General features: G+C 38.3%; 1 protein-coding gene and 2 pseudogenes across 1 annotated transcript; 2 read left to right on the top strand and 1 right to left on the bottom strand.

Annotated features, from left to right (window-relative positions):
- Positions 1-12,699: 12,699 nt before the first annotated feature.
- LOC116854653 lies at positions 12,700-14,007 on the bottom strand (annotated as a pseudogene).
- A 26,193-nt stretch (positions 14,008-40,200) lies between these two features.
- Positions 40,201-132,254, top strand: CRY1 (cryptochrome circadian regulator 1). Its single transcript, XM_032836537.1, has 13 exons — positions 40,201-41,055; positions 99,103-99,211; positions 116,239-116,381; positions 121,446-121,630; positions 122,027-122,115; positions 122,695-122,835; positions 122,917-123,228; positions 124,362-124,513; positions 124,745-124,947; positions 125,052-125,147; positions 130,416-130,487; positions 130,562-130,665; positions 131,615-132,254. Exons 1-12 carry the CDS (start codon positions 40,898-40,900, stop codon positions 130,663-130,665), a joined length of 1,764 nt encoding a protein of 587 aa, XP_032692428.1. The 5' UTR covers positions 40,201-40,897; the 3' UTR covers positions 131,615-132,254.
- On the top strand, positions 107,751-107,869 carry LOC116854676 (annotated as a pseudogene).
- Positions 132,255-144,179: the final 11,925 nt, after the last annotated feature.

The following is a 144,179-nucleotide window of genomic DNA, read 5'->3' as shown; positions in this document are numbered from 1 at the left end:
TTAAAAACAAACCAAATACACTCAAAACCCATTTGGAGCTGGCAGTGAGGCGTGTGTGGGAGGTTATTTATGGTGTGCTGCCACTGCCTGGATCCGGTGGGCGGCCCACATGGGCCCCACAGACTTGTCTTTCCCAGACAAGAAGCCTTTGCCCAAGCGTCCTTGACATTGTCTTTAGCGACTACCGCACTAGGGTGCTGGAAATCATCGTGTGAGTTCTACTGGGGTTTGTTTCTACCCGTCCCCCAAAGGGCAGAATTTGGTGAAGATAGACTTAAGGGAGTTAGAAGGATACGACAAAGAGAGCCTATTTTAAAAGAATTCTATTCTGACTTGTCCGCCAGAAGGGGAGAGAGAAATGTAATGGGACCCTCAGTCCTAAAAAGGATGCTATTCCTATCAGGCAGGATAACTTAAGCCTTGGAAGCCAAGACACTTTAAAAGATGGTTTTGTATCTTTTGCCAAGGAAAGAAGGTTCTGAGAGATCCAGCCACAGTACCAAAGAGTTAAAACTTGGGTGCTGAGATCAGGAAGAACCGGATTTGAATCTCAGTCCTGTCTTTTACTCACTGTCATTTAAAATACTAGATAAATTACTCATCCTCCCTGGGACTCAATTTTCTCAGCTGTAAAATGGGATAATAAGAGGACCTACCTCTTGTGTGTATGAGTGAGACATGCAGCATCAGGCATCTAAAAGGGGCTCCGTAAATGGTAGTGATCATTATTAATAATAATGATATTGAATGCAGTAGTCCCTTAGCCAGCATCAATAGTGGGACAAGACAGGCGGAATGAGGCAGTTGGAAAGGGCTTAGGGCTGGAAATTAAGAAACCTAAGGTTTTTATCTCAGCTCCATTAAGAATCAGCCATCTAACTGGAGGCTAGTTCAGTTGGCTCTCTTTGAGCCTCAGTTTCTTCATTTACCAGATAATATCTCTAGTGTTCCTGGTCCTTTTCATCTCTGAAATTAAAATCAATGAGCTCTGTTGCATTTAAAGTGGTTTTAAAGTTCTGAGTAATGGAAATAATGTTGTTATTATTATAAGAATTACTATTCTGAGGTTAAGAAAATACTTTCCAATCAAATCTTTAGGTGGAGTATTTCCCCCCCATATTAGAGCTATTATAAATTAGAGAACATTTTTGGAGCACAAAGACTTCCTTGTAGATGGTTATTAAAGGTTTGAGTTGGAAGGAGGTGGGAAGGGGCTGGTTTGGGAGGAGGGAAGCAGAGCGGGAACATCAATGGCTTGGCCAGGCTAAACTCCAGGCTGGCTTTGTCCTGCCACCTTGAGAGAGGGCTGGAACAATTCTGAGGTTTAGCACTCCAGGGTCCCTAAGGAGCAACAGCCCATTGGATTGAATTATGTTAAATTGAGGAGCGACTTGTAAAATGAGCAAATATTCCCCAAGGATTTTAAGCAACACGTTGTACCTTTCAAGCCGCTGAGTACAACCTGTGGGAAAATGACCTTGTAAACACATCAGACTGTCATTGTGAGATCAGCCTGGAATGGAAATGATTTTGGATACAAGAAATCAAATTTATAACTAGTCTTACGCCACCAGCTTTTATTGATTCTTTGGCTACATCGGGGACACGTAGGGCTAATGTAGCTGGTCTAAGGCAACTAGCCTATTGAGAAGTAGAATCCTCTTTTCCAGAAAATGTAATTTAGTCTCAATAATGAATCAATCCAAAGGTAAGACCCCTAAGAACCACAAGAAGGGACATTGCAGCTATCATATATATTAACCCTTGACAGACGAAGCATTCTGGAAGTGGGACATTTTCTAATAAACTCTCGTATTTCTTTTACTAATTTTTTTTATTGCTTTTGTACTATTTTAAAATAGTGGATTAGGATTGCCTGGAGGGTTCAGTCCATTCAGCATCAGACTCTTGATTTTGGCTCAGGTTATGACCTCAGGGTCGCAAGATGAAGCCCGGCCTCCAGCTCTACACTCAGCCTAGAGCCTGCTTAAGATTCTTTCTTCTTCTTCCTCTGCCCCTCTCCCCTGCTCATGCATGTGGTCTCTCTCTCTCTCTCTCAAAGAAGTAAATAAATAAAATCTTCTTAAAAATAAGTGAATTATATTCAAATGGAATTGCTTAGGACTGAGAACTATTTTCTAGGTCCCCTTAGAAAGCCAACACTAGACATTTGTATTATGAAACGAAAATTATACATAGAACAATGATAACAAAAACAAAGGCTTCCCTCTAATCCCAGAACCCAAAGAGAACCATGAGTAATGTCTCACAGTATTTTTTCTATATCGGTATGTAGATGCGAATAAAATTGGTGTCAAATCTGTATCTTCTTCTTCTTCTTTTTTTTTTTTTTAAATAGCTATAAAGAAAGTTCTGGCAAAATGAAACAAGATGGGATTGGGAGGGAGACAAACCGTAAGTGACTCTTAACCTCACAAAACAAACTGAGGGTTGCTGGGGGGAGGGGGGTTGGGAGAGGGGGGTTGGGGTTATGGACATTGGGGAGGGTATGTGCTATGGTGAGTGCTGTGAAGTGTGTAAACCTGGAGATTCACAGACCTGTACCCTTGGGGATAAAAATATATTATATGTTTATAAAAAATAAAATTAATCAGAAGATCTGGAAAAAAAAAAAAAGAAAGTTCTGGCATATTTTGCAAGTCAAAAAGATTAACCAGGAATGAATAATGGGCAAGTTAAAAAAACTGAAACTTACAATATTCAAAACAATGAATACTGTTACGCTGAAAAGAAATTTAAAAAAAAACTTACAATATTCAAAACCCAGGAGGATCTAAGGGGGAAAAAAGAACAAACAAACAAACAAACAAACAGAAAGAGACTCATAAGTACAGAAAACGAACAGAGCAGAGAGGAGTGGAGGTATGGGCGAAATAGGTGAAAGGGGTTAAGAGGTACAAACTTACAATTACCCAATACATAAATCACTTGAATAAAAAGTACGGCATAAGAAATATAGTCAATAATATTGCAATAATGTTGTATAGCGGGGCACCTGCTATTGTTAGGTATCTGCCTTTGGCTCAGTTGTTAGGCATCTGCCTTTGACCCAGGTCATGGTGCCAGGGTCCTGGGATCAAACCCCACTTCGGGCTCCCTGCTCTGCGGGGGGCCTGTTTCTCCCGCTCCCACTCCCTATGCTTGTGTTCCCTCTCTCTCATGTACGCTCTCTCTCTCTGTCAGATAAATAAATAAAATCTCAAAAAATAGCAATAATAATGCATAGCAGCAGGTAGTCACCATACTTACTGTAGTAAGCATTTACAAAATGTGTACAATTGTCAAATCAATACGTTATATACCTAAAACAAATGTAATATTGTATGTCAACTCTATTTCAACTAAAAATAAAAATAAAACTCAGGACATTTGACTGATATTCTGTAATACCATATAATTTAAAAAAAAACCCAAATTATGCAATTTAAAAGGTGTGCTCTTCTTTTTGGAGGCTTTTTTTCCCCAGCTTTGTCTATTTGTATTTTTTTGCTTCAAATCTCTACGAAAACCTAAGACCATTTAATTATGCCCTGTACATCTTTTTTAGTGTCCTTGTTATTAAAAACAGACTTCAAAGCACTCCCCAGAATCAAACCGTAAAGATCCTCATTAAACAGTCAAGGAAAGTGATGTGATTTCAGATGTTGTACAGCGCTGAGATTGAAGGGGTAGTATTGGAAAAAAAAAATTTTTAGGGTTTTATTTATTTATTTGACAGACAGAGATCACAAGTAGGCAGAGAAGCAGGCAGAGAGAGAGGAGGAAGCAGGCTCCCTGCTGAGCAGAGAGCCCGATGCAGGGCTCAATCTCAGGACCCTGAGATCATGACCTGAGCCGAAGGCAGAGGCTTTAACCCACTGAGCCATCCAGGCACCCCAATATTGGAAAATTTACAATCAAAATTAATTGAACAACAACAACAAAGAAAACTAATTGAACATAAAACACTACACAGATCTGCGTATCGATCACTCTAAAATGAGTCTGTGATTCGCTACCTTAAGATTCAAGGACTCTCTATCAGTGTGGCTAGGGATCGATGGGATTAGGAAGAAAAGATCACATTCTAGGACTCATAGCTAAAATAGGTGGCTTGAAATTATATGAAACGTGGCTGGATTCTCATATAGCATCTACATAAGACACACATACAACAAGCAAAGCCAAGAGGCCGCTGTGCCTCAGAAACCAAACTTAGCAGACTGGAGTCCTCGGGGTTTGTGCTGCTCCGATTCACAGAGAATTTCTGAATTTGAGAAATAATTGAGGTGCAGTGGATATCGCTGAATATTCCGGGAAATGACAGCGGGAGCCAACCTGTGCTGAGTGCTGACATGAATTAGTTCATTTAATCCTGACAGTAACCCTGGCAAGGTTCTTTCCTGATCGTACGGAGGGAAAAATTGAAGCAGAACTCGTAAAGGGCAGAGGAAGGATTCGATTCCAGGAAGCATAGCCCAGAACCTGTGTGTTTAACAGGACATGTCTTTTCTCCTCATTAAAAGAACATTAAAAAGAACAAAAACTCGCTAAAGGTAAAGCCCAGCCTCTCTCCCTGGTTCTTTGTTCAACATATTCATCTTTTAGAACTCTCTAGAAACCTTGATTCCCTGGAAGAATTTCCCTGGTTCCTTAGGCTGCATCTGGTCCATTTTGTTTCACTTGCCCTCCTGCAGCCATCTGCTTCTACCAGCATAACCCGGATCACAATTTTTAAAGTTACTCTTTGAACTAACTATTCTCTCTAGTAGAATTCTTCAGGAGGGCGGGGGCTGTGTCTGTTTTGCTCACCACGGTAGTCTCAGTCCAGGACATGGGGTAGGCACGTGATAAATCTTTATCACAAGAATCAATAAAGAAGCAGATTATAGCTGTCCTTGATCACGGGAGATGAGAGAGAAAATATGCCCCGCGTGTACAAAGCACGCCACATGTAGAAAAACATGGTGTCATGAAAACAGTTAACCAAAAGCAGACAGCAGAATCACCACAGAGATCAGGCATGACATCTGCTGGCGGTTCTGGGCATACAGGAGAGGCTGGTTCTCAAACAGAAAACTCCAGGATAGCCGCACTCATTCCTCAGGTTGCCTGCCTTTCTGGGGCTCTCCCAGGGTGCTGTTCTCGGAGGGGTCTGACATAAAATAGAAATAATCATTACCAGCCTGACAAGTTCTGCTTTTGAAGACTTGAAGGGAAAAGGGCAAAAAATAAAATAGTTCTCTTACGCTGACTTGGAAGCCACCTCAATTTGTCCAGGCTTTTTTTTATCATTTATGGGACTTTATACAAAAGAAACAGATACTCCCCAAAGACTTTGCTGTTTTCGTGTGAATATTATCTTCATTTTATCATGGGCTTCTGATGACCATAGTTTATCTTGACTCACTTGACCCCATTCATTTGATGTGGGACCCTAGCTTTGTGTTCTAATTCCCATTTAGTTTGCCTATTCATTGCACATGTTTTCATCAAAGGCTTATTATATGCCAAATGCAGTGCTAGTCTCAGCAGCACAATGGTGAACAAAACAGATGCTCCCCCACCCCAACCTCTTCGTGGGGTCTGCTGGAGAATGCAGATGTGTTCCCAGGCAGTTACAAGCTTAACAGGGACCTACGGATCGGGTGTGAAATTCAGGTAGTTCTTAAACATCCCTCAAGTGGTAAGCACAACTGGATGTATTTGTTGGTGTGCATTTTTCACTGTTTGCGCGGTCTTAACCATCTTCAGTCTAATGGTTGAGGTAAAACAATACTGCGTGCAAAACATCCGCAAGCATATCTAATCAAAGCATAAACCAATCGCCCAGCTCAAGCTACTTTGAACTGCATGTACCCTAAAATTGGGGCCAGGCGGGGGCAGCCCTGAATTCGTTACCAAAAGATCTTGTTTAGAAATTCTGGGTGGGGATTACTCGAAGAGAACAAAAAGGTAGGTGTTGTAGATTATGTTATTGTTCCCTACCATTCTCTCCTCTTTCTCTGTGATATAATTATACTCCCCACCCCCCTCCCCAGCCCCACACCAGGCTTGGCCGCATGGCTTGTTTGGCCGCCTGCAGTGTGCATGGAAGTGTTATACGCCTCAGCCAAGCACACGCTCGAACAGCTTGGGTTATTCATGGCTCTTTTCCCTCTAAGAGAAAGCAGCCCATCTTAGGTGTGGATTCCTCCTCCATCCTAGGTCCCAGAATGAAGACACAGAGCAGGGCTGACCAGGGAATAACATGTAAGATGGAGAAGAAGGAAGCCTTTGTGGTTGTAACACATCGAGATTTTGGAGTTGTTTGTTTCCAATGCAGACTTTAGTAATTCATCACTTACACACAACACCTAATGCTCATCACAAGTGCCCTCCTTAATCTCCATCACCTGTTTCATCCATCACCCCCCACCCACCTCCTGCCCAGGAACCATCAATTCGTTCTTTATAGTGTAGAGTCTGTTTCTAGGTTTGCCCCTCTTTCCCACCAACGCCCCCCACTATGTTCATTTGTTTTGTTTCTTAAATTCCACATATGAGGGGCGCCTGGGTGGCTCAGTGGGTTAAGCCGCTGCCTTCGGCTCAGGTCATGATCTCAGGGTCCTGGGATCGAGCCCCGCATCGGGCTCTCTGCTCAGCAGGGAGCCTGCTTCCTCCTCTCTCTCTGCCTGCCTCTCTGCCTGTTTGTGATCTCTCTCTGTCAAATAAATGAATAAAATCTTAAAAAAAAAAAAAAAATTCCACATATGAGTGAAATCACGTGGTATTTGTCTTTCTCTCACTGACTTATTTTGCTTAGCATAGCACTATCTGGCTCCATCCACATCATTCAAATGGCAAGATTTTGTTCTTTTTACATCTGAGTAATATTCCATTATATATATATGTGTGTGTGTGTGTGTGTGTGTGTATAACATATATGACATATATCACATCTTCTTTATCCACTCATCTATCAATGGAATTTTGGCTCTTTGGGCTCTTTCCATAATTTGGCTATCGCAGATAATGCTGCTATAAACATCGGGGTGCATGTATGAGATTTTGGGGTTGTTTGTTATCTCACATAACCTGCAAAGAGTAGAGTAAATCATCAAGTGTCAGAGTCACCCAAGGGAATCAAACAGAGGCTTGAAAAGAAGTACAGTACAAACATAGAACAGACACAGCTTTCTGGAACAAGATAAGAAATTAAACATAAACATATAAAGAAGTTTGTACTCAAACCCACAGAAAAATCAGTGACGATGAAGATGATTGAATAACTGTGAGTGAGCTTGATATAATATCTATATATAGTACATTGAATCTAAGAATGGGAAAATATTCATTCGTTACAAGCTTTATGGAGTAATTTATGAAAAATGACTTGTGAACTAATCATAAGATATTCTCAACAAATTCCAAAAAATAAGTATCCACAATCTCTGACTATAATGCAACTAATTTAGATATTAATTTTAAAAAATAAAACAAAAAGTCACACACTTGCACGTTGGAAAACATACTTTTAAATAGCTCTAGCACAAAGAAATCCTAATGAAAACTAGAAAATATTTAGAACTGAACAGTAACACTACTTGTCAAAATTAACAAGATATGGCTAAGGGAGCATTTAGAGGGACATGTATAGTACCCTAAATGCATGTATTGTAAAAGAATAAAGGGTAAAAAGTAATTAGCTTAACAAGTAACTTTAAAAGATAGGAAAAAAGCAATATAAAAGCAGAAATTCATAAAGAATGAACACAAAACAGAGGGGCTCAACAAAAGATTTTTTAAAGATTTTATTATTTATTTATGTATTTAGGTGGGTAGGGGCAGAGGGAGAGGGAAAGAGAGAATCCCAAGCAGACTCCGCTCTGAGTGCTGAGCCCAATGTAGGGCTTGATCTCACCACCCTGAGATCATGATCTGAGCTGAAACCAAGAGTCAATGGTCAACTGACTGAGCCACACAGATGCCCCTAACAGGTTGTTTTTTTTTTTTTTTCAGGATTAATAAAATTGACAAATCTCTGGGAAAAAACAAGTAAGACACAAGAAAACACAGAAAACACAGATAACGCAGATAAATAAAACAAGAAAACACAGATAAATACTATTAGGGTCATAAAAGGGAAGCAAATCCAATCTTGCATTCTTTTAGGATATAGAAAAAGAGGAAATATTTTCCAAGTCATTGTATAGTGTAAACATAAGCATCATATACATTAAAGACAGGCAATAGCAATAAAAGACTGAAAAATTATAGATCAATGTCAATAGTGATCACAAATGCAAAAATCCTAAACAAAATTTAAAAAACTGACTCTAGCAAAGAATAAAAAACATATTTGATTATTACAAAATTGGGTTCATTCCAGGAATTCAAGATTGGTTTACCTTTTAAAAATATTTTAATATACCAAGGCAACAAATTAAGGGTGAAAAAAACCATACCATCATCTCAACAGAAGTAGGAGAATGATTTAATAGAAGGGAACATTAGATTGTGGTTTGGGGGAAAAAATTCTTTGCAACAAAATAGAAGAAAACCTCTTTAACCATATAAAGTTTCTCTAGAGGAAAAAAGCTATAGCAAAAATTCATGCTTAATATTAGTAAGATATAAAGGGGTGCCTGGCTGGCTCACTTGGTGTAGCATGCAACTCTTTTTTTGCCTTTTAAAAAAAAATTATCATTAATTTATATTAGTCACCATACAGGGGCTTCTGGGTGGGTCATTAAGCATCTGTTTTCAGCTCAGGTCATGATCCCAGGGTCCTGGGATCGGGCCCTACATCAGGCTCCCTGCTCAGCAGGAAGCTGGCTTCTCTTCTCCCACTCCCCCTGCTTGTGTTCCCTCTCTCGCTGTGTCTCTCTCTGTCAAATAAATAAATAAAATCTTAAAAAAAAACTCAGTCACCATACAGTACGTCATTAGTTTTTGATGTATTGTTCCATGATTCATTGTGTATAACACCTAGTGCTCCGTGCAATACGTGCCCCCCTTAATACTCATCACCAGACTCGCCCATCCCCCAACCCCCTCCCCTCTAAAACCCTCAGTTTGTTTCTTGAGAGTCCATTGTCTCTCATGGCTCATCTCCCCCTCTGATTCCGCCCCCTGCTTCATTTTTCCCTTCCTTCTCCTATTGTCCTCTAGGAGCATCCAACTCTTGATCTCTGGGTTGTAAGTTTGAGCCCCACATTGGACATAGAGATTACTTAAAAATAAAATCTCTAAAAAAAAAAAAAATAGTGAGGGGTGCCTGGGTGGCTCAGTGGGTTAAGCCACTGCTTTTAGCTCAGGTCATGATCTCAGGGTCCCGGGATCGAGCCCCGCACCGGGCTCTCTGCTCAGCGGGGAGCCTGCTTCCTCCTCTCTCTCTGCCTGCCTCTCTGCCTGCTTGTGATCTCTGTCTGTCAAATAAATAAAATCTTTTAAAAAAAAATAGTGAGATTTAAAAATATAAAAATTCTTTTAAGATCAAGAACAAGGGTTCTATTTATCATAGCACTAGAGGTTTTGACCAGTGAAGTAAGATAAGAATAAAACATAAAATAGATAAGGTTGAAAAAAAAAGAAACAAAACTATCCTTGTTTGCTGATGATAGGATTATCTACACAAAACTCTGAAGAATCCAAAGATAAAGTTTAAAAATTAATAAGCGGTTTGAGGTGTCTGAGTGGCTCAGTCTGTTAACTGTCTGCCTTTGGCTCAGGTCATGATCCCAGGGTCCTGGAATTGAGCCCCACATTGGGCTCCTTGCTCAGTAGGAAGCCTGCTTCTCTACCTCCCCTCATCCTCGAGCTCTCTCTCTTCTCTTTCTGACAAATAAATAAAAATAAAGGAAAAAATTAGTAAGAGAAAAGTTTCTGGTTATGAAATCAGTATGCAATAGTAAATTGCATTTGTACATATCAGTAACAAAGATATTTACAACAGCAATAAAAACTAGAAAGACATGTAAGACCTCTATGGAGAAGATTATAAATCTAATGTTAAAAGACATTAAAGAAGACTATTAAGTAGATTAAACAAGAAGGCTGTTAGACTGAGGTGGCTTTAATGCCTTAGTAGCCTACGTAAGCAAACCCAAACTTTTGCCTATAATGCCTCCAGGTTAAGAAACTGAAACCCAAGGACAACCAAGGACAGCCACTAACTCTCCCAGGTAACACAGCCCCTTACAGCCAAGTCATTCTCTTGCTTTGCTTCTGCCTCTTCTCTGTTAAGTTTTTCTTGTAGCTCTTATTGGTGAAGCCCTCCTGACTATTTCCAGTTTGGCATTGCCCAACTTGAATTGATTTTTGCTCCAATAAACTTTATAAATTGTAGTATGCTTCAGTTTATCTTTCAAGAAGACCACATAAGTGGAGAAACATATATAATAGATGTGAGGGGCGTGTGTGATCAAGTAAGCAAATTCTTGCTTTCAAACATTATATGAAAACAGGAAAAAGGAGAGCAAGGTAAAAATACGCGCCCTAGCCTTCTGCTCAGGTCATGATCCCAGGGTCCTGGGATTGAGCCCCGTATCGGGCTCTCTGCTCAGCGGGGAGCCTGCCTCCTCCTCTCTCTGCCTGCCTCTCTGCCTACTTGTGATCTCTGTCTGTCAAATAAATAAATAAAATCTTAAAAAAATACGTGCCCTATCAGATAGTCACTGAGACAAACAACCCAACCAGAATAAACAGCCTTGAAACGGACTCTAACATGTATGGAAACTGGATTTGTTGCAGTGATTATCAGTTGTGATGTCACCAACTACCCCAAAACCTCATGTCTTAAAACCACAGCAATCATTTTATAATTTCTGACGATTCTGTGAATTGCCTAGCCAGTCCTACTGTTGGTCTCACTTTGACTCAGTCATTCCAGCTGCGTTCAGGTGGTTGCTGGACCCAGATGGCGATTCCAATAAGACTGCTCTCCCATGGCCAGAGTGCTGTCTGGGGTTCCGTTCTCTTCCAGATGACCCCTCCTGATTTGTTCGAGCTAGTAGCCAGGCCAGCCCAGATTCTAGAGGAAAAGAAACAGGCCCTAGCTCTTCATGGATAGAGCAGAATATTTATAAGGAGGGAAGGATCTGATCAGAGCCTTCTTTGCAGATGACCGAACACAACTGGAATTGCAGCCTAGTGAGAAATGGAGGGTCTCTACAATGGGTTATGTATGTTAAATAAAATGTAATTGGCACTATACCACATACAACAGAAAAAAAAAATTCCAGATAGATTCTAGGCTTACTTGTGGAAAGTAAAACTGTAACACTTCTAGGAAAAAAAAAAAAAAAGACAATATATTTAAGACCTGGGAAGAGGGGCACCCTGTGGCTCAGTCGGTTGAGTGTCCAACTCTTGATTTCAGTTTTCAGTCATGATCTTGGGGTCCTGGGATTGAGCCCCGCATCAGGGTCCCCGCTCAGCAGGGAGTCTGCTTCTTTCACTTACCTCTGCCTCTGCCCTCTTGTGTGTTCTCTCACTCTCTCTCTCTCTCTCAAATGGGTAAATAAATCTTTGAAAGGAAAAACAAAAAAGACCTTGGAAAAGAAGAGGATCTCTGAAGCAAGACCCAAACAGGCACAACCTCTAAAAGAAAAGATTAGTTAAACTCAACCACATTAAAATGCAGAATTTCTGTTCATCAGAGGATCATGAGAAAAATGCAAAGACGGAATGAACACTGGGAAAAGATATTAGCAACACATACAACTGACAGAGGGCTATTGTCCAAAATGTGTAAAGGATTCCAAATTTTCTTCTCTTTTCTTTTCTTTTAAGATTTTTTAATTTATTCATTTGACAGAGAGAGACACAGCAGGAGAGGAAACACAAGCAGGGGAAGTGGGAGAGGGAGAAGCAGGCTCCCTGTGGAGCAGGGAGCCTGATTAGGGGCTTGGTGTGGGGCTCAATCCCAAGACACAGGATCATGACCTGAGCTGAAGGCAAACACCTAACCACTGAGTCACCCAGGTGCCCCAGACTGCAAATTTTCAATGAGGAAAAGACAACACAATTTTTAAATGTGCACAAGACTGGAATCGGAAACTTCAGAGAGGACAAAACACAAAACCAATGGGAAATGAACACGAAATGATTCTCACCTTTATTATATTTGAGGAACTGCAAATCAAAACTGAAATAGTATATTTTTGGTGCACCTGCTAGCCCAGTTGGTAGACCATGTGGCTCCTGATCTCAGGGACATGAGTTCAAGCCCCACCTTGGTCGTGGAGCCTACTAAAATAAAATAAAATGAGATTTTTACATCTACGCCACTGGCAAAGATTTTAAATCCTCACAATATCAAATTTGATTGGAGATAAGGATCAAGAGGTACTCATATACTCTGCTAGTCAAAGGATAAGTAGATATAACCTGTTTGGAAAGCAGTTTGACATCAATTAATAATTTCAAGGATACACATATCCTGTGATCCAACAATTCCACTTCCAGATATATTTTCTAAAGAAACTCTTATATACAAATATCAGAAGACAAAGTATTTATAGAAGCACTGTTTTATAATAAAAAAATAAAATGTACATAAATCTGTTGATTAGAGAACGGATAGATTGTGGCTTATTCTTTTTTTTTTTTTTTAATTTAAGACAGGGAATACTGTATTCAAACCCATCAGAGACATGGACAGCTTGGGTCTGTAACAAAGTGTTGTGTTTTAAAGCACAGGTCAGTAATTGTATGTCAAATTAAGTAATCAGAGCACAACTTTTCAATGTTCAAAACAGAATAACTTCCCTGTAAAAGCAGCACCTTTGTGACATTTCCTTCTCCTTCACGCTCTCCTTCAACAGAATCCACACCAACCTCCTCATAATCCTTCTCAAGGGCAGCCATGTCCTCACAGGCCTCAGAAAACTCTCCTTCCTCCATGCCCTCCCCCATGTACCAGTGAACAGAGAGACACATGGCATGCATCAGGTCAAACTTGTGATCCAGGCAAGCCCAGGCCTCAGCGATGGCTGTGGTGTTGCTCAGCATGCTCACAGCTCGCTGGACTTTGGCCAGATCTCCACCAGGTACCACAGTGGGAGGCTGGTCATTTATGCCCACTTTGAATGATACTGGGTGGTATGCTTGGTTTTGATGGTGGCAATGGCGGCATTGACATCTTTGGGAACCATGTAGCCACGGTACATCAGGCAGCCAGCCATGTATTTACCATGGTGAGGGTCACATGTCACCATCTGGTTGGCTGGCTCAAAGCAAGCATTGGTGATCTCTACTACAGAAAGCTGTTCATGGTAGGCTTTCTCAGCAGAGATGACAGGGGCATTCATGGCCAGAGGGAAGTGGATGCAGGGATGGGGCTCCAGGTTGGTCTGGAATTCTGTCAGATCAACATTCAGGGCTCCATCAACTCTGAGGGAAGCTGTGATGCAGGGCACAATTTGACCTATCAATCTATTTAGATTAGTGTAGGTTGGGTGTTCAATATTGAGGTTTCTATGACAGATGTCATAGATGTCTACCACGAAAGCATGGAAACCTGGGGGGCTGGGTAAATAGAGAACTCCAGCTTGGACTTCCTGCCATAATCAACAGAGAGATGTTCCATCACCAGGGAAGTGAACCTGGAACCAGGTCCCCCCTCCAAAGCTGAAGAAAACCAAGAAGACCTGAAGACCTGTGCCCTGGTCATCCACCTTACAAATTCTGTCACTGATCTCCTTGCCAATGGGGTAGTCCCCTCCGGCATAGTTATTGGCACTATCTTCCTTGCCTGTGATGAGCTGCTCAGGGTAGAAGAGCTGGCGGTAGGTGCCAGTGTGAACTTCATCAATGACTGTGGGTTCCAGGTCTACAACACATTCTTGCCAGCGCCCGTCTCACTGAAGAAGGTGTTGGAGGAACAAGTCCTCCGTCAATGGTCTTGTCACTTGGCATCTGGCCATCAGGATGAATGCCTTGTTCCAGGTAATAGAGCTGCCAGTAGGCACTGCCAATCTGGGCACCAGCCTGGCCAACATGGATAGAGATGGAGTCATGCATGGTTGCTGCTTTGCATCTGCCGATGTGGCTTGTTCTTTAACTTGAATACTGTGCAGCAGTAATAATCAGTAGCCTTGGCTACATTTCAAAAGCATAAGGTGAGTAACAAAAACAAGTCATGGAAGACTTAGATTCTGTATGATTCGACTTTAAAAAGTTCAGGAATACAGAAAATTAAACAATATATTGATTGGGGATTGATAGGTGATAAAATCAAAAAGAAAAATAGGGCAATGACAAGCATAAAGTTCAGAGTCATGGTTACCTCTGGGCAGAAGGGAAGGGGGAGAGATCAAGGAGACACACAGAATGAACTTGGCTCCAAAGGCACAGGTCATAGTTCATCTTAAAATTAGATGTTGAACATTCACACCATAATGCCATTAATAGTAATAACAATTATTATTATTATTATTTTATAAATAAAACTAGATATTGAATATATGGATGTTTGAGGTATTATTATTTTTTAACCTTTTCACATCTGTTATAGTTCCTCCTTTTTATATATTCAGTACCCAATAAAAATAATAAAAAAATTAAAGTCTTTTTAAAAAAATAGTTTATTTATTTGAGAGAGAGAGAGAGCACAAGAAGGGGAGAGAGCAGGGGGCGGGGTAGGGAGAGGGAGAAGCAGACTCCCTGCTGAGCAGGGAACCTAATGCAGGGTTAGATCCCAGGATCCCGAGATCACAAGCTGACCCAAAGGCAGATGCTTAACCCACTAAGCCACCCAGGCACCCCGTAAGAGTAACATTTTAAAACAAAGAGATTAGATTCCCTCGTCTTTGTTTCTCAAAAACACTATACAAAAGAGCAGCTTGAATTTGTTTTTTCAACCTTCTAGTTTGCACCACCTTCAGCAGGCACACAAAGGGAGTGAGAAAATAAGCCATGGGGCTATCTGGGAGAAGTTTCTGGAACCAAGGGTAGAATGGAAAAGGAAAAAATAAATTGAGCTTTGTTCCGGATATCTAAAGTTAATCAGACCCATCAAGAAGGCAACAGTAAATCATCTCAAGTGACTTGCGTCGGGTCTATGTATGACATTCATCCCACCTCCCTCCACTGTCCCTCTCACCCCAGATCTTGGCTTACACTGATCTTCTTATGGTTAAGATACTGGGTTGCATTACAAAGCCCTCATCCATTAACGTGACACAATAAAATAAAATAAAATAAAATTAAATTAAATTAAATTAAAATACTTGACACAATAAGCTTCATGTCTAATCACCGCTACCTAATTCCCATGATCCCCAGGCTAGGTATCAAGAACTACATTTGGTGGGAAATGGAAGTCCTATGTTCTCGTTACTTCTCAAATTTGCTTCACTCCCACATACCTCATTGTTTCTTGCCGAGAGTGGTCTCCTTGCTTGGTCCAGTCAATCCTCCTCTCTGCTGCCAGAGATGCCTCCATTCTTAAAATATGAATCAGCTCAATCCCCTGCTTAAAAGCCTTATTTAATTCCCTTAAGCTCCAGGAAGTGTCCACAGTCCTTGCTTTGGTAGATAGGATGTGTTCCGAACTGACTTTAGGCTATGCCCTCCCTCTTTCTCTCATCTTCTCTTTCCTCCAGGCTCAGTGAATGGGCCCTTCTCATTTCCTGTATATACCATGCCCCTGTGCCTTTGTACATGCTGTTCCCTCTGCCGGGACTGTGTGTTCTTCCTGCACTTGCACTAAAGCAAAGGAACCGACAGATTCTTCAAGCCATAGCTCAAAGGTCAGAAAGCAACTTCTCTTGTGCCTCTGATAGAAATTACTGCTCAACCATATAGCACTTCCGTCTTACAGAGAGCCTGAAAAGTTAGAAAACATGGGATACATTTATTTTTAAATATGATATGCACATTTTCAAAGAATGTACTCAATAAATTTTTCTTCCATATTCAGACTCCTTTTCAGGTGAAGTGGCACCAGATTTAAAGCAAAAGTTGTTTTTTTTTAAAAGATTTTATTTATGTATTAGATTGAGAAAGACAGGGAGAGAGTGAGTACAAGCAAAGGGAACAGGAGGCAGAGAAAGAGAAGCAGACTCCCCCTGGGCAGGGAGCACAAGGCGGGTCTCAATCCCAGGACCCTGGGATCATGACCTGAGCCAAAGGCCAACCAGGTGTCCCTACAGCAAAAGTTTTGATGTTTTTTCTAAAAAGAATACAACAGGGCACCTGGATGGCTCAGCCGTTAAGCATCTGCCTTTGGCTCAAGTCATGATCCCCGAGTTCTGGGATCGAGCCCCACATCGGGCTCCCTGCTTGGCGGGGAGCCTGCTTTCCCTCTCCCACTCCCCCTACTTGTGTTCCTACTCTCGCTGTCTCTCTCTCTGTCAAATAAATAAATAAAATCTTTAAAAAAAATAAATTTAGGGGTGCCTGGGTGGCTCAGTGGGTTAAAGCTTCTGCCTTCGGCTCAGATCATGATCCCAGGGTCCTGATCAAGCCCTGCATCGGGCTCTCTGCTCGGTGGGGAGCCTGCTTCCTCCTCTCTCTCTGCCTGCCTCTCTGCCTACTTGGGATCTCCGTCTGTCAAATAAATAAATAAAATCTTTAAAAATAATTAAATAAATAAATAAATAAATAAATAAATTTAAGGGGCACTTGGGATCTCCATCTGTCAAATAAATAAATAAAATCTTTATTTATTTTATTATTTTATTTTATTTTATTTTATTTTATTTTATTTTATTTCCCTGTTCCACGGGAAGCCTGCTTCTCCCTCACCCACTCCTCCTGCTGTGTTCCCTCTCTCACTGTGTCTCTCTCTCTCTCGAATAAATAAATAAAAATCTTTTAATAAATAAATAAATAAATTTAAATCATTTAAATTTTTATTTTAAATTGTAAATAAAAATATTTATTTTATTAAGTAAATTTTAAATAAATAAAATGAAAATTAAAAGAATACAATGATTATACAATAAACAATCCTAAAGTCTGAAAACACCAGAAAAATATGTATTTTTTTTTGTCTACATGTCCCTCTTCCTTAACCAGGCTATGTACTCCTGAAGTATTGATGCTCTCTTATACTGCTAGCTCCTGACACATGTCCTGACACATGATAGGCAGAAAATAATTGCCTGAGAAATGAGTAAAATAATACATAAGGTCAGGAAAAAAAAAACAGTTAAACAAGTAATACATTTTATTTAGAAATAGTTATCAAGACATTCCTCTGTTACAGAGTGGAAATATAAATGTATAATGTTGTCTCGAACAAACAGTGCTTGGACTAATAGAATTTTCCCTTTGTGAAAAGGTCCTAAATTATTGCTGTCCTTTGGAACTCACAGTGTAATGAGTGTGTGATAGTGTATTTGTTTAAATTTTAATTCAATTAGCCAATTTACAGTACATCATTAGTTTCAGATGTAGTGTTCAATAATTTATCAGTTGCATAACACCCAGTCCTCATCACGTCATGTGCCCTCCTTAATGCCCATCACCCAGTTACTCCATCTTCCCAAGCACCTCCCTTCTAGCAACCCTCACTCTGTTTCCTATAGTTTGGAGTCGTTCATGGTTTTTCTTCCTCCCTGATGACTTCCCATTCTGTTTTCCCTCCCTTTCCCTACGGTCCTCTGCCGTGTTTCTTACATTCCACATATGAGTGAAACTGTATGACAATTGTCCTTCTCTGGTTGACTTATTTTGCTCAGCATAATATCCAACAGTTCCTTCCACATTGATGTAAATGTTAAGTATTCATCCTTTCTGATGGCTGAGTAATATTCTATTGTGTATATCATATCTTCTTTATCCATTCATCTGCAATGGACATCTGGGCTCTTTTGATAGTTTGGCTATAGTGGACATTTCTGCTATGAACACTGGGGTGCAGGTGCCCCTTCAGATCAATACATTTGTATCTGTGGTAAATACCTAGTCGTGCAATTGTTGGGTTGTAGGGTGCTCTATTTTCAACTTCTTGAGGAACCTCCACACTGTTTTCCAGAGCTGTACCAGCTCCCATTCCCACCAATAGTGTAAGAGGGTTCCCCTTTCTCCACACCTTCACCAACATTTGTTGTTTCCTGACTTGTTAATTTTAGCCATTCTAACAGGTGTGAGGTGGTATCTCATTGTGGTTTTGATTTGTATTTCCCTGATGCCAAGGGATGTTGAGCATTTTTTCATGTGTCTGTTAGCCATTTGTATGTCTTTTTAGGAGAAATGTCTGTTTATGTCTTCTGCCCATTTCTTGATTGGATTATTTCTTTTTGGGGTATGAGTTTCATAAGTTCTTTATAGATCTTGCATACTAGCCTTTTATCTGATATGTCATTGGCAAATATCTTCTCCCATTCTGTAGGTTGCCTTTTAGTTTTGCTGACTGTTTCCTTTGCTGGATAGTATATATATTTTTTAAGATTTTATTTATTTGACAGGCAGAGATCACAAGTAGGCAGAGAGGCAGGCAGAGAGAGAGGAGGAAGCAGATTCCCCGCCAAGCAGAGAGCCCAATGCGGAGCTCTATCCCAGGACCTTGAGATCATGACCTGAGCTGAAGGCAGAGGCTTAACCCACTGAGCCACCCAGGCGCCCCTGGATAGTGTATTCTTACTACTGCATCATGGCCATATATACTGTGCAATACTCAGATTATATGCCTTTGTGAACTTTGATAATTATACATCTGTTTCTCTATATGAAATTTCTCTTGCAAATTTTACCAGCATGGATCAACCCATACCTAATGTTCAAATATTTTTTGAATATTCGATGCTGTAAATAAGTTTATTTTTAAAAATGAGTTAATGAATGAATAAGACACTCAATAAATATGCTTAATTGATTTGAATGTAGATAAGCAACTAAAGACATATGGCATAGAAAAAGTCTAACTTTGTACAGGAGAAGTTAAATTTAATTTAAGTCTGGAGTGCATCTACCACTTCCCCCTTACTTGGGATTCCTGCCCAACATCCTAATCCAAGTTATTTTAAATGTAAGCCCATCTGCCTGGACCCAAGAAAACTCTTAAGTATCCATTTTACTATCAATCTTTTTCCAAGAGATCAATGAACCATACGGTTCATCCATACGGTTCATTCATACGGTTTTGCAAACCACAGCTCAGGAATTCTAAACCTGGCTCTTCCGCTTACTGCGAAACCTTGGGGAAGTTACTTAGACACTGCGTCTCAATTTCCTTACTCCAAAATGGAGAGAAAATTACACTTATCTGAAAAAAGTTATTGGGAGGATAAAAAATGAGTATACCTGTAGCAGACCTCTTTGGACTGTTTACTGATAGCTCAATACTCTTCTGAAAAGACTGCCTCAGAATCACATTGAGAGCCCATGAAATGTACAGATTCCTCAGTTATGCTCAGCTCTGCTAAACAAGAATCTCAGAGAGGAAGAGAGATGCCTGAGAATCTGGAAATTTTATTCTGATCAAAGTAATAATTCTGATGTATATAATATCTGATGTGGGGGCACAATTGTAAGAATGACCACAACGACCCTCATTCTTGCCTAATTCTTTCCCTTTTGGGCAGGGATGGAATCTAGTTAAAATGAGATGTCACTCCCCAAAACAGATTGTCTGGTTGAGCCTCACTGAACATATGAGCCCTTCAAGAGCAGAGAATTCTCTCCCGCTCATAGCAGAAGAGAAAATCAGTAGAATCCTAAGGAGAGAACCCAGGGGAGCTGGCCTGGACTTTTGACCTACAGAACCATGAGATAGAAAAATGGATGTTGTTCTAAGCCACTGGTCTTGTGGTAATGTTTCATGCAGCAGCAGAAAATTAGAATAACATCCCAGCTTGGGAATGGCTAAAAACAATACCCGATTCCTGTCCCTCTACCCTCTACACACACTAGTACTGATTTATCTCTGCCTACATTTGGACATGGGTTTTTTCCTTGTTATTATTTAAACTGGAAGAAGGTAGAGGAGTGTTTTTATGAGAAGAAGAGCCAAGTAGTGGGAGAGGAAAAATCCAGAATGGGGAAAGGTGCTACAACAGGAGTCTAGTTTTTAGCCCCCAATGAGAGGGGAGTTTAGAGGCCTGCAAGGCTGTTCAAGAAGGATTTGAGGGGCTCTGGGTATAAGCAAAGCTACTTGGGAAGAAATTTGGGCACCACACTGTCCAAATCCTTGCCAAACACTGCTCAGGAACCCAGGGGTTGGCACTGAGTGTACCCAGAGGCAGTGTCCTTGGCAGGGTCCCTGGGATTCCCACGCTATGGGGGGGTGGGGGGAGTCTTCTCCAAACAGCTGCATAGACAGTGTCCACAGACACATGAAACCAACTGACAGAACGAAGATGTGAGTCACACCTTCGAGAGTCTTCTGGAAATAACTGGCAGCACTGATAAGGGTGGGGGCAAGTTTTGGTAGAGCTAACTAGCGGGGCCCACCAAACTAGCCAACATCTGGGCTGCACATGGAAAATACTTAGCACGCTTGATATTTAGAAGACTTTTCATAAAGGATAGGACTAATCTAAGCTTCCCCTTTAATTGATGTCATGTCCTTTAGCCCTGATCACCAAATCCTATTCCTGACCTAACTCTATATCCCCTGTTAATTTGAGCAGCAAACCGCTTCTGCCTTCTCCTTTGCTTCCTGCCTAAGTGCCTGGACCTCCATTCATCCACTGTGTCCTAAGAATGAGGGCTGTATCACAGTCTGGTTTCAGCCACAGTATTTGGACAAAATCCATTTGTGGCATTGGGTTTTTGAAGGTCAAAAGCCTTCCGGCATTCTGAGTAGCAACAAGACAACTTTAATACTATTTCTGGCGTCCTTGAACTTGCGTCTGGTCGATATGCAATCGACTGCAGAGCTACATTAAATCTAATCAGCACGACAATGTCAATAGCAGAATGAGATCTCATATTCGGAGTCATTTATTAATATCTGAATATGTATTTTCAAATATAGGCAAGCATTTTAGATGTAATCGATAAAAAAAAAGATTTATGTGTTTTGGATTTTGAATTCCTATCACTCAGTTGGAGTCTAAAATATATTTTTAGTTTGCAAAGAATAAAGTGTTAGAATAATTAATGAAGAATATAAAAAATGCTTCATGTTATGAAAAAATTACTAATAAATTACTAATACATAACACATGCATTTATAAGTTGGGGGGGGGAAGCAGAGAGAGAGAGAATGAGTAGAGTGGAGGGCCAGAGGGAGAGGGACAAGCAGACTCCCTGCTGAGGCTGATGCGGGGCTTGATCCCAGGACCCTGAGATCATGACCAAGCCAAAGTCAGGCCCCCCTTAGCTTCTAATTCTAATCTTCATAGTACCACTTGATGTTCTAGGATTCGTAACATTAAAACGATCCCCCAAAATTATATTTGGCTTTTAGTTACTTAATTCCATTTAGGCCACGAATCTTCAGTTGTGCTTTCTGCAAGTAATTAGTGTGCAGCCTAATGAAGCAGAATTACGTCCTACAAACAGAAAGATAACAGGCCACTTTCATCGTTTTCCTTCAGGCAAAGATGAACCACAAGGCAGACGAGAGATTCTGGAATCGCCTTGACATGTACTTATGCAAAATGTTCAAACACGATGAAATAGCAACTCTTACATTCTTAAAAGGCTGCTTGAACGAAAGAAACCCTTTAATGCAGTACTTTGCAGATTAAAACACCAATATTGCAGGACTTGCTAACCACCAAATGTTGCCTGCAGAGAAAGTGGTTCCTATGCCAGAAACTGCTGAAGAAGTAACCAAAGCAATATTCCTTAAGAGAGCAAGTATTTCTTATCCGCAAAGATGCTCCCATCATGCTTTGCCAGGGAAGATGCTAAAAGTGGCGTGCAGACCTCAAAAACAGAGGTGTGGATGGAAATGCAGGGAATTGCGTTACCTTGGAAGCCATTTAAATTGGTCCATTGCCACATTTCTGGACCCAGGATTTGAGAACAAAAAATGTGGTTTTTGTCAAGTGATGGCTTGAGGCAGCAAGTTCATGCAGAAATATTAGGAATTAAAAAAATGGAAGTGATGATAATTTTATGTCTGCTTTGGAAAATAGAACCTTTTTCAGAGGATGCACAGAGCTTTTATTTGTGGGGGACTGCCTCAAAAAATTGCATCCTCACCACCAAACAGAGGGCCATGAATAGAAGAGGCCATTTTACCAATGATCTACCACCATCATCATTCAATGAATGCAACATGGACATTCATTAGCAAGCAGGCACAAAAAGTCGTGTAATCAGTTGCTGTAATTTCAGTGAAGTCCCTGCTCTCTGCCCTATTAGGGCCTGACAAGCATTTTGCACGGAAGTTTCATGAAAAAGCAAAGTGGAACAATATTCTGATAGTGGAAGGTTCTAAGGCAGAGCGCTCCAATAAAAAATAATGTAAGTCACATATGTTTAAAACTGTCTATTGGGGTGCCTGGGTGGCTCAGTCGTTAAGCCTCTGCCTTCAGCTCAGGTCATGATCCCAGGGTCCGGGGATCAAGCCCCCCATTGGGCTCCCTGATCATCGGGAAGCCTGCTTCTCCCTCTCCCACTCCCCATGCTTATGTTCTCTCTCTCTGTCAAATAAATAAATAAAATCTTTTAAAAATAATAAAAAAATAAAATTGTTTAGTAGCCACATTTTTAAAGAAAAAGTCAATATTGTTACCTTATAACAAATGTATGGCTGAATGAGTTATTGTAAGGTAAACACCTGTATAATTACTGCCTTGGGTAATAGGGCTTTGCTGGCTACCCCAGAAGTCTTCTTATGTGGCCTGATCCAATCTCAACTCTATCCTGCTTCTATATGTTATTTGTCTCACCCCCCCCTTTTTTTTTTGAGACATAATTGTTAGAACAGTTCTCGATTTATAGGTTAAAAAAAAAAAAAGAGCAGAGAGTACAGAGTTCCCAATATGCCTCCATGGACATACCCAATTATTAACATCTTATGTTAGTAGGGCTTATTTGTTACAAATAAGGAACCAATACTGACACATTATTATCAACTAAACTCCCAAATTTATTCAGATTTCCTTAGTTTTTACTTAATGTCCTTTTTTTATTCCCGAATCCAATCCAAGTCATGACATTACATTTCTTTGCCAGGTTTTCTTGGGCTCCTCTTGGTTGTGACAAGTTTTTCTGATTTTTCTTGTTTCTAATGACCTTGAGAGTTGTGAGGATTGTTTGTCAGGGATATTACAGGACATCCTTCTGCTGGAATTTGTCTGATTTTTTTTCATAATTATATTGAGGTCATGGGAATTTGTGAGGAAGATCACAGAGGTGGAGTGCCGTGTTCATCATATCAAGGGTATATTATCAACATGACTTACCACCACTGATATCGACCTTGATCACCTGAAGGTGAAATTAATTCTAATAATATATTTTATTTGGTCTAATATATCCAAAATATTATCATTTTGGCTTGCAATCAATATAAAAATTATCAGTGAGATATTTTACTTTCTTTACTTTACACTAAGTAAAAGCTGGTGTGGTTTATGCTGACACACATCTCAATTTGGATTAGGCATCTTTCCAGGGCTGCAGGCGCTGATGGCTACTGTGTTAGTACAGTTGCAAGAGGCAACTGCTGAGGTTCAGGCAGGCAAAAGGGCACTCGTCCCCTCCCCCTGAATTCCCCAAATAAACCCAGATGTTCAATCATACTTCGCCCTTTGTTTTTAGCTACTCTCAAAGATCCCTTCCCAACCATCCTGCCCACAGGATCTTTGCATAACTGTCACAAGTGGCTTAGCAGAAATTACCCACTTCTTTTAAGCCTGCTTGGGTTTTTTATTTGTTTGGCTTTTCTCTGCTTGTTTGTTTTGTTTTTACCTAAAAACCACGAATTTGAGGGCTATGCTCCATTGGTCCTGCAGAGCCTCCTTCCCTTTGGGACAAATGAAGTGGTCCAGTCTGTTTGAGTGGCTAAACCACATAGAAAATAGGAAGAAATTCAAAGGATTTTTTGGAGGGGTTGAGGAGAGAGAATACTCTAGCTAAAACTTCACAGTATGACCTTGTCACACTCATTAATAACCCTTTAGATATAGTGGGGGTGCCTGGGTGGCTCAGTCAGTTGAGTGTCCAACTCTTGATTTCTGCTCAGGTCATGATCTCAGGGTCATGAGACAGAGCCCTGCATCAGGCTCTAGGCTGGGCATGAAGCCTGTTTAAGATTTTTTCTCTCCAGGGGTGCCTGGGTGTTCAGTCTGTTAACCTTCTGCCTTGGACTCAGGTCATGATCTCAGGGTCTTATGATCAAGCCCCATGTTGGGCTCCCTGCCCAGCAGGGTGTCTGTTTCTCCCTCTGCTGTTCCCCCTCTTTGTCCTCTCTCTCTCTTTCTGTCAAATAAAGAAATAAATCTTTAAGGGAAAAAAAAAAAAGAGATTCTCCCTTTTCCTCTGCCCATCCCCCACCATTCAGCACTCTCTTTCTAAAAAAACAAAACAAAACAAAAAAACAAATTAGATATAGTCTTACCATAATGAGAGAATGAGAGCAGCAACATTAGCATATGCTCACTGGCTCCTATCACACACTGTAAAGCCAGCCGTACATAAAAGTACCCTTCCTTATCTTCAGGAAAAGTCATTGCTGCTAAAAAAAAGTCATCACAGTACTGACCCCTTGGATATTCTTGCATTTCCCCCCTCATTTGTGACAGTCAATATTTGACTTCAAGCTTAAAATGTTTTGTGTTTTAAAAAACCTAAAATGACAGGGCGCCTGGGTGGCTCAGTGGGTTAAGGCCTCTGCTTTCGGCTAGAGTCATGATCCCGGGGTCCTGGGATTGATCTCTGCATGGGTTCTCTGCTCCGCGGGGAACCTGTTTCCCCAGCCCCTCTGCCTGCCTCTCTGCCTACTTGTGATCTCTGTCAAATAAATAAATAAACTCTTTTAAAAATAAATAAATAAATAAAAGACCTAAAATGTTAACGGAATTTCATTTCAATCAAAACAATTTTGTCAACAGTTAGTTCCCCAAGCCTATTTCACTCATACAGTAGCTAAAATAAACTGCATTTGAACTGCAAATTGTGGAAAACAATACTGTCACATTATTTACGAGAGCCCTCAGCAGAGAAAGCTGCAATAGATGTGTTTCTTGTGCATAGGTGGCTCTGTAGGAAAAGCTAATGCAGTTAGATTGTCCTCTTGGTCTCCGAAGCGGTCCTCCCCTCTCCACTCTCATTTTCTTCTCCTGAACTCTTGGGATTTCATCCAGCTGGGAACTTTCACCCTCTTTTTCCCTTTTCCCCAGTCTTGCAAAGAGTAGAAGTTCTTAGGGAAAAAATTACAAGACTGTTCTTTTAGCTTGGTATCCATGGAAGAGGGGAGGTGGAAGGTTGGTGACATGTACAGAAAATATTATTTTTAAACTTACATTCAATTTTTTTAACGAAAAATTTTTTCTTTTACTTTAGCAAATATTTATTGAGAACTTAATATTGTTCTGGCTCTCAGTTCAGGCTGATCACATATAAGTATTTCTTTTTTTTTTTCTTTTCTAATTTCATTTTATTTTTTCAGTGTCCCAAGATTCATTGTTTATGCACCACACCCAGTGCTCCAGGCAATACGTGCCCTCCTTAATACCCACCCCTCTCCCCTCCAAAACCCTCAGCTTGTTTCTCAGACTACAGTCTCTCTTGCTTTGTCTTAAACAATAAAATTTTAAATCCAATTTCCCTTAAGCTTTTAGGTTTGGCATACAAATTTTATCACTGTAAGAATAAGCCTAGTATGTTTTAATGAGGGAGCTTTGATTAATATAGTCAGGTTGAACAAACTAAACTCCTTCAACCAGTTATGTTTACAAGCTTAGTTTAATTAAATTTCCCTTAAATGTCTTAAACTGCATTAATAAATTTAACATATTCAGTTTTCTTCTTAAGTACATTCATTACCTACTCTAACACTCTAAGGAAAACACTTTCAAGTACTTACAAACTAAACTAAATTTATAACTATAACAAATCTCTTGAGATATTCCAATACTATACTGCTTGCAAACCATAAAATCCTCTTACACCCTTTCATCAATAAATTACAAATCTAAAGTCAATTACTCCATTGTACATTTCAAGTTGGAATCAGAAGGCTAATCTCTGAGATATTCTCATATACCCAATTATTTTAAGCATTATAAATACTGTGAATACCAAATATACACAGACTGTTGTTCCTAAATTTAATACCATAGTGTGGATTTGGTCTCTTGATTTTTCTATATTTAAATTAAATCTTCCCAAGGCTAAAATACGTACACGCACTAGATGAAGGGAACAGTTAGATCATCTCAAAATGAGTTGATGTTCCTATCCCAAGCAAGTTGCATTGATTTCTTGCCAGAGATTTCTGGCCCAAGGCAGGATCTGAATTCCAGAGTTATTTTTCCAGCACCAAAAATAGATGTACTTGCCTTTTAAAAAAATTAGTCACTTATTCCAACGGGGGACGTTAAGCCCAAAACTTTCCAATGGAAATGGTTGGCATTGCTAAACCCACCTTCTGGGTTTGAGTTACACAATTATCTAATTTTTGGCCTTTATTTGAATCCCCAACACCCCACCCCCACCATAGTGCTTCAGTGAATTCAACTCATCTTTTCACTGTTTGATTGAATTGGGCATTATTTTAACATTTTTATCTGCTATCTGCCCAGTCTTTAAGTCTTTACCAATGACATGTGTTTGCTTCAAGACGGGAAAGCTGCCCAGGATCACCTTGAGGCTGGTTCTGTGTCAAGCAGGAGTGAAGAAGGAGACCCTGCCTGGATGGGAAGACAAGGTCCTCTGTGTGTAGTGAGAGAGGGGAAAGCTGATGGGACATCAAGAAGTGTATCCTTTCGAGGAGAGGCATAATGGTGACAGTGGCTCAAGGCATGGAGCCTCTACTCTTCCAAACCCTGTTCTTGATTTACGGTGACCTCCATCCTTCCTCCCAATGCTGTGGTGGTAGTGGGGGAATTGGTAGGGTCTCATCTCATGCTACATGGAAAGATGTTACTTCTGACTTCCTGTTAGCCCAAGTATCCCTAGTCCTTGCCTAGTACGGGCAGACTTGAGAGCCATTGATAGCCACTGGTAACAATTTTCTGCCAGAAAATTCTTTTCTGAAATGTGGCCTTTGCTGTTCTGCTTTATCTTTCTGTCTATAGCTTCCTTTTTACCGTTCCCTGCCTAGCCCATGCTGCTGCCCTGGGGCCTTTTCACTTCTGGTTTGCTCTCAGTGCCAGACCTTTACCCTGGCGTTTCTTCTGCCCCTCCCCTCCCCCATTCCCACCTTTAGCCTCAGATCTTAGTTTCAGTTCCACTTGGCTTGACTCCTTTCTTTATAAGCTCCCATATTCTACTAAACTTCCTCTTGGGTGGGACCCACATCTGGACTGGGATTTCTTTTCAATGTGGTCTTCCCCATGGCTCCACCAGGGGGAAGGCTTTGTTTATGTCCAGTTACATTCCCAACACCCAGCACCTGTCTGGCATGTAATTGTGCCACCAAAAACCATTATAACGTGGACTTGAACTGAAATTGGAATGCTAATCTCTACAATTCGAAAAGAAATAATGCGTCTTGAAATTTAAGATTTGAGAATTTTAGATTTAGTGAGGACTTAAAGATTTCTGGAGATGGCAACCATTGACATATCTACGGAAAGTAAATTTTTTACTGGGGTATAACACACAGAAAAATGCCCACATCAACATACAGCTTGATGAGTGTTCACAAAGCGAGCACTTTCAGGTAACCAGCCTCAGATCAAATAGGGTCACCAGCTAGACCCCAGAACTTGACCTTTACTGCTTGTGCTCACTAAACTCTGTCTTACATTTTTCCTTAAGCTCTTCTTTAGGGTTTATCTCTGTACTCAGGCAAATGAAACCCGAAAACCACCCTGCCGGTGAGAGGGTCTGCTCTGACAAGACCCCCCACTGGCCCAGACCACCCAATCTTTTGAATAACCGCCCCCCCCCCCCGCAACTTGCACCTGTGCAGACAACCCTGGAGTGACCTCTGGAATGACCTACAATCACCTCTTCCTCATTATAATACTAAAATATCCACCCAGGGAGAAGCCTCTGCCTCATTTACATAACATACAATGTATGTACAAGCATGTTTCCTTAAAGAGAGTGTGTGACCTTATGGCTATCCCTACATCTGATGCCCAGGCTTCCCCTCTCTAAATATTCATCCTAACCCTAAACAAAAGGAAGCCATGCACCTGTTCTCTGGGAGCCAGGTATTTGGAAGCCATTCTGGGGCATCTCCTTATTTGTTGCAAGTAAAAGTTTTCTTGGTGGGACAATTCAACCCCGGGGCAGTTTCTGACTTACTAAGGAGTGAACTCACATTGGTTTGGTTACAATAACCCAACATTCTCAGCACCCCAGAAGGCCTCCTAGTGACCCCCAACAATGACTGTCAATTTTATTCAACATTACGAAATAATTCCTGGGGGCGCCTGGGTGGCTCAGTGAGTTAAGTCTCTGCCTTAGGCTCAGGTCATGATCTCAAGGTCCTGGGATCGAGCCCCACACTGGGCACTCTGCTCAGCAGGGAACCTGCTTCCCCCTCTCTTTCTGCCTGCCTCTCTGCCTACTTGTGATCTCTGTCTGTCAAATAAATAAATAAAGTCTTAAAAAAAAAAAAAGAGAGAGAGAATCCCTGATGGTATTTCATTGCTTGTAGACATTAATAGCATCGAGTCTGAAAGTATGATCTTGGGCAACTTAATCTCTCTGTGTCTTCTTTCACCTGGAAAATGGAAATAACAATAGTAACTTTAATAGAGGTGTCCCTAGAATAGACAATAAATATTAGTGATTGAATCAATCACAGTTTAGCTCAGAAATAGGAACCACTTAAAGTGTTTCCAACAAAGGGAAAATAACAAAGGGCCCACGTGTTGGAAGAGCTAAGAAGCCAGTCTGGTGAGACAACCCAGAGGTCACTCACAGCAGCAAATACATAGCATCCCTTGGCCTGGAGAGACGCATGGAGTTAACAGTCTTATCGGAGGCCAGAAGGCCAGCTGTCAGGGGGGGTGTAGGCATCACCAGGTAGAAATCAGCACCCATGAGAGAGGGGCTGTCCAGCTGGTGGTAGAACCCTGGAGTCACAAATGCCAGAGAGGATGTCCCGAGAAATAGTTGTGATTGGGAAGAGGGGTGGATGGAGATAAACCCCAGCTTCTCCCTTCTTGCCTAATGCCCGTGTCTCCCATTGCTACAGGATGTCGTTGCCTTTGGTGTCCGGGCTCTTTGGTCATGCAGCTTAGAAGAATGAAGAGTAGACCAGCAGAAGAGTGGTGGGCAGCAAAGCAAAGTTTATTGAGCAACAGTATAAAGCTCCCGAAAAAGAAGAGCACCCGTTGCCACGGGAGTTTCTAAGACTAGAGGAGTCTTTCGGCTGGTAGGTGGGCTCTTTTAATCTGATTACCCCTCCAGGAGCCTGTCACCTAATCAAGTTTTTTCTTCCACCTATCATGTGGGAAAGGGTGGCCGGCTTGTTCCACGGTGGTGTAAAATCCTTTTAAGAGTGCTTCCCTCGGGGTGCCTGGGTGGCTCAGTGGGTCAAAGCCTCTGCCTTCAGTTCAGGTCATGATCCCAGGGTTCTGGGATCGAGCCCCACATTGGGCTCTCTGCTCAGAGGGGAGCCTGCTTCCTCCTCTCTCTCTCTCTCTCTCTCTGCCTGCCTCTCTGCCTTCTTGTGATCTCTGTCTGTCAAATAAATAAATAAAATCTTTAAAAAAAAAAAAAAAGAAGAATGCTTCCCTCTTAGGGCAAGGGCCCTTGTCCCTGCCTGCCTTTCTTTCAACTATCCTTCACCACCACTGGCCGAACTCTCTGGAAGCCAGAGGGACAGGAACGGAAAAGGTGGTTCGCTGAAATTCAGAACCAAGCATGTGACAGTGCACATGGATCTAAGAGGAGATGCAGGGGCATCTGTGTGGCTCATTCAGTTAAGTGGCTACTTTAGCTCAGATTATGATTCCAGGTTCCTGGGATAGAGCCCTGCATCAGCCTCCCTGCTCAGCGGGGTGTCCGTGTCTTCCTCTACCCGTCCTCCCTACTTGTGCTCTCTCTCTTTCATGCTCTCTCTCACTCTCTCATATAAATTAAAATCTTTAAGAAAAATAAGAGGAAAAGCACTTGATGAGTACTGATGCTATTATTATTGTTACCAATATTATTTTTTTCTCATTTCAAAATGTCTTGTTTATCCTTGATAAAAGTCTCCTTAGCATTAGCCTTCCATTTATCAGTAATTACTAGAATTTCTTTGGGGCTTACATGTGGTGTTGCAGTTACCACTGTTGTTCAAGAGCAAAAATTCGGCCCAGTGACTATGAAGATCTTTCTTAAGCCATTCCGGGATTGATGGCATCCCACCTAAGGAGCAGTGGGGATGTCTGTGGATTTGTATGAAATGGAGGGTTTTGATAGGAAGGAGGGTGGGACCAGAAAGTTATTAGCAAAAGAAAAGAAAGGATTGTTTCAGGCAAGGTCACCTTTCCTTAGGCAGAAAGCCAGGGGATTTTATAAGGTGATGACCCTCAAGCTTCCTTTGGTGGGGGCAGGGGGTTGACTGATGATCTCCTCGGTGCTGATAAGAAAACGCATGACTCTCCACTGTAGGTATACATTTCTGGAGGTTGAAACTGCAATTAGGTTAGGAATTAAGCCCTGGGTTTGGTGACTTGGGCTGATGGATGCCATTTTGGGCCAAATGTTTCTGTACAACATGGCAGCTCCACGGGGGACAGAGGGCCCCGCTTGCTCACTCTTGTATCTCCGTTGCTTAGAACAGGGTCTGGAAGAGGTAGTTAGGCACGAGAGAGGAGGGATAAAGCAGATGCTGGTCACCCCCAAGATTAACAGCGACACCTTCAGAGCCTGGGCTGGGGAGTGATCTCAAGTTTTTGTGTTAAAATGCCAAGGGCAATGTCCTCATTTTCCTGGGCATAAAATTGGACAGTGTTGGCTGGATTGGGTTAGACCAATAACAGTGGCCCTGCTTAAGAGGCTCGTTATTTATTATTATTTTTTAAATATTCTATCTATCTATCTGAGAGATGGGGGGGGGGAGCATAGAGGGAGAGAAACAGGGAGAAGGAGATGCCCACTGAGCAGAGGCGGACCCTGAGATCATGACCCCAATGATATCATGACCCAAACCGAAGGCAGACCCTCAACCGATTGAGCCACCCAGGTGCCCTGAAGAGGCTCTTTAAATCGTCCATGGCTGACTGTTGTGAAGGTCCCCAATTAAGGGGAGTGGAGTCTAATCTGCCTCTTAGAGCCCTATGAAGAGGTTGGGCAAAAAAGTCCATGGCTGGGAATCCAGACTCTGCAGTAGCCTGTTAGACCCATGCAGGCCCGCCGCTGCTTACCGGAGGTAGGTATGGATGGGTTCATTATGGCTCGCTTCCGTTCTGGGGAAGGACTGTGTCTCCCAGAGGTTATGATTACTCCCAGGTAGGACACCTGCTGCTGTATCCACTGAGATTTGGATTTGGATACATCGAAACTTTTTTGCCAAAAAGTTTAGGGTTTGGACAGTATGTTGGATAGCCAGCTCTTGAGTGGGGAGCAAAACATTCCCATGTTAGAGGATAGATCCCCCCCTCAAGTTGTAAGTCTTGTAAATCCTTAGAGAGGGCTTGGCCAGAGTGATGGGGTGATCCCTGAATCCCTGTGGGGGTACCGTCCACGTAAGTTGTTGGGTAGGCACACAAGGGTTTCCATTCAAATGCAAACAGAAACTGGGATTGTTGAGCCAATGGGATGCAAAAGAAAGCATCTTTAATATCCAGGACCATAAACCATAGACTGTTAGAAGGAATGGGGCCGTGGATGACATACAGATTTGGCACAGTTGGGTGTAGGGGTATAACAGCTTCATCAATGGCTCATAAGTCTTGGACTAGGCGATAACTATTTTCCTTCTTTTAACTGCTAGGATGGGAGTGTTGCAGGGTGAGCTTGTGGGGAGTAGAAGTCCATGATTATGGGCTGTGGACCCTGTTTAGCTTCAGGTTTGGGAGGGTGTTGTTTTTTGTGAGGGTCGTAATGGGGGTCCTTAGGTTGAACCATAATGGGTGTGGTTGACATTCCTCTTCCAGGGATTCCCTGATCCCAGATGTCTGGGTTGACTAGGGAATCCCAGCCTTTTAGTATTTGTGTTGGAATGGGTAAAGGTGATGTTAAAAGAACCTTAGCAGGTTCCAAAGACAGTTTTCTGTATAAGGCCTGAAAATGACTCCAGCCCTCCATTTTTGTAAAAATGCTAGTAAAGGGCGGGGACATTCAGGCACAGTTAGGGAGCTATGGGTAAATGCTTGTCCCTCCCACATGTAGAACAGGGGATCAGTGCATTGTTGATGGCTGGTAGGCCAGACACTCCCATGATGGTGTAACTTTTAGAGGAGTGGGTTCCAGAGAAGTAAGTCCAGACCAAATAGGTGCCCCCAGTATCAAGTAGGAACATAGCTGGGCTACCTGCCACATCCCTTTGCACCCTCAGCTCCAGTCCAGTGATGGACTTGATCCTTGAAGGTGGCAGGCTGGAGGAGGCCTTTTCTTTCTTGGGCAATCATCTGGAAGGCTACTGGTGGTTCTTGCTCCCTGCCTTTCCCAGGTCAAGGGACAGAGAGCAGCCCAGTGCCCATGTTGACCATATTTGTAACAGGCAGTTGAGGGAGGGTTGTGTTTATTAGGGCATCCTTGTGCCCAATGCCCTGTTGTCATCAGCAGATGCCACCTGGATCTGAAGGGACCATGTGAGAGAGACATTAGTAACCATCTCTGCAGAGATGCAGAGGCCAGAGTATGGTTAGACAGCTGAGGGCTCCCAAAATGTGGGTCCCACTGCTTGAGGCCATATATGGCTCCCAGGAAGTGAGAGGAAAACTCCAAGAATGACTAGGATGGATTTTCTGCTGACTTGGCAGAGCATGACAGGTAAAATTAAGTTGATTTATTATTTTTTAAAAAAGATTTAATTTATCTATTTGAGAGAGAGAGAGAGAAATAAAGAGCACTAGAGAGGGGAGGGGCAGAGGGAGAGGGAGAAGCGAGTTCCTCCCTGAGCAGGGACCCCAACCTGGGGCTTAATCCCAGGACCCAGTATCATGACCTGAGCTGAAGGCAGATGCTTAACTGACTGAGCCACCCAGGCCCCCCGTAAGCTAATTTATTTTATTTTATTTTTAAAATATTTTATTTATTTATTTGACAGACCGAGATCACAAGTAGGCAGAGGGGCAGGCAGAGAGAGAGGAGGAAGCAGGCTCCCTGCTGAGCAGAGAGCCTGATGTGGGGCTCGATCCCAAGACCCTGGGATAATAAACCGAGCAGAAGGCAGAGGCTTTAACCCACTGAGCCACCCAGGCACCCCTAAGCTAATTTATAAAAAATGATCTTTGTGAACTGAGAGTCACTACAGCTAAGTAAGAATTAGAAAGAGCTTGCTTGAGGTGTGGTTAGGTTTTGAAGACTGGAGGAAATGTGAGCATGGGAGTCAGGGTGGGGGACTGCTGGAAACTGGATACAGTTTGCTCTGTAGGTCAAGGTCCCATTGAAACCTGGGAAGGGAAAGTGACTTACAAGCTCTTCTGCTACAAGGGTTTCTGATATGCAAATTAGTCTGTCTGTGATTGGTTAATAGGGAAATGATGTCGGAAAAAGGCAAAAGTTGTGTTGATTCATTTGCAGTTTTACCCAATAGCTTAATGTTTTGTTCCACTAAGTAACAACAGCTGAATGTCAAAGTGGGTGCTCACCGCTGAACACAGAGAGCTGCCTAGCTGCGGAGGGATACAGTGCTGTGTAGAATACCCGTAATTCATCCTGTATTACTCTCTTCTTGTGATCTGGCCATGTCCTCTGTCTTAGAGTTGGAATCCTACCTGATCTTTATTTATGGAATTAATAGCCTCAACCTGTTCTTACACCCTTTCCATGAAGCTACCTTCATTTTTTAAAGGTAAAGCCCTTTATTATATTACTTATTTCTTTATTGGGGATTGAACTTGTCTTTTTAATTGTACTGCTAATTTTTTAGGATGGTTATTTTTTGTTAATGATGCCGTTATTAAGCTGTATACATTTTAAGGGGTCGGTCTCAACTGAATGTTTTCCACAAACCTTATTGTTTTAACAGTAGCTTTTTTAAAAAAAATTAATATATGATGTATTATTTGCCCCAGGGGTACAGGTCTGTGAATAATCAGGCTTGCACATTTCACAGCATCCACCATAGCACATACCCTCCTCAATGTCCATAACCCAGCCACACTATCCTGCAACCCCCCTCACCCCCCAGCAACCCTCAGTTTGTTTTGTGGGATTAAGAGTCTCTTAAGGTTTGTCTCCCTCCTGGTCCCATCTTAACAGTAGCTCTTGCAGAGTGGTGGTTTTTTTGGATATATTGTATGGATTTGTGTGGAACTGCTTGTACTTTTTGCACTAGCCACCAGGTGGCATGACCAGCCCCAGGCGACTTCTTTGCTTTCCAGGAATTCCTAGAGGTTGGGGGCAGGGAAAGTAAGCAGGCCGGGCAGTAGCTGGTGTCACACCAGCATGTATACATTTCCTCCTCTACCTTGTTCTTTCTTCTTCTGCCTTGAGTTAATAATACTGATCATTTATGAGTATGTTCTCTAGAGAGTTCCTAGCGGTCCTATTTTCTATAGCTAAACTTAGTTTCTGTCTTAATATCTCAACCTACACCCTGGTTGAAAACTGGGTTAGTTTCTTGGTCATTTTAGAATTTTCCTGTCATCCCAACTGAGTCAACTGTGAAAAATCATTTCCTTTCCTCACCTTCCCTTCAGGGTAGCATTTAAGTTCCCAGATGTTTAAGGATCAGCAAGCACATCTTTAGAAGGGAGCATGTGACCTGGCTGTCATTCCTCGCTTGTCTACACTGCCATCTACTGAATGTGTGATCCTGTGCTGGCCTCAGGTGCTGCTGTCTCTCTAGGATGGCATCTGTTGAGATGCCCATGTCCCCATTTGGTTGTCAGCTATAACATTTCTTCCTTCCTTCCTTCCTTCCTTCCTTCTTTCCTTTTTCTTTCTTTCTTTTAAATTTTATTTATTTGAGATAGAGAGGGAGAAAGAGAGATCACACACAGAGGGAGAGGGAGAAGCAGACTCCCCGCTGAGCAGGGAGCCCAAGTCTGGCTCCATCCCAGGACCCTGGGATCATGACCTGAGCTGCAGGCAGATGCTTAACTGACTGAGCCACCCAGGTGCCCCCGGTTATAACTTTTCATGACATTTTGTGTAATACTGTCCCCTCTGTCAAAACCCCTTAGATGGTTTTCTATTTCAGCTAACCTTTGCAGTCCTCTGAGGAAGAAGGAACATGTAGAAAAATCTAGCTGTTCTCTTAGCCAGTTAGGAGGCTTGGCAGGGCTCTCCAGGCCCTCTCTGACCAGTGGCATCCTTCATAGGCTTTTGTGCTGGGCCCCAGTAAAATGATACAGGGACTCCATGAGGGTCAGCCTCCAGATTTCAGATGGGAAATTGGCATAAATGTCTTCTACTCTCAGAACACCCTAAGCTCATCTAGGAATCTGGAGCTAATCCTAGACAAGGATAGGTGAAATACTATCTTCTTCTTTCAGAAAGATCAGTGCATTATTTTCCTTATATATTTTATATATAAGGAGATATATATATATATATATATATATATATATATATATATATTCCTTATTTTCCTTATATACATAGCCCATTTCAGCCTAAAGAATTTTTGTATAGTGTTGGAGAGAGAGGAGGGGAACAACAAATTCTTCCTGATTTACATCTTTATCTAAGCCCTTGAATTTAGAACAAAAACACTGGACTACCTTTGTCCTCAACTTCTGCCCCTCTGAGGCAACAGAGGACTCACATCCAATGATCGGAATGGGGATGATCACAGGACAAAAAAAGATCTGTGGCGTAGAAATGTTGGCTAATATTTCACAATATCATGTTGCCACATTTGTAACTATTTACACTTTCTAAATGCATTTGGGCAACAAAAAGGGGGTAAGACCAACCAAGAAAACTGTTCACAGGTACATCTGTGTGTGGACTCAATTGGTCAACAGATTGTATCAGTCAGTGTCCAATGAGGAGACAAAAACCACACAGTAAAGCCAACAAGGAATGTTTCATAAAAAGAATTATTAATTATCACTGGGAATTTATAATTAATGATAATGGGGCAGGGAGGGGACCATGATGAATACCCCAGGCCTGAGGGAGAGTACCTAAAGAAGGACAAATTTGGAGGAGTGTTAAGGGTTTTTTCCAAGGGTGGGATTCAGACCTCATTGAAGAGGTGTGGTTGTAACTGAATGAGCTGAACATATACTCTACTCCTTCATTATTTGTGTTTTGGTAACATATCCCCAGATCACCTCTGCCAGATGGGGTCATGAGAGACTACAGGTCTTCACTTTAGAGGCTTACACGCTTTTATCAAGGGTGCTCATGAAATGGAAGGGGTATTGATCCAACATTGTTGGTGGTTAAAATGTCCAACAGGACTCTTGGTAGGTGTTTTTGAGCCTGTGTCAGGGTTGTGCTCATAGAGGTCTAGCATTTTTACATAGTAGAAAAAGCTTAGAAATCATCTGTCCAATCCGCTGGTTTTATAGATGAATTAATCAGGCTAAGAAAGCATAAGTGACTAGTTTGAGATCACCAACTAATTACTGGCTAGCTGAGATAATTATCTAGTCTCTTCTTCTTAATCCCATACTCTTTCTACCCCATGATATTGGAGCCAACCAGAACTTCACACATTTCTGACAATGCTCTACCCCTTTAAACGTAAATACTCACTCTGAAAAAGAAGGGGAGTGCTGATATCAATGAGGGATAATATACATAAACAAGGAGTTTGGATTCAGAAACAGTCTTGGTTTTTCATCTTGTTTAACTAGTTGTTTGTATTTCTGAGCTTTAGTGTCTTCATCAGGAAAGCAGGTGTTGGGTCCCCCAAAATTGGGTACCCCAATAATGGGTCCGTGATTAAAGGAGCGAGACTGATACAAAGCAAAGGTCAAGCAAAGCTTTATTTCGCGCCAAGCATCAGGAATCAAACCTACCGACGGTCAAACAGACCAGTCGGGGCCGCCCCTCCAGAGAGGACGACCCCTCCCTGCTTTCCAGACTAACTTTTATAAAGCAAAGGCCATGTCATTGGGCCTGGCCACACATAGGTGGCCAATGAGATTGTAACACACACAGGAAACTCCACAGTGATGCTAGGCGACCAACTGAATTGCATTTTACCCTAGTAGACATTTGATTTAGCCTATCACACCTTGGTTAGGATTGACGCCAAAAGGCTCCCAAAGGGCAGGGACCCATACTCCTTGGTAGCTAGGAGACAGTATGCGCCCCCACTGATTGAATACCTCCGCCTGGCCTGACCCACCCTTGTATTTGGACTTTGTTACCTGGGACTGGTTTCCCGGACTTGCTTTTAAATAAGTTCCCCTGGGGGGGGGCAGGCAAGGTCAATTTAAGCTTTCCAGCAAGATGGCAGTTCAACCGGGGTGGGGCTGCTCTGGCTGAATGGGCCCTTACACAGGCATAAATTAATAAATAATAAGTTGCCTCAGAAGATTATTATGAGGGCTAATAATAACCCAACGTGCGTAGCACATAGTAGGTGCTCAATAAATCACAGCAGTTATAAAATGGTTACTTTTTCCCTGTAATAGATACATTAAAGTAACCACCTGTGTGCTATAAAAACCCTTAGTCTTTGAGGAATGCACAGTTGACAGTACTGACATTTTTATAATAAATCAGTACTTTTCTGTGTAAATGAAAGTTACAAACACACCCACATACAGCTGCCTGTTAGGAAACAAAAAATCCATCTTTATTAAATGAAAAATTGGCAAACTTAAGTCCACTCTACACAAATCAGTATTCTCTCTCCATTTTAATTTCATCTGATTGCTTGAAAACAATTCTTATGTCTTTAGGCATAATCTACTTACTTTAAAACTGCCTAAAATGAAACACGAAACACTGTATTTTAAAAAGTACAATAGACCCTGGAGAGCAAGGCAATCCAAGTGAGGGCACAGCTCTGCGTGCACATCCTATGCATAGAGAATGGATCCTTCAGAGTAGTAATCACTCAAAGCTCATCTCCACTGATAAAAATAACAAATATTTAATACTTTATAGTGAACAAAGGGTTTTCATATATATATAACTTTAAATGCTCTTAAGAAATCAAAGAAGGGATGCTATGCCTTTTTTATGACAATAGAAGCAGGCAGGGTTAGAGAAGACTATCCAGATATTGGCTGACTAGATGATTGAATTTACAGTATTGTTGTATTAGTTTGCTAGAGCTGCTATAACAAAGTTCCACAAAATGAGTGGCTTAGAACAACAGGAATTTATTGTCTCATCATTCTGGAGGCTGGAAATCTGAAATCAAAGTGTTGGGAGGGTCATGCCCCCTCTGAAGGTGCTAGGGAAGGATCTGTTCCAGGTCACTCTCCTAGCTTTGAATTGTTCTTGGCTTATGGTAGCATGACTCCAATCTTCACATGGCATTCCCTTTGTCTGTGAGTCTGTCTCTGTGTCCAAATTTCTAAATTTGTAAGTACACTAGTCATATTGGATTAGGGCCCACCCTAATGACATCATCTTAACTCGATCATCTGCAAAGACCTTATTTCCAAGTAAGGGCACATTCACAGGTACTCAGGGTTATATGAATTTTATTTATTTATTTATTTATTTATTTATTTATTTTTTGGTTATATGAATTTTAGAAGGACACAACTCAACCCGTAATAATTGCCATAACTTCCCTCCTTTTAACCTTGGTGGCAGAGAGCATTCATTCATTCATTCATTCACTCATTCAATGAACATTGCAATGCATATGCATCGGGCTCTAAACTGGGTATTGATGATTCAGAAAACAAGATAGCCACCCTGTCCTTGAGAGGAAATCGGAGACACGTTATTATGATAATAAACACTATTATTGAACACCCACTTCACGCTAGGAATCAAAGTAGGTACTTTTCATTTAATCTTCACCACAGTATGTTAATGTTTCAGAGACACACCTGGAGAGAGGGGTGTACGTCCTAAATCTGCTCTGGATGACAGGGGTATTTTCACAAATTAGGTAGCACGTTCATCTGAGTCTAAAAGGATGTGTAGAAATATACTAGGTAGCTGAAAGGTTGCTATGGTGAATAGCACATTCCAAAGAAGAACATTTTATAAAGGAAAAAATAGCACGTTTGAAGGTTAAGAGATGTATCGTAAATTCCACCGGGGCTGAGATTTTTGCCTATTTCTCTCCTGTGCCTCGGGCACTTTGAGCAGTGCCTGGCTCATTCGGTAATCGCTTAATCAATAAAAGGGCATCACATGTCGATAGGAATGACCTGGCCTGATGCTCACTGTCGCTCTACCACACGAAGGATGAGAAATCACGGCTGACAGGTTGAAGATACATAGATAGAATTAAGGTATTCCAGGTGCCTGGCACCTGCCATGCCCATTATCCCTACTCCCCAGAACGCGTCGGAGGGAACCACACCAAGAGGGCCGGAAGAATGGCGCGGGGTGGGGGTGGGGCGCCAGCTCCACACACTGCAAAGTCGGGCTCTTTAGCTAAAGCTGTACTTAAGCACAAGGCTGGGCTTGAAGTCTAACGAGCTTTCTTCTCTCCTTTCACCCCATCCCGCGCTCATTCCCCGTCGAACTCCCTCGCCGATTACTGGATGGCACCCGGCTGTATCCAGGCCTTCCCGGAACGCCACAGGAGGAATCCCAGAGCGCGCTCCAGATCCCGGGCCGCGCGCTCCGGACCGCCGGCCGCGCCCTCCTTCCCTCTGGAACGCAGCGAGAGCGCACGCGCGCCATCTCAGCCGAGCGCGCGCCCGCGAGCTCCCTGCAGCCCCGTGCTCATCCGGGTCTCAGAGAGCCTCAGCCAATAGGGGATGCTCACGGCCTCCAGAGGCGGGGCTAAGGCTTCCCTCACATGGGGCCTGCGGTCGCCGGGCGAGCTTGTAGGCGACCAGTCGGAGGAGAAAAAGGGCAGAGGAAGGGAGTTTAGAGTCTCAGTGAAGGTCGACGGCTTTGAGACCAAGCAGCTGCCGCGCCCTAGGAGCGACTGAATCACGAGCCGATTCCTCAGTCAGAGCCGCTGTAGTAAACACACTTCAGAAACGTGAGGTGCCGGGGGTCACGTGGGGAGCGCGCGCTCCAATGAGGATCCGGGGGCGGGGCCGAGGCCGCTGACGCGGCGGTGGCAGTGGAGTCACCCGGGCAGCCTCGGGACCGGTCACCGGCCGGCAACCGTCCAGCGGCCTCGACCACCGCCTCCGTGCTCACTGCTCTTCCCCGGCCCGAGAGACAGCGTGGCCGACTGTGGCTGGATCCCCTCTCATCCCTCTCGGTGGCTCGCCTCAGGCGGGCCGTTTTCGCCTCCGGGGCTGCCTCGGTGGGGCGAGGTTTCCGTGACGAACCTCCTGGGGCTGCCGGGGCCGGTCGGGGCCGTCGTGGAGGCTCGGGCTCGTGGAACGTACTCACTCCCCGGGCTCCGAGGCCCTCGAAGCGATGCGCCTCGTGCCGGCGGTTGCTGCGGGCGCCGGCTCCTAAAGGGCGTCACACCCGGACTCCGCTGACGGCAGCCTCCATTCATCTCCCAGCTGCGAGTCCCGCGCCCTCTCCTCCTCCGACCCCCTCCTCGGATTCATTTTTTCCTTTTTTCCCCGTCCGCCGCCCTCTCCCCTCTTCTTGGGTGTGGCGGCTGCCCTGGAAGCAGAGGTGTAGGGTATGAGCCGGCCCTTCCTTCCTTGAGTTTCTCGGTGGGGGAACTGGGCGAGGACACGCCCGCCGCCGCCGCGCCCCCGGGATGGGGGTGAACGCCGTGCACTGGTTCCGAAAGGGGCTCCGGCTTCACGACAACCCCGCCCTGAAGGAGTGCATTCAGGGCGCCAACACCATCCGCTGCGTCTACATCCTCGACCCCTGGTTCGCCGGCTCCTCCAATGTGGGCATCAACAGGTGGCGGTAAGTCGGGTCCCTTGGGAAATGGGGATTTCGGGGCTGAATGAATCAGGACTTGACCTGCAGTCGGCGAATCTGAGAACTCAGACCTGGGACCGCGGTACTCGAGCCATTTTCAGAATTAGAGGTGCCTTGAATAGGAAATAGAATTGATTTAATAGTTCTCTGGCCGGAGAGTCCCGGCAGCCTGGAACACGTTGGCCTTCGTGTGCGAGTTACGTGCCTCTGCGCTAGTGGTAACTCTCCGCTGCGTTTATGGGGAATTCTTAGCGGTGGACTTAAACACCCTCCCGGTTCTCAGTGCCCGGTGGATGGATTGATTTTTCTTGGCCTCTTTGTGGCGTTCGAAAGGATCGCGGCTTTGCGTGTTTACGTTTGTGCGTGTCTAGGTAACTCACAGTGTGCAGAAAACCTTTCATTCAGTACCGGCGCCTCTACATCCACTTTTCTTCCACCTCCGGGTTGCCTAGGAAAAGCAAGGGAAACATCTGTTTTCTCTTTGCTCAGCTCTTCCTCTCAACTCCTCCTTGTGGCTGACTAGAGAAAACACAGTTTTTCTTTCTAGGCAAAGTATAAAGCCTTCTAGGGATCAGAGCACTGAAAAAATTCGAGAAGCTTTATGATCTCTTCCTGAAATCCCAGGCTAGATGATTGTTAGGCCCCCTGGTGGAAATGAAAGCATTTGTTTAACAGATAGCTTATTGATCACTGCTGTATACCAGGCACTGCTTTTAACAGCAGAGATAGCGCAGTGAATGAAACAAAAATTCGTAGCCTTTTCCAGCACATGTTCCAGAAAGTCAAATGTATAGTAGTTGCTGGTGATAAAAGGTGTAGAGAAATACAGAGCAGAGATAGGGGATAAAGAATACAATGGGGTGGGATTATCCTTGCAGGGTTTTTTTTTTTTTAATTTTTTAAAGATTTTTATTTGAGAGAGTGAGCGAGAGTGAGCAGGAGCCTGGGGCAGGAGCAGAGAGAGAAGCAGACTCCCCACTGAGCAGGGAGCCCAACTTGGGGCTCCATACCAGGACCCCAAGATCATGACCTGAGCTGAATGCAGCTCAACAGACTGAGCCACCTAGGTGCCCCTCCTTGCAGTTTTAAATATGGTGATTGGGGAAAACTCAGAGAAGGTAGCAGTTGAACAAACCGATGAAACAGGTAATGGATTGTGGATACTTAGGGGAAAGGCATTTCAGGCTGGGGGAACAGTGAGGGAAAAGGCAGGGAAGTGGAAATGTGTTTAACCTTTGGAAGAAACAGCAAAAGAAGCAATATAAAAGGAGCAAAATAGTGGTGGTAGTAGGTGAGGTCAGAGATACAAAAGGGCCAGACTGAAAAGAGATATATATAAGGCAGTTGTCAAGATTTGAGCTTTTATTCAGAGCAAAGATGGAATGATTGCAGGATTATAAGCAGAGGAGTGGTGTAATCTCTGATCACAGTTCTGGATTGGGAGGAGAAGGTGGACAAGAAACAGGAGGCTGTTGCATTCTTCCAGGTGAGAGATGGTAGTGGCTTGTACCACATTGATAGTGGTGGTTGTAGTGAGAAATAGTCAAATACTGAGTATATTTTGAAGGAAGAATCCATAGTGTTGGGTTCCTGGGTGGCTCAGTTGGTTAAATGACTGCCTTCGGCTCAGGTCATGATCCTGGAGTCCTGGGATCCAGTCCCGCATCATCATCGGGCTTCCTGCTCAGCAGGGAGTCTGCTTCTCCCTCTGACCCTCCCCCCTCTCATGTGGTCTCTCTTGGCAGATTGTATATGTGTATTAGAGAAAGAGAAGGAATTAGGAATTATTTCAGAATTGCTGGTTTGGGGAACTAGGCTAAAGCTGCACATGGCAAAGAAAGTGAAGTCATTTGCAGAAGCCATTAGGAGGGTGATTGGAATTCTCTTTTGGACTCATTAAGTTTGAAATGTTTATTATACATCCAAGTAGAGATGGCTGTTTGACGGATATATCAGGAGTTCAGGAGAGAGTTCCAGATAGGAGGTATAAATTGGAGAGTCATCAGTTTGTAGATAGTATTTAAAGCCGTTTATTCATTCATCCTTTCATTGAACAAATATTTGTCATGCATCTACTACATGCCAGGCATTGTTTTAGGTTCAGGGCATTCAGCATTAGCAAAAATAGCTAAAAAAATCCCTATCCTGTTAAATTTTAGTGGAGTCATGAGACTTTGTGAGAACATAAGGAAGTGAGTGTAGAGAGAAAACAGACCAGGTCCAAGGACAGAGCCTAGGATACTCTAATGTGTAGAAATTGTGGAGCTGTGGAAGAATTAGCACAGGAGACTGAGAAGGAGTATCTAGTAATATGAGAAGAAAACCCAGAAGAGTATGGTGTCTTAGAGGCCAAGTAAAGAAAGTATTTCCAAGAGCTTGCTTTACCTATGTCAGGTGTTGCCGATAGGTCAAGCGAGATGAGGACTAAAAATTAAGAATCTTATTTAGGATTTTGAGGTCATTTATAGTCTTGACTAGAGTGGTTTTGGTAGTGTCAGAGGCAGAGCCTTTCTGGAATGGCGAAGAGGCTGAGAGGAGAGAATTTGGGGGACAACTTCTACAGATAGCTCTTTTAGGGAATTTTGATAGAAGGGGATCAGAAAAATGATGAGGGGCCTGGATTGGAATGTGAACTCAAGAGAGGATTTTTTTTTTTTTTTTGAAGATTGGCAAAATTACAGAATGTTTGTGTGCTGATGGGAATGATATAACAACCATATATGAAAGCACTCAGTTAGCAGAATTGATGTCATTAACGTAGATTCTGGGAAAAGATAAATGTAATATATTTTAATGTATTAATAAATATCTTAAAATAATATAGTAATTTTTTCATAAAACTGTTAAAGAGGATTAGGTTAGGTAACAAATGTAAAATGCTTAAAATGTGACTGGTAAGTGTTTTTTTTTTTTTTTTATTTGCTACTAAATTGAAAGCCCTAGGTGAATAATATCTAGTTACATGTTTGCAGTCAGTTTCTTCTCAGAGCATTTGGTAAGTTTATAAAATCTAGACTATAAGCTTCTGTAGGATAGGGGTTATATGTTATCTTTATATACCCAGAAACTCACATTGTCAAATGAGTGAAATAAAGCTTGTAAGGACAGTAGGAGTAATCCCATATTTTCCTTTTTAAAAGATTATTTTTAACTACTAAGTATTGCCCTCTCTGAAAGATGGGTAAAGATGTAAATAATGAATAGAGAGACTTTTTTCTTTTACTAAAGAATAAGTTATAAAAAGGTAGGGACAGTGTTTTATTTAGTCTCTTTTTACAGCACTGAATTCCATGCTTTTTATATAGTTGTAGCTCAGTTGCTGTTCATTGAATGAGATGACATCCAGAAGTCAGTTATTTCATACTTAAAAAACTATTCATTTCCTTATTGACCATAGGATAATGTGCAGTCTCCTTAGTTGGCATTCAGGCTATCTGGTGGGTTTCTACCTTCTTACCTTCATGCCATTTTCTTTAGTCAACAGAATTTCCTAGATTTTTGGATTGGATTTAACGAAGTTTATTTTACCTTAGTAAATTAACAAAACTACCTTTTTTTGTTTTTTGTTTTTGTTTTTTTAAGTAGGCTCCATGCCCAGCATGAAGCCCAGTGCAGGGCTTGAACTCACAACCCTGAGATCAAGACCTCAGTTGAGATCAAGAGTCAGACACACAACTAACTGAGCCACCCAGGCACCCCCCAAAATTACCTTTCAACACTGCCATCATTTCATTTAAAAAGGATGCTTTAACATTTAAAAAAAGAAAATTCGAAGGACATTTTTGGAGAGTAAAGGACAGTCCTTTGACTTGAATAAATTAAGCTTTATGAAAATTCACTTTGCCTCATCAGTGAAAATATCTTGAATTTGTCATATTTGGGATTGAGTGATTCAAAATGTTTCAGTTCCGGCTCAGTTGGTAGAGCGTGCCACTCTTGATCTCAAGGTTGTGAGTTCAAGCCCCACTTTGGGGGTGGAGCCTACTTAAGAAAAAAATTTCATTTCCATCCCTTCCTTATCTCTTATTCAAATTATACCACACAAAAACTTATATATGAATGTAAATAGGACTATTATTTTAATAATTTACTGTTATTCATAATAGTCAAAGGGTAGAAACAATCCGAATGGCCATCTACTGATGAATGGTTAAAATATGTTATATCCATACAATGGAGTAATAGTCAATCATAAAAAGAAATGAAGTACTGATACAACATGGATTAACCTTAAAAACATTATGCTATGTGAAGAAGCCAGTCTCAGAATTTCACAAATGATTTGATTACATTTCTATGAAATGTCTAGAATAGGCAAATATGTAGAGACAGAAAGTAGATTAGTGGCTTCTTAGGGCTAACTGGGTTAGTTGGGAGGTGGTAGCTAAGGGTCATAGGGTTTCTTTTTGAGGTGATGAAACTGTTCTAGAAGGTGATGGTTGCACAACTCTTTGAATAAACTAAAAAAAAGTAGAATTATACACTTAAAAATCTACCCACCCCTTTGAGGTCCAGTCCACATGCTGCCTTTTCCATAATACATTTTTTATCATGTTGTCTGGATTTCATAGTCTTGTGAACTCTTACGTCATTTTTTGGTATTGCTTCCCATATCACCATTAAATACCATTAAAAAGAAGTAAATACTTCTTTAATTTGTAAATATTGATATAGTCCTCATATATTCATTTCTCCTTCATTTAACAGATTGCAATTCTTTTTCCTGAAGAGAAGGTACCATTTCATTCAAACACAAATTTATTTTTCATTCATATTTATGGCAGGCACTATTTTGTTACTGGAGATACAACAGTGAATAAGAGAAGGCCCCTCCCCTTGAGATCCTTCTAGTCTAGGAGGACAAACAGGCAATAAAACAAATAGAATATGTCAGGTGGTGGTAAGTATAATGGAGAGAAATAAAGCAGAGTGTGAGAACAGAGACCTAAAGAAAGGGAGGTAACAAGGCTCTACAGATATTTGGGGAAAGAGCTCTCTCTGTGTTCACAGTGTCCTGTACAAGTAGATATTTGATAAATATTCTTAAAATTTTCTTTGTTAAGTCTAGCATTTAGGAATGTGAGAGTTACTTCATTTAACTTTGATGCTAATGTGTATCTTAAACTTGTAATTCAGAGAAATAATTTTTAGTGAAGAAATTATTTTTGATATTTAAATTCAACGTGTTTAAAACACAGTTGACATTATCACATGTAGATTCTCTTAATTTTCAGTAACCAAATCTATAAATGTACCTACATCCTTACCCATTCTTTCCTTCTATAATCTGATTTCAGTAGAAGAGATATTGCTTTCCTTATTCAAAACCAGTCTTTTCAGCTATACCCCATTTTAAACTTATGTTTTTAACAACTTTATTGGGGTATAGTTGACAAATTTGTATATATTCAAGGTGTTCTGCATGATGTTTTCCCACACACACACACTGTCACTCTCATTTTGATGATTTATTCTCTTATCCTTTCTTTAACCTCTTTTTGGTTTATTCCAGTCAGCACTTAAACATGCATAAGTCCCAGTTCTGTAAGAACAAGAAAACCAACAGGGGAAAAAACCTACCCTTGAGTATGTTCTTCTCCTGTAACTCTGTTTCTCAGTTTATTTATATAGCCAAACTTAATGAACAAGATGTCTAATATTGGCTGACTTCATTTCTTTATCTTCTGCTTACCCTTCTTCAATCCACTCCTAGTCTGGGTTCCACTGCATCTACTCCACCAAGACAGTATTCATCCAAAGGCTACTTTTAAACTTTTCATTCCTTGACTTTTTACCATGTTTGACACTTTTGACCATACTTTCTTCTTCTTCCCCTTGCATTGGTTAGAGGGCCCTCCTCTTGTTTTTGTTTTTTGTTTTTTGTTTTTTTTCTGCCAAGCTATTAGTGTTCTTCCTTTACTTGTCTTTTTCTGTTCAGCTCTTAAATGCCCCTCAGGTCTCTGATCACCCTTTTTTACATTTTACATAATTCCTAGGCAGTCTTATCTCTTCAGAAAGTCAGTTAGCATCTGTTTGCTCAGAATTCAAATCAGCATCTTCAGCTCATATCTCTCTCCTGATCCCCAGATATGCATCCACTATATATAGATTCCCTATTTGAATGTATTATAGGGTCACCTGGGTGGTTCGGTCATTAAGTGGCTGCCATTGGCTCAGGTCATGATCCCAGGGTCCTGGGATCCCACATCAGGCTCCCTGTTCAGTGGGGAGCCTGCTTCTCCTGCTCCTACTCCTCCTGCCTATGTTTCCTCTCTCACTGTGTCTCTCTCTGTCAAATAGATAGATAAAAATCTTTTTAAAATGTATGTATTACATTACCTTAAACTCACCTTGTTCAAAACAGAGATCATCAGGGCACCTAGGTGGCTCAGTTGGTTAAGTATCAGAGTCTTGATTTTTGGTTCAGGTCATGATCTCAGGGTTGTGAGTTGAAGCTCTGTGTCAGGCCCCATGCTGGGTGTGGAGGAGATTTTTTTCTCTCCCACCTCCTCTGGCCCACCCCCAACCCCCTCTCTAAAAAAATTAAAAACCACAAAGATCATCTTCTCTATTATCTCTATTTCAAAAACAAAGGACTTTTCCTGTGTGTCCTATCTTCATAAATAATAACACCATTTGACCAGTTGCTCAATTATATATTACTTCATTTAACAAATATTGAGTTTGTACTATGTGCCAACCACTTTGTTAATTTCTGTGGGTAAATGGAAGTCAGATAATTTCTCTGCCCTCAGAAGGTTTACAGTATAAAGAGGGATTTATTCAGAAATAAAATAACCACAGAAGTACATTCTTCTGTCTCCACTGTCAGTTTAGCCCATACCACCATCCTTTTGGCTAGATTATTTGAGTGGTTTATGAACCATTGTCCCCCTTGCCCTTCTCTAATTCATTCTGTATACAGCAACCAGAGTGATCCCTTGAAATTGCTTATCTGTTCATGTCCTTTACTCTTTTAAATCCTTCACTGACATTTCTTTACCTTTGGGTTAAAGTTCAAAAGCTGTAGCATAGTTTAAAATCCCTGTGTAATCTAGTCCTTTGCTTCTTTTTCTAGCCTTAGAGGATTTCTTCACTGAGGCATATGAACTGAGGCTTGAAGTATGAGATGAATCTTAATAAACACAGAATAGAGGGAAGGAATTCCATCGAGGATGAGGGGCGAAAGTTTCAGGCTAAGGAAATAACATGAAGGAAGGCACAGTATTCTGATACTGGTATAGATGTTGGTGTAACTGAGTCATATGGTGCATGAAAAGACAGGAGGTATTGTTTAGTACTTTGGATGGTTTTGCCTGACTCAAAAAGGCTTAAGCAGAAAGAGAGTTTATTGGTAAATATAATTGAACAGCCCAAGGGAACGTGGCTCCAGACATGGGTTAGTGCTAGGGCTCAGAAGATGTCATCAGGACCAAATTTCCCTCTTTGCATCTCCAAACTTCACTTATTCTGGGTTGGCTTCTTGGGCTTTCCTCTGGTGGCGAAATAATAGCAATGGTAGTTATGGTAGTAAAAAGCATATGCCTCTGCCCCAGAAGTCTCAGCAAAAGTCTGTGGTACTTCAGTGGCTCTGTTTGGACCAATTTATGAACCAGTCATTGTGAGCATCTGTGTGAGCTGTAGTTGTGTGCCTCATGGGTGGAATCAACTCATTTGGACTGATGTAACTGAAATAGAATGAGTAGAAAATAGGTAGATGTCCTAAGAGAGCAGATGCCTATTACATAAGAACTCAGATCAGAAGATGGGACCAAGTCAGAAAAACTTGGACTCCTGTTTGAGGAAATATGCTTTGGCAGTTGAGTGAATGATAGAGGAAAGAGATAGTAGAGCAGTATGGAGGCTTTATCAATAGTCCACTGAAAGATAATATAGGCCTTAATTAGGTAAAAGTCTGTGGGGAAGGGGAACATGCAAGAGAGTGATTGTAAAGGTCCAACGGACAGTTTAGGTGACTGTCAAAAAGGCAGTTTCAGAGAGGCAGTAGAGTGCAAGATTCACATGCTTTGTGCCTCTTTGACAATTAGCTATTAAGTTAGAGAACACAGGAATAGACCATATTTAGATGAGGAAAGAATGAGTTTCGTTCAGGTCATTGCTGAATCTGAGGTACTGCTAAGATATCAACATGGGAAATGGAGAAAATAGAAGTTCAAGTTTAGGGATTATAGACATTAGAACTGGATATGGGAATAATTCCTATATAATTAATGGGTGAAGCACAACTGATGATACTGGGTAGAGTAAGATGCATCAAAATCTTGGTGGTTACTATATTTAAGATGAATAGAAACTGGCGAAGAGGACTGAAGAGAGGTAGAAAGAGGAGCCAGGTGAGTATCATGGAAACCAAAAGTGGCAAGAATTTTTCTTCATTGTGCTGAAGACGGCAGATTAGGATGAATTTTGACAGTTATGTGGGAAGAATACTCAGTGACTTGGAAACAGGTGGAAGAAATGACTGCATGTCATGAATGCTGGGTGGTAGACCCTCTGGGATATAAAGGTCCCTCCAGCAATTACATTGTTCTAATTTAGGGATATGTTCTTTTGTTCTTGATTGACTAGACTGCTTTACAACTCTGTAGCAAAGTGTAGATAAAAGTTATGGTGCTGGACAGTCAGAATGGCTAAAATTAACAACTCAGGAGCAACAGATGCTGGTGAGGATTTGGAGAAAGGGGAACCCTCTTACACTGTTGGTGGAAATGCAGACTGGTATAGCTCCTCTGGAAAACAGTATGGAGGTTCCTCAAAGAGTTAAAAATTGAGCTACTGTACAACCCAGCAATTGCACTACTAGGTATTTATCCAAAGGATACAAACATAGTGATTCAAAGGGACACATGCACCCCTATATTCATAGCAGCAATGTCCACAATAACCAAAATATGGAAAGAGCCCAGATGTCCATCAACAGATGAATGGATAAAGAAGATGTGGTGTATATATACAATGGAATATTATGCAGCCATTCAAAAACCAAAATCTTGACATTTGCAATGATGTGGATGGAACTAGAGGGTATGATGCTAAACAAAATAAGTCAGAGAAAGAAAAATATGATTCCACTTTTATGTGGAATTTAAGAAACAAAACTGGTGAACATAGGGGAAGGGGAAGAAAAGTAAAATCAGATGAAATCAGAGAGAGAAACAAACCGTAAGAAACTTATAACTATAGGAAACGAAATGCGGGTTGTTAGAGGGGAGGTAGGTGGGGGAGGTGGGGTAAATGGAGATGGGCATTACGGAGGGCGCTTGATGGATTGAATACTGGGTGTTATATGCAAGTGATGAATCAAATTCTACCTCTTGGCGAAAGAAATTTACGGTGCTGGGAAAACTGAACAACTACATGAAAAGGAATGAAACTGGACCACTTTTGTACACTATGCACAAAAATAAACTCAAAATGGATTTAAGACCTGTGAGTGAAACCGTAAGATACCTGGCACAGACAGTAATTTCTTTGACATCTGCAGTAGAAACATTTTTCTAGATGTGTCTTCAGGCAGGAGAAAAAAAGCAAAATTAAACTATTGGGACTACACCAAAATAAAAAGCTTTTGTAGGGCACCTGGGTGATTCAGTGGGTTAAACCTCTGCCTTTGACTCAGGTCGTGATCTCAGGGTCCTGGGATTGAGTCCTGCATTGGGCTCTCTGCTTAGCAGGGAGCCTGCTTCCCCCTCTCCCTCTGCCTGCCTCTCTGCCTACTTGTGATCTATCTCTCTGTCAAATACATAAATAAAATCTTTTAAAAAAGATGAAAATAAAAAATAAAAAGCTTTTGCGCGGTGATGGAAACCATAAGCAAAACAAAAAGGCAATTTGTGAAAGAAGATATTTGCAGGTGATATATCTGATAAAGAGTTAATATACAAAATATACGAAGAATTTACACACTCAACACTCAACAAACAATTTGATTAAAAAACAGTCAGAGGACCTGAATAGACAGTTTTCTAAAGAAGACATACCCCAATGTTTATAGCAGCAATGGCCACGGTCGCCAAACTGTGGAAAGAAACAAGATGCCCTTCAGCGGACGAATGGATAAGGAAGATGTGGTCCATATACACTATGGAGTATTATGCTTCCATCAGAAAGGATGAAAACCCAACTTTTGTAGCAACATGGACGGGACTGGAAGAGATTATGCTGAGTGAAATAAGTCAAGCAGAGAGAGTCAATTATCATATGGTTTCACTTATTTGTGGAGCATAACAAATAGCATGGAGGACAAGGGGAGTTAGAGAGGAGAAGGAAGTTGGGGGAAATTGGAAGGGGAGGTGAACCATGAGAGACTATGGACTCTGAAAAACAATCTGAGGGGTTTGAAGTGGCGGGGGGTGGGAGGTTGGGGGAACGAGGTGGTGGGTATTAGAGAGGGCACAGATTGCATGGAGCACTAGGTGTGGTGCAAAAACAAGGAATACTGTTATGCTGAAAATAAAAAATAAAAAAATGAAAAAAAAAACAAACAAACAAAAAAAGAAGACATACAGATGGCCAACAGGTACATGAGAAGATGCTCAACATCACTCATCATCAGGGAAATGCAAATCAAAACCACAATGTGGTATCACCTCACATCTGTCAGAAAGTCTAAAATTCAAAACACAAGAAGCGAGTGTTGGTGAAAGTGTAGAGAGAAAGGAACCCTTGTGCACTATTGGTTGGAATGCCAATTGGTGCAGCCACTGTGGAAAACAGTATGGAGATTCTTCAAAAAATATATGATCCAGTAATTCCACTACTGGTTATTTACCCAAAGAAAATGAAAACATTCATTCAGAGAGATGTGTGTACCTCTGTGTTTGTTGCAGGATTATTTGCAGTAGCCAAGACATGAAGCAACCCATGTGTCCATTGATAAGATAAATGGATAAAGGAGATGTGGTACACACACACAGACACACACACACAGTGGAATTTTACTCAACCATAAAAAATAATGAAATCTTGCCATTTGTAACAATATGGATGGACCTAGAAAGTATAATGCTAAGTGAAATAAGTCAGTCAGAGGAAGAAAAATACCATATGATTTTACTCATATGTGGAATTTAAGAAATGAACAAAGGAAAAAGAGTCCAACAGAAAAACCAGACTTGTGTGCTTGGGTGGCTCAGTTGGTTGAGCAGCTGCTTTTGGCTCAGGTCATGGTCCGAGAGTCCCAGGATTGAGTCCCACATCAGGCTCCCAGCTCCGCAGGGAGTCTGCTTCTTCCTCTGACCTTCTTCCCTCTCATGCTCTCTCTCTCTCTGAAATAAATAAATAAAATCTCCAAAAACAAAAACAAAAAACCCAGACTCAATTACAGAGAACAAATTGATGCTTGCCAGAGGGAGGTGTGTGTGGAGGTGGGTGAAATAGGTAAAGGGAATTAAGAGTACACTTATGTTCATGAGCACTGAGAAATTTATAGGATTGTTGAATCATTACAGTGTACACCTGAAACTGATATAACACTGTATGTTTAATTACACTTGAAATAAATTTTTTTAACGTTTAGATTTTAAAAACTGGTGACAGAACAAATGTTTCCTGTCCATACCAGTGTAAATTATTCCTGTTCATGTCATGCAAATGAATTTTGTAGCGTGAGCCTTGTAAATCTCTGTATGTCCAATTCTTATTTGAACCAATTTTAACATTTTACTGGTTCCTTTATTATAATGAATTAAATAAAATCTCTGCCATATATGCATTAATATTTTTATGAGAATCATGGTTTTACTGTTTTAGAAATTATACTTTAATTGTTATAAAAACCTTTTGTAAACTTTGAGTAGCTTCAATGACATTTTAAGATCAGAAATCAGATTATATAGGGGGTTACTGATTTTGTGTGTGTCACTGGTGTGGAAGAGGAGGGCAGTGATTGAGGGATTGGTGAAGAGAGTTTTTATGGGAGAGGTGAGACATAAGTTGGTTGCCCAGATTCCAAACTGGCTGAAGAAAGTGGATTTTGGGCACATCACCAGACTTACAGTTAAGACAGGATAATAAATAGGAAATATATAGATGAAGTGAGGCCCCAATGTAGAGTTCTTTGAATGACAGACTAAAGTGAGTTTAGAATATCTGGCTCTCTAGATTCTAATCCCTACTCTCCTACTGAGTAGCAGTGGTACTGGTTTTGGGTAGGTCACTTACCCTTCATTTTATTCATTTAGGAAACATTCATTAAGAACCTATTTTACAGGGCACTGGGGATACAAAGATGAAAGTCAAGGTTCCTGCCCATAAGGAAGCTTTCACACCATTAAAGGACAAATAATTAGAATATGGAATGTTAAATAGGACCTCTGTAGAAATATGCAAATCTTGGGAGCACAGAGGAGAGACAACCCTGGGGGAAGGAGAAGGAAGAATTAGGAGTAGAGTGATTAGTGTGTGTATTGGGGGAGAGGAGGTGGGAGGAAGGAGGGAGTGAAATGTTGGTTTGAAAGAAGTGAAGTTCCAGAGATTCTTGAGTCAGTGTCCTAATATGAAAAGGGAACTATCAAAAAAACTCTAACATCTGATACATTGGCAAATAGTTCTCTAGAAAAAGCAAACATTAAAAAAAAGAAAAAGAACATATACATAAATGTATGTTAATTTGGCAGCTTTTGATGTAATTCCAGATCTCAGTTCTCCTACTCACTTCTTTCTTTTTCCTTTTTTCTTTCTTTCTTCTTTCTTTTCTTTTCTTTTCTTTCTTTCTTTCTGCCATGAAACAACAGAACTTTATTCTTTCATAGTTCAGGAGGCCAGAAGTTCAAGTCCAAGATATAGGCAGCGTTGGTTCCTTCTGAAGGAGAATTTGTTCCATGCTTCTCTCCTGGTTTCTGGTGATGGCTGGTCTCCTACTCACTTCTTTATCCATATTTATTCCCTAGGTGATCTAGTTACATACTTGAATACCTCATGATTCCCTATCATGCATTTCCTGCCCTGACCTCTATCTTGAGCTCCAGGCCCACATATCCAGTGTTTTTATTGGATTCCAAATAAGTGTCTTCAGCTTGGTTTTGCCTCCATCTTCCCCACCTACCATGGTTTCTCTGTATCGCAATAAATGGCAACATTCACCTTGGTGCTCTGCAGAATCGTAGGAGCCATCTTTTATTTCGTTTTTCCTCACAACCTCATGACTAGTCCTTCAGCAGTTATTAGGCTTTTCCTTAAAGATAACTTTCATATCCTTTCAAATCTCACCCTTCCATTATGATCATACTATCCAAGTCACCAATATTTTTTTCAATATTTATTTAAAATAGCCTCCTAACTTCTCTACTTCCTTTTTTATAGCTGCCTTCCTGGTCTGTTCCATGTGGAAGCCAGAGGAATATTTTAAAAACCTTAATCAGATCAGGTCATTTCTATGCTCAGAATCTTCCCCTGGCTTCCAAGGTGTTTTCATTTTCTGCTTCTTTACCTGGAATATTATCTCAAACCTTATTAGCAGGGCTCATTCCTAAAGTAGCCTTTCTCAAAGAGACCTTTTCTGACCATCCTATACTTCTGACCAAGTAATTGCCCCTACTATATACCTCCCACTTTTCCCTATCTCCTTGCCCTGTTTTAATGGCATCTCTATCGCTACCTAAAATTATGTATTTATTGATTTACTTCTTTACTGTCTTGCTCCTTTAGCAAATTACACAAAAGAGGGATTGATTCATTGTTGCTTCCTTGTTATTTGTTATTGGTTCTTCAGCCCTATAAAGGTGGTTCTCATTGGTTGGTCCAGAGATGCTTATGGGTTCCGGAAACTCTTTAGTTAAGCCCAAACTGTCTTCATCCATAGTAGTACTAAGACGTTATTTGAATTTTTAACTGCCACTCACTTGTGTATACAGTGAGTTTTCCAGATGCTGATAAGTAATGACATTATTGCTGTGATGGCTAATGGAATGCATGCAGGTGTAGTCTTGCATTTTAAAATTTGCTCAGTTTCAATTTCTCACATAAATGTTGGTAGATATTACCTATAAGACATAGCTCTTTGGGGTTATTCAGTAATTTTTAAGAATGTAAAAGGTCCTGCAACCAAAAAGTTAACATAGATATTCAACATGTACCTGTAGGTTAAGTGTATAAATGAATATTGTTCTGCTGATTTCATTGATGGAGTTTCATATTGGCTTTCATGGGTAAATTACCCATAGTCTGATACTGCCTGTTTTTTTTAAAGTTGATTAAAGCCTTTAAAGACCCTTGTGAAGCAGACTTAGTACAACATTTCCCTAGTACATTTTTTCTTATGATTTATTATAAATAATTTTATTCACAGGAAATTAGAAACTTTTTTAGTGTTTTGCCTTTTATCACGCCATTTTGAAGCGTCCAGTTTAGTTTTCAATAAAACAGCTTTTTTAAAAAAAATTGAAGTGTACTTAACATAGTGTTACATTAGTTTCAGGTGTGCAACATAGTGATTGGACAAAAAACTGCTTTCATTTTACACTCATTTAATCAGTACATATAAAATGTAATTATGTGAGTACAGTTAAGTTTAACTGATATAAGCAGGTTTGACTCTTGATATGCCTAGAATTTTAACTGAAACAGGAATCAGGTGGGCTGGAAAGTGATAGCTTGCTTTTATCAACCTGAAATTCATCTTGGCCATCAGTGTTTGTCTTTGTTTTACAGAGGATTTGGAGAGATTGTATGGTTTCTGTGGTGGTGATAGGAAATATAATTATTAGTTGGTAATAGGAAATATAATTATTAGTACTATAAAAGATGTAACTACAGGTTTTTAAGATTTGACATTTTCTTTTAAGATTTGACATTTTAAAACTCTCACATATATTTGTTTCAGATTGTTTATTTGTTTTAATTGGATATTAGGGTTTCCTAGAGATGAAAGAAGGAAAAATGCTGTTTTTTAAAAAAGATTTTATTTATTTATTTGACACAGAGAAAGACAGCGAGAGAGAGAGAACAGGAGCAGGGGGAGTGGGAGAGAGAGAAGCAGGCTTCCCATGGAGCAAGGAGCCCAATGCAGGGTTTGATCCCAGGACTCTGGGATCATGGTCTGAGCTGAAGGTAAACGCTTAATGTCTGAGCCACCCAAGTGCCCCGACAAATGCTATTTTAAAAATGGGATTCTATTGACTGTAGTTACTTTTGCCATTTTTATCTTATTCCAGCTTTATACCTCTCAGAACAAAAATAACAAACTAAATGTCTTGATGACATTTCTGGTGTCTTTAAGTTTTGCTGTTTTAAGTGAAATAGGCCAGCAGGAATTAAAAGGCTATAGATAGAATGACTTAATATTAAATTACTATATAGTGTATATGTACTAAAGACTGTGCCTGCCAGTCCTTTTATTGATATTAACATGTGATGGGTGGTCAGTTTCTCACTTTAGGCTTAACAGACCTTTTTCATTATAGGGTTTAGTGTTGCTATTATTTGTAACGAGGGTTCTAACCTTAGGTCATATAATATGAATAGAAAGCAAAGATTGAATCAATGAAAAATAAATACTAGAAAGGATTTTGTGGTATAGAAAAGGAGGAGACAAAGATGATTCCAAGTTTTGGGATCCCAGAAAGGGAGACAAAATCAGAAGGAGCTAGTTTGGGGGTTAGAAAATGATAAGCTTGGTTTAAGGTGTATCAAAGTTAAGGTAATGGATGGGGTGCCTGTGTGGCTCAGTCAGTTAAGCATCCAACTCTTGATTTCAGCTCATGTCATGATCTCAGGGTCTTGAGATCAAGCCCTATGTGGAGTCTGCTTAAAATTCTCTCTCTCCCTCTCCCTCAGTTCTTCCCATTTTTCTATTGATGTTGCTGTCTTCTAAAATTTTGTTGGAATTTTAAAATAAATATATATTAAAATATATATATAATATATATGTAAATATATATTATATATATTAAATGACCAATTTATTGGCCATTATTATTAAATGACCAATATTATTAAATGACCCTTTATTTATTAAATAAATATAAATATATATTAAATGACCAACAGGCACATGAAAAGATAGTGAGCATCGTTAGTCATTAGGAAAATGCAAAGCAAAACCAGAGTGTAATACCATTTTGCAAACCCTAGCTAGGATGGCTATAATAAACACATTTTTAAAGGAAAAGAAGTGTTGGTGAGGATGTGGAGAAATCTGAACCCACCTACATTTCTGGTTAGAGTATAAAATGATGCAGCCACTGTGGAAAAGTTTGGTAACTACAGTTACTATATGACCCAGCAGTTATACTTAAGAATTCCAGAAGGATTGAAAATAGTCATTGAGATAAAAATTTGTACATGATTGTCCATAAGAGCTCTATTTACAATCATCTAAAGAAGGTAACAACCCAAATGTCTACCAGCTGATGAACAGATAAGTGAAATGTAATATATCCATTCAATGGGATATAATTCACCCATAAAAAGAAATGAGTCTCTCTACAACATGGATGAATGTTTGAAACATTATGCTAAGTAAAAGAAGCCAGCACAAAAGATAACATATTTGATTCCATTTATATGCAATATCCAGAATTTAAGTTGATCCATGGATACAGAAAGTAAATTAGCAGTAGCCTGGGGGAAGGGGAATGAGGAATGGTGAGTGATTGCTTAATGAGGACAGGGTTTTCATTTGGAGTGATGAAAATGTTTTGGAGCTAGAGGTAATGATTATACAACACTATGAATTGAACTAAATGCCACTAAATTATACATTTAAAATGGTTAACATTATGTGAATTTTATCCCAAAATTACAAATGGATTGCATGGAGCACTGGGTGTGGTGTAAAAACAATGAATACTGTTACGCTGAAAAGAAATAAAAAATTAAAAAAAAAGTTACAAATAGCTTTCATATATATCAGAGACTTGAAAACATTTTGTGTAAAGGCCCAAATGATAAACATTTTAGACTCTAAAAACATTAGTCTCTATCAGAGTTACCCAATTGTCCTGTTGTAGCATGAAAGCAGTTGTAGACAGTAAACAAATGAACCTGTCTGTGTACTAATAAAACATATTACAAAGCAGCAGTGGAATGGATTGGCCCTTGAGCCTTTGTTTGCTGATGCCTTGCTAAAGGTAAACAGCCAGTTAGAATCTTAAGAAGAAAAATCCTATTTACAATAGCAACAAAGAGATAAAACAACACCTAATAATAACTTGAATTCAGATACAGAGAGATTGGTGATTGGATCTTATTCTCTGCCTAACCTCTTGTTTTCAAGTATAAGGGATGAGGGAGGAGTGGAATAGTAAGGGTTAACAGGTTTGTGACCCATGAGACTTCTTTAGTTGAGAACATTCTTTCAAGACTCAACAAAGAATGTACTTTGAGGCTTTCCAAACAGAGGAGGCAACAAACCCATGATAGTAGTTATCATTCAGTCAGTTTCAAGATTTCTTAAAGAGTCCTGCTCATCTTACTCCTCTTCTTCCATAAACTTTCCAACACTTCCTCCCCATATTAGTCTGCAGCCCGGAATCCTGCTGTATAGATTCTATTCCTTTTCTCCTAGAAAGGCTTCAGGAAAGCTACAGCAAATTCCAGTTGTCTTTATAAAAATGTAAAAAACAACACTCTAAAACTTATAAAAGAAAATCCTGGGGGAAATTTTAAAAATTTAAAAATTACCATTAAAGTAGGTATGTCTTTCTAAAGTACAAATCAGAAACCAAGAAGAAAAGATTGGTGAGGGGCACCTGGGTGACTCAGTGGGTTAACCTCTGCCTTTGGCTCAGGAGATGATCTCAGGGTCCTGGGATCAAGCCCCGCATCAGGCTCTCTGCTCAGCAGGGAGCCTGCTTCCCCCGCCCGCCCCCGCCCCCACCGCCGCCTGCCTTTCTGCCTACTTGTGATCTCTATCAAATAAATAAATAAAATCTTAAAAAAAAATTAAAAATCTTAAAAAAAATTGATAAATTCAGTTTGATAATCAAGTAAAAGTTGTACACGCCAGTATCACCATAAAGTCTGATAAGGAAAAAATGCCCATATATGTGATAAAAGTCTGGTTTCCTTATTATGTAAAGGCCTTCTTTTAAGCTTCATCTGAAGCTACAGATCTGTTTGGCAGATTTTTCTATCCTCTGTTCTGATTTCTTCCATTCAGGATTGGGTTTGTTTTATTTTGTTTTACTGCTGTGGAATTATTTTTGTCATATTAACATTACCATGTTATTTCTTTTCGTCTTATTCATGGAGAACTGTATTCTACTTTTTAAAAGAATTCAAATTAACATAAAGTAAAATTCACTGTTTTTTGTATACAGCTCTGTGAGTTTTGATTAATGGACAGAACATTACAGCTGCTGCCAAAGTCAAGATACAGAATGGTTCCATCGTTCCAGAAAAATTTCCTTGTGCTTTTCCTTTGTATTACATTCTCCCCCATCCTTAGCCCCCTGGCAACCCCTGATCTATTTTGTATTTTCCAGCATGTGAAAGTGTGTTACCTTTTGAATTTGGTGTCTTTTACTTAACATAATGTAGTTGATAATCATCCACATTGTTTTAGGTAGCAATAGTTCATTTCTTTTCATTGCTGAATAATGTTACATTATATGGATGTACTACAGTTTGTTTATCCATTTCCCGGTTCAAGGAATATTCAGATTGTTTCCAGGTTTTGGCAATTACAAATAAAGCAGTCTGGGGTGCTTAGGTGGCTCACTAGGTTGAACATCTGCTTTTGGCTCAGGTCATGATCCCAGTGTCCCCAGGTCCTGGGATGGAGCTCTGCATTGGGGTCCTTGCTCAGCAGGCAGTCTGCTTCTTCCTGCCTTGCTGCACTCCCCCTTCCCGGTTGTGCTTGTGCAGTCTCCCCCCACCCCCATCAAATAAATAAATAAAATCTTAAAAAACAAAAACAAATAAAGCATTCTGCAGAAAAGAGTTAACATAGCGGGCTTGAGATTGCTGGTGTTACTTAGAAAGTCCTGTTTGTAAGGTTGGCTTGTGGCTGTTCTCTGGACTTGATTTTGTGTTCCCACCATTCTCTAACTTAAGGATGGTTTATGTGCCTAAAACATTTATGCTGAGCACCTTCTTTCCTTCCGGAAGGATGGAATTTTGGTACTTGCTAAGCTAGGGTGATTGTGTGACCAGCCCCCAATAAAACCTTATATCCTAGGTTCAAATGAGTTTCCCTGATAAATAGTACTTCATTTATGCTGCTGGAAGGATTAAACACATCTTGCTAGGAGAGGACTCTTGGCAGCTCACACACCAAGTTTCCAACTTTACCCCATGTGCCTTTTTCCTTGTTGATTTTGTTTTGTATCCTTTCTTTGTAGTAAATCTTAACCGTAGGTATGGCTGTATGCTTAGTCCTTCAAGTTCTTCAGGTGAATCTCTGAACCTAGTTGTTGTTGTCTTGGGGGCCTCAGACACAATCACTATAAACATTGATACACAGGTTTTTGTATGAACATGGCTTTTCATTTTATTTGTGCATTTCTCTAGGAGTGAGAATGTTGGGTCTTATGGTAAATGCTTTAACTGCATTAAAAACTGCCAAATAGTTTTCCAAAGTGGCTGGTACCATTTTGCAGTCCCACTGGCAACATAAGGGGGTCTTACCCTCATCCTTGTCAGCATTTTAGTATTATAAAGGTTTTTTCCCCATTCTAGTATGTACTGGCATCTCATTGTGGTTTTAATTTGCATTTTTTAGAAGTTTTTTTTGGGGGGGGGAGATTTTATTTATTTATTTATTTGACAGAGATCACACATAGGCAGAGAGGCAGGCAGAGAGAGGAAGGGAAGCAGGCTCCCCACTGAGCAGAGAGCCCGGTTGGGGCTCGATCCCAGAACCCTGGGATCATGACCTGAGCCAAAGGCAGAAGCTTTAACCCACTGGGCCATCCAGGTGACCCCCCCCCTTTTTTTAGAAGTTTTAAATTTAAATTCCACTTAGTTAGCACAGTGTAATATAGTTTCACGTGTACAGTGTAGCAGTTCAGCACTTCATGCAACACCTGGTGCACATCACAGTAAGTGTACTTCTTAATCATCATCAGCTGTTTAACCCATCCTTCTCCCTCCCCCACCTCTCCTCTGGTAACTACCAGTTTGTTCTCTATAGTTAAGAGTCTGGGGGTCCCTGGGTGGATCAGTGGGTTAAGCCTCTGCCTTCAGCTCAGGTCACGGTCTCAGGGTCTTGGGATCAAGCCCTGCATCGGGCTCTCTGCTCAGCGGGGAGCCCGCTTCCCCCCCTCTCTCAGCCTGCCTCTCTGCCTACTTGTGATCTTTCTCTGTCAAATAAATAAAATCTTAAAAAAAAAAAGAGTCTGTTTCTTGGTTTACCTCTCTCTTTTTTCCCATTTGTTCATTTGTTTCGTTTCTTAAATTGCACTTACACCTGTAAGTGAAATTGTGTGGTATTTGTCTTTCTCTGACTGATTTATTTCACGGAGCATAATACTATCTGGTTCCATCCATGTCATTACAGATGACAAGATTTCATTCTTTTTTAGTGGCTATATTTTTATGGTAATATTTCATTTTATACACATACATACACACCCCCCCCACACACGTATTCCTTATCCATTCATTAGTTAGCGGATATACATTTGGGTTGTTTCCATAATTTGGCTATTGTAGATAATGCTGCTATAAATATAAACATCAGGTGCCTGTATCCCTTTGAATTAGTGTTTTTGTATTCTTTCCTTGATTTATTTTTAGTTAACTTTTGTATAAAATGTGTGTGTCAAGGCTCATTTTGCTACATACGGATCTCAAGGGGTTTCAGCACCATTTATTGAAAAGACTATCCTTTCTCCATTGAATTGCTCTTGCACCTTTGTCAAAAGGCAGTGTGTGTACATGTACTCATATATATGTGAATTTATTTTTGGTCTCTCTTTTCTGTTCCATTGATTTATGTCTCTGTCCTTTCACCAACACTATACTGTCTTGAAATCAGGTAGTGTGAGTTCTCCAACTTTGTTGTTTTTTCAGAATTGTTTTATCTGTTCTTGTTTCTTGGTCTTTTCATGTAAATTTCACAATTAATTTGTCAATATTTACAAAAGATCCTCCTAGGATTTTGATTTAAATTACATTGAATTTATAGCTCAGTTTGAAAGAATTGACAATATTGAGTCTTCCAATCCATGAACATAATGTATCTCACCATCTATTTAGGTCTTTGATTTTTTAAATCTGGTTTATAGTTTCAGCATGCAGAGCCTAGGAATTGTTTTGAGGCTCTCTGGTGTTTGTTTGTTTTTTTAATTAACATATAATGTATTATTTGCTTCAGGGGTACAGGTCTGTGAATCCTCAGTCTTAATACAATTCACATCACCCACCATAGCACATACCTTCCCCAATGTCCTATATGTCCATATTCCCCAATATGTGTTATCCTTAACTCCAGTCTGAGACCTTTTAAATTTTTTCCTAGAAACTGTACTTTAAGCTAAACCATTGCATTTAATCTGCTTCTGTTTACTTGAGGGTATTGATGTGTGTGTGTTTGTATGTGTGTTTTGCTGAAAGGATAGCTCCATTTGACTATACCTTTTGCTTTAGAGCTGAGTTCTGCACTGTGTTAACTTGTGTTAAAGTTCTGCAATAGGGTTCTTTCCATGTTGACTGAGAATTACTCTTATGGGGGCATATTCTCAGATTTCTAATGTGAAGCTTTTACAGCATGGGGCTCTGGAGATATAATTTGAAAATGAAAGTCTTTAATGGTTATTTGAATCTTTAAAAGTTAGTCACCTTTATTTCCCCAGGGGCATTTGTGTCTCCTCAGGCTAAAAATGATAAGGGTTCCTGTGAATTTTGGCCCTGTTATTGGTAGTTGGTGGAAATGGGACTAGTGAATTATTAGAGTTTCACTCTGGGATTTTTGTGAGCCTTTTCAGGATCTTAACCATTTTTTATTTTCAGTTCTGCTGAGACTTTGTTGATAGAAGTAAACAGCTCTATCCAGTTATAGTTAGGACCACTGAGTTTTTCCTTTGGTCTTTTGTCCCAGTAGTCTAGAAGGGACCAAAATGTCAAGCCCTGATAATTCCTCCCTCTTCTGCAGAATTCCTGCAGTCCTGCAGTAGTTAATAGGAATTTCTTCTAGTCCCAGTAGTTGTGTGCATTTCTTTACAACACTGATGCCAATAAAATGTTATTTCTATGACTGCTGGTGGTTTACTTATTAAGTGGTGTGCCTTAATGACATGTTAAAGTTTCTTGAATAGGGCCAAAATGATCTTTTTTTTTAAAAAAGATTTTATTCTTTATTTATTTGACAGAGAGATCACAAGTAGGCAGAGAGGCAGACAGAGAGAGAGGAAGAAGCAGGCTTCCTGCTGAGCAGAGAGCCCGATGTGGGGCTCAGTCCCAGGACCCTGAGATCATGACCTGAGCTGAAGGCAGAGGCTTAACCCACAGAGTCATCCAGGTGCTCCCAAAATGATCATTTTCAATATTGAGGATATATAACAGGATTTCTAAAGATTAAACTATAGTACAGCTGGCTTTGATAGTAAAGTTTGAATCTTTTCTAGCACTTGCTGATTTTGCTCATTTGTTTAGAGAAAGAAATTAACAACATAGTAGTAGACACATTAACAGAAAGTGTGTATGTTTTGTATAGCAATAGAATTTGAAGAAATACCTTCTAAGTCCAAATGCAACTAAAAAATAAATTAGGAATCCATTTGTCATTGTTTCTCAAATTGAAGCATTCAACTGTCAGCTTTTTGGGGGGATTCATTGAATTATTTTCTGAATGCTTAAAGTTACCATCACTTAAGTAAGGTAAGGAGACCTTGATAAAGTATTGCAAACAATAGCATCCCTCTTAGTGGTAAGAAACTATTATTATTGCTATTATTAATTGGGAGTCTTTAAACTTCTAATAAATCTTCTATGAGTTTACCTGAAATTAGTGGTCCATATTTATATGCTGAGTAGTCATTAAAGCTATGGATGTGAATAATTTAATAAACAGTGATAAAAAATTAAAAGGTCCTGGTTTGTATTCAGACAGACCTGGGTTCAACTCCTGACTTCATTTATGTTAATAATCTGTGTAACCTGGGTAGGGTATTTAACTTTTATGAGATTATTTCTTAATATTTTATATGGAGATAAAACTAATCATCTCATGGCGTTCTTTGAGGATTAAATTAGGTAAAGTAAAATACTTAGCACTATGTCTAGGAAATTATACTCAGTGAAAAGAAGTATTATTTAAATATGTAGGGACGTCTTGGTAGCTCAGTCGGTTAAGCATCTGCCTTTGGCTCAGGTCATGGTTCCAGGGTCCTGGGATGGAGCCCCACTCCTGCCAAGCTGGGAGCCTGCTTCTCCCTCTCCCTATGCCTTTCCCCACCTCTCATGTGCTCTCTCTCTCTCTCTCTCTCTCAAATTAATAAAATCTTAAAAAAATAAATATTGTAAATGCATGTAATATTAGTAGAACTTTGTTCTTGTATATAACGTGTAATAAAAGATGGAGTTTAGACCTAGTAACTCTGATCCAGATTAAACTTGATCTCATATTGTCTTTGGTCTGCATGATACCAACCTATTTATAACACAGTATTTATTAAAAACATATTTTATTTATAGACCAAGGTTAGGTAAACTAATGGATTCCTCTGATATCTCTTGATAAGCTTGTAGTTAATAAAGCCTCCAGGTCTTTTAGTCTGACTTGGTGCAAGGCTCTGTTTACTTGTTGAGGATATTTCTGAACCTAATTATAGGCCCTTACCTCTGTAGATTCATCTTGTTTTCAACCCAGTATTCATCTGTTTGGTATACTTCTGAATTCCATCATGTGAATTCATTGTTATTATTTCTGTCAGACATATATTGTCTACTAATTTGATATATATTTTATGTCAGTATCTAAATTAGAGAAATAAAACATTTTAGAGCTATAGGTTGCTTTGGAAGTCATCTAGTCCATTTTTTCAAATTATAATTCATGCCGCATTTTTTATTATGAAATTAATTTTGTGGGTTGTAATCTACACTAGAAATAATGATAGAGAATAGAAAATATCAGGGGGTGCTATGTTGTAAGGGTGAGTTACTTTATGAAATTCGTTTTAGGTACACCAACACATACAGGATTAGTTGTTCTTAATCATGTTTATTATTGTGGATCACTGTTAAAAAGTTGGAAAATCACTGATTTAGACCACTTATCAGATGGAGAAAATGGTCCAGTGAGATTAAACGACTATTCAGCCACATCTGTGCTGATAATGTCCTAACATAAAGCATGATTATTACATTCAAAATCCTTCCAGCTTCTTTACATAATTTAAAATAATGATGAAGTTGTCAAGAGATACATGAGTACAGACCACCTCATGGTATTTCATATTAGTGTCCTCACTTCAGCTTAACATTAAGTCATTCAAAAGTACTCTATTGAACATAGTTCATACAATTAAGAATCTTATCAGTCAGTTTAGAATTTTCAGTCTTGTCCACAAAAACCATTATTAACTTTGTCGTATATCTATCAGAGTAATAATTCTGTCAGGGAATGAAAAGAGGTTATCTTGATATGAAGTTATCAATGATTGTATTTTTGTTTTTAGAACAGGCTTTGTTTTCTAGGTCTTTCTAAACTTTATGTTTAAGCAACCCTTTCTGTTATTTTCCAGGGGTGAATGATCAAACTTACTAGCTTGTACTTAAGGAATCTTCCCTATACATACATACATTTGAAAAAAAAATTAGAGTTGGGGTGTCTGGCTAGCTCAGTTGGTGGAATGTGCGACTATTGATCTTGGAGTTGTGGGTTTAAGACTCAGGTTGGGTGTAGAGATTACTCAAAAATAAAATATTTAAAATAATTAAGTAAGAAAGTCAATCAGTCAATCAATCAGGCTTATTTTCTCAACTCTAGTCCTCAGACTTTTCTCAATTTGAGCTTCTTCATTATGTCTTTGGTGTTATATTACTTTTGCCGGGATTTATCTCTTAGACTTCTGTTTTCTCTTTAGATTTGTACATTCCTATATAAAGTCTTTTTGGGGTATATGTGTATGTGTGTATTTAGTAGGGGCTAGTGAAATAGGAAATTCTGCTTTTTCTCTGTCATCTCTTACTGTTATTATCCTGAGTATAGACTTCAGCTCATTAGTTTTCTTGTCATGAGTGTGATTTTTTAAAAAGGATTGTGTTGTCATCTTTAGCGGTTTTTTCCCTTAATTTTTGGCTTTAACATTCTTTGTAGACATAACTTTGTAATTCTTTATACTTGCCTTTTTTTGGGGAAGGGTCTTTCTTAATATCATTTTCAGTCTTGTCCATTCAGTTCAGATTTTTTTGGTCTTGTCTACAAAAGGATCACTAAGTATTGCCCAGTACTTCCTACAGTATATTATGGTGTTTATATAACTATTTACTGTGCTATATTATAAACACTTGGAGAGCACCTAATTCCTTGATTCTAAGTATGTATTTGAGTTGGATCAGGAAATTGATAAACATCAGTGGTTTGCACATTTCTGTATTTTGAAGAGTTGGAAGTAGAACCCACAGCTTCGATTACTAAACATGTATTCCTCCTAAAATAGGAATAACTTGGTATCTGTGTGGAAAAAAATAAATCTGGGTCCCTACTTTGAACCATACCATAAAAAATCAATTGCAGATTGAATATGAAAGGTATATCAATGATGCTTTTATTAAAGAATAAAATGTAGGAAAGAATCTTCATGAGATAAGGAGGTGAAGATTTCTTAAGCATTAGGATGCATGCTCTCATATGCACACACAAGTATTACAGTAAGGGAAAATAGATTAATTTCATTAAAATTAAGAAACTTCTGTTCAGGGATGCTGGGTGGCTCATTCAGTTAAGTGTCTGCCTTTAGCTCAGGTCATGATCTCAGGGTCCTGGGATCAAGTCCCACACCAGGCTCCTTGCTCAGTGGGGAGCCTGCTCCTTCCTCTGCCTGCCAGAGGGTGTGCGTTCTCTTAAAATCTTAAAAAAAGGAAACATGTTCATTAAAAATAGCAATAAAAGAGTAAAGGCAAGCCAATGAAAAACCAAAAAGGAAACATGTTCATCAAAAATAGCAATAAAAGAGTAAAGGCAAGCCAATGAAAAACCAGTAGGAGCAAATATTTGAAGACATATGACTGACAAGGGAGTTGTATCAAGAATGTATAAAGAACTAAAGTCAGTAATAAAAATACAGGTAACTATAGAAAAATGGGTGGGAATTGGAATAGGCATTTCACAGAAGAGGATATTCAAAAAACATAATTTGGAAAGCCCTAAAGACATGGTAAAAATTGCCCAGCCAAATTGAATATCTGAAAAATATAATTTAAATTAATCATAAGTTAAAAATACTACTGTGTACCTCTGTTGATTGGCTATATGAAAAGATCTGGCCGTATAAAGTATTGATGAAATTGTGGAACTACTGGAACTTTCATACACTGCAACTAGGAATTTTAACATTTAACACTTTGGGAAACTATAGAGCTGTTTGTCAAATATTTACTTTACTAGTAACTCGACCATTTTATTCCTAAGCATATACTCAATAGAAATTCATGAACGTTCGTAGATGAGTGCATATTATATTCATAGCAACACTATTTATAGTAGTTCCAAACTAGAAGGAAATGTCCACTAACAGTAAAATAGATAAATTGTGGTATAATATATAGTGGAATACCATAAAAAAGGAACTAACTGTAGCTGTACACAATGGCATGGATAAAATCTACAGATATGTTTAATGAAAAAAGTCAAAGGTAAAACAATATATATACTATATAATTCCATAAACTAAAGCCCAAAACTAGGCGGAACTGATTTATGGAATTAGAAATGAAGAAAGTGGTTTTCTTTGCAATTTTGGAAGGTGAGAAGGAGTTTGTCTGGAGTGTTGTTTGTGCTCTGTTTTATGATGTAAAAGTGATTAATCAAAGATGTTCACTTTTTTAAAAAAAGATTTTATTTATTTGACAGGGTGAGCGCAAGAGAGAAACAGAGAGCTAGCACAAGCAGGGGAACAGCAGTCAGTTCATGAATTTCTATTGAGTGTATGCTGTGGGGCTTGATCCCAGAACCCTGGGATCATGACCTGCACGGAAGGCAGACACTTAACCGTTGGAGCTACCCAGGAGCCCCAAGGATGTTCACTTTATAATAATTCACTGTGAAGTAACTTATGAGTGGTATGCTTTATTATATACTTAGTATATTTTAATTTTAAAAGTGAAAAGAAGGAATATTTGGCATATTTCCATTAATAGTTAATACTTTTTCTTTGCTGTGTTTATTTCTATCCATGTTAAATATAGTTTAAAGTGTCAAAAAAATATTAAAACTCTTTAGAAAAAGCAGATAGTAGTCCTTGTTTTTCCTTTTCCAACCATCTTTTTTGTCTTGTTCCCAAAAGCCTACCAGTTGAAATTTTTATTTGAATTATAGTATATTGAATATATATATGAATTAGGGGAAATTGACATCTTTATCCCATTGGACCTTCTTAATTCATCTTATATCTTCATTTATTTTGGTTAAAGTTAAAATTTCATCAAAAGTCATTTTTTTCATAAAAATCTTTTGCACTTGTTACATTTATTCCTGGGTACTTCATGTTTTTTAATGCTACTGGATATATGGTATCTTTAAAAAATAATGATTTGTTAGGAGAATATGGAGATGATTTTGTATTCATCCATTTCTTATTAATTCTAACTTCTCTATAGTCTCTTGAATTTCTATGTATACATCATATCATCTGTGAATAATGGCAGTTTTGTTTCCCCCTCCCATTCCATATATCTTCTATTTATTAGTTTGGTTTTTGTTTGGCTGATTGGTGTTTGTCTTACTCACTAGCTAGGACCTCTAAGAAGCATTGAACGGAAGTGGTCATAGTAGGTTTCCTTGTCTTAATCCAACTTTTAAAAGGGAATATTTAAATATTTCTCCATTGAGTATGCTTTTTTGCTTACATTTTTATTAGATAAATTTTTGTCATGGTAAGAAACTTAAGAAAAATGGTTTCTAGCTTTCTAAGAATATTTTCATATATGTGGTTAAATTTTATTGAATGCCATAAATGTAATATACTGCATGACTTTTAAAGTGATTAAAAATGAGATGTATACTTAATTTTTCAAAGTAATGTAATGTAAATCCTTACAAAGTAATGTAATGTAATGTAAATCCTTACCTTTTGCCTTCCTCCTACATAGTACAAGGGGCCTAGAACATTTAAATTTCATTATTCCCTTCCATAATTAAACTTCAGTGTTTTAATTCTATCATTTTTAAAAAAGATTTTATTTATTTATTTGACAGAGAGACAGATCACAAGTAGGCAGATAGGCAGGCAGAGAGAGAGAGAGAAGCAGGCTCCTTGCTGAGCAGAGAGCCAGATGCAGGACTTGATCCCAGGACCCTGGCATCATGACCTGAGCCGAAGGCTTTAACCCACTGAGCCACCCAGGGGCCCTAATTCTATCATTTTAAAAAAACAATTCCACTAGCTATTATTATAATATTGTTTTGTTAAGTTTCAGCTCATTTATATTTACCAATGTATTCACTACTTTTTCTGTTTTTCTTACATACTAGACAATTGATCATCTGGAATCAATTTACTTTGACCTGAAACATACCATTTTGAATTTCCTTTAGTGAGATCTTTTAGAGACAAACCCTTTCATCTTTTATCAAAATACATCTATATGTTTGTCTCAGTACCTGTAAGATGTTTTCATGGATATAAAATTTTAGGTTGCTTCCCTCCCCCAGCTTATTGAATATAGAATACTGTCTTCTAGTTTTCATTGTTGTTGTTGAACACTATTGACTCCTTTGAAGGTAATGTGTCATCTGCCCCCACCCTTTAGATGTTTTGAGGATTTTTATATTTGAAAAAATTATTTTTCAGAACTTCCTGAGGCCCAGGATAAGGGTGCCTTTCTCCATAAAGAATTTGTATTTCTTAGTGGCATTAGAGTCACCACCACTTAAGGGACAATTTAAATTTATGGTTTGAAGTTTCTTAGACCACCCTTGATCCTTTTTTGGGGGGCTGCAGATCTGCCCTAGGGCCAGTCAGTGCTTATAATTTAGAATCTTTTTTTATTTTTTCCCCCCTCCTTTTTTGCTTGAATGCCAAAGCTTCCTCACCACAAGGCATGTGAAAGAGGATTTTATTTCTAGTTTATTCATTCCCAAAGGAAGTATGTAGCATTTTGGCTTAATGTTTTGGGTGTCTTCTTTTAGACTTTGTGTCTTTGGCTGATCCTGTGTTTGGACTTTTGCACCCCTTGTTTCATGAGGTGATCAAAACTGCTGTTCAGATTCCTTGGGATTAGCAAATTCTTTTAGGGTAAAAGCTGATGTGTGTTCTACTTAACTTGGTTTGGTAGTTCCTTATTGTCTTATCTCAGCTCTTAGCTGCTTTAAGGTGTTTTATATATATTAATTAATATTTTTATTTGTTATTAATGGGAACATTGATCTAAATAATCTAGACCATTTCTTGACATTGAAACCCACTTACCTTATTTTTTTGTGATTTAAATGTCAGTGGTACCTGTATTTACTTAGTCTTTTTCATTCTTCATATTACTTGTATGTGTCTTTTCCCTTTTCATTTTGATGAATTTCATCAGAAGTTGATTAATTTTTTCTTAATTGAAGTGTAGTGGACACACAATGTTATATTAGTTTCAGGTATACAACAATGATTTGACAAGTCTTACATTATGCTATGCTCACCACAAGTGTAGCTACCATGTTGCACCATACAATGCTATTACAATACCCTGACTGTGATCCTATATATGTGGATCTTTTATCCACATGACAGATACTAATTTTATCATCTTTTCAGAGAACCAACTTTCGTCGTTATTGATCGTCTCTATTGTAGGTTTGTTTTCAATTTCATTACTCTCTCTTTTTTTTATTCTTTGTCTTTTTCTTTTTTTCATGCTATCTTTCATATTAAGGGGGAATATATAAATCTGTATTCTGATTTGTTTATAGACACCTATATTCCATTAATGGTAACTTCTTGGGGTGTGTGCCTAGACTATTTATTTGTAGCCCTTTTTTCCCCTAACATAAGCTTTTAGCTGTGTGAAAGTACCTTTAATTTCTATTGTAGTTGTAGCCCACAGTTCTCTTTAATGTGGTGTATTCTTTATCATTCAGCTCAAAATATTTTCTAAATATTATTATAATTTGTTTCTTTGGTTATTTAGAGGTATTTTTCTTTATTATTTATTTATAACATTTATAACACTTATATTCCAAATAGAAAACTTTTCTGATTATCTTTTTAGGGTTAATTTTTGGCTCAATTACATCACTATAAAGGAATATGCTCTGTAATATTTAAATTTCTTGAAATTAGTTTAGACTTTTTAATTAATTTATTTTTTAAAAGATTTATGTATTATTTATTTGACAGAGAAATCACAAATAGGGAGAGAGGCAGGCAGAGAGATGGGGAAGCAGGCTCCCTGCTGAGCAGAGAGCCGGATGCGGCCCAGATCCCAGGGCCCTGAGACCACGACCCAAGCCGAAGGCAGATGCCTAACCCACTGAGCCACCCAGCTGCCCTAGACTTTTTTTTTTTTAGATTTTATTTATTTATTTGACAGAGAGAGAGAGAGATCACAAGTAGGCAGAGAGGCAGGCAGAGAGAGAGGAGGAAGCAGGCTCCCTGCCGAGCAGAGAGTGGATGCGGGGCTCAATCCCAGGACCCTGGGATCATGACCTGAGCCAAAGGCAGAGGCTTTAGCCCACTGAGTCACTCAGGTGCCCTGCCCTAGACTTTTTTAAATGTTCCCATATATGATCAGTTTTTTTGCAAAAAAAAAATGTATATACTTTTCTATCATTGTCTACTACTATTATTAGATGGAATTGGTTTTTCATTAAGTCACAGTTGTTAATGTGTTGTCCAAATCTTCTATACTTGTCTTTGATCTGCTTGTTATCTCAGATATATAAAAAAAAAGTGTTGGGGCGCCTGGGTGGCTCAGTGGGTTAAGCCTCTGCCTTCAGCTCAGCTCATGGTCTCAGGGTCCTGGGATCAAGCCCCACATCAGGCTCTCTGCTTGGGGCGGGGGGGGGGGGTGCTGCCTCCCCTCCACCCCTGCCTGCCTCTATTGTGATTTCTCTCTCTCTCTCCCAAATAAAAATATATAAAATCTAAAAAAAAAAAAAAAGTGTTGAAATGCCCCTAGTTTAACCATGATCTCTCTTTGAAGTTTTGCTACTTTTTACTTTATACATTTTTAAGTTATTATAATAAATATATGTCCTGATAAATTGATGCTCTTAGTTTTTATCATTATGAAATACAATGGATATACGTGTAAAATATATATTATTAGATAATTATTGTATTTTCTTGGTGAATTGGAGTATATATCATTATGAAAAGTGTCTTCTTAATTTATAGTATTTTCCCTTAAAGTCTGTTATGTTTGTAATTAATACAGCTATAGCAGTTTTCTTTGATATTTTCATGTTGAACTTTTTGTATCCTTCTGTTTTCAGTCTGGAACTTTTGTTTTAGATGTCTCTTAAAAACAACATATATTTGGCTTTTGGTTAATTGGTCTGACAATATTATTTTTTAATTGAAGCTTATTTACATTTGTAAATAATACACCAAGGTATTTGGATTTCTATCCACCATCTTATTTTCCTTTTTTTTTTTTCTGTCCTGTCTGTTTTCTTTCTTTATCTTCCCTTCTTTAGAATTGCTTTAACTTTTTTCATTTCTTTCTACTAGTTTTAAATGACGACATAATTTTAACTGTTCTTTTAGTATTTATCCTAGAAATTACTGCAGGCACACTGACCAATGTCTCAAATTAATCAAAAACTCTGCCCCTTTTTAGATAATACAAAGCCCTTAAAACACTTAAAATTTTAAATTTCAGTTGGTTTCCTGACTCATATACTAATTATCGCTCTCTTTTTAGCTTTTAAGTAGGCTCCATGCCTGGCATGGAGCCCAATGTAGGGCTTGAACTCCGACCCTGAAATCAAGACCTGAGCTGAGATCAAGAGTCAGACACTTAACCAGCTGAGCTACCCAGGGTTCCCTTTTTTGCTTAAAAAAAAAAATCCAAAATAAATTATTCTTTGCTGTTTTATAAGGCTAGTGTTTATTTGCCTACATATTTACCACTTTCTGTGTTCTTTATTCCTTCTAGCATCTCAAATTTTGCACTTGGAATCTCTTTCTTTTAACATTAATAATATCTTTTTGAATGCTCTGTAATGAAGGACTGCTAGTGGCAGACTCATTTTGTCTGAAGATATTGTCTTTCTGTCCTTATTTACACTGGGTATAGAATTCTAGGTTGAAAATAATTTTCTTTCAGCATATTAGAGATGTAAGAGTCAGCTGCCATGCCTGCTGTTACTTTATTGAGGTTAAGTTTTTTTGTTTGTTTAATTTTAAATCTTCTCTTTCTCTGATATATCTTCAGTTTTTCAATAATGGATCTTGGTGTATTTTTTACATTTACTCCTCTTGATTTGTAAGGCTTCTTGGACCTGTGAGTTAGTATCTTTAATCAGTTCTGAAAATTTTTCAGCTGCTACTTTTCAAATAGTGCTCCTACCACGTTCTCCTTTTGTACACTGGTTAGATGTTTTCAGTGTGTTCTTAATTTCTTACTTCTCCATACTTTGATTTTTTTTGCTTCTCTGTTTCATTTTGTAAATTTTCTTTGTATCAGCTTTCCATTACATAATTCTTTTTAATTGTATCATTATGTTTTATCTCAGTTATATTTTTTTAAATTTTTTTTTATTTATTTGACAGACAGAGATCACAAGTAGGCAGAGAGGCAGGCAGCAGGGGGCGGGGGGGAAGCAGCTCCCTGCTGAGCAGAGAGCCCGATTCGGGGCTTGATCCCAGGACCCTGAGATCATGACCTGAGCTGAAGGCAGAGGCTTAACCCACTGAGCCACCCAGGTGTGCCTCTCAGTTATATTTTTTATAGAGTTTCCTTTCATTCTTTTTCACATATCTGAAAAAAATTTTACTCCTATTTTTTACTCCTTAAACTTATTGTTTTGTTTTTGGTTCTTGCTTGTTTGCTTGCTTTTGTTTATTTTTTTAGCTTTAAACATATTGATTAAATCATATTGACTCTGCTTTCAAAATGTATCCAAGCTCAGAGCATGTCTCATGATTATATATATTAATTATCTCCACCAGAGCCACTGCATAGAATGTTGCAATAGTTTCCTTTTAGAGTTTCTTGTTCTTCCTTTTCTTCCTTTAACCTGTTATGATCCTTCATAATCATAAGTAAAATTAATTCTGTAGTGACATCTCAGAGTAAAAGGTGATGTCTATATAATACTTTGTAAGATATTATGTGAACTGGGACTTGATAGCTTTCTAACCTAATTTCTTAGCATTCTACCTTTCACTAAGCTGTAGCCATCCTAGTCTCTTGAGTATTCTAAAGATTCTGTGCATATTCATCTGAATTATACATATGCTATTCCCTCTGCACAGAATGTTTTTCTTCCATTGCGGCCTGTTCCCTCACTTTACTTCAGGTCTCTGCATAGATGTTCCATTATCACTGAGGATTTACGTGACAGTCTTAAGTGAAATACCAATCTCCATTCCTTTATTCTACATAATCACCATTTCTTCTTTAATCTTATATTATTCAGTTATTACTTTCTAACTCACTCCTTTATTATTCTGTCTGCATCCCTCCCTCTCTAAAATATAAGCTATACAGTAAATGATAGGAATGTCTTTTTAAAAGAAATGATATAACTATGTCCATAAAACCTAGTACAGTTTGTAGTGCATAATAGGTTCTTTAAAAATATTTATTGAAGGAAAAATGATTATATGGCATCGTTCAAGGGTGATTGTTCATTGTGGTGAGAGTAGGTACTGTCATTTTGAGAAAGAGTCAAAAATACAAGTATAATGATAATACTGTGGTTTACTGTCTTTTTAAAAAAAATTTATTTGAGAGAGAGAGAGATCATGAGCAGTTGGGGGGGGGCTAGAGGTAGAAGCAGACTCCCCACAGAGCAGGAAGCCCTATGTGGGACTTGATCCCAGGACCCTGGGATCATGATCTGAGCTGAAGGCTGACACTTAACCGACTGAGTGACCCAGGCGCCCTGTGGTTTACTTTCTGCGAGTTTCTTGATTTCTTCTTCTTTTCTCCGCTGCCCCCCCCCCCAATTTCTTTTGGTTACTATTGGGAAAAGCCACTGGCAGATTTGAGATAACTGTGTGCAATTTAGGTCATAGATCAGAAAAATCAGTATAACTTGCAGCATTTTTAATATTTTTCAAAAAATTTCTTTCAGTCTAACTACAGAAAACCATTATATATAGCTTTCTAAGATAGTTTGCCTTTTATAAATGTTTAACAGATTTTATTTAATTCCCTGTAAGTTCCCTAAAGCCCCAAAATAGCTCTTACCTGATTTTGCTGGCTATTTTGAAGTAAAAATGCAGTGCTTTCTAAAAATAGACAAAGATTAGTATGATGCCTAGATTACAAATACTTTTATGTGATTTTTTAAAAAATGAGGGTGGGGTAAATTACATATACGTGTACTAGTGTAATTTAGTTCCATAAAGTAAATGATACTGCTGTTAAAGATCATCCTACAGTGCCATTATAAAGTACAATGCTGTGACAGTAAAAGACCCATACATGCCAAACATCTTTGTGAAACCTCATGGTCCTCCTTTAACAGGTTTGACTATCTTGCATTTCTTCAATGCCATGAAGTTTTAAAATACTTTTAATAACTATTTATTTTTATACCTTATTTACATTAAATTTGGGAGGCCTTCAGGAATATAAATATATATTTATTATTATATCTCAAGAAAATGTTCAAATGTTGAAGAATGAATGAATGGTTGAAAGTGCTTCTGGTATGCTTTTCTGTATTTTAATAGTCACTGGTAATGTACTGTGTAGCATCAAAATGGTATAGACCATCCTACCAGAGGACCAGAAAGATAGAAGAGGTTAATACAAGCTGAAATGTGACTTTTTACCTAAATAAGATACTGTGGTTTGTACAGTTCATTTTTCTGTTGTTATTTTTATTTAGAATATGATTTTTTTAGGACTATGTAGTACCTGTGTGGTCAGGGAACATTTTTTATTTTCATATGTGCAAACAGATGCGGCTAGAGTTTGTGGTCCATGACAGGTCCAGATCCTCTTTTTGGAATTTAAGCAAGGTTCAACAGCCTGTTGAAGCACTGAAATCCAGCATTAAATCAACTCAATCATTGATTGATTAATGGTATTAGAGTTTATTTTAAAAGTTGTACAAGCAAAAGTTAATAATTCTATAAAGGAGACTAGTTTTTTTTTTTTTAAGATTTTATTTACTTGAGAGAGAGTATACACATATGTGCACAAGCGAGGGGTGGGAAAGGGCAGAGGAAGAGGCAGGGGAAAAAGCAGACTCCCCACTGAGCACAGCCTGATGCAGGGCTCCATCACAGACCCTGAGATCACGACCTGAGCTGAAGTCAGACACTTAACAGACTGAGCCATCTACGCACACCTATAGTTTTTTAGATACAGAATGCTTGGCATGCAGTCAAAAATAACCAGGCATACTGAAAGACAAGAAATGACTGAAACCATGAAGAAATGAAAGAAGAAAATAATTAGAAGCGAACCTATAAGAAATCCAGATATTAGAGTTATTAATCATGGGCTTTTAAACAATTATGATTAACATTTTCATGCAATTGGATAAAAGAGCTATGAAAATAATCACATAAGAGTATTAGAAATGAAAAAATAAATAGCTGAAATTGATAACTCAGTAGGTTTAGTAGAAGATTAGATGTAGCTGAGGAAAGAATTAGTAAACTGAAAGGTAGTTCAGAAGAAAACCAGACTCTGAAGCAGACACATGAGGACAGAAAATATACAAGAGTGTGAGAGATATATGGGACATGGCAAAGAGGTCTAGCATATTTGTATTGAAATTCCAGAAGGAGAGGAGAGAAGATCATCCAAGAGTAGCAGATCAAATGTGAAGAATATTCTAGAAGGGATTTGTCAGGCAAAAGAAAAAGAATCTAGATTAAAGTACAGAAGAATTGGGCATCTGGGTGTCTCATTCAGTTAAGTGTCTGCCTTGGGCTCAGGTCATGATTCTGGAGTCCTGGGATTAAGCCTCGCCTCTGGCTCCCTCAGCTGGGAATCCACTTCTCCCTTTCCCTCTGCTCCTTGTCATGATAGTTCTCTCTTTCTGCTCACTCTGTCTCATATAAATAAATAAAATCTTTAAAAAAAAATACAGAAGAGTAATAGAAACTGTTAGTATGTGGATACTGAATGAATACCAACTGTTCAATAATATCTTCTGTATATGCATCTGTGTTAGAGTTAAATGGAATCAGTGTATTCTAAGATCTTTGCATTGTTAGAGAATCAATAAAATACTAATTTATATTAGACTTTAAGAAATTAGAGATGTATATTTTGATTTATAGGTAACCTCTAAAAGAAGTTATAACTAACAGTCTAGGAGTAGAGGAAAAATGGCATAGTAAAAAAATAATTTAAGAGAAGGCAAAAAAGGAGGCATAGAACAAGTGAAACAAATATTAAGAAGGTAAATTTAAAACCTATGTGTATCAGTAATTCTGTTGAGTAATTCTATGAGATTTTGAGCTATGAAATTTCTGTTTTTATAGGTCAAAGACAATGTAATATTTGCAGTTTTATGTGGTTCAACCTAAAATATGATGCTCATAAGAAATACACCTTAAATGAGGAGATTAAGATGGGCTGAAGTTAAAAAAGCATGGAAAAATATATGCCTGTGCATACACTAGTAGAAACGTGGTATGGTTTTACTAATATCAGATAAAGTAGAATTTAAAGCAAAGAGGCATTATTATTCGAGATACAGAGGTATATTTCATGGTTATTAAAATGGTCAGTCCTGAAGGAAGATATAAGAGGTCTAAATTTTATATGTGAAACATAGCTCCAAAATGCAAAAGCCAAAACTGATAGAACTAAAAAGAGAGGTGCCTAGGTGGCTCAGTCAGTTGAGCATCTGCCTTCGGCTCAATCCTGGGATCAAGTCCCATGTCGAGCTCTCTGCTCAGCAGGGAGTCTGCTTCTCCCTCTGCCCCTCTGCATGCTCCTTCTATCTCACTCACTCACTCACTCTCAAATAAATACAATTAAAAAAAAAAAACACCTTAAAACAAAAGAAAACTGGGGCACCTGGTTGGCTTGGTCGTTAAGTGTCTGCCTTCGGCTCGGGTCATGATCCCAGGGTCCTGGGATCGAGCCCCACATCGGGCTCTCTGCTCAGCAGGAAGCTTGCTTCTCCCTCTCCCACTCCCCCTGCTTGTGTTCCCTCTCTCGCTGTCTCTCTCTCTGTCAAATAAATAAATAAAATTTTTTTTTAAGATTTTGTTTATTAATTTGTAAGACCGAGAGCACAAGCAGAGGGAGAAGCAGGCAGAGGGTGAAGCAGGCTCCCTGCTGAGCAGGGAGCCGGATGTGGGACTCGATCCCAGGACCTTGAGATCATGCACCGAGCTGAAGGCAGACCCTCAACTGACTGAGCCACGCAGGCGTCCCAAATAAATAAAATCTTAAAAAAAAAAAAAGAAAAGAAAACCTAAAAAAAAAAAAAGAACTAAAAAGAGAAACTCATAATCACACAGGAATATATAAATACATTTCTTCCAGTAACTAGTAGTACAAGCAGACCAAAAATCAGAAGAGTTACAAATGCTTGGAACCAAAAAAAGAAAGAGTGGAACAGTATGATTAACAACCTTGACTTCATTAACATAGCACATCTTATCCAACACCTACAGGATACACATTCTTTTCAAGTGCATATTGAAAATTTAGCAAAATTAATTGTATCTTGGGTAATAAAGCAAGCCTTGTATTGAAATATCAGAATATTTTCTTTGACTGCAGTGAAATAAGCTAGAAATTAATAACAAAAATAATTAGAATAATCCCCAAATGCTGATAATTAAGCAGTATTCTTATAAATAATTTATGGGCCAAAGAGGAAATTACAGTGGAATTTTGAAAACATTTTGAACTAATGGCATATGACAATGGCATATTAAAATCTGTGGAATGTACTTACAGCTATGCTTACAAAGATACTTATGGCCCTATAAGCATAGAGTTAATAAGAACAAAGACTGAAAAATCTGTGGCCTGAGGGTTCATCCAAGAAGTTGAAGAAAATCAGAGAAAGTAAACTGAAAGAAAGTGGAAGGAAGGAAATAATAAATATGAGCAAAAAAAAAAACAAAAAACAACTGAATGCTTTATTTCCATTCCTTGAAACAAAATAAAATAACAAAATCCCCAAATCTTCTTTATTCCATATTCTCATCTCAATAAATACAGAAATTTCATTCTATCATGTGTTCTGAATTTGGAATCACCTTAACTTCTCTCTTTGTTTTATAACTCACATTTAATCTGTCAGGTAATCAATCCTGTGGGTTTTACCATAAAAACATATCCAGAATTTAGTGACTTCTCATCTTTTTGATTATAGTCTGGTCTAAGTCATCATTATCTCTTACTTGGATAACTGCTGTAATTTCTTAATTGATTCCTCTGTTTCCACTCTGCCCAGTTCTTAACACAATGGTCATAATTAACTTGTAAAACTTTTGTGTCACTCTTCTGCTCATAACTTTTCAAGTCACTTTCCATTTCCCTAAGCATACAAACCAAAGAAAGCCCTTATAGTGGCTAAGGAGACCCTAAATACTTAGTATACCTGGACTTATTTTTTGCCCTTTTGTCCCTTAATTTGCTGCAACTGTAATGGCCATTTCTGTTCCTCAGAATGTCGTTGGCTATCTGGGCCTTTGCACTTGCTGTTCCTTTCCCAAAATATCCACATGGCTTACTACCTTACTTCAGAACTCTGCTAAATAATCACCTTATGAAATCTTAAATCAGTCCATAATACAGCAGTCCCCATCCTCCACACTTGGCACTTCCTACTTTGTGTTTTTCTCTGTTAATATATGCCTTGCAGGGGCGCCTGGGTGGCTCAGTGGGTTAAGCCGCTGCCTTCGGCTCGGGTCATGATCTCAGGGTCCTGGGATCGAGCCCCGCATCGGGCTCTCTGCTCAGCATGGAGCCTGCTTCCTCCTCTCTCTCTGCCGGCCTCTCTGCCTGCTTGTGATCTCTCTCTGTCAAATAAATAAATAAAATCTTTAAAAAAAAAAAAAAATATATGCCTTGCACTCAAGTATTATTTGTTAAAGAAGTAAATGTGTGGATGGAACTGTTAAAGTGGTTACTACCATGGTGGAGAGGTGGAAATAGTACTGATGGGGGAAAAGAACTTTCCAAACATATTTATTTCAGGATATGTTGTTCTGATTCATCTATTTTTGTTTTGATTTTTTATTTTGAAGTAATTTCAGACTTAGAGTTGCAACACTAATACAGAGAGTTACCATATACCTTCACCATGCATTTCTTAATTTTTTAAAAGATTTTATTTATTTATTTATTTATTTATTTATTTATTTGAGATCGAGTACACAGGCGGTGACGGGGGCGGGGGAGTTGCAGAAGGAGAGGGAGAAGCAGGCTCTCCACTGAGCAGGGAGCCCAGAGCAGGCCTCAGTCCCAGGACCGTGGGATCGTGATCTGAGCTGAAGGCAGATGCTTAACTGACAGAGCCACCCAGGCGCCCCCAGCATCTCTTAATCTTAACTAACCTTACATAACCATGGTACAATTATCAGAATTAAGAAATTAGTATTGGTACATTACTGTTAACTAAACTATGGACTATTTGGGGATGCCTGGGTGGCTCAGTTGTTGTATGGTGTATTAATAACAATATATTTGTATGTCTTGTTCTCATTCAGCTTGGAGGCTCTGAGGACTAGAAATCTGGATTTATTTTTTGTGTCCTATGTAGGTGCCCAGATGTGGGTTGTGTAAATGAAAGCCTACACTTCAGAATATGTGACTCTACATTTTATTAGATTGCTAATAATTAACTCTCAAATATCTCTAAAAAGCATAAAAGTTAATGTGAATCTAGATTAGTCTCTTTAAAAATAAGAAATGGTGATATAGTTTGGATTCATTTAGTTTTACTTGATACACAGAACCTTTTTCTCTGTTTAGAGAAAAAAGTTCTATGTATAGTTATATAGCATGCGTCAGGAAAAGAGACATTTATTACTTTCAACAGTGAAATCAAGTCTATATGAGATAACGTTTTTGAGGTTCATGGCTCATAACTCATTTATTAGTAATTAAATCAAACTGACCCCCCCCTTTTTTGTTACTGAAAACTTAGGATTCTCAAATTTCAGTTGAATTGTTTCTTCCTACTTCCTTCCTATTTCTCCCTTTTTCTGACCCTCTTACCATACTAACCTCTACTCCTTCTCTGTTTGTCCATTTTTGCTTCTCTACTCCATCATTCTTGGCATTTTTGTATCATGCACTTCTACTTTTATTTTGTGTCCTTAGCATCATGATGTGTGTCATAGCATCATTACCCCATTTAACTGCTCTTCCTCCATCCTTTCTTTTCATCAGTCATTCTATCCATCCTTCCTTTTGGGAATATACACATTTATCCCTTGCTTCTATCTATCTAGACTTTATCCCATCCTTTTTCTTTTTCCTTTTCTCTCTAGCCTTCTCTCTGTCCTGTCATTTGTTCATTCCTAGTGAAGGTCCTTTCTTCCATTTGTTTTACTTTATCTAGTCTTACAACTGTTTGTGTGCGGATGACTTCCAGTATTATATCTTTAGCACATACTTGGACTGAAAACTTGGACTCTATTTAGTAATCCCACTTCCTTTGCTATTTCAATTAGTCTTATCATTTTCACCATTATTACCATTCTTATCTATGCCACCATCATGTCTCCTCTGCAGAAGTATAGTAGTCTCCTAAGTGGTCTCCTATTTCTGCTCTTTGTCTGATGCCTACTTTATTGTCCAAGTGATTATTTTAAAAGTTAACTCACATCATGTACCAACCTCTGCTTAAAACCGTTCAAAGGATTCCTATCTTATGCAGAGTAAAAGTCAAAAAAGATTCTATGTGATTTGACACCTAGTGCATCCTTAACATCATTTATTGTTTTCTTATTCTTTTCCCTCACCGATTGGCCTCCAAGCAGGTTTTTGTTCCTCAGACAAACACAAGACCTCATGGGTCTGGACCTTCACCCACTAAGAGTATTCTCTTTTCTCATATATCTGTATAGGTCATTTACTCTCTTAAGTGTTTCTCTCTGCACACATGATGTCTTCGTTCTTTCATATAAAAAATATATTTAATGAATGCAGTGGGCAAAAGAGGTAAAAACCCCACTCTTGTAGAACTTATATCTAGATGGGAATGTGAGACAAGTAATAAATATAAAAGTGTATGTATTAGTATGTAAGAGATGGCATGTGTTAAAAATATAGCAAGGAAGGGGGTCCAGATTGCTAGGGTCATAAGTGAGGGGAGATCAGTTTTATTTTTTTTTATTTTTTTTTTTATAATTTTATTTTTTATAAACATATATATATATATTTTTCCCCCCCCAGGGGTACAGGTCTGTGAATCTCCACGTTTACAAACTTCACAGCACTCACCATAGCACATACCCTACCCAATGTCCATAACCCCCCCCCAACCCCCCTCTGCCCAGCAACCCTCAGTTTGTTTTGTGAGATTAAGAGTCACTTATGGTTTGTGGGAGATCAGTTTTAAATAGGATGGTCAGAGAGGGGTCACTTCAGAGGTGATATTTGAGCTCAAAGACCTGAAGAAAGTGAGGAATTGAACCATGTAGATATATTAGGGAAGTGTATTCTATGGAAGGAATAGTCTGTGCAAAGGCACTGAGATAGGAGCATTTCTGTCCTATTCAGGGGATCTCAAAGAGGACCTGTGTCTAGAACAAAGTAAAGTAAAGGAAAAGTAGTAGGAGTTGGAGTCAGAGAGATAGCTGTTGCCCAGGTTCATCCTGTGGGGCCTAAAAGGTCATTTTAAGGACTTTTCTTTTTTTAATGAAATGGGAAGTCATTGCAGTTGAAGGGTTTGTTCATGACCACTTGGTGTTTGCGTGAAGACTGAGAGGGCAGTGGGGGCAAGTATGGAAGCAGTGAGCTGGACAGCCATTGTAATAATCTAAGTCAGAAATGATGGGGGATTGAACCAGAGTAGTAAGGTAAAGGTGGTAGTGCAAAGTAGTTAAATTCTGGATGTATTTTGAAGGTACAGCTGGTAAGATTTGCTGAAGTTTTATGTGTTGGCTACAAAAGAAAATGGAGTCAAGGACAATATGGTACTGCTCATCAATTTCCAGTTCTTACTTGGGCATATGAGACATTTCCCTTCTTATCTCCCTTTGTGGTTTGGTGAAGCCACACAGTTAGTTATGGTCAGTGAATTGTGTAAGGATGTGCTTGGCTGAGGCAGAGTAAAGCCCCTATATGCTTCTCCCATTCTTGCTGTGAAGGAGGCCTTGTATTGAAATTATAGAGCCACAAGATTAAAGGAACTGGAATGGTAAAGTCACCACTTAGAGGATAACTGCCTGGAGTTGCAGTGAACTCAGCGTGAGCAACATAAAATTTTTTGTTTTGTCAAGCTACTGATTTGGGGGTTGTTTGTTACTCAAAGTATATCCTGTTCTGACCAATGAGGTGACGATTTGGCCTGAGTAACTTGAAAGATGGAATCATCAGTAACTAAGATTGCGAGAGACTGTGGGAAGAGGTGGTTTGAGGGGATTTTCAAAGGAAGATGTTCAATCAAGGCTGTAGAATATAAAAAAAGAAATCCTTCTGTGACCACTTTGTATAAAATTATACTCTCTTCCAATATTCCTCTACCATATTTTAGTTTTTCTCTGTGGCAATTACCACAATTGAAGTATAGTGTAATGATTCAAAACCTTAAAATCTGAAGCCGGGCAGGTCGAATGGGTTTTAAATCCTAGTTTTGCTACTTTTCTATTCATGTGTTTTTGGAAGAATACTTTAACTTCTTTATGCCTCAGTTTCCTCATTTGTAAATAAGGGAAGTACCATATCGGTTGGTTGTGTGTGTGCATGTAAAGTGCTTAGAACAGCATCTGATAATACACTTTCTAAATGTTTGCAGCTATTATCATCATGATCATAAAAACTTCATGAGACCAGGCACTTTATTTTGTTTTCCTCTTTATCCCAGGGGCCACAACAATGTTAGTAGGCTCTCAATAAATTTTTGATGAAAAGGTAAATGGATAGATTGCGTTAGGTGACTATCAATTTTTGGAGTAATTTCAACGAGTGAAAGATCTTGACAATTGGCCAAACCGTAGATAGACCCATGTGACACGTAGTAGGTCATACTTTTAGAAAAAAATAATTTTTCAGCATTATTAGTTTTTTGTTTTCACATATGAAGATTGAAATTTTATTAAGCAAAAAGTGAAATACCAGTTTTTTCATCTTTACTGAGATATAGCTGTGGCATAAGACTAATCTTTTCCTGAAGGAGAGAAATTTCAAATAGTACTGTTAGACCATAGAAAAGAATTATACGTAGATCTGGGACAGCATGCTTTTGACCTCATGTTGGACAGATTTTATTTAGTTGTATGTAAATCCTTTAAAACCCACAGGTACATTTGATACTTAATTTTGTTCTAGCCTGGTAAAGTCACAATGCAGTGGTTTCTAAAATTAGACAAGGAATAATAAGAGTTCTAAATTATAAATAGCTTTGTGTGATATTTGAAGCCAGAGAGGCCTAAGTTACATAGATTGTATTAGTGTAAATTGATTCTAAGAATTAAGTGATTTTAACCCTTTTAAGCCCTACTATTAATGCAAATAATTTTTCTGTGTATTTCTCTTTTTATATTGATAGTATTGATACTCCTATCATCTATAAATAATCATGCTTTTGTTTCTTCCTCTTCCCCTTCTTTATATCTTTTATCTCTTGCTCTGTTATTTCACTGGTTAGGTCTGCTACCTACAAGTTGAATAGAAGTGGTCATAGCAGGCATCTTTGTCTTCTCCCCAACCTAAAAGCAGTGTTTTCAACATTTTACTATTAAATATGATGTTTTCTGTATATTTTTGGATGCCGTCTTTCACGTTAGGGAAGTTACCTTCTAGCCCTAGTTAATTGAGGTTAAATTGAAATTAGTGGCTACTCTTTCTGCATTTGTTCAATTAGTAACGTGATTTTTTTCTTTTATTCTGTGAATGAGGTAAATTACATTAACTAATTTTTAATATTAAATTAATCATCTTTCTGGGGCATCTGGGTGGCTCAGTGGGTTAAAGCCTCTGCCTTCAGCTCAGGTCATGATCTCGGTTGGGGTCCTGGGATCGAGCCCCGCATCGGACTCTCTGCTAAGAGGGGAGCCTGCTTCCTCCTCTATCTCTTTGCCTGCCTCTCTGCCTGTCAAATAAATAAAAATCTTTAAATAAAAAAAATAAATTAATCACCTTTCTGAAGATAAGTCCCAACTTGATTATGATGTATAATATTTATTATATTTTGCTCGATTTGGTTTGCTGATATGATATGTTTAGTATCCTTGTGAATGAGTTAGTTTGTAATTTTCCATTTGTACTGTCTTTGTCTAATTTTGGTGTTAAGGTAAATTTAACCTCATAAGATGAGTTGAGGAATGTACCTTTTTTGTATATCCTATGTATGAGATTAGCATCCTCTATAAAATTAGAGTTCATCTAGCCTTGAAAGTTTGGTCAAATTTATCTGTAAAGCTTATTGGCTCTTGTGTCTTGCTTTTAAGATTTTTAACCACTGATTTAGTTTCTTTAATGGCTATAGGACTATTCATGTTTTGTTTTTGCTCTTTAGTCAGTTTTAGTGAGGAATTTATCCATTTCATCTATGTTTTCAAATTTATTGGCATAAAATTGTTGATATTGTCTTATTTTCTGTTTAATCCTGGAAGTATTTTTTATTCTTAATAAAAATTTTTATCTGAGAAGGCATCTGGGTGCTATAGTCCGTTCAACAAACAGCTCTTGGTTTTGATTCAGGTTGTGAGGTAGAGCCCTGCGTCTGGTTCTGCACTCCGCACAGAGTCTGCTTAAGACTCTCTCTCCTTCCACCCACCCTCCGAGATCTCTGTCTCAAATCAATCAATCAATCTTAAAAATGCATATGAGATTATATCTCCTTTTTATTATTATTGCTTATTTTGCCTCTTCCCCCTTTTCCCTATAATTATCTTTCAAATAATAAATTTTGGCTTTGTTTTATTATGTATTTGTATTCTGTTTTTCCTAATTATTGTTCTTTATCATTTCCTTTTTTCTGGGTTTTTGCTTTTGTTTTTGGATTTATTCTGTTTTTCTCAGTTTCCAGTCTTATAATAAAGCATTTAAGCCTGTACATTTTTTTCTAATACCACTTTTTTGTTTTGCATTCTTCACATTTGAGATATATTTTCTTAATTATCGTTCAGTTGTGGGTATTTTCCAAAATCCATTATGATGTTCTCTGTCCCATTAATTGTTTAGAAAAGTGCTTTTTAAATTTTAAGATATAAAAATACCAATTCTTTTAAATTTGTTAAGTACAGTGTTATGATTTAGTATAGGGTCTATTTTCTTAAGTGTGCCTTGTACACTTGAATACATATTCTTTGCTTATTGGGTATAGCTGTATTTTGGCTGCTTTATATACTATATCTTTGTTTTTTATTTTGTATAGTTTCAATTGGATGTGTCTAGATGTAGAGTGTCTGTCTCGGTCTTTTGACTCTCCCTCTTTATATCTCTGTCCATTCTGCGTGTTCTTTATTTCTATCTTTACTTCCCCTACCACCTCTTTTCTACTCCTCATCTCCTACCCCATGTCCCTCTCTTTTTTACCCTGCTTAGGATTTGTGACCTCCTTGAATTGGTACTTTGTAACAGTTCCAGAAGTTCTTAGTCATTTAAGGCCCCTCATTCTGTGATTCAGATTAAATTCTTGTTTCCTTGGATATTTTGATGGGTTGATTAATTTTTGGTGGAATTTTTTTTGTGGAAATTGAGGCATGGGTTTGAATCCAGAGAGGATTTATAATTTCTGTTAACAGTTATCCCAGATCACAACCAATTTGGGACCACTTTATTTTTCTATTTTTTATTTTTTAAAGATTTAATTTATTTATTTGACAGAGACACAGTGAGAGAAGGAGCATAAGCAGGGGAAGTGGGAGAGGGAGAAGCAGGTTCCCGCCAAGCAGGAAGCCCGAATACGGGGCTCGATCCCAGGACCCTGGGATCATGACCTAAGCCAAAGGCAGCCGCTTAGCGGCTGAGCCACCCAGGTGCCCCCCTGGGACCACTTTAAATGCAATGATATGCTTGAGGTATTTAGGACCACTTAAATTCCATGAATTGGGTATTGAGATTATGCTTTTGTGGGGCAGGTTGGGCACAAGGGTTTTTTTAAAATAAATTTTCGAAAATAACTTGAGATTTGTAGAAAACATTCAAAGATAGTATAGCGAGTTCCTCTGTACTCTGTACCCAGTCTCCCCTAATATTAACATTTTACACACTATCTTTTTTTTTTTGCCATTTTAACATTTTTAATTTAAATTCACTTTATTAACACATAATGTATTATTGGTTTCAAAAGTGCAGGTCTGTGATTCATTTGTCTTATATAATACTCAGTGTTCATTATATCACATGCCCTTCTTAATGTCGGTTACCCAGCTTCCCTATCTCTCCCCCCGCCTTCCCTCTAGCAACCCTGTTTGTTTCCTATGATTAAGAGTCTCTTAATGTTTTGTCTCTCTCTCTGGTTTTGTCTTCTTTTATTTTTTTGTCTCTTCCCCTATGATCCTCTGTTTTGTTTCTTAAATTCCACGTATCAGTGAGATCATATGATAATTGTCTTTGTCTGATTGGCTTATTTTGCTTAGCATAATACCTTCTAGTTCCGTCTACATCATTGCAAATAACAAGATTTCATTTTTTGATGGCTGCATAATATTCCTTTATGCCCCACATCTTCTTTGTCCATTCATCTGTTGATGGGCATCTCGGCCTTTTCCATAGTTTGGCTGTTGTGGACATTGCTGCTATAAACATTTGGGAGCAAGTGCCCCTTTGGATCACCACATTTATATCTTTAGGGTAAATACCTAGTAGTGCAATTGCTGGGTCATAGGGTAGCTCTATTTTCAACTTTTTGAGGAACCTCCATACTGTTTTCCAGAGTGGTTGCACCAGCTTGCATTCCCAGCAGTGTTGGGGTTGGGGTTCCCCTTTCTCCACATCCTCACCAATGTCTGTTGTTTTCTGACTTGTTAATTTTAGTCATTCTGACAGATGTGAGGATGTATCTCATTGTGGTTTTGATTTGTATTTCCCTGATGCCAAGTGGTATCGAGCACTTTTTCATGGGTCTGTTGGCCATTTGGATGTCTTCTTTAGAGAAATCTCTGTTCATGTCTTCTGCACATTTCTTGATTGGATTATTTGTTCTTTGGGTGTTGAGTTTGATAAGTTTTCTTTTTTTCTTTGTAAGATTTGTATTTGTTTGAGAGAGACAGAGATAGTGAGAGAGAGCGCACATGAGTGGGGAGGAGAGGGAGAAGCAGACTCCTGCCAAGCAGGGACCCTGATGCTGGACTCTATCCCAGGCCCCTGAGATCATGACCTGAGCTGAAGGCAGATGCTTAACCGACTGAGCTGCCCAGGTGTCCCTGATAAGTTCTCTCTCTTTTTTTTTTTCCTAATATTTAATTTATTTATTTGACAGGCAGAGATCACAAGTAGGCAGAGAAACAGGCGGTGCGGGGGCGGAGGGAAGCAGGCTCCCTGCTGAGCAGAGAGCCCAATGCAGGGCTTGATCCCAGGACCCTGAGATCATGACCTGAGCTGAAGGCAGAGGCTTTAACCCACTGAGCCACACAGGTGCCCCCCCGATAAGTTCTTTATAGATTTTGGATACTATCCCTTTATCTGATATGTCAGTTGCAAGTATCTTCTCCCATTCTGTTGGTTATCTTTTGGTTTTGTTGACTGTTTCCTTTGCTGTACAGAAGCTTTTTATCTTGATGAAGTCCTAATAGTTCATTTTTGCCTTTGTTTCTCTTGCTTTTGGAGAGGTGTAGTAAGAAGTTGCTGCCGCCAAGGTCGAAGAGGGTTGCTGCCAGTATTCTCGAGGATTTTGATGAATCCCTGTCTCACATTTAGGTCTTTCATCCATTTTGAGTCTACTTTTGTTTATGGTGTAAGGAAATGGTCCAGTTTCATTCTTTTGCATGTGACTGTCCAGTTTTCCCAAAACCATTTATTGAAGAGACTGTCGTTTTTCCATTGGATATTCTTTCCTGCTTCATCTTACACCCTATCTTATAAGCACTAACTAACCTCCAGACTTCATTCAGATATCCACTAGTTTTTCTTTGCTGTTACAGGATCCCATCCAGATTACCAAATTGCATTTGTCTCCTTAGTCTCCTCTGTCTATGACAGTTTCTCAAATTTTCCTTGTTTTTAATGGCCTTTTTGATTTTGAGTATGTTTATGTATTTTGTAGACTGGCCCTCAATTTAGGTTTGATGTTTTTCTCATGATTAGACTGGGATATAGGTTTTGTGAAAAATCCATAGTGGTAGAATGTTCTTCTCATCACATCATGTCAGGATGTACGGGATATCAACATGTTGTGATGTTTATGTGGTTAAGGTGGTGTTTGCTGGGTTTCTCCAGTGTAAAGTTACTATTTTATCCCTTTCCATTCAGGGAGGGAGATTTTATTTTCTTTCAATCCAGACTGAGTAAAGACAGGAAAGTTTCCTTGTTGCTCTATGCTGTGACTTGAGATTTAAGCCTTATTTATATATGAACTGTGGGTGGAACTTTCTGAAGCCCAGGCTTTATAATAAGGGCCTATTATTAGCTTCCTCATTTTGGATGGACCTTGGGCAGCTTTATCTCCTGTCCTCCTCAGCTTGGATTAAACTCAAGGCTTCCAGTGCTCTATAGAAATCCTCAAGGCTAAAGCAGACCTTAGTAACCTGCTTACCCTCTTATGATTCCTAACTTTTGGGGAAGTCCAGTGAATTATGTTTAGAAGTTTTCTTTTGTTGTAGCTGTTAGTTTGTTGTTAGGTGTTTCTGTTAGGGTAGTTTACTCGAGTGTACTGTCAGCAGTAGAAGTTGGTAGGTTTCCTTGGTATTGATTATGAACATATTTTGAAATGTTTAACACTGGGTTGAGGGGATAAACATCTTGGTATTAGGAAGTATGATACTTGTAGTCATTTTCCCAGCATCCCCCCCACACACAGACACATACATACAGTTCTTAAGAATTCCTTGATTTAAAGATACTGTTTTCTCTGCTTTGATTGTCCTTTCCTATATTATCAACAACCTGTTGATTCCAAACTCTGCTCAAATGTTTTCTTACTCATGCCCTTTCATCCCTCTTATGTCCCCTTTTCCCTGCTCCCGCCCACAGAGTTAGATTTCTAATGTGCCGCCATAATACACCATTAAGAAATTCACCATGTGGTACATATATATCAATATTTGGTTTATGTATTATGGTAGATGTTATTCTATTTACCGTTATTTGGTGTCTCTTCCTGCAGGAAGTTTATTTTGTACTTTCAGCTTTCTTGAAGTCTGGCTTGGCCATGTGACCTGCTTTGACCAATTAAATGTGAGAGAAATGCCTTGATCTGCAATCGATGTATAGCATGAGTGAGAAATAAACTTTACTTTTTTTAAAGATATATTTATTTGTTTGTCACACAGAGAGAGATTGAGTGCACAAGCAGAGGGAGAAGCAGGCAGCCCAACGTGGAACTCAATCCCAGAACCCTGGGATCATGACCTGAGCTGAAGGCAGATGCTTAACCAGCTGAGCTACCCAGGTGTCCCATATTACATATGCTTGTTCATCATCTTGAAGACAAAAAAAACTCTTTTCTGGCCATCTTTTTTTTTTTTAAGGTTTTTATTTATTTATTTATTTATTTGACAGAGAGAGGGATCACAAGCAGGCAGAGAGACTGACAGGCAGAGGGAGAGGGGGAAGCAGGCTCCCTGCAGAGCAGAAAGCCTGATGCAGGGCTTGATCCCAGGACCCCGGACCATGACCTGAGCCCAAGGCAGAGGCTTAACCCACTGGGCCACCCAGGCGCCCGTGGCCATCTTTTTTATGTCTTTAAAACTGTCAGACTAGTTTCCCTAAAACATTTTAGATTATTATATACCCTGTAGGAAAGTAGCATTATATAGTACAAAGAACATGGGTTTAGGGTCAGACATATTCAAATTAAAATTTTTATTGTTTAGCTGAGTTACTTCAGAATATGTCCTTAATGAGTTTTAGATTCATTTTTTTTAAAGATTTTATTTATTTATTTGACAGAGAGAGATCACAAGTAGATGGAGAGGCAGGCAGAGAGAAAGAGAAGCAGGCTCCCTGCTGAGCAGAGAGCCCGATGCAGGAATCGATCCCAGGACTCTGAGATCATGACCTGAGCCGAAGGCAGCAGCTTAACCCACTGAGCCACCCAGGCGCCCCTAGATTCATCATTTTTAAAATGAGATAGCTTATTGTAAAGTTATTGGAAATATATGTAAAGTACCTAGTACAGACATTCAGAGAATGTTCATTCCATTGACTATTGACTCAAGTCTTAAAAATCCCTTTCTACTAGTTAAGGAATCAATCCCATTTGCAGTTGTACCAAAATCAATAAGATACCTAGGAATAAAGCTAACCAAAGAGGCAAAAAACCTATACTCTGAAAACTATAAAACACTAATGAAAGAAATTGAAGATGACACAAAGGAATGGAAAGACATTCTATGCTCATGGAATGGAAGAACAAATATTATTAAAATATCTACACTACCAAAGCAATAATGCAATCCCTATCAAAATACCAACAGCATTTTTCACAGAGCTAGAACAAACAATCCTAAAATTTGTGTGGAAACACAAAAGACCCTGAATAGCCAAAGCAACCTTGAAAAAGAAAAACAAAGCCAGAGACATCACAGTGCTGGAATTCAAGTTATATGACAAAGCTGTAGTAATTAAAACAGTATTGTCCTAGCAAAAAAAGATACGTAGATCAGTGGAAGAGATAGAAAATTCAGAAATGAACATTTACTCTTTGACAGCAGGAAAGAATATCCAACAGGAAAAAGACCATCTCTTCAACAAATGGTGTTGGGAAAACTGGGCAGCAACATGCAAAAGAATGAAATTGAAACACTTTCTTATACAATACACAAAAATAAATTCAAAATGGATTAAAGACCTAAATGTGATACCTGAAACCATAACAGTCCTAGAGGAGCATATGCAGTATCAACCTCTTTAATATTGGCTATAGCAACTTTCTAGATATGTCTCCTGAGGCAAAGGAAATAGAAGCAAAAAATAAACAATTGGGACTTTATCAAAATAAAAAGCTTCTACAAAGCAAACAGTCAACAAAATCAAAAATCACCTTGTGGAATGGGAGAAGATAATGGTAAATGACATATCAGATAAAGGGATGGTATCCAAAATATAGAAAGAACTTATAAAACTCAAACCCAAAACCAAATAATCTAGTTAAAAATGGGTAGAAGACACGAACAGAAATTTTTCCAAAGACAACATCCAGATGGCCAACAGACACATGAGAAGATGCTCAGTGTCACTCATCATCAGGGAACTGCAAATCAAAACTATAAAGAGATACCCCCTCACATCTGTCAGAATGGCTAAAGTCAAAACCACAGGAAACAGCAAGTATTGATGGGGATATGGAGAAAAGGGAACCCTCTTGCACTCTTAGTGGAAATGCAAACTGGTGCAGCCATTGTGAAAAATAGTACTACCTCAAAATTAAAACTAGAACTACCCTACAATTCAGCAATTGCACTACTAGGTATTTATCCAGAGAATACAAAAATACTGATTTGAAGCGATAGTGTCTTAGATGTTTATAGCAGCATTATCTATATTAGCCAAATTTGGAAGCAGCGCAAGTGCCCATTGACTGATGAATGGATAAAGAAGTGGTATACACACATGTGCATGCATGCATACACACACAATGAAATATTACTCAGCCTTAAAAAGAACGAAATCTTGCCATTTGCAACAGCATGGATGGAGTGAAAGTATTACGCTAAGTGAATAGAAAGACAAATACCATATGATTTCACTCATATGTGCAACTGAAGAAACAAAGCAAATAAGCAAAGGGGGGGAAGAGAGAGGCAAACCCAGAAACTTTTTTTTTTAAAGAAACAATTCTTAACTATAGAGAATAAACTGTTACCAGAAGTAGGGGGGTAAGGGGGGATGGGTTAAATAGGTGATATGGATTAAGGAGTGCACTTGTGATAAGCACTGGGTGTTGTATGGAAGTGTTGAGTCACTATATTGTACACCTGAAACTAATATTACACTGTATGTTAACTAAGTAGAATTTAAATAAAAACTTGAAAGAAATCCCTTTCTCTTGCCTTCATGAATTTATTTGGTTGTTTGTTAAATATTTTTTGAATTTCTGCTATATGTTATGCATTGTCTAGGCACTGGAAAGTGGTAAACAAGATCTAGTCCATCTTTTTTTTTTTTTTTTTTTTGGTCAGAGAGAGAGAGAGAGAGAGAGAGAGAAGAGCATGTGCACAAGCAGGGGGAATGACAGGCAGAGGGAGAGAGATCTAGTTCCAGTCTTTAAGGAGGTTATAGTCTAAGGGCCAGTAATTCTCCCTCCCTATCTCCAGCTATTAAAATCATACTAATGTTGGAAGGCTTCTCCTCTACAATCAGCATCTTTGAAATTTTTGCCTAAATTTTTCCCTATCTCAAAAAGAGAAATCCAGAAATGATTTCTCCCTCTTGATTTTTTAAAGCTATATTAACGTTACCCATACAGATCTCTTACCATATATGTTGCATTCTACCTGGCAGGTTCTGTTATAGTCTCGTACATCATGTATATTTTTAAATTTCTTTTCTAGATTTTCAGCTCCTTGCGTATTGGACGCTCCTATTACTTGTATCTCTCAAATCAGTGAAATTATGTGAATAATGAATAATATCACTCCTTAGAGGTGTTTTGGGAATTTGTGGGTACATTTTTGCTTATCACAATGATTAGAGGGCACTAGTGGAATTAGTGAAGAGAGGCTAAGAATGAAAGACTTGTAATGGTCAGGATAGTCTCTCAAGATAAATTGTTGTCTTGAGTCCCAGTAACTTTCAGATATTCTACCAGATGTTTCATGTAAATGAAAAACTTCCAATTCTCTGAATCTGGAGCCTAAATCCATTTTTATATATAAATGCTAGGTATTTCTTATGAAATATATATGTATATTCTTATGAAAGATATATACTGAGTTTTCCTATATTTATCACCTTTGTAAATCAAGGAAAAATTGTACTTTGTTTTGTCCAGAATTTTACTAAGTCTTGCTCAACATTACAGAAAGTAATGTCACCAAAGGCAGTACCACTCATGGTGTTTGAGTCACCGTTAATACAAATATGTCAATCTGTTTTTGTAGCTATTGAATTTTTTTTAAAAGATTTTATTTATTTATTTGATAGACAGGAATCACAAGTAGGCAGGGAAGCAGGCAGAGAGAGAGGAGGAAGCAGGGTCCCCGCCGAGCAGAGAGCCCAACGCGGGGCTCGATCCCAGGAACCCGGGATCATGACCCGAGCCGAAGGCAGAGGCCCCAACCCACTGAGCCACCCAGTCGCCCCTGTAGCTATTGAATTTTTAAAACGATTCTGGATGTAGATGTAGGCATCGAATTAATTCACTGTTTTGTCATACTCAGATATTTACATTTGGAAATACATGTTATTTCTTTTTAAAATATAAATGACCTTCCTTTCATTTCTGCCATATATTACAGTAAAGCAATATATTAATGCTTTAAATTTGTACACATAAATATGCTACTTTATCTATAAATTTCTTTTTTAAATTTTTATTTAAATTTCAGAATTTAGAAGAGGGCACTGCAAAATATTTATTATAGAAAGCAATGTTATGGGGCATCTGGATAGCTCAGATGGTTAAGTGTCATGATCCCAGGGTCCTGAAATCAGGTCATGATCCCAGGGACCTGGAATCAAGCCCTGATTTGGCTCTCTGTTTCTCTCTTTCCCTCTGTCTCCTCAGGCCTGTGCTCGCGCTCTCTCTCTCTCTCTCTCTTGCTCACCCTCTTTCTCAAATAAATAAAAATCTTTTTTTAAAAAAAGCAGCATTGTGTCATGTTATACATTCACTGATTTATGACCATTAGAGCTTGGCAAAGTAAATTTACTTTAAAAATATACATTTAATCTTTATTGAACATTAAGCTATTCTCTCTCTCTCTCTCTCTTTTTTTCAAGATTTTATATATTTGAGAGAGAGAGAGCATGAGCAGGAAGGATGGGCAGAGGGAGAGGGAGGGCAGAGCCCAGTGACATTGGGCTCCTTTCCAGGACCCCAGGGTCATGACCTGAGCCATCCAAAGGGAGACTCTTAACCAAATGAGCCACCCACGCACCCCTAAACTGTTCTCTTTAGAGAAAATGTGTATCATGAAATATTCTGACAATTAGAATAGTGATTAAGTTAGGTAAAAACACCAAAAATTTGTTACAAACTAGAAAAAAGTATATGCAGACTTTATTCAATTTATAGAGAGACAAAGTGCTATTTATAATTTTAAAATTTTCTAATAAAATGCCATAGACTTGGGTTAATGACTAACATTCTTTACTTACTTTCTTTATTATAATTAATATGTCCAGAACTTTAATTTTTAAAATTTGACTCTTGTTTCATGCAGAGGACAAAAGATTTTTTTTACATGTGGTTGTTTTTTTTTAAGATTTTATTTATTTATTTGACAGAGAGAGATCACAAGCAGGCAGAGAGGCAGGCAGAGAGAGAGGAGGAAGCAGGCTCCCTGCTGAGCAGAGAGCCCAATTCGGGGCTCGATCCCAGGACCCTGAGATCATGACCTGAGCCGAAGGCAGCGGCTTAACCCACTGAGCCACCCAGGCGCCCTACATGTGTTTTTAATTATTTTAATTTATAGTCTTTAAATTAGTTCTTCAGGATCAGCGAATTTTTTTTAATAGTTTATTTATTTATTTGACAGAGATCACAAGTAGGCAGAGAGGCAGGCAGAGAGAGATAGGGGAAAGCAGGCTCCCCGCTGAGCAGAGAGCCTGATGTGGGGCTTGATCCCACTAGGACCCTGGGATCATGACCTGAGCCGAAGGCAGAGGCTTTAACCCGGCTTTAACTGAACCACCCAGGCGCCCCAGCAGTGAATTGTTTTGATTTAGATATTCTAAGTGTACTTTTCATCTTTGAGCATATGATAAGATATATTTTATAAACTAAAGTGCAGAACCAGATGGTTTTATTCTGGTATGATACGTGTTAATTTGTATGCCTTGTTTTCAACAACTGTGGGATTGTGTTGTATCTCATCATTGCCTTTTTTAGACTATTTTATAGACAGAACTAGAAATTCTGGTTATATAAAGCTATTCTAGCACAGGCTAGAAAGTAGGTCATTGTGACGGGGAGTATACCAAACCGCCCACTGGTTGCTATAGCAATGACCTACTTTAAGAAACTATTTCTGTTGATTCATGTTGAAATCATCTGTTGGAAATGGTATAAGGAAACTCAATGCATGTAATTTTTTTCTAATAACAATAAGTTAGTTATCTCTGGAGGTTTTTTTTTTTTAAGTCTTTAATATGTTTAAAGTGAAGAAGTATATTTTCTTACTTAGTACCCTTTCTATTTATTCTGAAGTGATGCAATTAGCAATTCAATTAAATAACAGGAGAACTGTGCTTCTACACAGGTAATACAATTATGCAAAGAGTTGTGGTGAGTTTTATTACTGTGTGGCCTTTAAAAAGTAACCTGTTGCATGTAGTTAATAGTATTATTAACTGAGATTCCAAATGGGTATAGTAATATGCCATATTAAGAGAAGATCTGAAAATATGTTCTTGCTAAAAATGTACTCTCCGGGGGTGCTTGGGTGGATTATCCTTCCAGGACATTTTAGTTTTATACTGTTTAAATTTAAGAAAACTTTGAGTTGCTAGTTCATTTAACCTCTTAATTTTTTATCTGACTACTACAGTGTCTAAAAACTCTTGCCAAGCAAATACATAAAACTAGATGTTTCCTAATAAACATTTATCACCATCAATATGATAAATTATTCATAGTTATGGATAATTTTGTAAAATTCAAGTACTTTTGTATTGGTATAATAACATCAACAATCCCCCCTCACCCCCCCTGCCCAAAGTATTTGCATGTTTGTAGTGATAGGTTGGGGTAGGGGTCAGTGTTAGGGTGGTGGCTCCAAACCCAAGCAGAATAGTAATGAGGTGAAATATAAATGTGAAAATAGAAAGGTTTGTTTTCCTATTTGTTTAAAGACAGTTGTGCACCTTCCTAAAGGTGATACAATGGGGAATGCCTGGGTGCTTCCTTTGGTTAAGTGTCTTGTCTTCGGTTCAGGTCATGATCCCAGGGTCTTGGGATTGAGTTCTGCATTGGGCTCCTTGCTCACTGCCTGCTTCTCCCTTTGCCTGCTGCTTGTGCTCTCACTCGCTGTCTATCTGGCAAATAAAGAAATAGAATCTTTAAAAAAATAAATAAATAAAGGTGATATAGTGGGAGTCCTCCTGAGTCCCCACACCCATAGAGATTCTTTCTAAATGGAAAGAATATCAAACTTGACTAGGTATACTAATGTCAGTAATAACTACAACTTTAAAGATTAACAAAACTTTCTTGATGAAATGATGGGATCAGAATAAGAAAATGATCTGAACTGAATAGCCTCCTAGAATAATGGTGTCTGGTAGAACTTTCTGCAGCAATAGAGATGTGCACCTATGCTGTCCAGTATGGTAACTAATAGGCACACATGTGGCTGTTGAGAGGCCTTGAAATACAGCAAGTTGACTGAGAAACTGAATTGTTAATTTTGGCTATATGTGCATAGTGGCTACCATATTGGACAGTGCATTTCTGACTCCTCACAAGGAAACACAATCCCTATTCTCAGAGAACTCATGACTTGTGGAAAAGGCAGACAAATATTTAACCTTAAGATCAGATACATAAAAGAAGCAGAGTAAAGAGGAAATAAGATCTGTGCAGCTGAAGGGAAGGGAATCTAGATGAAATGTTAGAGAAATTAGCATGAGGCAGATAGTGAGGTTGGATTTTCTAGGGATGACCTCTCTTTTAGAAATGCTCTTGGAGACTGCCCCATTTCTTCACAATAAAAGATGCTCAGTGAGCAGTCTTCTGGTTTTTCAGAATTTCCCAACAGAACTATCATGGGTAAGCCTTCTTAGTACTTATTTCATTGAGAAAAGTCCACCTGTCTCATGAAATATTTTTTTAATTAACCTGACATTCTCTGCACTCAGAGTTACACCACATAATTTCATGTCTATTTATTATCAGTTTCCTTAATTAGATAAGAAACTTGAAAATAGACATGTTTTCTCTCTCATAGATGATTATAGTATCCTTCAGTACTCAAATTCTTAAATTATTCACTTGCTCAGAGTGATTAAATAGGATATTTCCATTTTTTTATTAGAAAAATGTTCTAGATTTTTCAAGGAGGTTTTTCTGTTTGAACTTGAGTTCATTTCATCAATGAAATCAATTCATTTAATTTATATAATTTTGATGCTTACAAATTAAACATTGGTATTCACTATTAATTAATGGAAGTTAGTGATTTAATTTAGAAATTTCATTAAAATACTGAGAAACTTGTTTGTAATTAAAAAATGGTAAGTATGACCAGTTAGAAATAAGATAATAGGTAATAAAATTATGGGACTGGCATGTCAATTTTTACAATGACATGATTTTGTAATACTTTGTATCTTCTAAATACACATGTTTAAAAATTTTAATATTTTTCTCTGTAGATTTTTGCTTCAGTGTCTTGAAGACCTTGATGCCAATCTGCGAAAATTAAATTCTCGTTTGTTTGTGATTCGTGGACAGCCAGCAGATGTGTTTCCCAGACTTTTTAAGGTAATCTGAAGAATCTTTGCTTAAAATAATAATCTTTTTTTCAGAGAAGACACATATTTGCTGAGTAAGGTATTTAAGGTAATTTAAAGTATGTGAAATACAAATATTTTTAAATAAAAATTTTGTTTTTTTAATTTAATAAAAGTTCTACATGGTAGAATCAAGACTGCCAAAAAAGTAGTTTGCAATGAAAACTTAAATCTTTCTTCTGCCTTAAATTGCTAGTTTCCCCCCCAGAAGCAACAACTACTACCTGTTTCTTGTATATGCATTACAAATATTTTTTGCATTAGTAAGAATATATATGTGCATGTATCTATATGTATGTATTTAACACATTATATATAATATAGTATATATATAATACCTGTAGATCCATCTATATATATAAATTTGCATTTTTGTGTATGTTACCATCCCCCCTTTTAATAATAAAGGTAAGTGCACTATATTCTACACTATCTCTGTCGTGCTTTAGTCACATGGCCATGTATTTTAGAGGTTGTTTCCTACTGCTCCCTCAGTCTTTTAAATGGCTTTGTAGTATTCCATTGTGTTGGTATGCTATGATTTCTTTAACAAGCTTTCTACTGAACATTTGGTCATTTTCCACAGGCCTTTGCTAATACAGATAATGCTGTCAGTGAATATCTCTGTCCAAATACAAATATCTTTGCTCGGATGTGCTAGTACATTTTTTTAAAATAAATCTTTTTTTTTTTTAAGATTTTATTTATTTATTTGACAGAGAGAGATCACAAGCAGGCAGAGAGGCAGGCAGAGAGAGAGGAGGAAGCAGGCTCCCCGCAGAGCAGAGAGCCCGATGCGGGGCTCGATCCCAGGACCCTGGGATCATGACCTGAGCCAAAGGCAGAGGCTTTAACCCGCTGAGCCACCCAGGTGTCCCGTGCTAGTCATTTTTGGGATAACTCTTAGAAGAGGACTTTTTGGATCCAAGGGCTATAATGAACAACAAGCTACTAATAATACAAAACTGTAGTTTTGTGGGTTGTTGTTTTTTTTTAACTTGGTAGAATCTTAAATCTCCTAATCTTATGTCTCCCTTCTTTTTTTCCCAGTTGAAAAAAATTAGTCCTGGAGAGGTTAAAGGAGTTGACTAAGGTCATATAGCTAGCACATGGAAGTGCTCACACCAGAAGCTGATTCCTTGTTTTGTCTTTTTTATCCATCCCTTTCTCTTTCCTACTGTTAGAATTCCTAATGTATATCTGCTTTTTTTTTTTTTTTGCAGCTATTTGATTCATCAAATTTTTTTTTGATAGTAATATTCCTATTTCTAATGCAGAAATAGTTCCTTTCCTTGAATAAAAATGTTCCCAGTGCTGGGAGTCAAATAACACTACCTCATCTTTTTCACTGGTATTAATGTTCAGGATTTCGCTAATGCAACAGTTTTGGCTAGTGAAGATTTACTTTATTAAAGTATGTTTTACTACTATGGCTACTTAGAGTCAGAATTTAACTTTAGGTGCATGTAAGAATTCTGAGTAGAAAGCACATCAGAAACAGTAGTGTAATAGTTTATCAATAACTTATGAGTGTAAAAGTGTATGTATCTCTGAGTCCATGTGGTATTAGTAAAATGAAGCCTAAGAGGACTTTAGTTGCTTTAAAATAACAAAACTTAAACAACAACTGTTTTAAGAATATGGAGAAAAAGGAACCCTCTTACACTGTTGTTGGGAATGCAAACTGGTGCAGCCAGCTATGGTAAACTATATGGAAATTCCTCAAAAGTAAAACTAGAACTATCCTATAATCCATTAATTGCACTACTGGGTATTTACACAAAAAATATAAAAACACTAATTTAAAGGCATATATGCACCCCTACATATATAGCAGCATTTTTTACAATAGCCAAAGTATGGAAGAGCCTAAGTGTCCATTGATAGATGAATGGTTGAAGAAGTTGTGGTGTCTATATACAGTGGAATATTATTCAGTCATAAAAAAGAATGAAATTTTGCCATTTCCAACAACAGGGATGGAGCTTTGCTAATAAGCAAAGCAAATGAAAGAGAGACAAACACCAAATGATGTCATTCATATGTGGAATTTAAGAAACAAAATAAATGAGCAAAGGAAAAAAGAGAAAGAGAGGGATCAAAAACAGACTCTTAACTATAGAGAACAAACTTATGGTTACCAAAGGAGGGCTGGGGTAAGGGCATGGGTGAAATAAGTGATGGGGATTAAGGAGTGCCCTTGTGATGAGCACTGTTGATGTTTAGAATTGTTGAATCACTATATTGTACTCCTGAAACTAATGTAACAGTGTATGTTAACTGTAATGGAATTACGACAAAAAAATACAGTCATAAAACTTGTATTTACTTGTTTTAAAAAAAAATTGTTTTAAGTCAGCAAATCTTTTATGTTGTTTTGAGCTTTCTTTTACCTAAATTAACATTATTGGATTAAACTACCTTCTGCATTTAGGTGCTGTCCCAGTCTTTGTCAGTTGGGCAGAGAAGCAGTGATTTCCACCTGGGACATAAAATACAGATGCATGTAACACATAAAGCACATCAAGTGCTTACCATTTTATTCTGATTTTTCCTTGGGCTATGTACTGTGTAAAATACCACTTATGAAAACTTCCTTTCAGATTCTATACTATGTCTAGAGCCACGGAGGGAATTAATTCCTTTTTTTATTACATTGGTGTTTTTATTGGTACTTTTTGTCAAGAGGTGCTATATGCATGTGTTTAAAAAAAAGCCTAAAAGGATATACAATAAAAAGCATGTCTCCTTCCCACCCCTTCAGCCTCACACCCCTTTTCCTCTAAGGGAAAAGATTCTTTTGTCGGTAACCGGCTGACTGATTTACATTACTGTCTCTGGTTTTCTTATTCTAGTACAGAAAATAGAATTTTTAATACGTGAGTAATCCTGTATTACTTGGGAGGTGAAACTGTTTTAAACCTGATAAGAGTGCTTTCGTTGATTGGGGTGGTGAGAGTGGGTCCAGTACTGATGGTCTAGTATATATCTCCTCCTCTTCATAGGATTTCCTTATTCTATTTATATTGAGTAGATTTAGAGATGGGGTCAGAGCATTTTTACTTTTTTTGTAAGCACATATTTACATATATGTCTGATAAAGTGTTGTTTCTTCTGATGTGTTTTCTTTTTTCTTAAAGATTTTATTTATTTATTTATCAGAGAGAAAGAGAAAGAGCGCACAAGCAGGCAGAGAGGCAGGCAGAGACAGAGAGAGAGGCAGGCAGAGACAGAGAGAGAAGCAGGCTCTCCACTGAGCAAGGAGCCCGATGCGGGACTCAATCCCACGACCGCGGGATCATGACCTGAGCCGAAGGCAGCAGCTTAACCAACCGAGCCACCCAGGCGCCCTGATGTGTTTTCTGCTTAGAATTTTTCCCAGTTAAATTCTGAACTTAATATAAGACTTTTTTTTTTAAACTTTTTATGTTCTGAAGAAATGATAAAGAAACTTAGCAGACACTAATGTATGCAAAACTTGGATACACTATTAATCCTATGAATCTTACATAAATTATTATTATTATGCAGTTAAATCTTGCAGCTTCTACATATGGTAAGCTACCAAGACCATGTACATTCTAGGCCCAGCAGAACCTTTTAATGAAGAGATTAAACATTAAAACTTTCTCATTATATCCAAGAAACAGGGACTAAAGTCTTTATAGATGGACTCAGTGAAGTGTAACAAAATGCTGTGTTCAAGATCATAGAATAAATCAAAGAACATCTAAAGCCACTAATACTTTACATGCATAAAATTTGTATTATGCTTTTTGAGTTATTTTGGATTCTTGCCTTATTATTTTATAGCACATGCTCATTTGAATAAGAGAATTCATTCAGCAGATATTGATTGAGTGCCTACTATGTACAAGGTAGAGTTCAAGGTGGTGCAGGTATACTAGTGAACCAAATAGAAGACATTCCTACCTTGGCAGAGCTTATATGATAGTGGGAAGGAGGCAGATAATAAGTAAATATGCAATGTCATGCAGTGGTAGGTGCTAAAATGAAGTGTGAGATATTAAATTCCAAGGGGAGGTAAGGGTAATGACTTTATATGGAATCATGGAAGGCATCACTTCTAAGATGACATATGAGCAAACATGTGAAGGACTGAGCCATGCAAGTATCTGGGGTGTGATACTGTGAATTCACAACATTTTGCACCTTGTTCCATCAAAAGGTTGAGTTTAAATCTGGGGTGGTCGTATAACTCGTTTTGACCAACTGACAAGAAAGTCATTGAGTCCCAGATCCTAAGGTTCAAGCAACTTTGAAGCTTCTGCCTTTGCCCTTTGGAATGCTTCTTGTGTCATGCAGGGAATGTGGGCTACAATATCAGATTATGGGAAACCATGTAGAGATAGAAGGCCACTCAGTAGCCAGTACCAAGAGCTGAGATGTGGGAGAGCGATTCTCTCAGATCCTCTAGGTCTGGCCAAGCTGTCAACTGATTGCAAACTCATGAGTAAGCCCAGGTAAGACCAACAGAACCACCCATCTAGTTAATTGACAGACTTCTGAGAATCTATCATTTTGAACTGCTAAGATCACTGCAACATGGGGAAGAATGTTCCAGGGAACAGTAGTTATAAAGGCCTTCATGTGGAAGTGTGCCATGGCTTGTTTAGGAATAGCAAGAAGACCAGCATGGCTAGAAGCAGTGAGTGAAGAGGAGAGAAGGGTCAGAGAGGTTGTGAGGGGCTGAATCACAGAACTTTATTTATAGACTATATTTAGGAGTTTGGTTGTTACTCTGAGTGAAATGGGTAGGATCCGTGGAGATTTTTGAGTACATGAATAATATGATTTCACTTACATCATCTTTTTTTTCTTTTTTATTTATTATTGAAATATAATTGACATACAATGTTATATTAGTTTCAGGTATAGAGCATATTGATTCAATAATTCTGTACATTACTCAGTGCTCACCATAAGTGTAGTCACCATCTGTCCCCATACAGTATTATTGATGATATTCCCTATGCTGTACTTTTCATCTCCATGACTTATTTATTTTAAAACTGGAAGTTCGTACCTCTTAGTCCCCTTCAACTATTTGTTCATCTTCCCTCCCGCCTCCCCTCTGGCAACCACCAGTTTGTCCTCTATATTTAAGAGTGTATTTGGTATGTTTGTCTGTTCATTTGTTTTGTTTCTTAGATTCCATATACAAGGAAATCATATATTTGTCTTTTCCTGTTTGACTTTTTTATTTAGGATAATATACTCTGGGTCCATCTATGTTATTATAAATGGCAAGATCTCATTCTTTTTTGTGACTAATATTCCATATTCTGTATTTACACACACACACACCCACACACACACTCACACTACATCTTCTTTATCTATCCATCAGTGGACACTTAGGTTACTTCCATATCTTGGCTATTATAGAGACTCCTGCAACAAACCTAGAGGTACGTATAATTTTTGAATTAGTATTTTTCATTTTCTTTGGGTCAATACCCAGTAGTAGAATTACTGGATCATATGGTATTTTTATTTTTAATTTTATGAGGAACCTCCATACTGTTTTCCATAGTGGCTGCACCAATTCTCATTCCCACCAGCATAGCATCAGAGTTCCCTTTTCTCCACATTCTTGCCAACACATATTATTTCTTGTCTTTTTGATACTGACCATTGAGTGGTATGAGGCGATATTTTATTGTAGTTTTGATTTGCATTTACCTCATGATGAGAGATGTTGAGCATCTTTTTTTGTATCTGTTGGCCATCTGTATATTTTCTTTGGAAAAATGCCTATTTAGGTCCTTTCACCATTTTTTAATTTAAATTTAATTAACGTATAGTATATTATTAGTTTCAGAGGTAGAGTTTAGTGGTTCATCAGTTGCATATAACACCCAGTGCTCATTACATCAAGTGCCCTCCTTAATGCCATAAGAGACTCTTAACTATAGAAACAAACTGAGGATCCTTTGACCATTTTTAATCAGATTTGGGGGGGTTGGTATTGAGTTTTAGAAGTTCTTTATATATTTTGGATATTAGTCCCTTATTTACAAATAGCATCTTCTTTTCAGTAGATTACCTTTTGGTTTTATTGATTTCTTTCATTGTGTGAAACCTTTTTATTTTGGTGTACTTCCAATAGTTTAATTTGCTTTTGTTTCCCTTGCCAGAGGAGACATCCATAAATACGTTGCTAAGACAAATGTCTCAACAATGAGAAGAAAATCAATATGCCACAAAATCATAGGTTGTTTTTTTTTAACAGGCTAGAGAGTTGAGGACACAGAGAAACCTAAGTAAATTCCATAAAGAGATGAACTTTTCATAGGAAAGAGACTCATGTCTATATCCATGGGCACAGCAGAAAAAGAAGGGAATCCACCACAGTTGTGAGTAAAAAGAAACCAGTCAAAATTTACCAGGCTTTTCGTGGTCATACATGGACTGACATGGCACATTTGAGTTCCAGGAAACCCTGATCACACATAAGTTCATACGTATTCTCTATTTCTTTCCTCCAGTGCTTTTGTGGAGTACCAGGCAATATACCAAAGACTAGGGCAAGGCAGAAGAGCTGAGAGAGATCCCTCCCTGAAGTGCTACTGGGTGTTCACTTAGTGCAAAGTAGCAGTCCACTGAATCTGGGACAGGACAGTAGGATGTCTCCAGACATACAGAAGGACAGACAGAAAGATGTCTCCAGAGGTACAGAAAATTAGGGGACAGGGCTAGAAAACAAAGAAGAGGAAGATGAAGCAACCATAGAGCTTATGGGTAGACAGCAAAGCAGAGAGAGATACACAGTTTGTAAAGATATTGACTGGGCTGTAAAGCAGAGTGAGAATCTTGTCTATGCTCAAATCCTAAGTCCTGTTGAAAAGCCTGGAACCTACCCTCAAAATATTTGAACACCATTGGTGAATGGAATCTAAAGCAGCAACAAAGCCAAGCCCCACCTTCATTATAGACTATAGTAATTCAAATTCTAACAATCAGAGCCAAGAGTATGTGCTTTTCTAGAGATAAATATTATTTGTTCCATCTCTATTCTTTATACCATTGTTTGTCATACAAAAATGAGACATATGAAGAAGCAGGAAAACGTGATTTGCAATCAAGTAAAAAAAAAAAAACAAAAAAAAAGTAGAAATAGTCCCACAGTTTATGCAGATGTTGGGATTAGAATAAAGGGCTTTGTAATGATTATGCTATAAACATTAAATAACCCAATCAAAGGTGAAAAACGTGAGTAGATGATAATTTCAGTATAAAAATGGAAACTATTAAAAAGAAGGAAATGAAGAGTTCATTCAGTGGGCTTTTCCAGAGTAGAGCAGAAGAAAAATCAGTGAACTTGAAGACTGGCAATTGAAATTATCCCAACTGAAGCACAAAGAGAAGAAAGTCTTTTTAAAAAGGGAACCAGGGAACCTTTAAAAAGGCATTTGTGGAACAACAGTAAATGGCCTAACATATGTGTAACTGTAGACCTAGGAAGAAAGAGGGGAGAGAGATTGGGACAGAAAAAAGATGTTTGAAGAGATAATGATTAAGAATTTTCTAAAATTAATAAAAGATATCAATCCACGGTATCAAGAAGCTCAACAAAACATAGCATAAATATAAAGAAAACCACATCTTGCCAACATCAAAGTCAAATAACTGAAAACCAAAGTTAGAAAATTTTATAAGGAGCCAGAGGTGAAAAGACATATTCAGGGGACCACAATAAGAATGTTGGTGGCAGGGCACCTGGATAGCTCAGTCAGTTAGGTGTCTGCCTTCAGCTCGGGTCATGGTCTCAGGGACCTGGGATCAAGCCCCACATCAGGCTCCCTGCTTGGAGGGGAGTCTGCTTCTCCCTCTCCAGCTCCCTTTGTTTGTGTTCTCTCTTCCTCTATCAAATAAATAAGTCAATCTTTAAAAAAGAAAAAAAAAATGTTGGTGGCTTTTTAATCAGACACTGTTGAGTCCAGAGGTAATTGAATGACATCTTTGAAGAACTACACAGAGGACACCTGGGTGGTTCAGTTGGTTTTGTGTCAACTCTTGGTTCCAGCTCAGGTCATGATCTCATGGGTTGTGGGGTTGAGCTCCACATTAAGCTCCTCACTCAGCAAGGAGTCTGTTTGATTCTGTCCTCACTTGCACACTCTCTCTAAAAATAAATCTTAAAAAACACACACACACACACACACACACAAAAACCTACAGAGATTTTTGTTAACTGAGCAAAAATATTCATTAAAAAAAAAAAAAGAAGAAGGTAGTGGTGCCTGGTGACTCAGTCAGTTAAGCTCCAACTCTTGATTTTAGCTCAGGTCATGATCTCAGGGTAGTGAGATTAAGCCCTGCATCAGGCCCCACACTAAGTGGGGAGTCTGCCTGAGATTTCTCTCTCCCTCTCTGCCCCTCCCCACTATTCTCTTGAAAATAAATAAGTAAATCTTTAAAAAAAAAAAAAAAAGAAGAAGAAGAAGACGGGAGTCAAGAAGAAGAAGAAGAAGAAGAAGACGGGAGTCTAAAGCCATACCACCCTGAATGTTCCTGATCTTGTTTGATATCAGAAGCTAAGCAGGGTTGGTCCTGATTAGTACTTGGGTGGGAGACTGCCTGGGAATACCTGGTGCTACAGGCTTAGATAGATAGATAGATACATACATACATACATACATAAAAATTTAAAAAGGTAAAATGAAGGCATTTTCAGGCAGACAGAAACAGAACAATTCATTTCCAAGAGATCTATACTGTAAGAAATACTAAAGGAAGTTCTGCTAGGTAAAAGGAAGTCATTCTGGATGAAAGAATTTGCAAGAAAGGAAAGAATACTAAGTATATGGGTAAATATAAAAGAACAACTTTTTTGTTAGTTTTAGTTATGTATATTTATATATTCTATTTTCTTGAAAAGACTATTGCCAGGTTAAAACCAACTAATAGCAGTGAATTGTAGGAGATAATATCAATATTAAAAGACTTACAACATAAATAGAAATAAAATTTATAACAGGATCACACAAGGTAGGAGCAAAATAAATACAAGTATCACTAAGTTCTTACATTATTCAATAGTAATATATAATTTGAATGTAGACAGTGATAAGAATGTATATTGTGATCTAAAATAACATAAAAAGCTTTTTCAAAAAAGTTAATAGAGGAGCTTAAAGTGGAATACTAAAAGTATTTGACTCATTTAAATGGAAGCAGATGGGTAAATTTAAGCTCAACTATACCAATAATTTTATTCAGTATAAATGGTCTACTTTAAGCTCACCATTTTAAAGGCATAAGTTGTCAGGCTGGATAAAGAATAAGCAAGAACCAACTTATATGCTGATTAGAAGAGACATTTTAAAAATATGAAGAGGGGCATCTAGGTGGCTCCATTAGTTAAGTATATAGCTCTTGATTTTGGCCCAGGTCATGATCTCCCGGTCCTGGGATCCAGCCCTGTATTGGGCTCCTTGCTCAGCCAGGAGCCTGCTTAAGGATTCTCTCTCTTCCTTCAGCCCCTGCCCCTGTTCTCTCTTTTGTTCTTTTCTCTCTAAAATCAATCAATATATCTTAAAAGTGTATAAATAAACTATAAAAAATAAGAATATGGAAAACAGGAAAAATATGAAAAACGGGAGATATAGGTTTCCAGTTATGGAATGAATAAGTCACAGAAATAAAAGACACAGCATAGGGAATATAGGCCATGATATTGTAATAGTGTTTTATGGTCATAGATGGTAGGTACATTTGTGGTGAACATAGCTAACATAGAGAGCATTTGAATCACTATGTTGTGGGTCTGAAATCAGTGTAACATTGTGTATCAACTCTACTCAAAAAAAATTTAATAAACAGTTTGAAATAAAAAAGACTGAAAAAGATATACTTTGGAAAGAGTAAGCATAAGAAAGTAGAATTCAAGACAGAATTACCAGAGATTAAGAACAATCTTACAAGAAAATATAACTATTATAAATGTATATGTACCAACTAACAGCATAAAAATATGTGAATCTCAAACTGATAAACTCTGTTATTGATAGAATATACAAAAATTAATAAAGATACAGGTGATATGATTAATGCTATCAACCAATTTGATATACCGATATTTGCAGAACACTACACCCCCAAACTACACATTTTTTTAATTAACATATAAAGTATTATTAGCCCCAGGGGTACAGGTCTGTGAATTGCCAGGTTTACATACTTCACAGCACTCACCATAGCACATACCATCCCCAATGTCCATAATCCCCCACCCTCTCCCTACCACCCCCTCTGCCGGCAACCCTCAGTTTGTTTTGTGAGATTAAGAGTCTCTTATGGTTTGTCTCCCTCCTGATCCCATCTTGTTTCATTTATTCTTTTCCTATCCCCCAAACCCCCCATGTTGCATCTCCACTTCCTCATATCAGGGAGATCATATGATAGTTGTCTTTCTCTGATTGACTTATTTCACTAAGCATAATATTCTCTAGTACCATCTGCGTCATCGCAAATGGCAAGATTTCATTTCTTTTGATGGCTGCATAGTATTCCATGTGGATATATATACCACATCTTCTTTATCCATTCATCTGTTGATGAACATCTAGGTTATTTCCATAGTTTGGCTATTGTGGACATTGCTGCTATAAACATTCGGGTGCATGTGCCCCTTCGGATCACTATATTTGTATCTTTAGGATAAACACCCGGTAGTGCAATTGCTGGGTCATAGGGTAGCTCTATTTTCAACTTTTTGAGAAACCTCCATGCTGTTTTCCAGAGTGGTTGCACCAGCTTGCATTCCCACCAAGAGTGTAGGAGGGTTCCCCTTTCTCCGCATCCTCGTCAGAATCTGTCATTTCCTGACTTGTTAATTTTAGCCATTCTGACTGGTGTAAGGTGGTATCTCATTTTGATTTTGATTTGTATTTCCCTGATGCCAGGTGATGCGGAGCACTTTTTCATACACATTTTCTTTTAACACATATGAAATATTCATATGTGTTATGTGTATATTCATATGTGTTAAATATTCATATGTGTTAAAACACATATGAAGATAGACCATATGTTCAGCCACATAACAGTTATCAGTAAATTTCAGAGGCACCTGGATGGCTCAGTTGGTTAAGCAGGTGCCTTCAGCTCAGGTCATGATCCCAGGGTCCTGGGATCGAGCCCCACATCGGGCTCCCTGGTTGGTGGAGAGCCTGCTTCTCCCTCTCCCTCTGCCTGCTGCTCTGCTTACTTGGGCTCTCTCTCTCTCTGTCAAATAAATAAATAAATCTTTAAAAAATTTTTCAAGTAACGGACATCTTGCAGAATATTTTCTTTAACTTCAATAGAATTAAAATGAATAGCAAGAGAATTACAAGTAGTGGAAACTATACAAAAATTTATGGGATTCACAACATATTTGCTTTAAAAAATAGTATTAATATTAGGGTAATTTCTTTAAAATACTAAAATTCAACTTGCCATTAAAAAAAAATTATGGGATTCAGCTACAACAGTGCTTAGAGGAAAATTAATAGCTTTCAGTACTTTGTTAGAACTTTTTAAAAAGTAGAACAAGTCAAACCTATAAGTAAGCAGAAGAAAAAAAAATAAACAGGAATAGAAATCAATGAAACAGAAAGCAGACAAACAATAGAGAAAATGAATTGTGATAATCAGTTTATTGTCTCAGCTCTAATCCACCCTTTTAAGTCCTGCTTTGTGATAGTGAAGCTGGATGCTGTCGACATTTCTCCTTTGTCAGCTGGCTTGATACTAGGTTTTGTTGAGAGATGTTGGTGGTGGTTCTCTGCAAAGTCAGAGTAGGAAAGAAGGGGCTTTACATATTGGTAGCCTTGTGCTTTTTGCTTTTTTCTTGGCACATTAGCTGTGAGTTGAGCTTGTGGGAGACCTAAGCCTCCCTTCTGGACAAGCCCCAGCCTAACCACACCCTCTGGCAAATTTCTCTGTCCCTTTGTAGGCCACTTCCACAGACCAGTTCGTTTACCTACACCCTGCAGGAAGTTTCTTAGCCACCTGGGGTGCTGTTCCTCTGAACCAGGTCTGGCCTTGCCCTTTGGCAAGTTCCTTCTCTACAGGGAAGGTTTTGTGTTACTGTGGCAGGAGAACCCATGCACTGAGGTGTGAATCTCAGTAGAGGCTTCTTTTCTTCTACGTTCTTAATTCATTATTTTCTTATTTTCCCTCTGTTTAATGGTGGTAGCAGCATTCTGCAATTCCTAATTTTGGACACCTTAGACAGCAGAAGTCACATATGTAATTCTAAATTTTCTAACAGCCACACTGAAAACAGTAAAAAGAAACAGATGAAGTTAATTTTAATAATGTATTTTATTTTAAAAAATACATATTTTTATTTAATGCAGTATATCAAAATATTTTCCTTGCAATATTAAATTATTAAAATTTTAAGCTATTTTAACCTCTTTTTAATATGAAGTCTTTGAAATCCAGTGTGTATTTTGTTCTTTCAGCACATCTCTGTTCCAACGAGCTACATTTCAAGTGCTCAGAAGCCACTTCTGTGGCTAGTGACACCATACTGGATAGTGTAGCCTTAACTCCTCTTTTACTCCTTCTTTTACTCCTTGTCATCATCGATCAGCTTTACTTGCTAATAATTCTTTACGTTTATATTCAGATTGCTGATGTGGTTTCTGTTTCCTGACTGAACCCTGATTGATTCAGTCAGCAAAGCCAAAAGCTGGGTCTTTGAAAAGATTAAATTGATAAACTGCTAGCAATATTGATCAGGGTAAAAAAGGGAAAAAATCACTTTTATCCAGAATAAAAAGGAGGATATTACTAGAGAGTCTCTAAATTTTTAAAAGCATAATAAAGGATGTTATAAATATAATGCTAATAAATTATTCAACTAAAATGAAAATTTTCTTAAGTACAAGTTATAAAATTCTCAGAAGAAAAGAAAAACGTGAATAACGCTATATCTCTTCAAGAAACTGAATTTATGATTGAAAACCTTCCCATAAATAAAATTCAAGGCCCAAGAAGGCTTTAGTTGTGAATTCTATCACATATTTGAGAGAGTAATCATACCAGTTTTATAACACTTTTCAGAAAACTTAGGAAAATGTTGGGAACACTTCCCCAAAACACTTATTTTATGAGGCCAACTTAACTCTAATACCATACTCTACTAGTAAAACTGGTGAAGAAATTTTAAGGAAAAAAAAATAACCAAATGTCCCCCCAGAAACAGGCTCAGATACCCTTAAAAATATATTAACAAATTAAAATTAGCAATATTTAGTTTAGCCCCGGAATACCAAGTTGGTTCAACATTATAAAAATCAATTAAGGTGAACCTTCCTGTTAATAGAATATAGGAAGAGCTGTTACAGTTATCTCAATAGATGAAGAAAGAGCATTGGACATAATTCAACATCAATTTATGATTTAAAAAACTTTAACCAAACTAGCAATAGAAAACTGGTAAATGTTAATTCGATAAAAGTTGTTACTTTAAAACATAGCTAATGTCATTCTTAATGGCAAAATAGTGAGTGCTTTCCACCTAAAATCAGGAGAAAAGCAAGGATATAAAGTTTTATCACTAACTGAAAGTCTTGCCAGCGTAATTGGGAAAGAAAAAGAGTAGTTAATTAGCTTATCAGCTTACCGGAATTCCCATGTTCTCTATCATAGCATTCTGTTTTTTTCTGATGGTTGTTTTGTATTTACTTTTTATTTATTTATTTATTTTTAAAAATATTTATTTATTTGACAGAAAAAGAGAGACAGTGAGAGCAGGTACGCAAGCAGGGGGAGTGGGAGAGGGAAAGCAGACTTCCTGCTGAGCAGGGGACCTGACGTGGGGCTCAATCCCAGGACCCTGGGATCATGACGCAAGCTGAAGTCAGATGCTTAATGACTGAGCCACCCAGGCACCCCGTGTATTTACTTTTTAAATTACCTCTGTGTTGCTAGTTTTCTTCAGTAAGCTCTAAGAGGGAGGGACCTAGCATTGTATCTGGCCTGTAATAAAGATTATAATATTTGATGTATAAATGAATTTATTTAATGTTTCAGGAACCTTCTTTTCTCTAGTTTTTTTTTTCCCCCCTTGTGGAGAGATATTCACTAATTTATCCCCAGGGAAGAAGTGAAAGATTTCACTGGTGAATGTAGTAGAAGGAGCTAGGTGAGTGTAGCTCAGATTGTATGAGTTTAGCTCAGATTATACCTTTTCTTCTCACTTGCTGAGAGCACACATCCTATTCTCTTCTCCTATGCAATAAATCCATACTGCAGGAGACAGGCTGCTTATCTTGGGTAGGTAAATCTGTTTAATTCAGGGGTAAAATATTAGCAAGCTTACCTGCCCATAAACCTGAAATTTTTCTGCAGTTCATCTTTACTAGTAATGTGGTCTGTATCTTGATCTTTAGGTGTCTGACTTATGTTTCCTTTTTTTTTTTTTTTTCCAAAAAATGTTATTGACTTAAACTCTATCTTAAACTCTATCTAAAAACTAAAAAATTATTTATAAAAAAATCAGAATTGCCAACTACTATTTAGGAAAAAAAGTTGTAACATATATGGCAGAGAAAAGTTGCTATCATTAAAACATAAGGAGCTCTTACAAGTCCATAAGAGAAGAATTTAGTGTGATAGAAAACCAAGCAAACATAGCCTGCAACTCACAGAAAAAGAAAATACAAATAGCTAGTAATAACAGCTGTCATTCATTGAATTTAACTGCGTTCTATGTCCTTAAGAATTTACAGGCATTATCTTGTTTAATCTTTCAGCCCTGTAACATAATTATTTCTTTTTTTCATTTTACTATAACAAACACATAGTGTTTATTTTGTGCTAGGTGCTCTCTAAGCATATTACTCACATTCTACCCATTTTATAGATGAGGAAGCAGACATGAAGAGTTTAGCCATTTATGTAAATAGTTGAGCCAGTCTTTGAACTCAGGAGGTCTGACTTTAGATCCTTTGTATTTTTAACTACTACTCTATACTGCTTCACTATAAAACAAATATAATGCTTTCTTAGTCTTATTTTATTTCCAAATTTCAAAAACAGTACACAATCATACTAACAAATGTGAACAGTGCAACAGTGTATAAAATAAAAAATAATTATTTTATTTGCACTCCTAAATTTAAAGGTAACAGCTATTGACAGGTTGGTATGCATTCTTCAATATGTTCAAGAAAGGAAATTTTTTAAAATGAGTACTGTTTTTCTGTGTAAAGCATATGTATGTGTTATTGGTTTTTAAAAACCTTTAACATACTACTGGCAAGTATATGGGGAGTAAGCACTTTGGTATACTACTGATGAGAGTATGAATTAGTACAATATATCTGGTGGAAAATTTGACAGTGTCTTTTGAAATTTTAAATATGCTTATCTGTTGTTTTTTAAGAAACTATTTCTAGGAAAAATAGATCAAATGCCCAAAAATGTTTAAGATGCATGCATAAAGATAAGAATATACACTGCAAGGTTTATAGTACTATTTTTTTTTTTTTAACCCACCGTTGGGAACAGCCCTTGTCTAAACTGTACGGGTTTGGAGAATTAGTGTGTTACCATATAGTGAATTAAATAATAGTAGACTTACAGTTGATTTTTTTTTCTTGTAAGATACATCAGAATAGATTTTAGATTAAAAAATGTTACTACCCCCTTAAGAAATCACAGTTCCCTGAAGTCATAGTCTCTACATTGAAAATCACTATAAGGAGATGTATACAGAACTTATCGGTATAGCACCTGATACTCAATAAATATCTGACATTATTACTATCTCTGTTTCTCCACAGCTAACGTTTTTTGGTAATCTGAGATAAAAACATTATAAAACAGAGTACCTCCACAAAGCAACATATACCATATTAACTATCAAAGGTTTGTGAAAGAGCATGTGGGTGGCTCAGTCAGTTAAGCATTTGCCTTCAGCTCAGGTCATGATCTCAGGGTCATGGAATTGAGCCTTCCGTTGTATCAGATTCCCTGCTCACTGGGGAGTCTGCTTCTCCCTGTGCTCCCCACCAACTCATGCTCTCTCTCGTATTCTCTCAAATAAATAAATAAAATCTTAAAAAAAAAAAAAAAGTTTGTGAAAGACCAATTCTTAGAATCTGCAGACATAAATACCCTCCAGGTATTCTGGTTCTTTGTGAACTTGGGCAGGTCCCTAAACTTTTTTTTTTTAAAAGACTTTATTTATTTATTTGACGGAGAAATAGAGAGTGAGCGACAGAGGGAGAGGAAGAAGCAGACTCCCCACTGAGCAGGGAGCTCAATGCAGGACTCTATCCCAGGACCCCGGGATCATGACTTGAGCCGAAGGCAAATGCTTAACTGACTGAGCCACCAGGCGCCCAAGTCCCTAAATTTTTAAAATAACCTTCTCTCCCAAATGGAGGTATCAGCCAAAGTCCCAAACTGGGGGTTATTTTGAGGACCAAATGAGAACATATAAGTGTAAATTATTTGAAAAGTAAAGTGCTATGCAAACAAATTTAGGAAGCTGATTTTAAGCATATTACTAGTTAGATTGTTTGCTGACTAGTACAATGCCTAAAATCTACTGAGTATACATTTCTTAGTTACATAATTCTGAATTTATAAATTGTGTAGTTTCAGGGCACCTGCGTGGCTCAGTGAGTTAAAGCCTTTGCCTTCGGCTCAGGTCAGGGTCCCAGGGTCCTGGGATCGAGCCCCAAATCAGGCTCTCTGCTGGGCGGGACCTTGTTTCCTCCCCACCCCCGCCCCCACGCCTGCCTCTCTGCCTACTTGTGATCTCTCTCTGTCAAGTAAATAAATAAAATCTTTAAAAAATAAATAAATAAATTGTGTAGTTTCTTCCTGCATATTTGAAGTCTGATTTATGTATATTCATTTCATATGTAGGGTTTAAGCTTTTCACTTTTTCCCAGAATGTATTGTTATAGTGGAAAAATAATTATGAAAATTTATGTACATTTTTGTTCCTTTTATGTATTTTAGGAATGGAACATTACTAAACTTTCAATTGAGTATGATTCTGAGCCTTTTGGAAAGGAACGAGATGCAGCTATTAAGAAACTGGCTACTGAAGCTGGAGTGGAAGTGATTGTACGAATTTCACATACATTATATGACCTGGACAAGTAAGTTTTTCTTCTTTTATTTTTATGGTATAATACACATAATATTTGTTGTCTCAGCCATTTTTAAGTGTACAGTTCAGAGGTGTTAAGTACATGGACAAGGGTGCACCTGGATGACTCTGTTGGTTAAGTGTCCAACTCTTGATCTCAGCTCAGGTCTTGATCTCAGGGTCATGAACCCAAACCCTACATTAGGCTCCACCCTGGGCATTTAAAAAAAAGTACATGGACAAGTAAGTTTTAACCTGTGGGATTTCAGTTTTTTAAAATGAAGTAACAACATATACATAATACAGTTGTGGGAGAATTAAATAAATATGTTAGACCCTTAGCATTTTATTTAACTGCTCTGATTTTTTACTTAGTGACAGATGCCAAAATTACAGATGTGTGAGTGCATAAGACAAAAATATTTAGAGTCTCAGTTTCAAACTGTTAAGAGTATCACTAAATTTACCTTGACTGTCCTAACTCAGCCTGTGGTCTTGCCTTTGTGAGCTTTTAGCAATATTAATTTCATAGTTTATATGACATGAAACCATGAAATGCTGTGATACATTTAGTATGATTGTCTGAAGTTTTTTTATTTCTTGTGTGTTAGTCTTGTCTATCTGTATTTTAAGTCCAGTTGCAAATTGTGTGTAATACTATTTTGTGAAGCCATAGTCCTTTGAACAACAGCATACTATCTTACTTTTTAAAATGTATTTCTTGAAATATCATCTCTTGGTGATGCTTTGTCCAAAAAAGATTATAGTTTAAATTTAGGAGTTATTATATGCTTTGAGTTTTGAAGTTTCACAAGATTTATTAACGTAGTAACTTTTGCCTTTTAAATTATTTTGCTTTTAGTTATTTCCTCATTTTATCGAGTTAGTAAAGCCAATTCTATAAGTTATATGACAGACTAGTTAATTTTATTCTATTTTTCCAAATGTATGAAAAAACTGTGGTTTGATTTCAGGCAGTGGTCTTATTTCCTATTAAGTCGAAGTCATATATCCCTTGAAAATAAACTTGCCTTCTAGTTTACCAGTTTTCTTAACTTCAGGAAGCTGATATCAAGAAGGAAGTGTATTGGGGGTAGGTTTGGGGGTGGGACTTTCCCTTTTTCCCTTCTAACTTCATGGCTGGTCTAATAATTAAATTGACTTAAGACAGATTAACAGGAGAAAAATAAATTTAATTCATATATCCAAAAAAAATTCATATATCCAGGTTATGAGACTCAAAGAAGTGAGCAAAGCAGGCAGCTTTTAAATCTCTTAGACAAAGAAACAATAAGTGAAGAAATGCCAAGACACTTAAGTAAGTTTGAGTTTAGGGTAGCAAATGTATGAAGTTTATATAGCCTTCTTAGGCCTGAATTCCCTGTCTCTGATGATGAGGATACCTTTTATTCTCCAGGTTCTAGGAGAGTGCCCTTCACATAGGGAACTTATTTCTTGCTTTCAGGGGGACAGAGCAGGCTCAGAGTGTCCTTCTTATACGGACTGTTTCTTAAGTAACTTTAATTCAAAGTAATCAATATGCCAAAGTGATAATATTTTCGAGTGGCCTGTCTCAAACCCCATGAGAGACAAAATAGGTAAGAGCAGTTGCATCCGAGTGGGAGATTTAGTGTTATGCATATAATTGGATTGTTTAGTGGATTGAATGTGAATATTTACTATATATAATTCATCATATAAAAATGTAACGTACAGAAAACATTTTTCTCAGGTTTTTATTTTGCTTAAGTCATGTAATTAGCAGTGTCAATAATATCACTGCAGTATCACTGTCTATAAGTTTCATTATGCCCCTGTGTATAAACTGTGTATTACACTGAAACAAAATTACTAAAAGCAGAGAGGATAGTTCTTGTGGTATTACAATTACATAGAAATTATAATTTATATGTAATTCTATGTATTATAATGAAAAATGTACTTTTAAAAAAAATTTTTCATCATGATAAAAGTGTACTCTTTAATCTCCATCACCTATTTACCCCATATCCCGCTTCACCTCCCCTCTGGTAACCCTCAGTTTGTTCTCTGTAGTTAAGTGTCTGTTTCTTGATTTGTCTTTTTTTGCCCCCTTGCTTGTTTGTTTTGTTTCTTACATTCCACATATGAAGTCATTTGGTATTTGTCTTTCTCTGACTAAGGTATTCCACTTAGCATCATACTCTCTAGCTCTATCTATATTTGTTGTTGCAAATGGCAGGATTTCATTCTTTTTTTTTAAAAGATTTTATTTAGTTAGTTGACAGAGGGAGAGAGATCACAAGTAGGCAGAGAGGCAGGCAGAGAGACGGCGGGGGGGAAGCAGGCTCCCTACTGAGCAGAGTCTGATACAGGGCTCGATCCCAGGACCCTGAGATCATGACCTGAGCGGAAGGCAGAGGCTTAACCCATTGAGCCACCCAGGCACCTTGATTTCATTCTTTTTTATGGCTGAGTAATATTCCAGTGTGTGTGTGTGTGTGTGTACACATATGTGTGTGTATGTACACATATGTGTGTGTGTTTACACACATACATACAAACCACATTGTCTTTATCCATTCATCTATTGATGGATACTTGGACGGCTTTCGTAGTTTGACTGTTGTAAATAATGCTGCTATAAACATAGGGATGCATGTATCCCTTTGAATGAGTGTTCTTGTATTTTGGGAGTAAAAACCCAGTAGTGCAATTACTGGATCTTAAGGTAATTCTAACTTTTTGAGGACCCTCCATACCATTTTACACAGTGATTGCACCAATTTGCATCCCCACCAACAGTGCAAGAAGGTTTCCTTTTCTCTACATGCTCACAAACATTTGTTGTTTCTTGTGTTTTTAATTTTAGCCATTCTGACAGGTATGCATTGGTATCTCATTATCGTTTGATTTACATTTCCCTGATGATGAGTGATACTGAGCATCTTTTCATGTGTTTCTTGGCCATCTGGATGTCTTCTTTGGAAAAATATTCATGTGTTCTGCCCATTGGTTTTTTTTTTTTTAAGATTTTATTTATTTATTTGACAGACAGAGATCACAAGTAGGCAGAGGCAGGAAGAGAGAGAGAAAGGGAGGCAGGCGCCCTGCTGAGCAGAGAGCCTGATGCGGGGCTCGATCCCAGGACCCTGGTATCATGACCTGAGCCGAAGGCAGAGGCTTTAACCCACTAAGCCACCCCTGGCGCCCCAATTCTGCCCATTTTTAATTGGATTATTTTGGGGGTGTTGAGTTTTATAAGTTCTTTATAGATTTTGGATACCAACCCTTTATCAAATATGTCATTTGCAAATGTCTTCTCCCATTCAGTAGGTTGACTTTTAGTTTTGTTGATTGTTTCCTTTGCAGAAGCTTTTTATTTTGATGTAGTCCCAGTAGCTTATTTTTGCCTTTATTTTCCTTGCCTGAGGAGACATATCTAGAAAAATGTTGCTGCAGCTGATGTCAGAGAATTGTATATTGTATATTCATTCTTCCTTTGTTGATAATTAACTGACCATATGTAATTGTGGGTTTATTTCTGGGTTTTCTGTTCTGTTCCACTGACCTATATGTGTGTTTTTATACTAGTACTATGCTGTTTTAATTACTACCACTTTGTAATGTAATTTGAAATTTGGAATTGTGATACCTCCAGTTATGTTTTTTCTTTTTCAAGATTGCTTTGGCTCTCCAAGGTCTTCTGTGGTTCCATATAAACTTTAGAATTGTCTGTTCTAGCTCTAGGAAAAATGCTATTGATATATTTTTTTAAGATTTTATTTATTTATTTGACAGACAGAGATCACAAGTAGGCAGAGAGGCAGGCAGAGAGAGAGGAGGAAGCAGGCTCCCCGCTGAGCAGAGAGCCTGATGTGGGGCTCGATCCCAGGACCCTGGGATCATGACCTGAGCCAAAGGCAGAGGCTTTAACCCACTGAGCCCCCCACGTGCCCCAATGCTATTGATATTTTGATAGGGGTTGCACTAAATGTGTATACTGCTTTGAGAAGTGTACAAATTTTTTAATATATTTTGTGTTAATTTTTTTAGGTTTGTTTATTTATGTAATCTCTACACCCAACGTGGAACTCCCCTCCCCCAACATCAAGAACTGCACATTCTTTTCACTGAGCCAGCCAGGCACCCCATCAGTATTTGTTTTTTTAGCCATGAGTATGGAGTGTCTTTCCATTTCTTTGTGTTCTCTTGAATTTCTTTTGTCAGTGTTTTATAGTTTTTAGAGTACAAGTCTTTCACCTCTTTGGTTAAGTTTATTCCTAGGTATTTTATTTTTTTGGTGCAACTATAAATGAGATTGTTTTCTTAATTTCACTTCCAAATGCATCTATGAGGCCAGTATCAGCCTGGTACCAAACCAGATAAAGACACCATAAAAAAAGAGAACTATAGGTCAGTATCTCTCATGAATATAGATACGAAGATCCTCACAAAATACTAGCAAACTGATTCCAACAGTACATTGAAAATGAGGAGGGAAATATAAAGTATCTATAAGATACATATACTGACATATTTAACAAAGGCATGATGAGCACAACAGAAAGTTGCAAGTGATTATCACTATAGTATATAACATAGAGTATATAGTATGTAGAATCCTAATTAATAAGACTTGCTTTGTTGCTTCTCATTATAATACTGGTCTGGTTTGTTTTTTACTGATTATTAAGAGATTCTTTGAACTGAGTTTAATATGTTTTTACTTTTTCACATATATTATTTTTATGTTACTGTCTTTTGGCTAACTTAACCACTTGTTTTTTCACTCATGGTGCTTAATAATACCCTTTGTCTTAAAGGTATTGTTATTTGCATGCTGTATATTTTTGACACATAGCAGATGTCTAGAAAATGAATGGAATTATTTTTTAGATTCACTAGCTATTTTAATAAGTTTCCTGATCATATGAGAAGCTTATATCCTCCTGGAAGTCTTAAGTAATTAACTTTGTTTTTTGATTTTAAGCATTTTCAGAAGTTATCAATCAAAATATATTATCATTTTTTAATACTAGCTGCATTTTACTAACTATTTTTTTTTATTTGCATTTTACTAAATTTATAATAGGATCATAGAACTCAATGGTGGACAACCACCTCTTACTTATAAAAGATTCCAGACTCTCATCAGCAAAATGGAACCACTAGAGATGCCCGTAGAGACAATTACTTCTGAAGTGATAGAAAAGTGTACAACTCCTCTGTCTGATGACCATGATGAGAAATATGGAGTCCCTTCACTAGAAGAACTAGGTAGGTGTAAATGAAGCTTGAGAGTTAATAAACCACTGAGAAAATCTCACTTCTGATTTGATATGTAAAGTATTTTGCATTAAGAGGGAAAGAAAGGAGAAAAAAACTTAATCTCTTATACTAAGAAGTAATAAATCTATATATTATGTGTTCTATAAATGTGATGTATCTGTTAATCACCTTAAGATGTTTGTCCTAAAGAACAGAGACCCTATTATGTCCTTATATGTGAAGACCTATCTAGGGCCATAAGTTCATATCTATGCTACTGTTGTAATTTTTCTGTGAAGTAGTTTTCCCAATTATTGTGGTTCATAAAAAATTATTTTAGTTCCAGAAGAATATTTTTTTCTTTTTTCTGTTTTTGTTTTGTTTTGTTTTGTTTTGTTTTTTTAGGTTTTGATACAGATGGCTTGCCCTCTGCAGTATGGCCAGGCGGAGAAACTGAAGCACTTACACGTTTGGAAAGGCATTTGGAAAGAAAAGTATGATAATATAGATCTTGCTTGTATTTCCAAACTGACATTTAAAAAATAATTTCACTCTTTTTAAAAACAAAAAATAGACTATTGAAAAGAAGAATTGAGAGAAATAGTTAAAATAACATAAACCTTAATTGTTTGAAGATTAATAACCATCTCCTCATTTAAATATTTTTTCTTCCTCCACTGATTATTTCCTCTTTAGCTACTACCAATACCATCTCTTCTATTCTTCCTATGTATGCTGGTTTATCTGATGACCGTATCTTTGAAGCTAAGATAAAGTTCTTCTATTTCACCTTGAGCTCAGTGTCAGGGAGACAGGTTGGAAGTGCTCTTAGCTTGGTGTTAGGAATTTGAGGTTAATTTATTTCATAGGAGTATGTGTTACACAAGGATGGCTGAAACAAAAGAATGCTCATTTTTATTCTGTTGTGTTTCTTACTAAAACATGTTTGTGACTGGGGTAGTAAAATTTTATTCCCCAAGAACTATGTAACTTTAAAAAAAAACAGGTCAGTTTTAAACACTCTTTTTAAATGGAAAAGGCAGTTAGCTAGCATAATTCTCTCTCTGTTTCAGGCTTGGGTGGCAAACTTTGAAAGACCTCGAATGAATGCAAATTCCCTGCTCGCTAGCCCTACTGGACTCAGTCCTTATCTCCGATTTGGTTGTTTGTCATGTCGACTGTTTTACTTCAAACTAACAGATCTATACAAAAAGGTATTACCTAAAACTGAAGCTTACTTTTCAAAATACTTCTTTAAAAATTGCTGTTACTACTTTTTTGCTTTTTAACTTTAGGTAAAGAAGAACAGTTCCCCTCCACTGTCCCTTTATGGACAACTGTTATGGCGTGAATTTTTCTATACAGCAGCAACAAATAATCCACGCTTTGATAAAATGGAAGGAAATCCCATCTGTGTTCAGATTCCTTGGGATAAAAATCCTGAGGCTTTAGCAAAATGGGCAGAAGGCCGGACAGGTTTTCCGTGGATTGATGCCATCATGACACAGCTTCGTCAGGAGGGTTGGATTCACCATTTAGCTAGACATGCAGTGGCTTGCTTCCTGACCCGAGGTGACCTGTGGATTAGTTGGGAAGAAGGAATGAAGGTGAGTATTCTTCTAACTAATGTAGCACAGTCTTATTTTGAGTCTATACCTTATTAAAACAATTCCTAGAAATTGTCTGTTACTTAGATTCATTTATAGTCTAATTTTTTCCAGCAGGTAAAGAATTTAATTCCCTAATACAGGCACACTCTTGGAGAGCAGAAATGGTGTAATCAGACAGGAGAAATGGTGATAACTGCTTTGATTAATCTCAAGTCATTTCAGAGACTGAACCAGCCTACCCATCAAGGGAACTATAAGATTTAACACTCTGGACTCATTGGATTACATATTTATAAGTGATCATTTCTGTTACAAAAGAGGATTTACCCAAGAATTCTTAGAAATAGTAAATTTACATTATAAAACTTAAAATATATATAATTTGCCTCACTTCAGTATCATAACTTTTTAATGATTTGTTATGTAAAGTGAAGCATATTACATTTTGAGACATCATCTTATGGTTATATATAACAGGACTCGTTTTACCTATCTGCCTATATCATAGATGTCCCCTATCCAAGGACCATTTCCAATCCTTTTTTTTTCTTTTGTGTCTCTGGTATTTCCTAATACAAAGTTTTACTTGAAGTAAATGTATAGTACAGACTTAATGAATTTATAAAAAGGCATTTAAAGTCTGATTCCCTTTTGGTCAAGGAATTTAAACTCTGTAATGCTAGTGCTTTTTTTTTTTTAATCTTTTGCTTTTTCGCTAATGCATTTTAAGTCATTTATATTTGGGTGCTCCCTATATGTAGGGGAGTGTACCAAGCTTCTCAGTTTTTGTTAGTGATTTATTTGGTTACATCTTTGCTTTCTTGAAAGTGTTTACTGCTTTTTTTCTTCCATTTTTTAATTGAATCAGTGACTTGACTGATTATTTTACCCTCCCCCATAACACTGCAAAGACTAGAAAGAAGAATTCACTTATATTACTGATATTTTTCTTTCTCTGAAATAACTCATTATAGAACAGAATATTAACAAGGAGCCCACTTTGGAATGTTTAGTTTTACAGTTCTGTGCTAGATTTTCTTTGCCTTGACTTTTGATCTACAGAGACCTGGAAAATGCTTGCTTTGAGAATTATATGTGTACAAACTAATTGGTTACTGTTACTTCTGAAGGTATTTGAAGAATTATTGCTTGATGCAGATTGGAGCATAAATGCTGGAAGTTGGATGTGGCTGTCTTGTAGTTCCTTTTTCCAACAGTTTTTTCACTGCTATTGCCCTGTTGGTTTTGGTAGGAGAACAGATCCCAATGGAGACTATATCAGGTAAATCAAGGGTGATTATTATTCAGTTTGGAATAACTAATCCAGGAAGAGCTTTTCATGTTTAAGCAACACTTAAGGTGTTCCCCACTCATGATGGGCAGCAGAGATGAGGAGATGGGTAAATAAATCATTAAATGGTTTTGACTTGATTTTGGTCATTCATAGCTAATAATTAGTTATAATTTGCTTGTAGGTCATTTTATTTATAATTTTTCTTCCTTCTCCCAAAAGACGTTATTTGCCTGTCCTAAGAGGTTTCCCTGCAAAATATATCTATGATCCCTGGAATGCACCAGAAGGTATCCAAAAGGTAGCCAAATGTTTGATAGGAGTTAATTACCCTAAACCAATGGTGAATCATGCCGAGGCAAGCCGTTTAAATATTGAAAGGATGAAGCAGATCTATCAGCAGCTTTCACGATATAGAGGACTAGGTATGTCGGTAATTAACTTTGGTTTGTTTCTTCGGGAGGTGTTTATGTATCTATCCTTGAGTTTGATCTTGGCCATAATTTAATAGGAAAATTTTTCCCTTTAGGTCTTCTTGCATCAGTGCCTTCTAATCCTAATGGGAATGGAGGCCTCTTGGGGTATTCTCCTGGAGAAAATATTTCAGGTTGTAGCAGCAGTGGAAGTAAGTGAAAAGGAAATTTCTATACTTTGCAACATAAAGAGATTAATAATCAAATATATTTTTTATTAAATCTCACTATAATATTTTTTCTCCATACATGTATACACACACACACACATACACACACCCACACACACACCTGTCATTCCATTAGTGACATTTTGTAGATGGAAAACATCATTACATGTAGTAGAATTTAGCTCAAGGTAAAGATCTTACAAACTGAATGAGGAGGACAATTTTTTTTTTAAGATCTTGTTTATTTATTTGACAGACAGAGATCACAAGTAGGCAGAGAGGCAGACAGAGAGAGAGGGGGAGGCAGGCCTCCTGATGAGCAGAAAGTCCGATGTGGGGCTCGATCCCAAGACCCCAGGATCATGACCCGAGCCGAAGGCAGAGGCTTTAACCTACTGAGCCACCCAGGCGCCCCGAGGAGGACAATTTTAAGGGTAGAATGAAACTCAGATATCCCTTCTGAAGGCTCATTTTTTTTTTACTTTTTTACTTTTATGTATAAGGTAAATAGTTAAGGTTTAGTGGTCCTATGAATATGGCCAAAAGGTTTATCATACACATGCATGGGGCCTTTAGCTTTTTGCACATGAGTTTTTCCTTCCAGTCTTGTTTGTAGTGGTTTTCCATATGATATATACTTAATTGCCACCTATATTCTTAATGTGTGATATTAATAATGTCAAGGAGCCAGTACTGGAAATTTGAATCATTGTATCAGTTTTCAAGGGCTCTAACCAAAAATAACATGAGGCTAATTAATTTGATTAATTAATTAATTAAATGCCTCAAGGCATTTGAGGAATGCTTACTTTTTTTTCAAAAAAGTCACATTTTTAAAAATTGATATTAAGAACAAAACCTTTAAAAAATTGAGCCTTTCTGATTCAGAAATACTCTGTATCCTTTTGAGAGCATATACTTTTTTTTTCTTCAACAATTAGATTAAGGAGAAAGGAACAAAGCACTCACATTTTGACTATCTACTTTATGCCCAATATAAGGAGATTTTTGCCACATTCTGAAGTATATCCTTTTATGCCCTCTACTTACTCTGTTTGTAGACTTTCATAGTGTCTCACAAGGTATATCAAAGGGCAAGATTATTTATAACTTGTACACAGATGACTTGAAGTATTTCTGTTCTTATAATAAAGCAAACCATAATCTATTTATGATAGTAATGTTTTAGTTTTTATTTTTTTCTATTAAAAATACCTGTTCAGCATTATTAGTCAGTAGGGAAATGCAAATAAAACCACTAAGAGGCTTCCCACTTAGGGTAACCAACTGTCAATGATTACCTGGAATTGAGGGATTTCCTGAGACATGAGACTTGCAGTGCTAACACTTGAAAAATCCCTGTTAAACTGGGATGACTTAATTACCCTGTACCCACTCTAGTGCCTAAAAAATGACAGACAATAAGAGTTGCGGAGGATGTGAAGAGCCTGGAACCCTCATATGTTGTGAGTGGTGGTCTGTAAAATGGTACAGCCACTTTGGGAAATAGGTTGGCAGTTTCTTAAAAGCTTATAAACTTAACATAAAACCCAGAAATTCCATTCCTAAATATCTGTCCAAAAGAAAAAACATAGATCTACACAAAGACAAGAATCATAAGAATGTTTATGATGGCTTTATTTATAATAGTCAAAATGTGGCACATCCGTGCAATGGAATACTAATCCATAAGAAGGAATAAAATGCTGGTACTTGCTACCACATGGATAGACCTCAAAAATACTATGTTAAGTTAAAGAATCCATACATAAAAGACCACATATTGCACAATTCCATTTGTATGAATTATGCAGAAAAGGCATGTCTTTAAAATAAAGTAAGTTAATGGTTACCTTAGGTTTAGGGTAGGAATGAGAATGAATGCAAATGGGCATGAAAGTGTTCTAAAACTGGATTGTGCTGATGATGACACAACTCTGTAAATTTACTAAAAATTATTGAACTGTGTACTTAAAATAGCTGAATTTTATGTAAATTGTACCTCAAAACTGCTTAAAAAAAAACTATTCACTATATACAATTTAGGAAATTCAGAAAAATAGAAAAGAAGAAAAATAAAAATCACCCATAATTCCATCCAGCAGAGATAGTCACTATTAAAATTTCAGTATATTTCCTTTGAATATATTTTCTATGCAGTTTTCTCCCCACAGTACTTTAAGTTAGAATTTTTTTTACAGATTTTTTTTATTGATTTGACAGAGAACATGCATAAGCAGAGGGAGGGGTAGAGGGAGAAGCAGTCTCCCACTAAGCAGGGAGCCCTATGTGGGGCTCCATCCCAGGACCCTGAGATCATGACCTGAGCCAAAGGCAGACACTTAACCAACCTAGGTACCCAGGCACCCCTAAGTTAGAATTTTATGAGTGAAAAACCCTTTTGGTGCTGTTGGCAGTATAACATAAGAAGAGTGTGATCATACAAACTTTTGCCCTTAGAAAAATGTGGGATTTTTAAAACAAGAAATATGAGGTGTTTTTTTTTAAGTTTTCATTCTAAGATTCTTATCTCATGTAATCTTGGCATGTGAAATTTAACTACTGTAGTGTCCCTAAAGACATGATGAATATGGGAATTTCTGATTTTTCTGAGTACCTAAGCTAGTCATTAGCCAATTGATTTGGCAAAGCTCTTTTCTCTGCTCATTGTCTCTTGTACTGTTATTCTTGTGAAAATATAATTTACTGCATTTTTTAAAAGAATTTTTTTGATGGAGAGCACAGCAGGGGGAGCAGCAGGCAGAGGGAGAGGGAGAAGCAGGCTTGCAGAGCAGGGAGTCCATTGCGGGGCTCCATCCCAGGACCCTGAGATCATGACCTGAGCTGAAGGCAGACACTTAACAACTGAGCCACCCAGGCGCCCCAGTTTACTGCATTTTTATGGGGAAGTTATAGGCAGTTGAGATATTCATGAATTTAGGGCACAGGAAGATTTTAGGTGCCTGCTTATCATTTAACTCTCTAAAGGAATAAGATGCTATCTTAAGGAAATTCTGTATATATTTATTGAGCTTATTAACCCTCTCCCATCTTCAAAAGTAATCATTCTCCTGATTTCTATTTTTTCCCTCTTTTGAACTTTATAAAAATCTTATAGTTTGTATTCTTTTTTGTGTCTGGCTGCTTTCACTCAGTATTTTTTTGTTTATGAGATTATTCTCATTTATCTTAGAACAGGAAGAGGAATAAAATTAATGGAGTTGAGAAAATGAGGTGACTAGTCTGTTATTTAGAGCCTACCTCTGTGAATCTTCCAGTAAAATTGACTTTTCCTTCCTCAGTGTCCTCACTGTATGCTGTAACAACTTCCATCCCAGAACCATTATATTACTTACTTGTACTTAGTGATTTTATGTATCTGTCACCTTCTACTTGGACTGTGAGCCCCTTGAAGATAAGACCTCATGTTTTTGTAATATTTGTATCCCTAGGACCTAGTATAATCTCTAGCATAAAGGAGCACTCAACAGTTGTATTAGGTATGACTAAATACAATAATTGAAAATATATTTTTTGAAGTTTCCTTTTTTTTGTTTGTTTCCTTTCCTTTTTAAAACATTTATTTTAGAGAGAGAGTGTGTGCATGAGTAGGGGGAAGGACAAGGGAGATGAGAATCCCAGGCAGACTCCCTGCTGAGTGGGGAGCCTGATGCCCGTCTCGGTCCCGAGATCATGAACCAAACTGAAACCAAGAGTCCAATACTCAATCAGCAGAACCACCTAGGCGCCCCTACTGAAGTTTTCTTGATTGCAAAATATATGTAACATAAAACTTAGCATTTAACCGTTTTAAATGTACAATTCAGTGGAATTAAGTACATTCACAATGTTGTGTGAAGTTTTAAATAATTTGTGCAATAATGGAAGACAACAGTTATCACTATTAGGGGACACTCTGCTGATGGTGAAACCAGGAGTAGCACCATTCAGTGGTGAGTGTGCTGTAGTCCAGAATCTGACCTTCAACAAGTCCAAGAACTGAGTGTTTTTAGTGTAATTAGAGGTGACCATCCTGTAAATGGCAGACTAGAAGTTTAAAAGTCAGTTAAGCATCCGACTCTTGATTTTGGCTCAGGTCATGATTTCAGGGTCATGAGACTGAGCCCTGCATCAGGCTCCAACTGGTTGTGGAGCCTGCTTAAGACTCTCTCTCTTCCTCTGCACCACCCCCAAATACAAACATATACACACCCACACACAAACACATGTACACACATACACACCACCCATGTGATATAAAATAGCAGGGATGTGTGGGTGGCTCAGTCAGTTAAGCATATGCCTTTGGCTCAGGTCATGATCCCAGGGTCTTGAGATCGAGTCCTGCATAGGGCTCCTTGCTCAGCAGGGAGCCTGCTACTCTCCCTACTTGTGCTCTCCCCCCCCTTTCTCTGACAAATAAATAAAATGTTCAAAATATATATATCAACAGGGAACACTAGTTTATTATTTATGGTGGAGGTATCCCTTTCCAGTGATAGAAGCCCTCATCCCTGATCAGGGCATTCACTTCCCCAATTCTCAGTACCTAAAAAGCTGAATTCTTTATCCAGAGGAACTTGATGAGCATGAAATTACAATAAAAAAAAAATAAGTAGATTGCCTTACTCAGACCATGAGGTGACTTGGGTGTAGGGGCTAGAATGTTCACATTTGTCCATTACCTGGACACACTAACAAAAATGTTTCTCTAGAACCTACTTTCTGTGCCAACCCCCTCTCCTATAACATTGTTTCTTTTTGGAAGGATTAATGTAATTGCTTAGGCTAGGTAACTGCCACATTGTGTTTCCTCCTCTTTGTGTTAATTGAATAGTTTAATTCTCATCTGGAAGGCCCTTACTCACTTACCTCCAAGGACATATGTTTTGGACAGGCACTGTGGGAAGAATGTGGAATAAAGGGACAAGAGGTAAAGGAGGATGTGTATTTCACTGTTGATTTATATTTTGCTTCCATGGTCAAGTGTCTAATTGTTATTCAGTAAAGAAATGTTTTTTAGAAAATGATTATCAGTGATTTTGCCTTTGAACCAAAAGTCAACATTTCTATGACCCTAAGTTTAAATTTTCCTGATTTGGACTTGTGACTTTTTGTTCTTATGAAGGATTGAGGTTTAGTCCTAAAAAGCATAAATGACCTTAATACAATTACTAAAAACTAGATTTGTAGTCTTAATACATAAGATTTGGGGTTTAAGTAATTTTACTGTGTTTTAAATACTAACAGGTTGCTCTCAAGGGAGTGGTATTTTACATTACGCTCATGGAGACAATCAGCAAACTCACCTATTAAAGCAAGGTAAGAATGAAGCATTTGAGCATACTGTTCTTTTCACCTTCCTATCTTAAACATAATTTTTTTTAAATATGTAGGAAGAAGCCCCATGAGCACTGGTCTCAGCAGTGGGAAACGTCCTAGTGAGGAAGAGGACATGCAGAGTATCGGTTCTAAGGTCCAGCGACAGAGCACTAATTAGGTAAATACTTTAGACCTTTATTTCTTGCTTTAGTGTAGTGTGTAATCAATATAAATTAAGACAATTTCCAAAATGGGGCTTATCACATTTTTCAAACTACAGAAACTGAGCCTTAAATTTTTCAGTGATTATTATAAAATTAGTTAATTCTTAGACAAGAGAAGTGTGTCTCTACTGGGAAATTGCAGCACTTAGTTTTAAGATCACCCTAATTGATGACATTTAAATTTGAAAAAGTAATGATGTTGTGCTCAAGTTTTTTCTCAGAAAAAGACATCTTTTTAATTCCTTACTATACGACCTTGAGTCTAAAACAATTAAAGTGACTTTTTATTTTAGTGGTATTATTAATCCCTTTATGAACTTTTCCCCAAATCTTTTCCTCTTAAATGTTTATAACTTTCTTTTATCTGTTGTGATACTTCTGAAATCTAAATTCTTTCCAGTTCTGGAATAGTTTGATTTTTTAAATATTGGTCCTTATTAGAGGTATCAAAAGGCCATGGCTATATTCAGTTGAATTGGATGTGGGATCCTATTTTTTGATTTAAGTTTATTTGAAAAGTATCTATAATAGTACATTTACCAGGTTTTAAAAACATACTCAGTTATCTTAAACTGTTGGCATTTTTTAAATTACTGCTAACTATATTTATCATGGTGACCATTGACTAACATACAGAATTGTTGAATCAGTATGATGTACACCAGAAACTTAATATAATATTGTCTGTCAGTTATACTTCAGTAATAATATATATATGAACAGCAATAATAAAAAGTAAAATAAAAAATATAAAGTTTTTTAAAATTACTGTAGTTCTTAGCACCAGCCCTAATTAGACTGTACATTTCTTAAAGATAAGATCAGTAAATACTCATCAAATTTTTATCATTTAATTCCTTGCAATCAAACTTTACCCCATTTTTTTTCCCCCTTAAATCACAGAAAACATTCAGGAGGAATACTGTTGCAGCTGAAATTGGTGGGGAGTTCACTACTTTTTTCAGTTAAATTATTTTAAAATGTTCTTCATTGATGGAAAGCAGTTACATTTTGAAATGCATTGTTTCTAATGACATTTCTGTAGTTTTAAACTTTTTAATGAACTTCATGTAGGACAAATGATAATTTGTATATAAAGAACTTGGTAAAAATTTTGCTTAATGTAAATATAGTCACAATTAATATAGACCCATCAATATATTTTTGATAATTTTTCATGTATGGTAAAAGTTAAAGTGGCAAACTGATATTCTGATATACAAACTGAAGTTTTGAAAGTCGATGTGGGAAAATAGGAGGTTTTTAGACTTTCTTAAAAGACTTTGTTAAAATTTTAGGACAAAATTTTCTTGACATCATTGTTTGATCTAACTTTACACTCTTTGATAATGTTTTAGAAAATGTGCACAATCAAAATTGGTAGTTATAACCTCTGTTAACACAGACAATATATGTTTTAAATCTTCATGTATGCCTGTTTTGACCCAAATCTGTGGAAGTATCATGTGTTAAGTTCTCCTTGTCTCCTTTTGTTCATTTACAACTAAGTGACCTTGTTATTAAAGTATATGCATATATGGAATCTTGTGTACTTGGTGGTGGTTGTTTTTTCTTTTCTTTTTAAGTTTTTGTTTTAGGTAAGGGGGAGAGCATTGTTATAGGAGATGTGATTACAAATCAGAGACAGTCTGTAAACCACATGTAACCATTCTGAATTAAGGATCAGGTTCCACTTATTTTAGTAATGCAGTATTTTTCACAATTATTCCAAATAAGATTACCAACTTCCAAATGCTTTATACTTTTTATAATACCTATCTATCTGCAAGAAAGATATAAAACCAAAGTGGTTATTTCAGGTAATGAGACTTATAACTATGAGTTAGTTACTATAATTAATAATGTGGGCTCTGGAGTCAAAGACCTGGCTCTGCCACTCGTTCGAGATCTTGGGCAAGTTATTAACCTTATAGGGATAAGAGTAGTATCTGCTTCATACTACATATGAAATACTCATAACAGTGCCTGGCATGTGGCAGTTAGTCGATAAATGTTAGCTGCAAGGCTGCTGTGCTTTATAGATCCCTGGATCGTGCAGTGCATAGTCTGCCTAACTGTATGCTATAGCTGTGGTTAGCTGTTGTTATTCTCGTTACTATTATTATCCCATTCCTATCTCTTGTAGGCTAGTTTTTTCCTTTTGGAATTATAACCGGTGTTATTTTTTTTTTCCTTTTCCCCAGTCTTTAGTTGTGATAGATGTTCAGGGTGATAATTGTATTTAAAAGTAACTTAAGAATAATTTGAGTCTAAAATCCAAAAACAGTAACATATTTTTATATGATACACATTTAAAAAAGCATCCTGAATAATGAATTAACACTGAGTGATAAGTTCCATTACTTAGAAAAGAAAAAAAAATATGCGTTATCTATCTTCTTTTGCCACTGTTAATAAGGAGTGGTATCTTAATTGTTTTTCATGATGCTTATATTTACCAGTCAGTCTACTCTTTGGACCTGATTGTACCGTACAGCACTGAGAAATTCATAGACCTGGGACCATTCATCCAGGGGAATAGAAGATTCAGGGTTTTTTTGTGTTGTTTTGTTTTGTTTTTTAGCAGGCTTCATGCCCAGTGTGCAGCCGAATATGGGGCTTGAACTTATGGGCCTGAGATCAAGACCTGAGCAGAGATCAAGAGTCGAACCCCTAACAGACTGAGCCACCCAGGTACCCCTAAAAGATTCAGTTTTAGGGGCGTCTGGGTGGCTCAGTGGGTTAAGCCTCTGCCTTCAGCTCCGGTCATGATCTCGGGGTCCTGGGATCAGGCCCTGCATTGCATCAGGCTCCCTGCTCAGCGGGGAGCCTGCTTCCCCCTCTCTCTCTGCCTGCCTCTCTGCCTACTTGTGATGTCTCTGTCAAATAAATAAATAAAATCTTAAGAAAAAAAAGATTCAGTTTTAATGTAAATAAATATTTTAGTAAAAGAACATTGTTTCAGCATAGACACTGATATTTTACTTCGACATGTAGGGGGATTTTGGCTTTTAGGGGCTTTTGGGGAGGCTTTTTCACTTTGGTCTAAATTATAACTGAAAAGAATCACTGAAAGGGAAAGACCATTATCACTGTATTCCAGTTGAGCGGATGTTTGAATACAGTGTTTTTCCCCAACCAAAGGGTTAGTGTTCTGAAAATGCTGCTGGTGGTTGAGGGATTTAAGGTCTTATATTCTTTGAGGAAATATCAGTTGAAATCATATTAACAAAACCTGTTCTGTTCTGGCAAGTTGGAAAAATTGAGTTGAGGAAAGCAAACTTTTGAAAGAACCTACGTGAAGGTTTTATGTTTTTACACTCACTTGAAATAAATTAGTAAAATTGGGATATAAAAGACTGATAACAGTATGTTTTTAAGGCCTCTCTTAAGTACTAGAAGCTTCAAGATCTTGCCACAATTTCAAACATGTTTGTAATTTTCTTATAGGTAATATCCATAATACTGGCTTCTTTTCTCCATTTCTCCATCCAAGGTTTTTTTTTTTCCTGATTGCATGGCCTAGAAATTCACTAAATATTGGAATGGAAAAAACTAGGTCACATTTATTAATACAGTTGGCATAGCTGAATTGGTCAGTTTCAAGTTTTGATTACAATGTACAGGATCATATGTTTTACTATTTCTTACACAATTATGTGGAGCCCAGGTTCAAGCTAAGCTGCCAGCACCCTAGTGTACATGTCTGCTCCCTTCCTCCTAACCACAGCATGCAGTTCTAAAGTGCTTGAGTTTAGATTCCTCAACTGCCTTCTCTTCTCATATCCTACTCTAATTCCTTTTTCCTAAATGCAGTGAAACATTTTGGTTAATCCAGGCCTCAGATCCTTGTATTGCAGGAAAAAGTGTTCAATAAAGCCATGAATAATAGGATTTTTACATAAAGATAACTCAGAAGGAGAAGGGTTACTGACTAGCATCCCAGACCTCAGATACATTAGCTACTCATTTAATTTTAGAATGTCCTGGAGATCAAAGTTGATCTTGAAATAAAGAGCTAGGATTCTTGCTGCTACTCCATGTAATTAAAATGCAAATGTCAGGCCATCTCAAAAAGCCTGTTGAGCACAGACTATTAAGGCTAGACTCCAATTAACATTTCCTGGGTTCCTATAATGTGCCAAATATTGTTCAGAGGGAAAAAAAACCTGTAAATTTCCACAAGGGGTTCACAAAGAGGGGGCAGTCTGGAAGAATTACAGTGGTGTGTGTTCAAGCCATGTTAGAACTGTGCACAGTGTGTGCTGTGAAACATATGAAGGGAGAGATCTCCAGCCTGGGAAAATCCTAGCTTTCCCGATTCCCAGCTCTACCCAGGAATGTAGGACAACTAGGCAGGGTGGTGGCACCTATCTCTGGAAACATTTCACTCTAGTTGGGATTAATCATGTTATCCGTTGTTAATGTCTTTGTCCTTCACTGTCCTACATGTAAACTCCGTCAAGACAGGGAATGTACTTTATTCCCCCTTGTCTTGTCCACCGCTGTCTTCTCATTGCTGTTTCACATGCTTGGAACTTAATAGGCATACCATCAATATTTGTTGATTGATAGATAAATTAAGAATAAATGGGATAGACATTGAGACTGGCTTTAAGGAGAAAGCAGTTTATGAGGTTGGCATCAGAGATAATAATTAGAATGTAAACCACTGGTCAGTTTATCAGAAAAGGCAAGTATTTAGATGGAAGTGGCAGGGGGAGGTTTTTAAAGACATAACACAGTTGCTGACTACTGGGGCCGGGTGGAAGGGGCAGCAAGAAGGCTAGATATGTTCCCAGAGGTTTATTGTTTTGGAACTACATTTTTTTTCTTTTGTAAATTCTTTACCCATCGAATTATTTTGGGAGCTCTGAATGGCTATAGCTTAAAAATACAGCGGCTTCTGAGTTACTTTTACATTTTTTTCTTATGAGCTAGTGACGTTTCCCAAGAGACAAAACGACCGGAACTCCCAAGTTTTCTAAATGCCGGTAAGGAAAGGGTGTGGAAATGCCAGGCGCGTAATTGCGGCACCTGGCTCCGTTGCCAGGCAAGCTGATTCCCACGCTGGCCGGCCTCCGTCGCGCAGCCCCGCCTAACGTGAGGGTCGCGCAGCCTGCGTCCCGCACCTTGATTGGCTGCGTTGGGGCTGCGTCTGCGGGCTCACGGGTCTCCTGTGCCCTGATTGGCTGGGGGCTGGGACCACGCTGCGGAAGGGAATTCGCGGCCCTGTTGGGACACTAGTCTCGGGACCCTGACCCCTGTTCCCACGCCTCGGGAAGACGGCGGGCTACGGGAAACCTCGGCGGGGGGTGGGAGGAAGGACGGAACCAGGGACCCGGGACTCACTGCGTCTTGCACGGAGTGGACAGGTGAGTCGCACCCCTTTCTCCGCACCCCCGGGGTGGGCCTCACCAGCAACACAGCGGCCGACCGGCAGGGGTTGGGGGTCGCGCACCGAGAAACGGGACTCCCCGCCAGCTCGCTCAGCATGCCTGGCCTGGGCGTAGGTCAGAGGTTCTGGAAAAGCGCAGGCGCCACAGGATGGATACGTGGTTTTCGATCATTCCCCGAGATTTTCTTCCTTTCGGTCCTCATTTTTAATTGTTTATACACATTGGGGTTAATTTGAAACTGTCAGCGGATCGTGCATGTTATAAAGTAGAGCTTAATTGAATTGTTACCGATGTTGTAGAGCGTAGTGTGTAAAGTATGAATATTGCGCATATTCTTGAAGTGAACTTAACACTTCAAGAGTGCTTAAGGAACAGGATTATCTGGGAATAGACCATGTTGTGATTTAACAAACATTTGCCAAGTGTATTGCTGTGTAGGGCAAAGGGTAAGCGCTGTACTCTGAAGCCAAGATGTTGGGTTTGAATCCAAGGTCTGCTGCCTTTTGTTAGCTGAGCAGACCTTGGGGAGGTTACTTTACCTGCATCTGTTTCTTCAACTTTAAAGTCGGTCATTGTGGTGACTTTTCCGAGTACTCTGTAAGTGGTTTATGATATTAACTCAATTTAGTCTGAACAGGGACCCAGGATGTAGTGTCCCCATTTTCCTGACACTCCGGCTGAGGCATGGAAAAGCGATGTGACTTTCCCAAGTCCCAACATAACCAGTGACCAGGAATTAAGCCCGTGCAGACCACAGTTTTACACACTACCTTAGGTTGCCTCATGAACTGGATTTGTTCATTCAGTTTCAGTTGACAAATACTAACTTTGTTCCTCTGTGAACCAAGTTCTTTGCTGCGTACAGGGGACAGAGAAGAACAGGACTCAAACTCTGCCCTGCCAGCACTTGCAGTCTAGTACAGGTTGTTTGTAGCCGGGCTGCAGGTACCCGTGAATCCCAGTAAAATCTTTTCCAAAACGTTGTGAGTACAGGTCTTTTCTTTTTTGTTCTTTTTGGAAAGGGAGTCTGGGGCTCTCACCAGGTTCTCTAGTGGGTCTGAGTCCGAAAGTTATGAAGAAACATTTTGGCAGAAGAGCTGGAATCTGACGTAATGCCTGACAACACAGCATGAGCTTAAAAAAAAAAAAAGAAAAACCATTGGTTGAACGGATGAAGAACTTTACAGAAGTTTAAGTGCTACAGTAGGGTAAAGAGGAAGGTGCTGTGGAAGAACACACGCAAAGGTCCTCCTTGTCCCGCAGTGCCTCCTAGAGTCAGCAGTGCCCCTGAAGTGAATGGTAGGGAAGCAATTCATTGGAACATAGTGGTGACAAATCTCTGCCCTCCTGGAGGGTGAGACAGAAACAACACATGAACAGATGCAGCTATGACAGGTGGCAAAGAGAAGCAGTCCATGGTGCCATGAGAGCCTATAATGGGGACAAGTGGCTTCATCTATTCAAGACAGTGAGGGAAGTTTCCCAGAGAGAGCGGCACTCAGTCCTAGGAGTTAGACAGGGGCACTCTGGGCGTGGGGACCTGCCCTCAGCCTTCAAAGACCTTGTGGTGGGAACAGGCAGAGCACCAGGGACTGAAAAGAACTGGTGTGGCTGGTGGGGTTGGGGGGGATTGGAGGAGAGGGGCACAGATCTGGGTGGTGACAGAGCCCAGATAGAGGCCTTTTAGACCATGGTGTAAGACGTTTTTATTTTGTTTTATGTCTTTGTCCTAAAGTGCCATTGAAAAGTTTATTGCAGGGAGCTGACAAGATCACATTTTGAGAAGAAGTCGGAAAGAAGCCGAAGTGATTAACTGAAGCCCTGGATGAGGACAGGATCCCTAAGAATTCTGTAAGGTAAGAGGAGGAGAGTGTCTAGAATCAAGCCTTGAAGATGAGCCTGCAAAGAAGACAGATAAAAGGAAGTGAGAGTGTAGCAGGGTGGGGAGGGGAAGAGAACGGAGAGTGGGAAGTCTTGGAAATCTGGAGAGAGAGTATTTCCTGGAGAAAGTGGTCAACTATGCTGAAAGCTTACAGAGGTCAAAAGAGGAAGGAACAGAGCTCATTGGCTCTAATCACATAGAAATTGTCTTTATTGGGATCTATATAAGTAGGAGAAAAGGAATTGGAGAGAAAGAAGCATCTGCAAGAATTAACTGAGGATGGGGCACCTGGGTGGCTCAGTCGGTTGAGCGTCTGCCATTGGCTCGGGTCATGGTTTCGGGGTCCTGGAATCAGACCCCTCATCAGTTCCCTGCCCAGCGGGGAGCCTGCTTCCCCCTCTCCCTCTGCCTGTTGCTCTCCCTACTTGTGCTCTCTCTGTTGAATAAGTAAAATCTTTTTAAAAATTCACTGAAGGTTAAGAGAAAATAGGGTTTTAGCTAGGGTGGCAGTGAGCTGAAGGATGGGAGCCCCAGAGAGGAGGATAAAGCTGAAGGAGTAAGTATATGAGAAAGAGGGGCTCCGGAGGTTTTCAGGCCAGAGGTTGGAATCAGTACAGAAGCAGAGATTACCCTGGATGCTGAAGGATGTAATTGTAGGAAAGGGGAGACAGCAGAAGGTTTACGTTTGGTGTAATGAGTTGCTCTCCTTTCTTTGTACCGAGTAGAGGCGGGAGCATGGAATGAGAGTGGAGTAGGGGTCAGGAGAAGCTGGAGGTCCAAGCTGAGGAGCTTTGACATCATTGCATGGGGGTATGCAAGAGTACACTCACCCAGAGATTGTTTTAGAATGGTCTGGCAGAGGGAGCCAAGTTTGCAGCAAAGAAATTAGTCTCCTTGGTCATTCAGGGAATTGCAAAATATTGGGAGAGTGAGGATAGAGGCTGGATAGAATCAAAAGCTACATTTAATGTATAGTATAGGAGGCCTCACAGATCATGGGGAAGGAAAGGATTGTTCAAAAACAGTGCTTGGAGATAGCTAAACTATTGATAATGTGTAGACTTCCAGCTCACAGTAGAAATTTCAAGTGAATTAAAGGAGCTAACTTTTTAAAATAAAAAATATAGAAGGACATAGGGATGAATTTTTATCTGATCATGTGGTGCATAAAAGCAGTAAGAATCAAGAAAAGGGAAACTTCTATGACCCTTGACCACTTAAAATTGACCACTTAAAATTAACCACTTTTTTCTGACACCTGCCATACGATGTAATAACCTTGAGGGCGTTATGCCAAGTGAAAAAAACCAAACGCAACAGGACAAATACTGTATGACCACTTACATGGTAAGTACCAAGAACAGGCAGATTCCTAGAGACAGAAGGTAGAAGTTGCCAACGGCTGAGAGGAGGAGGGAACGGGGACTTACTGTCTAAGGGGAACAGAATTTCTGGGGTGATGAAAACTTTCTGGAAATAGTAGTAGAGGTTGTACGACATTGTGAATATAGTTAACACTGAATTGTATACTTAAAATGGTTAAAATGGTAAAAATTTATATCTTACCACAGTGAAAAATATAACCACTGTGGTAATGCTGGAATTTTTATACCATCAACAACTGAAAGTGAATTAGAGAAACACCAAAAACATATTTTTTTAACATATGAAGAGTTTATGTAAGTCCATTCTTAAAAAACAGAAAATTGCAGTTTAAAAAGGCAGGAGTAGTTAATACACAAAAGAAAATAAAGATGGCCAAAATAACTCATTAAGCTCAGCCTCATTAGTAGAAGAAAGTGAATTTAATATTGTTTTCATTTTTCACATATAAAAATTCAAACTGATGATGGGGGCGCCTGGGTGGCCCAGTTGGTTAAGTGGCTGCCTGCGGCTCAGGTCATGATCCTAGGGTCCTGGGATTGAGTTCTGCATCAGGCTTCCTGCTCAGCAGAGAGCCTGCTTCTCTCTCTCCCTCTGCCCACTTGTGCTTTCTCTCTGTCTCTCTGTCAAATAAAAAAGTCCTTAAAAAAAAAAAAATTAAAACTGATGAATCGGTCATAGTGCCTCTGACAAGATTAACAGATATTTTTTCTGGAACAGTAAATTAACAACCTAGCTTTTCAAATGTTCCCTTATCTTCTTTTCAGTAATTCTCCTAGAGATTCATCCCAAAAAGCAATGAAATGTAGACAGAGAGGCAGCAGATAGCTAGTATTACAAGCAGCCCAAATACTCAGTGCTAGGGAAGGAATTCCAGAATTACGGTGTATCAGTCCCCACTATCATATACTCCTTTTATATATTTATAGAGTGTTTTTGATGCTAAGTTTAGATACTTAGAGTACATATAATAAATCAATTGTATATATAATTTGTGCTGTTTGTAGAAGAGTCACATTTGTGCTCTTCACTTTCATGGTTAACTGTGTTTGCTCATCAGAGACTAAAAAAGAGCAAGACAGCTTTCATTGTGAGACAACTCGCTGAGCACATAATATTTCACCCCGGTGTGAGCAGGAAATATGAGATGGGCTGCTTTACCCAGTCTGTCATTTTGTATAGCGTAACCCCCACACTAGGCCACATAACTTTATCTGGTGCTTAACCAAACACCAGGATCTGTTACGGTGCTGAGGAGCCCCTTGCTGTGCTGGCCTCACTGGAAGACATCATGTCAGTCTTTGGTGTGGTACCAGCTGCTGAAGACATTTTCAAGAAAAATTCTGAGTCATTACAATTTCAAATTGTAGGGTGAGCTTAAGACCTAGTTCTCATATACAAGGTAGCCTTGCTTAATGTATTTAAAAATGGTAACGAAAGGGACAAGAATCAGAAAAAAACAGACATGTATGTCAGATATGAACAGTTGTGAAGGACTTTTCCACTTCCCTGTTCTTTTTTTTTCCACTCCAGTAATATTTTTTTCTTTTATTAATTTTTTAAAATTAATATTTAAAATTAACATATAATGTATTATAAGCCCCAGGTCTGTGAATCATCCATCAGGCTTACACACTCACGATAGCACATACCCTCCCCAATGTCCATAACCCAACCACCCTTTCCATACCCCCCTCCCCCCTACAACCCGCAGTTTGTGAGATTGAGAGTCTCTTATGGTTTGTCTCCCTCCTGATCCCATCTTGTTTCATTTTTTCCTTTCCTACTCCCCAGACCCCCCACTTTGCCTCTCAAATTCCTCATATCAGGGAGATCATATGATAATTGTCTTTCTCCTATTGACTTATTTCACTCAGCATAATACCTTCTAGTTCCATCCACGTCATTGCAAATGGCAAGATTTCATTTCTTTGATGGCTGCATAATATTCCATTGTAGATATATACCACATCTTCTTTATCCATTCATCTGTTGATGAACATCTAGGTTCTTTCCATAGTTTGGCTGTTGTGGACATTGTTGCTGTAAACATTTGGGTGCGTGTGCCCCTTCAGATCACATTTGTATCTTTAGGTTAAATACCCAGTAGTGTGATTGCTGGGTCATAGGGTAGCTCTATTTTCAAGTTTTTGAGAAACCTCCATGCTTTTTCCAGAGTGATTGCATCAGTTTGCATTCCCACCAAGAGTGTAGGAGGGTTCCCCTTTCTCCACCTCTTGGCCAGCATCTGTCATTTCCTGACTGGTTAATTTTCGCCTTTCTGACGGTGTGAGGTAGTATCTCATTGTGGTTTTGATTTGTATTTCTCTGATGCTGAGTGATGTTGAATACTTTTTCATGTGTCTGTTGGCCATCTGGATGTCGTCTTTGCAGAAATGTCTGTTGATATCTTCTGCCCATTTCTTGATTGGATTATTAGTTCTTTGGGTGTTGAGTTTGCTAAGTCCTTTATAGACTTTGGACACTAGCCCTTTATCTGTTGTGTCGTTTGCAAATATCTTCTCCCATTCTGTCAGTTGTCTTTTGGTTTCATGGATTGTTTCCTTTGCTGTGCAAAAACTTTTGATCTTGATGAAGTCCCAGTAGTTCCATTTTTGCCCTTGCTTCCCTTGCCTTTGGCAATGTTCCTAGGAAGAAGTTGCTGCGACTGAGGTTGAAAGGTTGCTGCTTGTGTTCTCAAGGATTTTGATGGATTCCTCTTTCACATTGAGGTCTTTCCCATTTGGAGTCTATTTTTGTATGTGATATAAGGAAATGGTCCAGTTTCATTTTTCTGCATGTGGCTATCTAATTTTCCCAACACCATCTGTTGAAGAGACTGTCTTTTTCCCATTGGACATTCTTTCCTGCTTTATCAAAGATTAGTTGACCATAGAGTTGAGGGTCTATTTCTGGGCTCTCTATTCTGTTCCATTGATCTATGTGTCTGTTTTTGTGCCAGTACCATACTGTCTTGATGACAGCTTTGTAATAGAGCTTGGAGTCTGGAATTGTGATGCCACCAACTCTGGCTTTCTTTTTCAACATTCCTCTCGCTATTCGGGTTTTTTTCTGCTTCCATATAAATTTTAGGATTATTTGTTCCATTTCTTTGAAAAAAATGGATGGGATTTTGATAGGGGTTGTATTAAACGTGTAGATTGCTTTAGGGAGCATAGACATTTTCACAATATTTATTCTTCCAATCCATGAGTTGGAACATTTTTCCATTTCTTTGTGTTTTCCTCAGTTTCTTTCATGAGTACTTTATAGTTTTCTGAGTACAGATTCTTTGTCTCTTTGTTTAGGTTTATTCCTAGGTATCTTACGGTTTTGGGTGCAATTGTAAATGGGATTGACTCCTTAATTTCTCTTTCTTCTGTCTTGCTGTTGGTATATAGAAATGCAACTGATTTCTGTGCATTGATTTTATATCCTGACACTTTACTGAATTCCTTTACAAGTTCTAGCAGATTTGGAGTGGAGTCTTTTGGGTTTTCCACATAAAGTGTCATATCATCTGCAGAGAGTGATAGTTTGATTCCACTCCCTTATTCTTTTCAGAATTTGGCAAATTTGCTTTAGTGAAAATGGATTGCTTTTATAAACAGTTATTTGGGACAACCAAAGCATTTAAAATAGTTTTCACAATTCTTATGTATTCTTTATAAATAATGTACTTCTGTCTAAAATACAGTTTTATTAATCATATTAGTACAAGAATTTTAGCCCCAGGTATTTCCTAGTAATGGCAACTGTTTATTGAGTGCTACTATGTAACAGGCTTATGCAAAGTATTGAACTCAAAGTATCCCTGTAAAATTCATGCACTTTCTTTTCCTTTTAAGGATGGTACTGTTAGTAGTCATCCTTATTGAACATTTAGTGTGAGGTACTCTTCTGATCACTACTTGTTCAACTTAATTAATCTGAGGCTAAGAAACTTTCCCAAGATAACCCCATAAATTAGAACCAGGACTGAGCATGGACATTTTGGCCACAGAGCCCACAGTTCTTCCAGCATGTGGTACGGTTGTGAGGCCCAAGATTGTGAGGCTCCAGATTAGATCTGCATGTACCCAATTCATTGTGTAGTATCTCCTGCTTCCAGTTAAAATCCATGGTCCTCTTAGAAATTTTAAAATAGCTTAATATTTATATCTTGGCTATCAGGAATCATCTAAAGGAAAGTGGTATTAGGAATTATATGAAAAATACTCTCGTTGAACCACTAGAAGTAAAATAGAAACTATGCCTACAACTATTTGGGACACCATGGGGACTAACAATGGGCTATTATTACAAATGGTAAAACAAACTGAGAACATTGTTACTTGTTATTTTTCCTTTGAGAATAGTGATTTATTTGCATTAGTTAGAACAGGCTTGGAAGTGAAAAGTCCTTGGTATATGGTATATATGGGATATATATATATATATGTATATATATATATATATGGCAATGGCATTATTAAGGGCAGAGATTGGATTATGGCTTTTTTTCAACTTTCCTTCAAACCTACAAATAATAAGGGAATGCTGTTGACTAGCTAAACTGTTCATGGTTTTGTGTCAGGGATGCAACACTTAACACTCTCAGCAACTGTAAGTTAGAACAGGACACTTGGGTGGCTCAGTTGTTAAGTGGTGGCCTTTGGCTCAGGTCATGATCTCAGGGTCCTGGGATTGTCTCTCTCATCCGGCTCCCTGCTCTCCCCCTCCCCCTGCCCCCCCCCCCCCCCCCGCCAACTTTGTGTGCGCTTTCTCTCAAATAAATAAATATGACCTTTAAAAGTTAAAACAA

Source organism: Lontra canadensis, unplaced genomic scaffold (genome assembly GCF_010015895.1).
Source record: "Lontra canadensis isolate GAN:19392208 unplaced genomic scaffold, GSC_riverotter_1.0 scaffold93, whole genome shotgun sequence".
NCBI lineage: Eukaryota > Metazoa > Chordata > Mammalia > Carnivora > Mustelidae > Lontra > Lontra canadensis.
The sequence above is the reverse complement of the archived record's forward strand: the minus strand, read 5'-3'. Positions and strand labels throughout refer to the sequence as shown.

Bases quoted from the DNA above. Each gene is read 5' to 3' on its own strand.
- CRY1 (XM_032836537.1), top strand. From the start codon at position 40,898: ATGGGGGTGAACGCCGTGCACTGGTTCCGAAAGGGGCTCCGGCTTCAC. The intron at 123,229-124,361 runs GTGAGTATTCTT...TTACTTCTGAAG, and splicing joins GTTGGGAAGAAGGAATGAAG to GTATTTGAAGAATTATTGCT. The intron at 124,514-124,744 runs GTAAATCAAGGG...TTCTCCCAAAAG, and splicing joins CCCAATGGAGACTATATCAG to ACGTTATTTGCCTGTCCTAA.